At 50.1% G+C, this 141555-nt stretch overlaps 3 protein-coding genes, 1 non-coding gene and 1 pseudogene across 6 annotated transcripts; 4 read left to right on the top strand and 1 right to left on the bottom strand.

The window, feature by feature from the left end:
- The first annotated feature begins 13094 nt into the window (after positions 1 to 13094).
- Positions 13095 to 40436, top strand: PADI4 (peptidyl arginine deiminase 4). Of its 2 annotated transcripts, none has more exons than XM_012525948.4 (16): positions 13095 to 13228; positions 20999 to 21179; positions 22819 to 22885; positions 24466 to 24533; positions 25660 to 25777; positions 27454 to 27579; positions 28975 to 29153; positions 29267 to 29370; positions 30927 to 31038; positions 32567 to 32674; positions 34468 to 34622; positions 36031 to 36175; positions 36408 to 36510; positions 37268 to 37338; positions 38075 to 38215; positions 39961 to 40436. In XM_012525948.4, the coding sequence occupies exons 1-16, from the start codon at positions 13134 to 13136 to the stop codon at positions 40192 to 40194; spliced, it is 2007 nt and encodes a 668-aa protein (XP_012381402.2). In that variant the 5' UTR covers positions 13095 to 13133; the 3' UTR covers positions 40195 to 40436. The 2 variants fall into 2 exon arrangements, with proteins under 2 accessions (XP_012381402.2, XP_058160275.1); XM_058304292.2 differs by lacking the exon at positions 13095 to 13228 and adding an exon at positions 19286 to 19435.
- A 4177-nt stretch (positions 40437 to 44613) lies between these two features.
- Positions 44614 to 46188, top strand: LOC139439701 (transcription factor BTF3-like; annotated as a pseudogene).
- A 29727-nt stretch (positions 46189 to 75915) lies between these two features.
- PADI6 (peptidyl arginine deiminase 6) lies at positions 75916 to 96021 on the top strand. Its single transcript, XM_004460518.4, has 16 exons — positions 75916 to 76010; positions 76653 to 76836; positions 79022 to 79094; positions 81978 to 82045; positions 82539 to 82653; positions 83435 to 83560; positions 87814 to 87992; positions 88235 to 88338; positions 90129 to 90240; positions 91172 to 91279; positions 91484 to 91638; positions 92079 to 92235; positions 92351 to 92474; positions 93530 to 93600; positions 94554 to 94715; positions 95788 to 96021. The coding sequence occupies exons 1-16, from the start codon at positions 75919 to 75921 to the stop codon at positions 96019 to 96021; spliced, it is 2064 nt and encodes a 687-aa protein (XP_004460575.2). The 5' UTR covers positions 75916 to 75918.
- A 4823-nt stretch (positions 96022 to 100844) lies between these two features.
- Positions 100845 to 127808, bottom strand: RCC2 (regulator of chromosome condensation 2). Of its 2 annotated transcripts, XM_058304290.2 has the most exons (13): positions 127693 to 127808; positions 126360 to 126649; positions 120175 to 120268; positions 116881 to 117024; positions 114045 to 114176; positions 113566 to 113654; positions 112219 to 112333; positions 109890 to 110056; positions 108510 to 108690; positions 108132 to 108237; positions 107406 to 107478; positions 104038 to 104115; positions 100845 to 103232 (listed from the first exon to the last, which is right to left on the bottom strand). In XM_058304290.2, the coding sequence occupies exons 2-13, from the start codon at positions 126639 to 126641 to the stop codon at positions 103128 to 103130; spliced, it is 1566 nt and encodes a 521-aa protein (XP_058160273.1). In that variant the 5' UTR covers positions 126642 to 126649; positions 127693 to 127808; the 3' UTR covers positions 100845 to 103127. The 2 variants fall into 2 exon arrangements, with proteins under 2 accessions (XP_058160273.1, XP_058160274.1); XM_058304291.2 differs by lacking the exons at positions 126360 to 126649; positions 127693 to 127808 and adding an exon at positions 124862 to 125666.
- A 5071-nt stretch (positions 127809 to 132879) lies between these two features.
- Positions 132880 to 132986, top strand: LOC111764641 (U6 spliceosomal RNA). The gene has a single exon (XR_002797205.1). It is a non-coding gene; the product is annotated as a U6 spliceosomal RNA (small nuclear RNA).
- The last annotated feature ends 8569 nt before the right edge of the window (positions 132987 to 141555 follow it).

The raw sequence follows: 141555 nt of genomic DNA, 5'->3' as shown, positions 1-141555 counted from the left end.
AAAAAATAAATTGGGGTGTTAAAAAAGGAAAAATACCATAAAACTTTGTTTTTGACAGTTTACCTTTCATCACAGTAATAGGTGTTGCCCTGCATGTACACTGGCAAGGCAGTCTCCTCCATTCCTTCCTCAGTGTCTACATCCTTTTTTTTTTTTAAATTTTAAATTTTGTGTTCTAAAAAGTTTTAGATCACAGTAAAGTCACATATACAATATAGGGCTCTCCCATGTACCCAACATCAAACCCTTTTCCCACTTCCCCAGCAATGATCTTTTTACATGTGGATGTTATATTTGCTACAGCTGATGTACAGATATTGAAACATAGCTACCAACCATGGTTCCATTATGGCTTACATTATGGTTTACATTTTAGACTATACACTTTTATAAATTTTCGGTGAAATTTAACATGGCTTATATTCATCATTGCGTGGTCTTGTGAAACACTTCCATTGCCCCCCAGTTACCCCCACTTCCATCTATTTTAGTCCTCTCTCCCCCTCCCCTCAGGGCCCACAATGACAACCAAGTTTCACTGCTTGAAGGACAAGATTCATAGACACTTACCACAATGCTAAGTGCTTGACGCTCAAGTCTGTCCTCCCCCATTGGGAGCCCATGCTCTCAAGAGACACCCTCTCCTCCTTCTGAGAACATCAATCTGCCCCAGAATAGGGGAACAACACTTTTCCACTCATTCTATGTGTCTCCACCCACTGATATAAACAATATGACAAGATGACCACTAGCACACTCCCTAGAATTCTGCCCCAGGTGAACCCTGTGCCAGATGCCCCCCTGTCAACCACCTAAAACCAGTCACCCTTCCTTATTATATTTTCTAAAATGTTTTCTCAACACTATAGTTTCAACCATGTACCTGACAATCTCCCATGTTCACCCACTCACCCCAAACCCTCCCCCCATTCCATGGACTATCAGACCCATCCTACCAACCCAGGCCCCCTGAAGCCTGCAAAGCCCCACCCAATAGTATCCTTATGCCCCTGTCTTATCCCTTCACTGCACAACTACTTACCTCCACTTTATCATAGATTTTGCCCATGTAGGCATCAGCTCACAACCTCCCTCTCCCCCACTATTTCCTGTAAGCCTATCATCCAGTCTCTAGCTCTCTGAAACAGCTTGGTTTACTTATTTCATATCTGTGAGGTCATGTAGTATGTCTTTCAATGCCTGGATTGCTTCATTCAACGTAAGTTCCTCAAGATTCATCCATGTTATCCCATGTGTTAGTACCGTATTCCTTCTTACAGCTGAATAGTATTCCATTGTGTGTATATACAACATTTTGTTTATCCATTCATCTGTTGATGGGCATTTGGGCTGATTCCAACTTCTGGCAATAGTGAATAATGCTGCTATGAACATTGGTGTGCATATATCAGTTCATGTCCTTGTTTTCAGTTCATCTGGATATATATCCAGCAGTGGAATTGCTGGGTCATATGGCAAATCTATAACTAGTTTTTTTAGGAACCACCAAACTGTCCTCCAGAATGCCTGGATCCTTCTACATTCCCACCAGCAGTGGATGAGAGTTCCTGAATGAAATGTATATTTAACCAAAAACCATTCAGGTTATGTGTGTGTGTGTATGTGTGTGTGTGTATGTGTGTGTGTAGAACTTGATAAATTGATTCTAAAAAATACATAGAAGTATAAAGAGCCAAGAGTAGCTCTACCACTCTTGAGGATGAAAAGATGGGAGAACTTACTTTACCAGACATTAAGAATTATTATAAAGCAATAGTAACTAAGGTGATGTGGAACTTATACAAAGATAGACAAATAAACCAATTGCACAGAAGACCGGAAATATATTCTTATTGAATGGTAGGAGTGTTTTGCTAAGGAAAAGGCAGAAACTCTAAATGTTACATAAAAGTAGCTTTATTCAGTTAAATGCATTTCAGGTTATATCAAATGATTGTAATAATTGGGTCATTACAGTAGAAAATTAATTAGAGATATAGGAAAGAATGAAATTCTATACAACTACTCACCAAAATTGGGGGGAAACACAACATCTGATCTTTTATGAGGCTGGGAGTCCCTTTGGCAGCCAATCAGAGTCCCAATTAGAAAAATGGCCCCAGGCAGAGCGTCTACTCCTGGGTGAGACTTCAACCAGCAGCCAAAAGGGGCCCCACTTTTATAAGAGACCAAATCTATGATCTCAGGGTGGTCATGCAACTTGTGATTTGTCGGCTCCCCCTGAAACAACAATGCCCGTCTCCAGGGGAATGGCCAGTTCCCCTGAGGAGGGACATCGTGACTCAAAGTGCTCTTGTCTCCACATGGTCCACTGAACAGAATCATGAAGGTTTTCAGCTTTTAGTTTTACAGGGGATACAAACAGGACAGGCAAATGCCACGTCTAATCACGCGTTCCTTTTAAGTATTTGTCTTTTGGTTACTATGAGGCAGTTGTCGGCATAGCAGCGTTACAACATTCCAAAGAACAATGGACAAGTTAATCATCCACAATTCTAGGCTAAAACAGCAGACACTAGAAAGCTTAAGAATTCACAATTCTTAATAATTTTCTTATAGTAAATCAAGGGGTTGTTAATAAAACGTAGATACTGGTCCATCCTCATTTATATGTATTACAAATATATTTTCTCCCAGTTTTGACTTGCTTTTTACCTTCTTAATCTGTCTTTCAATAAATAGTTCTTTAATTTTTGTGTAGTTAAATATATCATTCTTTTCCTTTATCATTTTCTAGTATCTAGGATATATAAACAACTCCTATCATTTGATAAGAAAAAGCAAAAAAGAAGCAACCCAATAGAAAAATAGGAAAAATTTTTAGGCCAGAACAAGCAAGTTCAACCTCCTCCCTGAGTCTCAGTTTCCCCATCTATAAGGAAATGAAAGATAAAGCCATCTTCATCGCTTCTCTCCTTGGTGCCACGTCCCCGAAGCAGCCAATAACACTGATCCTAAACTAAGTGTTCCTTGAAGACAGAGCACCTTCCATCTTCTGTGCCCCCAGTACTCTGCTCAGTGAATATCTGTCAAATGAATCTAAACCACAGAGGCTAGGGTCTTTTATTTCCCCCTCTAATTGGCCAGTAGAGCCTTGTGGATGTAACTTGGTGATCAGCTAGATCTGGAATCAAATTCCGATTTCTTTTACTACCAGTTGTGTGATCTTGTTCTGGTCGTTCAACCTGACTGAGCCTGAGTTTCTTGCCACTATTTCTTGTGGGCTTGATGGGAGGATTGCAGGAGGTGGTGCCTCTCACCGGCCTTGCCTGGAGCTGCCCAGGGCTCAGGTCCCCTGGTCAGTGTTCCCCAGTAGAAACAGAGATGCCAGGACCGTACCATTCTCTGCACAAAGGCACCTAGGCAAGTGTTATGTTAGCATAGCATCTTTGAAATCAGAACATCCCAGAAAAATCGAGGCCTGGGTTCCTTGAAACCTTGGCACCCACCGAGTGCTCAGGAAATTGAGTGGACGATGGTGCACGAATAGTATGTTGCAGCCATTTGAAGCCCTGATCAGTGGGGACATGTGGCAACCCCATGCCTAATTGTCCTCCACTATGGCCTGGACTTTATAGGGTCCAGAGGCATGTTCATTCTAAACCCACGGGGTCCTTGAATGGCAACTGAAGACACCCAGCGCCCCTCCTTGGTGAGGAGGGAACCACCCAGAAGGAAATCCAGCCCACAAACCCCAGCAGGGCAAGCTCCGGCAACACCTGTGCAACAGCCTTGCCCAACCCTGGCTTTCGGCTTCCTGGCGAGGTGCAAATCCACTGAGGGGATAAATCCTTGAACAGATAATCTCCTAAACCTCGGTGAGGAGAATGGGAGGTGTCAGTGTTATTTTAAACCAGCACTAGGCTCGACCTGGCGGGGCAATGTTATTTCAGTGTAGCACCATGTTTCAGACTTCAAAGTGCTCTGGAGCTTTCCCCCCCTAGAGAAGCCCACGCCAAATCTTGGGGCGTATTTCTGTCTTTCTCTTCCATTTCTCAGCCTGCTCTGTTCTTTCCCCTCATTTCCCAAATAAATTCTTTTTACTGGCCTAACTCAGCTGGTATGTTCTTAAATTCATTTGTGCCATGTAGCCAAGAACCTAGCAGAATCCACTACTTGCCCATCTTCATGTGGTGAGCCATTGCCTGGAGAAAGATAAGGGAGCGGTGCTCCCCGACCCCTGCGGAGGCTCGGAGTTTTAAGGCCTATCTAGGCCCTCTTTTGTTTCTGCCACTTTAAAGGGGGATAATGGCCAGAGGGTTCCTGGATAAGCTCCCAAAGGACATAAACTTGATCTGCCCAGACTTCTGGCTCTTTCTCCAAAGGTGGTAGGGGCTGGTCCCCATGCCATGTAGATCCAAGGAATTTCTGGGTGGCAGGTGGACCCGCCCTTGAGACCTGACAGGGCACATGGTCTAAGTCCAGCAGGAGCCTGCCAGGAGTTTACCAGCCCCTCTCTAAGTTCAGAAGGGCTGACACCCATTGTATTGTCGCCTTTTAATTAAAAGTACCTTTGATCTTCGAAAAAAAAAAAAACAAAAAACAAAACAAAAACAACAAAGTGCTCTGGAGTGGTGCAATCAGAGTCTTAACAGAAAACACAAAGGCATGTGTTTGTGAGGTCACAAATTGCCTGCAGGGTCCCAGCGCCCTGGCTCTGGACCTTTCCCTCCCTAACATCTCCTGATCAAAATTGCTCTAAGGCAATGATGACAATGACAATAATAACAAGACCAACAACTGGGTGACAAACATTTGGAAAATGTGCCAATCTCATTAAGAACTAAACAGTCGCAAAATACCACGATCAAAACAGTGGAAACAAGATAGAAGTTGCTGGACAGATCAGGGTGAAACAAGCAGTCTTGGGAATTGCATATGTGAGCATGATTTGATATGATTCTTTGGAAAGCAACTACAAATATCAGGAATTCTGCCTCTGGGAAAATAAACCAAGGAAATAATCCTATTCAGGGGCAATCTTCGTTTGGGGTCTATATTAGCAAAAAATGAGAATCAAGCGTGGGCAAAATGTAAAAACATGTGGGAATGGGTAGGAAAATCACAGTACCTCCATGTGATGCAATATATGAAACTTCCAAAGTCTTTATGGTAATATGACAAATATCTTTCATGTTAAGTGAAAACATGTGGATGCAAAAGGAAGTACTCTGTAAAACGGCGAAATGCTGAGTGAATTAAGTGGGGCTGGGCTAAGTGGGGTGCTTGTAGCTATCATTACCTATGGAAATGGATGAAATTAGGCACAGTTTGCTTTGAATACATCTTTTAGAATTCAAGTGTATGAAAAAAGAAGAAAAAATAAAGTAGTTTATAGATAGTAAACAAAGAAATTTGTCTGAGACCTATATAGTGAAAAAGAAGTTGTGAAACAATAGGTTTGGTACACTCCCATCATCTCTAATGATTTACAAGAAGTTCTAGAAGGAGCCACACTTAATTGATAACAGAGGTCTCAGGTGGAGAGTGGAATAAGGGGGTGTGGGTGGGGAGGAGTTTATCTTTCTACTTTTAAAAAATATATATTGTTTTTAGAGTAATAACTGGAATTTTAAAAAAGAGCAAATAAACATACAAGAACAGAAATGGATTCATAAGATAAAAAACAAAAAATTCTATATATTAAAAAAATGGAAGGAAATAAAATTACTTGCTAGAAGTGACTGTTTGATGGAAATTTTTCCTCGTGTTTCCTCCAACTAGTATTTTTTCCCCTCAATTTTTTGTTATCACCCCCTAGTGGTAAGGTGGGGAAAAGGAGATTAGGAAACCCACTAATCCTACCAGGCGAAAGGTGAGGTCTTCCTGGGACTTTCAATCAACAAGAAGCAAAGCTCCAACCCTGGTAGTATTTTGAGTCTTCAGCAGATAAAGTCAGCACCTTGACCTTGACCATGGCAGGGTGCTGCCCCAAATATAGAGCTGGTGGTTTTCCTGCCGAAGTGGATAAGGCTCTTTTCCCGGGCCTTTGTCCTCCACGGTCAGGTCAGATACCCGGTTATCGCCAGAACTAAGCAGGTCCCGCTCACACATGGCATCGAACAGTTCCATGGTGGAAGGAAGTGCTTGGGTATGGGCCTACCTGGGTTCAATTCCTGTTCAACTAGTCCTTGGCAGTGACAGACAAACGCTGAGCTGTATATTAATCAACTGGATGAAGTGTTAATAACTTTAAACCAGAGAGGAAGAGAATGAAAAGAACTCTGGATTCAAGCAGGCAGTGCGGCGATTATTTGAAAGAAGTTAGCCTCGGCCCCAGGAAGGAGAGCGGGGAGAGGTGCTGGGGGCGGAGCCCGGCAGGGCTGACTGAGCAGAGGGAGGAGGCCCGGCACGGCCGCCTTCCTCCCCGGCGGGCAGTGGGTCCTGGGCAAATGCCTTACAGCAGTGTGGAGAGACTTGCCAGCCTCAGCCAAGCTGGATGATCCAGACACACTCCCAATTTTCTGCTCAAAGTTTTGGAGTCAGAGAGGTGGAGACATTAGGGGTCTTTGTGCTGGAAGAGACTTCAGAGCTCATTGGCAGAGGGACCCAGCCTGTGGGTGGCCACGTGACTGGCAGAGTGACAAGGACACAACGGGCTTGGGAGTCAGGACAAGCAAAGACAAACCCGAGAGTCACCACTTCCTGTCTGCACAGCCCCAATCCCTCTGAGGCTCGGTTTCCTCAGCTGGAAATCAGGGAGAGTCTGTGAGACAGACAGGAAGGTTGCCAGGAGGAACCTGGCACAGGTAAGCGCTGCACCTGGAGCAGAGCCCTGCTTGGCGTGAGACGAAGGCGGGCGTGAGACCCGCTTGAAGCCACGTGGCAGTGAGCATGGTGCTTCCCTCCTCTGGAGAAATGAGATTGGCTTTCCTGCCTCATGGGGTTATGGTGAGAAATAGAAACAATACAGCCAAGGGACCTAGTGGCCAGTCTGACCCAGAGCGGGTATGTACCAGCCGGTGGCCTCTGTTAGCACTCTGGGTCCTTGTAAATCCATGTCAGACGAATCCTAATGAGCCTCTTGAGAATGCCAGGCCTTGAGGTGGTCTTCAGTGAATACTTGGTGAATGAACAGCTAAATAAGTGGATCCTAACTGCAGCTATGAATGGATGATGCTGAAGGAATGGCCGGGCCATCGACCCCAAATACAACTTTGCATCATGCTCAGTTTCAGAGGCTCTGGGCAGGCTCCCGACCCCAGTTGCTTTCCCTAAAATGACAAAATCACAATGGCCTGGAGCAGGAGGGCTGGGCTGGGGCATGGCTCAGCAACCTGGCCCCCAAACACCCAGAGGTCATTGGGCAACCCTCAGGATACCATCACTTCCTGCTGGCCAGGGGCAGGCTGGTGAGTCAGCCTCTCGGCAGGAAGAGGGCCCCTTCCCGCTAGGGTTTCTGGCCTGGATGCTGAGCCAGTAGGCCGTGCATGCGGGCAAGGGGGTGGTTTCCCAATCCCAGGGCCCCTACCGATTTTGAAAGGGTTAACTTGTTCTGTGATGGTAACAGCCAGGCCGGGTTCTCAGCAGCCACAGGGTTCAGATAAGCCAGATTTTGTTCTTCCTCTGCTCAAAACTCCCCCATGGCTCCCCAGGTCATCTGGAGGAGAAGCCAATCCCAGCAATGATCGAAAGGCCCTACGTGATCCGCTCTCTGCACCACCACCTCCTCTTCTGCTCTTCTCTCCCTCCCTCCCTCCACTCCAGCCACACCAGCCTCCTTGCTCCTCCTTGAGCCCACCAGGCATGTGCCCCCCGCCTCAAGGGGGGCACTTTGTACCGGGTGCACTGGCTGTTCCCTCTAGCTGGCACCTTCTTCCCCCAAATATCTACACTGTCACCTCCCTCAAGTTTTTGCTCAAATGCCACTTACGCTCAGCTCCCTATTTAAATTTGCAAACTGCCCCTTGCCCCCTGAATCCTGATGGTCCTTAACTCTGCTCAATTTTTCATTTTTCCATAGCAGTGACCCCCTAACATACTACGTAAGTTGCTTATTGCATTTATTACTTATTGGTTGTCTATTTTCAATAGAAAGTAAGCCCCATGAAGGCAGGGATCTTTGTTTTGTTCGTCGCATATCCCCAGTGCCTGGCAAATGACACTCCATAAATATTTGTCCGATTAACTAAATTGCTTTTGGTGTGTCCTCTTTGTGGCTTATCCACAACAAATTTAAACCTCAAATTGCCGTAGAGAAAAGGAAACTACCCCAGGAGACATAAGATGTGGGGTAGTTTCTAGCAGCCCCACTGACTTGCTGTGTGACCATGGAAATATCACACACTCTCTCTGACCTCCTCATCCATATAAAATGAGGACTGGGGCTGGTGTTCTCTGAAGGCCCTCCCACCTGACAACTGATGGTTCCCTCCTGCTACCTTCGATAAGGAGCTCAAACCAGTCCTAACTTTAAAAAGACCAGCCAGGAAATTGGGTTTATTGAGACTGGCATGCACAAGCAGCCACAGAGCTGCATCAGCACATCTAGCTGGGTGCAGTATCTAGGGGCAAAGAAATGGGCTCTGAGCTGAGGTGTTGGAGAAAACGGTGCTCACTGGGATATGGAGACCAATTGCAGGTAGAAAGTATATTGGGAAGCTCTCCCAATGGAGGGGGTCTGAAGAACAGACTTCAGAGCCCCCACCAGCATGCTGGGGGTCTGAAGAGAGACTTCAACGCACTCCTGGAAGGGGGGGATTTGAATTTATACAGAACTTTCCTAGGTGGGGAAATGATAGTCAGTGGGAGGGGGTTGAGGGTCCGAGGGAGGTGCAGGGGCCAACAGGAAGCCCTAGAGGTGGAAATTTTCCCTTGTGTGTCTAGAGGGTAGTGGGTTAGGGAGTTAGGTTTACTTGGAATGCTGGGGGAGCGGGTGTTCCTTTGCTATGTAGGGAGTAAAGGGTTTTTTCTCTCCCTTTGATATGCAGGTAGTGAAGGTCTTTATCTCCCTTTACTGCCATTCCAGGTTGTTTCTTTGCTCAACCTTTGGGGAAGTGCTGTGCTTCCAGACATGTAGGCTATGAGGGAGGGGCTTGTCTTTCCTCAGTGCATATCAGGGGGAACTGAGTCACAATTTGTTAATTATTGCAAACTTAGTGAGAGGGAACCTCTAACATCCCTAACTCTTTGCTTATATATATATAGGGGGACCTGGGTATTGGGGTAGACAGTACTGGGCAGGATGGGAGGGTGAGGGGATTTGGGGCATCAGCTCCATTTGGCTACTTCCTGCTGTCAAGGGGCAGAGAAAAGAAATTCCCTCTCGTCTTGTACCGTGGGCTGTGGTTTCAAGTCTCACTGGGGTTGATACTGTTGTTCAAGCAGCAGAAAGACACCATGTACGTCTTCCTGGGTTGTTGACTGTGTGATTCGGTGCAGGAATCAGACAAGAAGTTGTAAGAGACAAGGACCAAAAAGAAGCAGCAGCAAGACTGTTAGTAATGCTGTTATAATGGGTAAAAGGATTGATTTTAAGGGTGAGGAGAAAAAAGAGAGAAATGAAGATAATCATGATTGATTTCTGTAGCTGTTGTCTTGGTTTCTCTGAATGATTATCATGTTTTCCTTTAAAGTTTTGAGATTTTTTTTATCTGCCCAGTTTTGTTAATATAAAACAAATTTCATTTCTGATTGCATAGGAGCTTAGCACATCCTGTTGGATTAGGGACAGGGGTGGGGGTTGGGGGTCATCTGTTGTTATCTGTTATTGGGGCAGGGGAGACCTGCTGGGACTGACTAGGGTCACAGCGGGGGTTATTTTGCTAAATGGGGTTAACATTCCCAACTATTTTTTTTTATATGGTTGGGTGGAGAGGGAGAGTGGGAAGGTGCTGTGGGATTCAGTTATTGTTCCTCTTTTGATGTCGAGATATTTTGGCTCCTGGCTTGGTGGCTGGCACTGTATTTTTGCAGCAGGAGAAGATCATGTACAGGATCATGGGTGACATCTTGGACAGCTGTCTGGATAAACTGAGTTATTGCATGGAAGATGTGTGGACCTGCTGATAGGAGGAGAATGAGAGTTATAATTGTAGTAAGGATAGGAATTAATCAGGAAATTTAGGGTGGGCTATGAGGTTATTGCTTTCAGGAGTCTGAGGAGAAGGAATAATAAGATTATACACTCACCATTAAACAATGGCATTAATGGTTGACAGTGAAATTACATGATTTGATGGGCTTATACACAGTTTTAGCTGGAATAAGAGACTTTAGATTATTTAACTTGTGGTTTCATAACAGTGTTTTTGAATGATTTTTCATGGATTTAAGTTTCCCAACCAGCAGAGCTACATAGACCAGTACAGTGATCAGAATGACCACATTGGGAAACGGACTTGGCCCAGTGGTTAGGGTGTCCGTCTACCGCATGGGAGGTCCGCGGTTCAAACCCCGGGCCTCCTTCACCCGTGTGCAGCTGGCCCACGCTCAGTGCTGATGCGCGCAAGGAGTGCCGTGCCACGCAGGGTGTCCCCCGCGTAGGGGAGCCCCACGCGCAAGGATGCACCCATAAGGAAAGCCGCCCAGCGCGAAGGAGGGAGCAGCCTGCCCAGGAATGGTGCCGCCCACACTTCCCGTGCCGCTGACGACAACAGAAGCGGACAAAGAAACAAGACGCAGCAAATAGACACAGAGAACAGACACCAGGGGGAGAGGGGAGAATTAAATAAGTAAATAAATCTTAAAAAAAAAAAATGACCACATTTCCCCCAGTTTATATAGTTTGAAGCATAGGCAACAACAATTTATTATTATGTCCCCTTTCTGGCTTGGAGCAGCTGGCACTTTAACTTGTAATGCAGACTTAGTCCATTATTGTAAGGATCCCCTTACAAGGTTACATTTCCCGGTTGCAGTGTTTGCAGCACTGAAAGCACTGAGTGAGGGAGGGGACCGATGTAATCCACTTGCCATTGTGCTCCTGGAGTCTGCGCTCCGCCAGAATGGGAGTAAAGGGAGATAAAGACCTTCACTATCTGCATATCAAAGGGAGATGGAAACCTTCACTACCTGCATAGCAAAGGAGGTTTAAAAAACTCTTTATTCCCTACATAGCAAAGGAACACCCGCTCCTCCAGCATTCCAAGTAAACCTAACTCCCTAACCCACTACCCTCTGGGCATACAAGGGAAAAATTTCACCTCTAGGGCTTCTTGTTGGCCCCTGCACCTCACTCGGACCCTCAACCCCTCTCACCAACTATCATTTCCCCACCTAGGAAAATTCTGTGTAAATTCAAATCCCCTCTTCCAAGAGTGGGCTGAAGTCTCTCTTCAGACCCCCAGCCTGCTGGTGGGGCTTCTGAAGTCTCTTCTTCAGACCCCCTCTGTTGAGAGAGCTTCCCAGTATAGTTTCTGCCTGCAGTCAGTGTCCGTGTCCCAGCGAGCACCGTTTTTCTCCAACATTTGGTGCTGAAAACCTGGGATTGGGGTCGTGTTGAGACTGATTGACTAGTGAGGCGTCTCCCCTCTGCCACGGCCACATGCCCATCCAACACGGACAGCGAATCTCGGCTGGGTGAGTTAAGGATTTCTCCGCCGGAGGATCCTGCTGCCTCTCTCTCTCCTTTTCCGTTGTCCAGGACAACCCACCCCGAAATCCTAGCGCTAGGCCAGGATCCTCACCATTCCCCGAGGGCCACGGCGGGCGGGAGGCCTGCGTCTTCATGGGAAGAAACCCCTTGGCTCCAGAGACGTCTGGCTCCAAACAAGGTTTCCCGTTTCCTTGGAGATATCTGACTGATTCGGGGACGCCTGTCTCACTCAGAATCTCCCCCATCCTAGAGATCCTTAGTCTCGTCCCCAGCCACCTAAAATGGGGCTAACACGAGGGAAAGGAGACTGGACCCCGGATCCCGGCTTTATGGGTCGTGGGAACCCGGGAGCATTATTAAGCCTCTGTGAGCCTGCGTGGCCTCCTCTGTAAGTCACGTCACGTGGGGCTCACTGTGTGGGCTGGTGGCATGAAGCAGGATCTGACCCGGGCCTGCCTAACCCAAAGCCTAGCTCTTAATTAATGAAGCAAATTCTTTGCTTAGAAGCTAAAGCAACCGAACAAACACACACATGAAAACCTTTTTTTTTAGCCCATGTACAACCACAGCTCAGCGGTGGAGTGAGCATGCCTGTGACAGGCGCGGCCCACACCTGCACTGTCGAGCGTGACACGCAGAGGCCTCGGCAAGAGGCCGCCGTCTCGGGGTGCACAGAGAGCACCAGCTTCTGGGCCGGGAAGCTCGCCTTCCCCTCCCGGCTCTGCCGCCCACTAGGTATGGGGCTTTGGACGAGTCGCTTTTCTTCTCCGAGCCTCGACTTTCCCTTCTGTAAAATGGGTAGCAAGAACACCCACGCTTATACCTTGTGCTGTAGTGGGGAGCAGATGTGATGAGGGATGAAAAGCACGTGTCACACCGATGGGCAGCTGGACCCCTTTGTTCAAATCCTGGCTCTACCATGTTCTAGCCACGTATCCTCTCGGAACCTCAGTTTCTTTATAAAATGGAAATGGCCTGGTACTAACCTCAGATTGTTGCAGGGAGGATGAAATGAGGGGATAATGGGAGTAGCTACTTCTTCGGCTTGTGCGGGGTGAACCCACACAGTGGGGTGCCCGGCCTCAGGACACACTGGAATGGGGTGAGCTGTCCCTTGGGCGACCTGGCCTGGGAGACCTGTCCCGACCCTGGTTTCTCTTTGAATGTGTGTGACCCAGGTGGCGACCTCTTGCTGAGACTTGCCCACGCCCTGTTTCTTGCCCTCTTCTCTCTGATAGCCCGGTGGGGGGAACTCAGGTGGGCTTGGGGTGGAGCCAGAGGGCCTCCAGGAAGGGAGGGGCCATGGCACGAGGAGGTGGGCCTATACCACCCCCCCAGGCTCCTGAGCCCTGGGGCCTTCTCAGGAAACTGAGGGGCTTCCTGTCTGGTGTTGACACCCCCCCAGCTCCGAGGGCAGCTCTAGGGCAGGCAGGGGAGGGGCTGCGCCCACACCGGGGACCTGAGCGGGGAGGGGCCTAGCTCCCGCCCGCAAACCACAGGGGCTGACTCACGCCTCTGCTGGGCGGTATAAAGGAGCCAGCCCGGGGCTCCCTGCAGCCGCAGGGCCGAGCTCTGGATGATGGCCCAGGGGGCAGTGATCCGCGTGGCCCCGGAGCAGCCCGCTCACGCCGTGTGTGTGCTGGGCACCAGGACTCCGCTCGATGTCTTCAGGTGAGAGAGAGGCCTTCTGGGGGCCGGGGGGCAGGTCCAGGGACACTGGACGAGCCTGTTCCCTGCCTCGGGAACGTGTGGCTGGCTCAGGCTCCGGCCTCCGCAGATGGCACCAGGGAGCAGCTGGGAAAGCCAAGACCCCAGCAGCCCTGGGAGGTGCCCAGGCTCGCAGGAGCAGGTTCTTGCCCACGTTCAGCTAGGGACTCTCTGGCGCCTCCCCACAAAGAACGATTACAAGGCAAACAGGTCTGTCCTCTCACCATTGAGGCAATGGGCGTTCAGAGAGGGTCTGTGACTTACCTAAGATCACACAGCAAGTGCAGCCTGGAGGCAAGCCTAGCACCTGGGCCTCCCAACCTGCACCCGGTTCTTGGTGCAGGGATGGGAATGGTGCCCTCTCAGCCAAGCAGCCCCCAGGGGCTTGCCGTGGGGTGAGGGGGTGAGATGGGCTCTGGCATGGGGTTAACCCAATGGGAAACCTGGCCCTGCTGTTGGCTAGCAGGGTGGCTGTGGGCAGCTGAGCCTCAGTTTCCTCCTCTGTGAAATGGGATGCAAATATCTACTTCCTAAGGTGGCTGTAAGACTTAAATGTGAAAAAAAAAAAGTGAAAATATTTGTTAGGTACTTAGCATAGTGCTGGGCATATTCCTGGTAACTGTTCATTCATTCATTCAACAAATACTAACTGAGCATCTACCATGTGCCAGGCTGCGTGCCAGACTCTGCAGGAAATAAGATGGTCTCAGGGAGCGGATGCAGTGCCGTTGTTGTTGTTGTCAGTAATAGGAGTGGCAGACCCTGGCTTCCTCCGCCCCCGGCTGAGCACCTGTGGTCCTAGAATGCTGCCCAGAGGCGTGTCTGGTTCATGCCCCTGAAAGTGCCAGTCACTGCCTGCTCCCCAGCACTGAGGCAAGCTGGGAGTGGGGCTGGGGGTGGGGGCGGCAGGGCTGAGAAGGGCAGGGAGTAAAGGAAAAGGAGAATGCCCGCCATCATCCGAGGCCACCTGCCTCCTCCGAGAATGAGCTGTTTGATGCGGAGGAAATGAAAAGGGCCAGAGCTAGCCCAGGCCCCTGGCAGCATGCCCAGGCTAGCCCTCTCCCCGGTGCAGGGCCGGGCAGCACTGAGGAGGGGTGGACCAAGGTCACCAGGGCGCCTTCTGGCCCCGGAGAGGGCGGCGCGGAGCCCACCAGGACCGGGCCAAGAGGGAGGCCCTGTGGCCTTCTGCCCAGAAGAGGCGGGGAACCCCGCAGCTCGCAGGTGCCTCAGGAACCCTCCTCCCCCTCGGCAGCGCCGAGCCTGTCAGTCCTGTCTCCTGAAGTCTCTCACAATCCCGCTAATGCTTACATTGCGCTTCCTACATGTAACTCATTCGAACAGCCTTTGAGGTAGGTGATCCGTGAATCCCGTTTTACAGAAGGGGATACTGAGGCTCTGAGAGGTCAAGAGCCCACCCAACACACAGTAAGTAGGGGAGGCCGGCTTCAAACCCAGGCGGCCTGGCTCCAAGTCACCCTGTCCCCTTGGCCCGGCTCAGCCCCTCCTGTCCCTCCTTACCTAACAGCAGCTCCCCTGCCCCCCCCAGCGCTTCCTTCTTCCCGTCTCCTGCCCAGCCATCAACCTCCCAGCAGCTCAAATTCTCTTCCTAAAACAGATGGGCTCGCGCCCTCCTTCCTCACCAGTACTGCTTCCTGGATGTCCCCAGTCCCCGGGCCCTGCACACTCGTGTCTCCAAACCTTCGCTCAGGCTATGCCCTCTGCCCCCAGGCAGAGACCCAAGGGGTTAAAGCAGAAAGGAAGTAGGAACAGACCTCAGCAGGGGTTCCTATTCCAAAGCCGCTCTAGACACTCTGCTCGCCACCTGAACTCTGTTTGGACGGTGCTTTCCCTGCAATGGGAAATGCACTGATTATAGTCAAACAGAATCTCAAACCCTGCCAGGGCTTTCCAGGGTGCTTGTGGGGTCAGGGGGGCCTCGGGGCCCCAGGGACCATGTGCCAGGCCCCCTTGGCCCACGATTTCTAATGTTCCTGGAGACCTCGAGAGGTAAAAACCCCGTCGGCTCTCCCATTTTAGGATGCGTAAACCGCGGCCTGGAGAGGTGAAACCCCTCCAAAGCCACGCAGCTTAAGGCATTTGAACCCAGGACCGTCCTGCCCCAAACCCGCCCTGCCGCCCCAGCGTGCACTGCCTGAGCTGTGGGTCAGCCCACTGGGTGCTGCTCCCTGGTGGGCAGTGCTCAGGCATCTTCTGAAGGGCTTGGAGGACCCAGGACACCCTCTCCAGAGGACGTGGGTGCTCTGAAGCAACCATGGAGGGGCTTCCCCTCTCCCTCCCAGGGGCTCCTCAGCAGAACACCACTTTGTGGAATGGCCAAGAGCACAGACAAGTCTGTTAGTGTCTCTGAGCCTCAGTTTACCCATCTGTAAAATGGGAGAATTAACACCCACCCTGCTGGGTGGTGGTGAGGATGAAATCATATAACCCATGCCAAGTGTCCGGCAGAGAGTTCCCCTTTCCTGCAAGGTTTGCAGGAGCCACTACAGTGTGACAGTGCTGCGGGCACTAAGTGCTGTCCAATGCGGGGTCATCTGTAAGGAAATTCTGGGGCAGGAGTCGAAGGAATGATGTCAGTTGTCTGGGGTTCGAGTTCTCAGTTCTAGGTCCACAGAGGGTATCAGAGGCTGCAAAAAGATACAGCTCTGAATTGTCTCAAAAAACACACGCGCACACACACGTCTATGGAAGTTCCTTGCTTAGGAGTGGAGAAGCAGGTGGGAAACAGCTAAAGGGAAGAACACAGGTCCGAGTCGGTCCCAGCCGAGCCCACCTCTCCCAGCCTCAGTACCCCATCTGGCAGAGAGAGGACCGTGAGGCCTCGGGACGTGCCCGCCTGCTCGTGCCCCGCTGCCTGCCCCTCGAGAGGAAGCCGCGCAGGGCAGAGGAGGCGAGGCAGGTCCGCGTGTCCCTGGGCCCAGCCATGCCTTCACGTTGTTCTCTGATCCCTTATTCATTTTCCTCCCCCACTGAACACAAGGCATGTCCCTCGCCGTCCCCGTCCTCCAGCAGTCCTCCCACCAAGCACCGGGCAGGGGGCCTGGTGTCACTGTGGCTCGGTAAGTATTACAGAAAATCTCGGCGCACGGGGCCAGGAGAGTGAGCCTCCAGGCTTTGGCTGGGAAACTAGGGCCTTTCTTACGTTTTGGTCTGGCCAAGTAGGTGTCAGATAAACTGAGGCAGAGAGCAGGAAGCTGCCCAGCTCTGCCTCGGCCGTGAACCTCCCCCGGGTGGCTGGTTTCCTTTCTTTCGCTGTTGTTACCATGTGGCCATGATGTGCAGAGAGGCTGCCTCATGCCAGCCCTGCCCAGCTGTCTACAAAGCAGGTAAAGGTGACTCCTGTTTCACAGGGTGGGCAGCGAGACCCTGGGAGGGTCAGAGGCCAGGCCAAGCACACGGCCCCCGGGGTCACCGCCGCTCACCACCCCTCTGAGCCTGCCTGATGCTCCTGGGTGGCCTGGGAGAGGTTCCCAGTCGGCAGCTGGGCCACGGAGCCCCTTGGTTTCCAGGTGACGGCTGATTAAGAGCCACTCGGACTGGCTGGTGACACCTGAGCACAAAGCCACAAGCACGTGCCCTGGTCCAGCTGCCTGGGCAGGCACCTTTGTGCGCCCGGTGCGGTGGGAGGCGCAGTTGTGGCTCTGCAGGCCTTGGTGCTGGCCACCTTCCTGGTCCAGGGATTCAGTGAGCTGCGACCCGGTTCCGTGCAGAGCCACCAGGCAGAGGCGAGAAACCACCTGGGAGCGACGAGCCAGTCACCCGGCTCCCCGGTCCCCACGGGCACGAGGCCAGCCTGGGAGCAGGGGGACCTGGCAGGGACACTGGCAGTTGGAATTTAGCAGCCATAGAACAGTGTCCTGGCCAAGGAGGACTTGGGGGAGCCCATGAGGGGACCCCAGATCTTCCGGCTGAAGAAGCCGCCCTCCTCCCACCAGGAGCTCCTCGGACCGTGACACTGGGCCCGTCCACCTTTGTCTCCCCAGCGCAGGGCCTGGCACCTGCTGGGGGTGCCTGAAGGTGTGTCGATTGACTGCGCGAGTAAACGAGTGTGTTTCTTAAGGGAGGGCCTTCCCTGGCACATAGTAGGTGCTCTTTAAGTGTTGGTTGAGTGAATGAATGAAAGTTGGGGACAGAGCAGGGCCTGGGTCATCTTTGTGTCCCCTCCAGTGCCTGGGACTCAGTTGCTTGAATGAAACTGTTGTGGAAGCAGAGAGAGTCAGTGATTGTGTACGGCAGGCCAGGACTCAGTAAGAATTTGGGGAAGGAAAATTGATTTACAACCGGCCAGGCTCAGGAACTCTTGTTCAAAACCCGGAGCCCCGAATAGGACTTCTGAGTTCCTTTTATACAGGGGATGTAGGAGTTGGGAGTCAAATGGTGCTTTAAGTACTAGATAAACTTGAATGAACACAGATTCCCCACATTCCCGGTAAGCTTGAATTAACATATTTACTTTGCCTTGAATATCCAAAGTCTGTGGAGCCTCTATCACCTAATTGGTTTTCTGGGACTGGCGTGGTTGGCATGGTTACGAAAGGGGGGCTGCAGTTCTTCTGGTTTGACACACACAGCCCAGGTTATCCATGAAGAGACGCACAGCCCCCCACACAGAGCCCATATCAGAACTTCTCTGCAGCAGGGGCAGGAGGCAGGAAACAAGAGAGGGGGGGGGGGCGAAAGCAGAATGAAGACATACTGAGAAACATGCAACTGTCCTGATGTCAGCCATTCCCAGTCCAGGCCTGGAGGCAGGGGCCCTCCCTCGTTGCAGGCCCCTGGGACACGGCAGGTCCTTCCCACAGTCATTGAAGAGGGACCTTCCTCTGCCTCCTTTGGTCAGATACCCCTGACCCCAGAGTGTGGCACGAATTCAGCAAAGGTGGGGCTGGGGAGGTGGGAGACCTTTCCAGAAATCACTCCGTGCTGTGGACCACACCCGTGGCACATACCTTGCCTCGTAGCCTTGTGGAAGGGGGATTCTTCCTTTCCTCTGAGGGCGAGAAAATCCCGGGGTCAGAGGCTCCACCCCCAACCCACAGCAGCACCCTGACTCTGTTCCCGCAGCCCCCAGGCCCTCCCTTGGTGACCTCATAGCCCTCCGGGTCCACACCTGTCACCTGGGCCTGGGTAAGTCCCTGATGCGCAGCTCTGTCTGCCCACGGGCTGCCTCCACCCCAGGGCCCCGTGGAAACACGCCTGCCCCTCCACCTGCCCTCTCCTGACCCCGTGGTGCACCTGCCTTCCTCACGTCCCTCCTGGCCTCCGTAGCCCCCATAGTCCCCACTCCTAGTTCCCTCTCCCCAGCTCTGGGCGGGGGGTAGGGGTGGCAGAAGCTGAGAAGCTGGTTGGGAGCCCAGCGGCACCGCAGCTGAGCTGAGTGACCGTGAGGCCACGGGCAGGTCTGCACCTGGAGCCTCGGTCTCCTCCTCTGTAAAATGTGGAGGGGCCGCCTGCCCCACAGCGATGCCGTATAAAGGGCCAGTCACGAGGGGCCCTCGGCAGGGAGCGGAGCGCTCGTTCTCTCCAGCCTCGGTTCCTTCCTCCCCAGAAGGGGACCAAGAAAAGCTCAGCTTCACAGAGTTCGTGGAGCCGTGTGTAAAAATCCATTGGAGGTGGTGAACGCAGCGCCTGGCCCAGAGCGAATATCAACAGCAGCCGTTGCAAGGGCCATTCGCTCACTTAGGCTACAGCACCGGGTCGATTCCAGGAGCTCGTGCCTCCTCGGGTTTACCCAGGGTTCCAGGCCTGCTCAGGTTCTGAGGGGTGGGAACAAGATTTGAACTCGGGTCTGTTTCCTGCCTCCCCATCTCCGCAGCCCCTCTCCTCGGTACCCCACAGTCTCCTTTTCTCACCAGCTCTGACACTTGCCCAGCCAGCCTGGGATTATTCAAGGGACCTTCAAGTCTTCTCACCTCCTGTGCCTCCCAGCTCTAAGTTTCTTCCGCTCAGCTCCAGTCACTTTTTCCACTGACGTCATCGTGATTGTGCCACTCCCTCCGGAAGCTACCCTGGCTCCCCATTGTCCACTGGATTGTCCAAACCCAACTGCTGCTGACCTGGGCCCTCCAGCCCTCTGCTTCTGCTCCTGCCCCACCACTTTCCAGCTTCACCACCTCCAGTCCTTCGTGAGAAACCTCTCTTCCAGCCCAGCAGGTCTGTTGACTCCTGAATGATTCTGCCCCACCTCTGTGGCTTTTCCCCACAAGAAAATAGCAGCCACCACACGTACAATGGGCTTGACGCTTTATTTTCTGCCCTGCGCATCATTTCCTGGTTCCCTCGGATTCCGGTCAAATTCAGGGCAGGTCAACAAACTTGCATTGGGTGCCTTCTTTGGCAGTGGTTCTCACACTTGAGCAAGCATCAGACACACCTGGAGGGGTGTTAAAATGCAGATTGCTGGGCCCCAGCACCCAAGTCTCCAATTCAGTAGGTGTGGGTTCGGCCTGAGAATCTGCATTTCTGACAAATTCCCAGGTGCTTCTCATGCAGCTGTTTCGAGAACCACTGGTCTGCGGGAAGAGCTTGTGCTGAGCGTGGCAGGGAGGGGTGTGGCTGAAATGACCTCAGTCTGGGCCACAAGCAGATGTAGGCTGCCATCACAAGGCAGGTGACCTGGACAAGCTGCTTTGTCCCTCTGAACCTCAGTCTCCTCATCATGGAGTGGTAGTGGAAAAGGAGGTTGATACCATGTGGCGAAGGCCTTAGAGAAAGTCAAGGCCACCTGAGATGGGAGAGGTCCCAAACCTGCAATGTCACTGAGGGTGACAAAGATTCCAAATGCTGGAACTCCTGAACAGACAAGGGGGAGAATAATGTGGCTACTGGCTATAAGCCAGTGCTCGGCTTGACTGGCTTCCCTGTGTCTTCTGTTTGAACTATGAACAGTTTCATATTTTCACCTTTTGCTGCTGACATGCACACAACAAGGCCAAGAGCGCCGTGGCTGATTTTTTTTTTTCCTAATCCGCTGGAACATTCACTTGCTTTTTCTTTTTTCTTATGAGGAAATTGATTTGAGGGTCCAGTGTTTTTTAATTGCCTGCCACTTTTCTGGAACCGGGCCACTGTATCCCTCAAGAGAGCAGGGTTTTGTCTAAGGTAGGGCGAGAGCTGCAGTGAGAGAAGTACAGAGAGGGAGGGCATGCCAATCTCCCATCACTCTAACAATTTGCCACAGATTTCATGGCTTAAAACAACACAAATGTGTTACGCACAGCTCTGGAGGTCGGAAGTCCACAACGGGTCTCCCTCTGGAGGTTCCCTTTCTCGTGAGCTTTAAGCAATGCTTTAAAAAGATTTTCTTTATTCATGATCTGCTTGTTTTGAAAGAGGAAGGTCTCTCTGAGTGTCTGGTCTGCTGTATTTCCAGGAGTAGAAGTCTGTGTAACTTTTCGTACGTGCACAACCCTGGGTGTGCACGTTTGTGAGTGTAAGCCTCTGGGTCTGTGTGTAGTTCTGGGCATACATCTATGTGTGAGTCTTTCACATGCACCGCTCCCTTGCTTTCCTAGTTCAAGTGTAAAGCCCTTCAGGTCAGGGGCTTCTCTGCTTCCTCGTTGTTCCCTGACATCACAGGACCCATGTTCCCTTGGTCAGGGAAAGCCCTGGCTTCCACCTGGAGTTTGCACCTGCTGGGAAAAGGAAGCCTGCAGGGAGAGCGGTGGCGGGACGTGCGTCCTCACTGGGCCGCTCTCCCCGCTGCCTCGTCCACAGCTCTGCCCCCAAGAACTGCACGTCCTTCGGCATAGATGCCTCTCCCGAGGTGGTCGTGCAGGTCGGCCCCAGCCCTCCAGCCAAGAAGAAGCCCAAAGGCTCCTCCAAATGGCCCCTGGACCTTGAGCTGGAGGTGACCGTGAGGATGAAGGCTGCCAGCGGTAGCATGAGTGACCGGAAGGTGAGTGCGGCAGCTGGGGGCTGGGGTGGGGAGAGCAGCAGGGCGGGGCTCCTCCCTGTCTGTCCTGCCTTGGCCACAACCCCAGCCCCGGCAAAGCCTCCTTCCCCCTGGAAAAGCTCCTGCCGGCTTGTTCCAGCCACAGCGTCCTCGTGGACAGTCATACAGGGATGCCAGCCCAAAGTCAAGGTGATGCAGGGCCACCAACCACACCCCCACCCCCCGAAGCCCCAGGGGAGACTCTGTCCTTGGCACCTTCCAGCTCCAGTGGCTACTGCCATCCACACTCCATCTCTGCCCCCGTGGTCACACCAGCTCCTCCTGTTCTCTGCATGAACCAAACCAGGTCATTTTCCTAGGTCTCAGGGATTAGGAGATGGACGTATGCTTTGGGGGCCACCATTCAATCCACTCTACCCCCCTTGACTGTAGAGGGGCTCGACAGGACCCTCTGGGGTCCCCACAGTGAAATCTGGAACGACTACCACTTGCTCCCAGCAGGACGGGCTAAGCAGTCTCCTCCCTGGGGCAGGAAGCTGTGGCCTGCTACAGCTGGGCATCTGGCCAGGTCAGACAGGGAGTGGTCAGGGAAAACTTCCTGGAAGAAGTGGCAAGCTGAAGGATAGGTCTGAGCGACCTGCACTAAAGAGGGAAAGAGGAGGAGGTGGCCTGCAGCACACTCTGGATGAGGAGAGAGCAGACCACATTGGGGAAACTGAGGACGTTCTTTAAGGTCAGAAGGAGGGGCAGAGAGGGAGGCAGTATAAAGGGTTTGGCGTTGAGTACCTCGAGCACCTCGTTTTCTGAGGGCAGCAGGAAGCCCATGAGAAGTTTCCAGACGGAGCATGAAGGACCGCCTTGTATTTTAGAAAGAGCCCGCCGGCTGCAGTGTGGCAAGTAGACTGGCCCTAGGGGGTGGGCTGAGGCAGGGATTCCAGGGCGCAGGCCGACCCCACGGTCAGGAGACAGCCAGCGGTGGCGACGACATTTTCCAGGGTGCCCACCATCTCCAGGAGGGGCCCGAGCATCTCCCCTGAGCCCCCCTGAGTTCCTCTGCTGCTTTGGGGGTGTCAACCCAGATGCTCCGCCCTCCTGTGGCCAGGGTGGACCAATCAGACATGTTTCCCTCAATTTTGAACTTGGGGCAGAGTGGGGTGGTGTTTCCCGATCTCAACAGTGCCTGCCCTGAGGAGGCCACCAGCCACCCAAAGCACCTGCTCCCCAGGTCCCCCCAGGGCTCTGGCTCTGGCCTTTCTTCCAGGTCTTTCCTTGATCCCTTCTGCTTGCCAGAGTCCATCTCTATGGCCATTCCTCTCCCTCTAATGACTCTTCTACCGCGTCTCCAGCCACCAAGCTCCAACTCACCTTCCAAGACCCACCTCCGAGCGGGTCTTCAGGAAACCCTCCCTGATGAGCCCCACCCCTGGCAAGGTGGCCCATAGCACCCTTCAGCAGCATCACAGGCATGTGAGGGTTTTGCTCTCCCTCCACCCCCACCGGTCGGGACGCTCCTTTCGGGCTGGAGCCATGTCTTGCCCATCCCTGTCTCCCAGCGTCCAGCCCCAAGCTGGCACATCACAGGGGTCTAGTCGGTGTTTGTTGAATGAATAAGCTTCACTAGTGTCCTGCTGCTCTCCTGCAGGTTCAGATTTCATACTACAGCCCCAAGGGCCCGCCGGTCAAAGCCCTGCTCTACCTCACTGGGGTCGGTAAGTGACGACCTCCTCCCTCCAAAACACACCCCTGCGAGGCATCTCTCCCGGAGAAACTCCACCCTAGAGCTTCACGTAGACTGAGCAGAGAAAAAGGACGATTTCTAGCCAATCATACACCTGTTAGTTCATAAATATTCTCTCCCGGTCAGTAAACCACAAAGAAGGAGTTGAGAGGGGTGTGTGGGAAGTTTCAAAAATATATATTTTTAAAGATTTCTTTTATTTATTTATCCCCCCCGCCATCGTTTGGGCTTGCTGTCTGCTCATCTTCTCTTTAGGAAGCACCAGGAACCGAACCTGGGACCTCGCATGTGGGATAGAGGCACTCAATTACTTCAGCCACCTCAGCCCCCAAATAATATCTTAATATTTTATTTCTCAAGTCAGGAGGGGGTGCATTGCTTTTCAATATATGAATCACTATATCTTTTAGACACTTCAAATGTTTATAACAAAAAGTAGATGATGGCAATGTCTTATACAGTACTATAGTCCAGAATTTTCTTAATTTAATGATTCACACCTCATTTTTACAAATTTTGCCACATCAGTGATCTGTCTATACTTGTCTTTATTTACTGTTCTTCTTTGAATAAAATCCAGGTTCTAACTTGACCTGACCTTGAGCAGTAATATGATTAGCACATTTCCCATGCTGGATATGTTTCCTACACATTTCAATAGTCACAACATTTAAATAATCATGACACCAGCATATATATAGTGCTTACTCTGTGCCAGGCACTGTGCTAAGACTTAACATGAATTTACTCATTTAACCCTACAACACACCAGTGAAGTTGGTCCTATTATTATCTGAGTTTACAGATGAGGAAACTGAGGCACAAAGGTAAAGAGACTTGCCCAAGTTCTCACAGCTGATTAGTGAAGGAGCTGGGACGTCCAGGCCACTAAGCTCTGCATTGTCCTGGCCCCCACACAAGTAGGCAGCTCTGGACAGGTTTAACAGGTCTCCTGGGACAATGTCATGTGGCACAAAGGTCACCGTGCCGTGCTGCGGGGCCCCGGGAGCTACGCTGCTGGAATGACGCTGTCTTTAAGTATTCCGTTGAGGGAGGAAGGTTTTACAAAGGGGCTTTATCAGCCGGCCTTTGGACAGAGTGGGCTCTGTTTGAGGCCATCATCTGTCCCCCAATCTATTCATAACACAGAGAATAAAAAGCAGGGCAGGGTTGGAATAACCACTGTCTCCTCCCTGCCAAGGTCATTGAGGGCTGGGGCCACAGGAGTCCTGGCAAGGGCTTCACGTGGAACCTTCCGTCAGGTGGCCGAGAATTCTTGCTGGAATCCCTGGGGGTGGCCAGATGTCCAGGGTCTGGGAATCACAGGGCAGACCCCTGGAGGAGGGTGGGTGTGGCAGAAGCCCAGCTCTGCTGTCTAAAGTGCAGCCAGACCTCTTGGGGGACATGGGGTGGGGAGCTCTTGGACCCGCGTCTACTCTGAATGGAGAGGCGCCCCACTTGCTGTGCAGTCTCCTGTCCATCAGGGCCAGGCTGAGCGCCCCCGCCCCCTAGCCCTCACCAACCCTCTCCTCTTGTTCGGGGGGATTTCAGAAATCTCCCTGCAGGCGGACATCAGCCGCACCGGCAAGCTGAAACCCGCTGGAACCTTGAAAGACCAGGTACCCCAACTTGACCCACATCCCACTGCTCCCTGTCGCTCTGCTGGGTTCTCCTGGGGCGACCCCTTGTGGGGAGGGGCAGTAGGGCTCATGGATCTACAAATGCCAGGTAGTGACCGTAAAAGGAAAATAATTTAGGAAGCACAAGAAAAAGGAGGAAAAAATCACCATTAACATATGGTTTACATATTTTCCATCCTTTTTACAAGACCAAGTTTCCTCTGGTTTGGGGCTCAGAGGACATGTCCTTCAAACAGCAACCTCAACACAGAGTCCAGCTAACACGCAGCAAAGAAGAGCTGTAGGCAGGGCTCTAGGATTCAAAATCTCCTACCTGAGGATGATGGGAGAGAAGACAACGAGGCCCCAGGGCTGCGCATGGGGGTAAAGGCAGGGCAGGAGGAGGGAGGCGGCCAGCAGGGGCAGAAGGGGCCAGCTGGGGCAGATGGGGCAGGTGTGTAGTTGCCTGATACAGCTCCTAGGATACACCTCACAACGTCCCCAAGCTGCTGCTATGCACGTGGGCACTTTGGGAGGGTGCCACCTGGAAAACGATTACGATACCTTTGTGAGGTTAGTCGAAATTCAGGGGAAGAGCAGGAAAGAAGGAAGGAGAGTCTAGAAAAATCACAGTTCTGTGAGTGGCATCCACCCTTGATGTCCCACCAAAACCTAGTCAGCCCCCAAGAGCAGATGCTGCCCTGCAAACGGAAGGTGTCATTGCTGTTAGAGTCCCTACAGGGCAGGCCACTTAAATGACTTTAATCCTTGGGCCAACTGGCTGCTAAGAATAGTATCTACATTTTGGTGAATGGTAATTAAGAGTTCACAGAATAGTAACTATTTAGATTAGAATCTCAGCATAAATAGCTCAATTTGGTTTGTCATCCATTTTTTAAAAGCTGTTAAAAGTGATTTGACGAACTTAGGTTCCTTTAAAAAATGGATGAATTGCATTTTCAGTGAATGTGTTCATGACTCTGGAGGCAGGCAAAAAAATCCACTCTTGGGATCAAGGAGCGATGTGATGAGGAAGCAGGATGTGCAACCTGCACGAGGCTGATGAGCTGGGAGGGGGCTCCGAGCTGCCGGCTAAGTGTGGCCCGTCTCCACTGGGTGTCCACAGGGTACCTGGACCTGGGGCCCTTACGGACAAGGTGCCATCTTGCTGGTGAACTGTGACAAAGACAACCCCAGATCTGCCACCATGGACTGTGAGGATGACGTGGTGCGTGACCACAGAGGTAAAGACCCCCAAGATCTAACGGGAACGGAGGTCTGTCACATCTTCAGACCTTCTCGCCTCTCGGCCTGAGGCTAGCCAGGACCCTCTGAGCAGGGGTTGGTGAAAGCACATCCTTGTTGGCATGGCCATCTGACAGGTGAAGGGATGGGTTAAGGTCCTGGGAGGAAGGTGACCTGCGCAAGGTCACACAGCAGTCACAGAAGAGCTGGGCCCCTCGCTGGGTCCCCCAAAGCCTCCGTTGGGCTCTGCTTCCCATGCCCTGGCCCTCTTGCTAAACCAAACTCTTCTTCGGTCAAATGCAAGGTCCAAAATCGTCCCAAACGAAAGCCTGCCCAAATGAACCCCCAAGCTGCTGCTATGCACGTGGGCACTTTGGGAGGGTGCCACCTGGAAAATGATTACGATACCTTTGTGAGGCTAGTTGAAATTCAGGAGAAGAGCAAGAAAGAAGGAAGGAGAGTCTGGAAAAATTCCAGTTCAGTGAGTGGCATCCACCCTTGATGTCCCACCCAAAACCTAGCCAGCCCCCAGGAGCAGATGCTGCCCTACAAACAGAAGGTGTCATTGCTGTTAGATTCCCTGCTCTGCCAGCCACTGCTCTGAGCACATCAGAATTATTAACTCATTCCATCCTTTAGCACAAAGCACAGGAGTCTGTACTAACATCACCCCCATTTTACAGTTGAGAAAACCGAGGAACAAGGTTTTAACAACTTGCCCAAGATCACCCGGCTAGGAGGTGGCAGGCTCAGGATTCGAGCCTGGGCATCCTGACCCCAGGGCAGTTTAGGGGCTCAAGGATGGTGGTGAATTAGTGCACGGTGCTGGGTCTCTGCGGACACATCGCTGGACCAGAGCGGAAGGCACAGCCTTACCTGATGATCCCGGACGGAGGTGTGGAGGGGGTGCAGTCGGCAGGCCAGCGGCCGTGGCCTTCCCAGGGAGTCATTAGGATAACACAGAAGTGGATGCACTTTACGCTGTGTCCAGTTGGCCTGGCCTCGTGCTGGGGCAGCCTGCACAGGGCCGGCACGCGGTGAGGACCAAAACAGCTGTCCTTTGTGGGCCAGCCCAGGGCTCCGGGCACTGGCATAGAAAGCACTTCCTATGTGTTGTCCCAGCTGACCTTCACGACAGCCTGACAGGTGGGCACCCTGCTTAGCCCCATCTTATGGACATTCGAAATCACTTTCCCCCGAGTGCGCCCTGATCGGGGCTCCAAACAGTCGACCCCAAAACTGGCAAGCCCTAGACTGCGGTCCAATTGCCAGGAATTACTGCCAAAGAGCTTCCTTCTCCCCACGCCTCTCTGTTATTTCCTCTTCACTCATTCATTCCACAAGTAGTTACTGAGCACCTGCCGAGGCTGGTCACCGTCCACGGTGGTTCTCGGGGCTTCTGGCTTGTAGGTGTTGGGGCCCAGCAATGAACAAGGCACCTGTGGGCTCTGCCTTGGCCGAGCTGGCACCCTAAGCTCATCCTAGAAGACCAAAAACATTAGTGCCTTTCCGAAATGAAAGAGACCATCTCAGAGGCTGGAAACAGCGCCAGGAAAACCAAGTTGGGCCGGGGTCGCGGGAGGCTGGCCCGCGGGAGGTCGGCCGGGACCTGGCGCAGCGCCGACGGGCGGTGGTCTCGGGGGCCTGAGCCTTCAGCCGCGTCCTCTCCTTGCAGACCTGCAGGACATGTCCCTGATGACCCTGCGCACGCAGACGCCGGGGAACTTCTTCACCAAGCACCGCCTGGTGCTCCACGTGGCCAGGTCCGAGATGGACAAAGTGAGAGTGTTCCAAGCCAAACGTGAGTCGTCCTTGGCCTCCATCTGCCCGTCTCTGCCAGTTCTCCCATGCCGGAGTGCCCCTCCTGCCGGCCAGTGGGGCACAGCCCTGCACACACTCCTCTGCACACCTACTAGGTGCCAGGTTCTTCGAACTGGGGATACAGGATGCAGACAAATTGCACACAAATAAGCGAGACAAAGGCTGGTGCTGGTGAGTGCTATGAAGGAAACAGTCTTGCTCCCAAGAGCCCAAGGACTGTGCTCTCTCCCCCCACCACTCTCTCTCCCCCTACCCCCCCCCCCCACACACAATGGACACATGCTTGTAGAGATTTGGAATCCAAGCAGACTGCATGTGTCCTGTGATTGGGCTCCAGCATCCTGCCAAGCAAAGACACCAGTAACTCCTCAGCAGCTCGTGGGCACCTGCTACCAAGTGCCACGCTTGGTTCAAGGCAGAGGGCGTCGAGCCAGGAGCACAAAGTCCCTGCCCTCGTGTGGCTTTCATCTTAGTGGTTTGATAGCGACGACACTAAGCTAATTAAGAAAAATCCCAAGTGTGTCAGGTGATGGTAAATGCTGTGTGGAAAATACAGCAGGGAAGGGGGATGTGGAGCACGGTGGGGGCTGGGAGGCTGTAGAGAGGGTCGTCAGGAAGGCTTCCCGGAGAAGGTGTCTTTGGAGTCGATGGAGGTACAGGAACAGCCGCGCAGACACCTAGAGGAAGGGCATTCCCAGCAGAGGAAACCTCAAGTGCAAAGGCCCTGGGGTGAGGTCGCACCTGTGTGGGGCTGAGCGGTAGTTGAGGGCAGAGGGGAGAGGGCAGAGGGGAGGGGCAGAGCTGAGAGGCACTTACTGACTTTGGTTCCTTGCTAAGGGAGATAGGGCAAGCCACTGGAGAGCTGGCACAGAGGCGCGGCTGGTTCCGACCTACTTCTGTTCCACGCTGGGAGTTAAACTGACCCTTTTTGGCAGCACACCAGCTCCTTGCCTCCCCCCAGGCAGCACCAGCTCCAGGCAGCCCTCCCCGCCCTCTGGGCCCCCCCCATCACGGCACTTAGCACCCTCTGTTATTCTGACGGCCTTGACTTCTCCCTACACACCCACCAGAGGTGCACCCTCGGGTGGGGGGCTGAGGATGGTGACTCTGTCTCTCGGTCACCCAGTTCCCAGCTAAGATCTGGCTGCAGCAGGTGCTCAGGAATAAAGGAATGAATGTGTCAGACTTCCTGTGACGGTGGGAAGGGCTCAGGCACCCCCCCCCCCCAGCACTCCCAGCGGGGGCCTCGGTCCCTCCTCCTAAGGGAGGCTCCCGCCAGATCTGGCCGTGCGGGCCCCTCACCCGGCCAGCACGCAGGGTGGCCCTGGGGAAAGCAGGACAGTAGAAGAGAACCGGGTCTCCGCCCCTCCCCTAGGAGGCGAGTTGGTCTCCAAGGCCGAGGTGGTTCTGGGCCCCGAGCAGCCGTCCCACCCGCTGGAGGTCCCCGGCGGCCAGCACACGGCCGTCTTCTACCTGGAGGGCCTCGCCTTCCCAGACGCCAGCTTCCGGGGCCTCATCACCCTCACAGTCTCCCTGCTGGACACGTCCAACCCGGTAGGCCACGGTGGCCCGGCTGGGGGAGGGGTGCAGAGCCCAGCTTAGGCGGGGGGCCCCCAACAGCCGCCAGGAAGCGGTGGTGACGGCCTCTCCCCGCCCCGCGCCCGCAGAGGCTTCCCGAGGCCCTGGTTTTCCAGGACAGCGTGGTTTTCCGCGTGGCGCCCTGGATCATGACTCCCAACACGCAGCCCCCGCAGGAGGTGTACGCGTGCAGGTGAGAGGCCTGGGGGTGCTGGAGGGCACGGGGCACCGGGAGGCGCCTGGAGGAGCCCCGGGTCCTGGGGGAAAGGGGGAAATCGTGCTCCCGTCCTCCCCTGCGGGAGCGTGCGCAGCCAGTCTGGTGTCACCACGCTGCGAGGCTCCGCCGCTCCCCCGCACTGTGCAGGCCGAGCCCTGCTTTGGCTCCTGGCGGCAGGTAGGGGTTGGTACGTGGGAAGACGAGGCCCCTGCCCTCAGCCAGTCGTGGAGACTCTCAGAGGCTGGTCCACGGGCCTCCTGCCCCCGAGGCTCCGGGAACTCTCAAGGGCTCCTTCCTGGCTGGCTCCGAGCTGCCGTGTCTTGTCTCTGGGGACGCCCTAGGCATCTGTCCGGCAGTCTGAGGATCCCCGATAAATGTGTGGGGTACTGGGGGACCCTCCCCAGTCCTCCTCTGAGTGCTGCAGGGGCAGGAGCCAAGTCAGGACTTCTGAACGACAGAGAAACCCAAAATGACAGTTGGAGAGGCAGAGGAACAGATTTATTACGTGTGGCCTCTGAGGAGAGTCAGTCTCCAAATTCTGAGCCCTGTTTTTCAGTTTTCATAGGTTTATCTAGGATTTTATCTGGGATCAGCATGACTTTTGCTCATTGGCTAACGTGCTGCTAGGCGAAATTTTGCAAGCAGGGGTTACAGAAACAGAAGGCAGGGAAGCAGACTTGGCCCAGTGGTTAGGGCGTCCATCTACCGCAGTTCAAACCCCAGGCCTCCTTGACCCGTGTGGAGCTGGCCCACACGCAGTGCTGATGCGTTCAAGGAGTGCCGTGCCACGCAGGGGTGTCCCCACATAGGGGAGCCCCATGCACAAGGAGTGCGCCCCATAAGGAGAGCTGCCCAGAGCGAAAGAAAGTGCAGCCTGCCCAGGAATGGCGCCGCACACACTGAGAGCTGACACAGCAAGATGACGCAACAAAAAGAAACACAGATTCCCGGTGCCACTGACAACAACAGAAGCGGACAAAAAGAAGAACACGCAGCAAATGGACACAGAGAACAGACAACTGGGGCGGGGGGAAGGGGAGAGAAATAAACAAAATAAATCTAAAAAAAAAAAAAAGAAACAGAAGGCAGGTACAAGGCAGTGCTTTTGCAGGCTGATGTACAGAAGTGGGGGTGGCAAGAGTGGTTTGTTAGATGACAGAAGCAGAGTGCAGGAGTCGTTCATTTGATATTTTTTCTGCAAGGTTATGCTTTTTTATTTCTCAACAGTTAGAACACCAGAGAGCCTGGGTTCTGACCCCAGTGCTTGTCCTCAGTGACACGAGCCCAGGCAGTGGCCCCCCTGCTCTGTGTCCTCCTCGGTGGAAGGGGGAACCTGCTGGTGCTGCCTCACGGGTGGTGACGAGTTCTGGATGAGGTCATGCCCGCTAAGAGCAGAGGCAGGCCGAGCCCCTGAGCACCTACTCCATCCAGGCCTGAGCGCCTGTACCACCCCTAAGCGCCCCTCAGAGCCTAGCGGGGCCACTGGCCGCAGAGTCTAGAGCCCTGGGGAGCAGCTCTTCTGCTCTTTCCAGGATCATTGAAAATGACTGCTTCCTGAAGGCAGTGAACACCCTGGCCAAGAAAGCCAAGTGCAAGCTGGTCATCTGCCCCGAGGAGGAGAACATGGACGACCAGTGGATGCAGGTGCGTGGCCCAGCAGGGGAGAGGGCTGGGCACGTGGGGATGAAGCACCCAGAGGGTCGTGGGACACTGGGGGCCTGGGAGCCTGAGGCTCAGCCTGGCACCTTGCTGGCCACCCTGCTGCGGGACGGCAGGGAGCTTAAGCGAGCTCGGGCAAACGATTACAGGGATCCTCCCCGAGGGCCACCGAGGGCCCAGCCTTCCTGCTTCCGCTCTCAGGCGGCCTTGGACAATGGCACAAAGCTCAGGAGGCTGAAGCCAACCTCCCCTCCAGTGGCCCCCTCCAAGCAGGCCTCCTGGGCTTGGCCAGCAGCCCAGGCCCACCCCTGCTCAGCACTTTCTGGGGCTCCCATGCCTGCTTTCAAGTTGCTCCCAACCCACTGCCTTCCTAACCCAGGGCCAGCCTGTCACTGCACCCGTGACACTGTGTCACCTGTTCTGCTATCGAGCCCATCTCTCCCATTGCACCCTGAGATCCTCGAGGGCAGAAACCACTGGGCCTCATTCAGCTCCGCACCCCAGCACCTGGCATAGGCAGATGACCACTGGGCAGCTGGGGAGCTGCATTGAGCCTCCTTTACCTTCCCCTGATCTGCCTCCAGCCTCTGCCCTCTGCTTTCCCACTTCTGTACCTTTGCACATGCTGTTCCTTCTCCCAGGCCTGCCCTTCCCACCCCCGGCCCCCATGTGCCAATCAGGCCCATCCAACACCAGCTCCAATGTCCCCCTCCTTAAGCACCCCAACCCTCCCTTGGAAATGTACCTCGCTTTCTTCTAACACTCCGAATGGCATTCTCTCTTGCTGTCTTGGCATTCTGTCTTCATTAGGATGAACCATCTGAAATTGCCGGTGCCACCACTTTTTACTTACAAAATTACAATCTCAGATGGTTCACCCTAAGAGTGATTAATATCCCGTATCACATCTGCCAACTAGAATACGAGGTCCTGGGAGCAGGATTTGCACCAGATTCACCTCTGAACACCAGCCCCACCTACTCCACCCCACCTGCCCAGCCAGGGTCTTACCTGCCCTCCTTTTGTGGGGGGCAGCAGGCTACTCTTACTCACCCTCCAGGCCTCAGCTTAGCAGCCCCCTCCAGGAAGTCTCCTGTGGCCTGTGCCACCTCCCTGGGTCACCCCTGCCCCGTGTGCCCACAGACCCCTAGACTTGCCCCAGCACTGGCACGGTAACTGCCCCGCTCCCTGACCATCTAGCCTTGAGGAACAGGTTCCTTGAGGGCAGGGCCTGGGTCTCCTCCATGGGGGCCCCCGGCTCCCCGCCCAGGGCACACGGCAGCAGGAGGCGTGCGGGACACAGCTGGGGTTTCACAGCAGGCTTGTGCGCTGGGCAGGTACAGGACAATAAGCTCTGCTTTCTCAGGGTCCCTTCTCTGGGGTTGACTCTTTTGCACAGATCGGCTCCTGCCGCAGGGGTGAGAGAGCGCGATGGTTGCAGGCTCCCCGCCCCTCTGCTGGGTGTCACGCCCGGGCAGCCCCCAACCGCCTTCTTTCCGCTCGCTCCGCACAGGATGAAATGGAGATCGGCTACATCCAAGCCCCGCACAAAACGATGCCCGTGGTCTTCGACTCCCCGCGGAACCGCGGCCTGAAGGACTTCCCCATCAAGCGCGTGCTGGTTGGTACCTGCCGGGGGTGGGGGCGCCACCACCTGCCCAACCCACTTGCCTTGAGCCCCTTCTCTGGTAGCCCGGGTCCCCCCACCCCGCCCCGCGGCCTGCGCACCCCTGCTCCTGCAGCAGGAACTCCCACACATGAAGGATTGTGCAGATGGGGCTTGCATCTTTGTTGTTACCATGATAAGATCTGGCGCCTCCTCATCTCCCAAAGCCGGGTCCACCTCACCTTGCCCTCAAAGTCACCCCGCCGAGGAGGTGGGGCAGGCTTGCACATCCCTGTTCCGCTGGAGACACTCTTGCTGCCAGCGGGAGCGTCCAGTGGGAGTGCTGTCTTTTGGGTGGGGTGTAGCCTGCAGGACCTCCATGGTGATACGGTCATTTTCAGGGTCAGAGTGGTGTCTCCACTCGGGGTGACTTATCAGGGTGCACGTTGGGGTTGGGGGTGGGATGAGTCATGCTTGAACAGCCGGGTAGTAGGTTCAGCACAGAATAATCATAGTGACATTTACTGATGTGTTCTGTGTCAGGCACAATGCTAGATTCTTTACACGCAGTGACTCATTTAATTCTTCTGACAATCTTTCATGCAGTTGCACTTAACAGGTCCATTTTACAGATGAGGCAACTGAGGCTCAGAGAGGTGAAGTAACTTTTCCAAGGTCACATGGAACGTGAGTGGAGGAGTTGGACTTGAAGCCAGGCCCTTTGGCTCCTTGAGCTTGCCCTTAACCCCCATGCCTCCCTGCTTTCCCAGGCAGACCCCAGGCCTGCACGCCAAGCCCTGGGAGCTGGTCACCCAGGAAAGCACCCACGGAAAGCAGAGAAAAGAGTGTGGGGTGCAAAGTTTGCTACAATGAATGGTTTTCCAAGGAGCATCCTGCTCTGCAAGGGGAAGGGGAGGCACCCTACTGTACAGCCGGGGTTCTGCAGAGAAACAGAACCGATAGCACAGATTGATGGGTATATTTTAAGGAATTGGCTCACGAGTTGAGGGACTGGCCAGTTTGGAACTGCAGGGCAGGTGGGCAGGCTGGAATCAGGGTGGAGTTGGCATGGCAGTCTTGAGTCCAAGAGCTGTACAGAAGGAAGGTAGGCTAGATAAGCAGGACTTGATGCTGCAGAATATTTGCTTCTCTGGGAAACCTCGGATTTTGCTCTGAAGGTCTCCAACTGATTGGATGAGGTCCAGCCACATTATTGAGGATAATGTCCTTTACTTAAAGTCGGCCGAGGGTAGACACTGCACATCGTTACTCATGTCACATACACCTTCACAGCAACACCTAGGTCTGTGTGGGATTAAATAACCGGGCACTAGCCCTTAGGCACGCTGGCGCACAGGATGAACTGCCACACCATTGGCTGCTGTGAAGCTCATTCCAGCCCCAGATCAGGGAGGCAGCGGAGTGGACCAAGAGTGCCTGCTATAGAGACAGCTCGAAGCCCGGCGCTCCCTCAAACTGGTTAAGGACCCAAGGAAGTCACATCACCACTCTGAGCTTAGTTTCCTCATCTGCCAAGAGGAATGAAAGCAGTATTTTGTGTCTTCATTATTACGCCCACTCTAAGGTTTGCAAAGCACACATTACGTGGCAGCAGGAGGCCTTTTCCTTGCCTGCTGATTCAATGTTCCTTCAATTTTGCACAGAAAAATAAATAACAGCAGCTCCTGTGTGCTGGCCACTGACAGTGAATTCCTTCTTGCAGCCAAATTATTCTTGAAACTTGATACCCCACCCTCCCTTTACCAGGGAATCGTTTCCCTAAATCTTGGCATGTACTTCTGTCTCAGGGTCCAGATTTTGGCTACGTAACTCAAAATCCTCAGACAGGACTGGTCACTGGCCTTGACTCTTTTGGGAACCTGGAAGTGAGCCCCCCAGTCACTGTTGGAGATAAGGAATACCCGCTGGGCAGGATTCTCATTGGGAACAGCAGTTACCCCAGGTGAGGAGGGGGAGAGGAGGGGCGCCAGGGCTCAGGGATGCTGTGGAAAAGCAGAGGTCAGAGCTGGAAGCCTCCCCTGCCCGCCCCCGACTAAAGAGAGCCTGGGAGAGCACTCGAAGTGCTGGGCAAGGAACACGGCTTTGGGGCCCCGTTGGACCAAGTTCAAATCCCGGGTCCGCTGCTTACACCTTTCAGGCAGTGAATATGTAATAAGCACTTACTATGCGCCAAGAACTAAGTTAGGAGCTGGGATATAGCCACAAACATGCCAGACACAAGTCCATGCCACTATTTTCATGGGTGAGACAGATAATAGAAAAGTAAACAAACAAGATAATTTCAAATAAAGAAAATAACAAAATAGGTCAAGGGGATAGAGAGGGGCAGAAGGAAGTGCATTAGTAAGGGTGGCAGGAGGGGGGCTTTGGAGCTGAGGCCTGATGCTGAGAAGGACATGGCCACGTGGTGATCTGGGGCAATGTGTTCAGGCAGCTGAAAGAGCACGTGCAGGGGGAAGTGGACTTGGCCCAGTGGTTAGGGTGTCCGCCTACCACATGGGAGGTCTGCAGTTCAAACCCCGGGCCTCCTTGACCCGTGTGGAGCTGGCCCATGTGCAACACTTATGTGCGCAAGGAGTGCTGTGCCATGCAGGGTCTCCCCTGCATAGGGGAGCCCCACGTGCAAGGAGTGCACCCTGTAAGGAGCGTCGCCCTGTGCGAAAGAAAGTGCAGCCTGCCCAGGAATGGCACCGCCCACACGGAGAGCTGACACAACAAGATGACACAACAGAAAGAAACACAGATTCCCAGTGCCACTGATAAGGATAGAAATGGTCACAGAAGAACACACAGTGAATGGACACAGAGAGCAGACAACTGGGGGGACGGGGAGGGAGGGAGAAATAAATAAAAAATAAATCTTGAAAAAAAAAGCACGTGCGAAGGCCCTGAGGCAGGAATGCACGTGGAATGTTCTAGGCTGCCAGGGTGGCTAGAATAGACTGAGCAAGGGGAAGAGAGTTAGGCAGGAGCTAGATCATGCATAGGCCAGGGCCAGGAGAGAACTGAGGCTCCAAGAGACAAAGGAGTGTCCCCTAGGCCACACAGCCGACAAGGGTCACGAACGGGGGCAGGCTGGCTCCAAACCCCTCAACACCAGCATCCAGGCCGGGTCCCCCAGCAGTGCTTTCTCAGACTGAGTTCCATCCTGTTTACCTGAGTCACCCTGTGCCTCAGTTTCCCCCCAATAAAACTGGAATGACAATTCCTAAATTCTGCACATTCTCAGGAATATAATAAAGGCGAGAAGCCATCCCAGCCTCCTGAATCCCTCCCTTTTGCCAAGTCCCCAGCCCCTCGGACACCGTCCTGCTGACCCCCATAACACTCCTTTACCCCTGTGTCGGCAGCCCTCAGAGCCGGGATATGCACCAGGTCCTGCAGGACTTCCTTAGTGCCCAGCAGGTGCAGGCCCCTGTGAAGCTCTACTCCGACTGGCTGTACGTGGGCCACGTGGACGAGTTCCTGAGCTTCGTTCCAGCGCCTGACAGGAAGGTGCAGTCTGGGGGCCTGCCTGGAGGAGGCCCCGTGCCTCCTTCTTGGGTTTCAGCTCTGAGCTCTGCCTGGGAGGCCCCACCTCATAGGCCTGACCCTACTTTCACCCTCACCTCGGGGGGAGGGGGAGTGGAGGAGGGGCCAGCCTGGGACCAGGCCCATCCTCCCGGCACCCCCTCCTGGGATTCTCGGGGGCAAAGCCAACCTCCCACCCAGTGTTTCCGACCCCCAGGGCTTCCGGCTGCTCCTGGCCAGCCCCCGGTCCTGCTACCAACTGTTCCGAGAGCAGCAGCAGAAGGGCCACGGGGAGGCGCTGCTGTTCGAGGGCATCATGCGTAAGTGACCGCGCGTCTGTCTGCGGGGGTCTTCCTCTGCCGGCCCACCGTCTCCTGTTGCCGGATGGAATCGCTCAGCTGGCAGATATTTTCTGAGCACCTACTGTGTGCCAGGCTCCAGTGCCAGCCTAAGTGCTGGGGTCGCTGTATCAACAGGGCAGGGGGGCTCCCTGCCGTCGGGGCTCACAGTCCAGGGGGACACAGTCACAGCCCAGGGACTTTGGGGGTGTCCGAGGCAGGGCTCAGGGAAGACTGCCTGGAGGAGGTGGGGACCAGGTGGGAGCAGGAAGGTGGCCAGGTAAATGCGGTGATGGGAGGAGGAGAGGGGAGATATTCAAAGACTCAGAGGCTGGAGAAAGCACAATGTGTTTGAAGACTGGCTGGAGAATGGGGTGAAATACTACTTTTTTGCAGCCATGAGCCACAGTTAGAGGAGGAGGGTTTTCACTTAAACCTCCAGTGTGTTGTGTGGCTCAGGACGATGCCATGCCTCCATTTTCCCCGGTAAGCAAAATCTCTTTGGAGATAAGAGAAGATAAGGAGGTGAGAGCTGATGCTTTGAATGAGAACTGACACTTTGATAAAATATTTTAGCAAAGGTATTATTCAAAGGCATTGCTACCCAGAAGCTCGCAGCGAACCTGTACGTTCCCAGTTTTACAGATGGGAAACCAACTCCCTGCTGCACCTACCAGGAAGAGGGAAACCGACTCTTGAATTCATTTGCCTTTCTTTTTTTTCTATTTCTCCATGGCAGGAAAAAAACTGCACAAAATAAAAGACATTCTGTCGGATAAGAAATTGCAAGAACATAACACATATGCGCAGGTACCAGCCCGGCTTTGGGTGGACCTGCCCTCCCACTCCAGCCGCCTGCCCCTGCAGTTAGAGGCGCTGTCAGGAGCCTTCCACAAGCCACCCGGGCCCACAGGCACCCCTGGGGTTTGGGTAAACGTGTGTGTGCCTGAGAGAGAGACCTCACACAAGGGGACACCCCCAGGGAAGGCTTGGAAAAGGGGCAAGTCAGGAGACTGGAGTCACAGCAGGTCAGAGGAGAAACCCCAGGAACAGAGGGACAGACAGGGAGCGGCCGCGGAGTCCGAAGTCCGGAGGACAGACTCACAGGAGCAGAAGCCAGACCCAAGACTGAGGGAGGGACAGAAGGGGCAGGGGGGCAGGGGGAGGGGCGGAGGAGGCAGAGGGAGAGACAGAGGGGGCAGGGGGAGAGACGGAGGGAGCAGGAAAGGGATGGAGGGGGAAGGGGGAGAGGTGGAGGGGAAGAAAGGAGAGGAGGAGGCTCAGTCCTGCTCCCCAGAGCCCCCAGCAGCCCCCTAGGCAGCCCCCATCAGTCCCCCCACTAGCCTCCCAGCAGTCCCCCAAACCCTCCCAAGTACCCCCAGCAGCCCCCCAGCATCTCCCCAGCAGTGCCCGGCAGAGGTCCTCTGCAGCAACCCCCAGCTCCTCCCAGCAGCTGCCCCAACAGCCAGGCACCCCAGGCCCCTCCTACCCGCCCCCCCCCCCCCGTTGCCCGGCCACGCCCACCACCCTCCCCACGCCTCCCCAGGGCTGCATCGACTGGAACCGGGAGGTCCTGAAGCGCGAGCTGGGCCTGGCTGACCGCGACATCCTCGACATCCCGCAGCTCTTCAAGCTCGTCGAGAAATCCAGCAACAGCCTGAAGGCCGAGGCCTTTTTTCCAGACATGGTGAGGAGGCGGCGGCGCAGCAGCACTCGCTCGTGAGGGGCCTCGGAACCCCAGGGGCGCAGGCGGGGGCGGGGGGGGGGCAGCCTGGCAGGAGGCCAGCTGGGCTCCCGGGAGGGTGGCTGGGATGCGCAAGGCCCTTTCCAGGGACAGAGCTCCTCCATGAATCGCGCAAAAACCCGGGCCTTAGGGACCACGACCGCCTCCCCTTCCCGGGAGGGGCGCAGGGAGGTGACGCCTCCTGCAGGAGCGCACGCGGCTGGCAGTAGGGGAGCTCGGCTTCCGAGCCGGGTGGCCAAAACGCCGCGCGGCCCCGGCCTGCCGGGAGGGAGTCGGGCAGCCAACGGGATGCTTGCAGGCGGCGTTCTGCCTCACGAAGGACGTAAACATGGGGCCACTGCTGCAGCCTGGGTGGTCCAGGCAGGCCTCTCGGAGGAGGTGGCCCTGGTGAAGGCAGGCTGGAGGGTGCGGCCACCTCGGCTGGGAGCTTGTGGCTGTGACCCACTGGCCCTACCTGGAAGTCATGCTGTCTTTTTACCTTCCCTCTGACTTTACTGCCTCTCTCCAAATCATACCCAAGGACCAGGCGGAAGCTTCACCCTGTTCTACTGGGGCTCCTCAGCCACCCCCTCCTGCCGACGGGGCTGGGGGTTACAGTTCTGGGAGGAGCCAGGAGCCCCTGACACCGTGGTTTTCAAACTGGGTTCCCTAGACCCTAGGGTTCCAAGGCAGTGCCGTAAACCCAGTGGTTCAACTTTTCTGTTTCCTACATTGAGGCTCTGCAAAACATTTTGTTTCCAACAAAGGGTTCCTTGGGAGAAGGGGGCACTCCTACCCTCCTGCCCCCTGAATAAAATTCCTTGGCCTCAGGCAACTTCTTTCCTCTTGGGTTTGGCCCAGCCAGGCTCCCATGCTCAGGAAAGCAGCTGGTGCCAATGGCCAGAGGATGAAGCATCTCGAACAATTCAATCAGTGGGCGTGGAGCAGGCAGGGACATTAAGAGTGCAACGAGCTCAGCCCGTGCTCTGGCCAAGCCATGAGAGAGAACGAGACACCCATTCAGTCACCCAGGACCTGGGGGGACTGCAGGGGTCTCCAGGGAGCTACATCTCCTAAGCACCTCCTGTGTGCCAGGCACAGTGCTTGGCGTATTGGTTCTCATCGTCGCATCAATGGACATGTTTTGGGGCTCGTGTAGCTGATGAGGCCCAGAACGGTGAAGGGACGTGCCCGAGGTCACCCAGCTGTTGAGTAGTGAAGCTGGAATTCAAACTCCCGTTGGCTGGAGTCAAAACCCTCCTCTTGCACCTCACCAGGCCACCTCCCAATACGCAGGAGTCAGAGGCATTGACGCCAGCTAGAACACACAGAAAGGCTGCCAAGGGGGAGGCCTTCACTCCCAGTGGAGGGAGAGGCACTCTGGGTCTCCCGTGCGCCGGGCGCGGCGCTGCGAGCTGTGGGAGCGCGGAGGAGGAGAGACTGCTTGCCAGAGGGCCGAGAGGTCCGGGTGGTTTCGGAGAGGGGGAGGTCTTTGAGCTGGGCCTAGGGTTTGCCAGAGGTGGCAGGTGTCGGGGTGGTGAAGCACGTGGACCTTGGGGGTAAGTCAGAGACTAGCTCCTGGTCTTGGGCAATCTACTTCCCTCCCTGGGCCTCAGTTTCCCCATGTGCCCGGAGGAGCTGCTGTTTCCCAAGGTCAGAGGAGGGAGGGGAGCCTGCCGCCTCTGACCTGGGACCACACCGGCCTGCAGGTCAACATGCTGGTGCTGGGGAAGCACCTGGGCATCCCCAAGCCCTTCGGGCCCATCATCGACGGCCGCTGCTGCCTGGAGGAGAAGGTGCGGTCCCTGCTGGAGCCGCTCGGCCTCCGCTGCACCTTCATCGACGACTTCTACGACTACCACGTGAAGCAAGGGGAAGTCCACTGCGGCACCAACGTGCGCAGGAAGCCCTTCTCCTTTAAGTGGTGGCACATGGTGCCCTGAGCCCGCCCCCTCCCCCCACGCCCCGCCTCCTGGTCCCCTGCAGTGGGGCACAGCAAAGCTCTTGGCGATGTTTGGGTTCCCTGGGGGGTGGCCAGCCCTCCCAACAGCACCTTCCTTCCTTCCCCTGTGTGCCCCTGCCCCCAGCCCCCACCCTCTGAAGACCCCAGATGGTCCTGCATTGCAAAGTCATTTCTGGCTACGAGAAGCTGCAATCGAGTTTTTATAATCACTTCGTACTAGAGGTCAAGTTGTCAGTCCTATCATTCATTCATTCATTATCACGAATTGAAAGTTACAAGATTTAAAGTGCTACCAGGATGTGTTAAAGGCTAATATGAATGCATATTTTCGGCTCCCAGACATATACTGAGTCTATAAAATCTTGTGTAATCTGAGTGTGGTTCTGAGCTTCCCCTGGAGCCTTTCCAGGAAGAGACTGAGGGCCGGGGGGAGGCCTGAGACCCCTGAGTTGAGGGGTCATCCCTCTTCACAGCTGCCAAGTGCAGGTGCAGCATCCTGAGGAATCTGGTGTGTGATTATTGATTTATTTTAACGTGTGTATGTGTGTGTGTACAAAGCACATACCTCTGTATACATATTTCAAAACAAAAATTCAAATTATGAAAAAATAGACCAAATCACAGGGTCATAGAGGCAGGAAAAGCAAGTCCTGTAGTGGGAACAAAGTCATACCAGATTGCTCCAAGGACAGAGTGACGTCCTTGAAGTTTAGAGGAAAAGGGTGAGACCCAAGACCTTTACTCCCCTTCAGGATGTCCTTTTAGAGGAAAGACAATAGATGGGTTACGAGGGAACCCAAGAGATCCGTAAGGGTGGACGGCTAGATTCGCTCAGCCTGATGCACAGTCCCTTTGTTGCTTCCATTTGTAGTTTCCATTTCACAAGCTCGAAAGCCTTATAAAGCAGGTCTTGTCTGTCGTATTCACTGCTGTCCCACAGGCTCCCTAGAACTGGACTTGACACATAGCAGGGGCTATGGATTTTACAGAATGAAGTAATTAGTCTGATTGTTTTAGGCCACTCCACCTAGTCCCTGCTGTGTCCCTTTTGTACATTGTCTTCTATGGCCCTGACATAAGCACCCTGATCATTAATTCCATGAGTCAACTTGGCTGGGTTATGGTGTCCAGTTGTTTGGTCAAGCAAAGCACTGGCCTGATGGTACTGGGAGGGTATTTTATAGATGGAGTTGCATCTATAATCATTTGGTTGCATCTATGGCTGATTGCATCTACAATCTACAAAGGAGATTGCCCCAGCAGTGTGAGAAGTCTTCTCATCCAATCAGGTGGTCTTTTTTTTTTTTAATTTTTTTTGGTCTTTTTTGATTTTTTAAATGTTACAATCAAAAAAGATGGGGTCCCCATATACCCCCCAGCCCTCTTTCACCCCACTCCTCCCTCCATAACAACAACCTCCTCCATTACCATGAGACATTTATTGCATTTGGTGAATACATCTCTGAGCACCGCTGCACCTCATGGTCAGTGGTCCACACCATAGCCCACACTCTCTCACGGTCCATCCAGTGAGCCATGGGAGGACAGACAATGTCCGGTAAATGTCCCTGCAGCACCACCCAGGACAACTCCAACCCCCAAAAATGCCACCACATCACATCTCTTCCTCCCACTCCCTACCCCCAGCAGCCACCATGGCCACTTTCTCCATACCAATGCCACAGTTTCTTCGATTACTAATCACAATAGTTCATGAATAGAATATCAGTAAGTCTACTCTAATCCATACTCTAGTCCTCCATCCTGTGGACCTTAGAATGGTTGTGTCCACTCCACATCTATATCAAGAGGGGGCTTTGATTCCACATGGATGCTGGATGCAATTCTCCTGCTTTCAGTTGTAGGCACTCTTGGCTCCCTGGTGTGGTGGTTGACCTTCTTCACCTCCATGTTAGCTGAGTGGGGTAAGTCCAATAAACCAGAATGTAGGAGTTGCAAGTCTGTTGAGGCTCAGGGCCTGGCTGTCACATGGTCAGTCCAGAGATTCAGGTCCCCTGGGTATATATTAAACCCCAGCACCAACTACAGTTCCGGTGAAAGTAACTGGAGTAATCAGGTGGTCTTAAAAGCTAGAACTGAAGATTTCTGAAATCAGAAAGAAGAATTTCTGCCTCAACTTCAGGCAGCCAGCTTCCCCTGGGGATTACACCCTTGCCAAAGTTTAGAAATACCTTTATCAAAATTTACAGCTATGGTCATGTGAACCAATTCCTCATGATAGATAGATAGATAGATAGATAGATAGATAGATAGATAGATAGATAGATAGATAGATAGATAGATAGATAGATAGATGAGTTCTGTTTCTTTGGAGAACCCTGACTAATTGAGGGGCTTGGATTCTTCCACAGAAAACAAAACTTGACTTGGCATCTTCAAAATTGAGACCAGATTTTGGCTCCATGGGGTCTGAGCTGCTCAGAAAACACCCAGAAGGGCTGTTTTGTTTTTCCCATGTAGGTCATTGACAATGTATAATGGTGGAAAAGAATCATCTGAACAGCCTCCTGCCCTGCCTACTGGGAGAAGGGGTTCCTGTGATCCATAAAACCTCAGTCAAAACGTGCTTCTCTGAAGATGTGAGAACCAGCTTCGCCCCAGAGTTTGTGGGGCCAAAGGATGCAGGAGTGTTCCCAGTGGACCAGAAGGGGGCCTTGCCAAGAGGAAGTTGGTGCAAGGTCACCCCAAAACTTGACCAATAGGGCTCCTTGAGCAGCAAATATTCCTCAGCTGACAAAAGCTGAAGGCTTTGTTATATTCCTAGGGCTGCAAAAGATTTGAGAGACAAGTTGGTGGATAAAGAAAATTTGGGTGAAGTGGGCATACCCCAGCCCTTTGTGGGTTGGGGGCATCTCTGAAGGAGCCACAGGAGCCCCTGTGAGAAGAAGCACCAACTTTCAGCCCCCCAGCCACACGGCTCAAGCAAGAATGTTCCTGTTCCCCTTAGCCTCCCTCCCTCCCCTCCCAACCCACCAACCACTGCCCCTCACTCCCGCTGAGGTCACGTGTAGCTCATGGCCATTGTAACAAATGACCACAGACCTGGAGGCTTAAAACAACAGAAATTATTTGCTCAGTTCTGGAGGCCGGAAGTCAAGTCAGCCTTACTAGGCTGGAGTCAACGTCAGGAGCAGGCTCTGGGAGTAAACCCTTTCCCTGCCTCTTCTAGCTTCTGGTGTTCATGCCATCTCTGCCTCAGTGGTCACATCACCTTCTCCTCTTCTGTCTTCATCTGCTAAAGCTGCCAAAGCAGGATACCAGAAATGGGCTGGCTTTTACAGTAGGGATTCATTAGCTCAGAAGCGTACAGTTCTGAGGCTGTGAAAATGTCCAAATTAAGGCATCATAAAGGCAATGATGGGAAGCAGATGTGGCTCAAGCAATTGGGCTCCCATCTACATATAGGAGGTCCAGGATTTGATTCCCAGGGCCTCCTGGTGAAGGCGAGCTGGCCCGTGTGGCGAGCTGGCCCACGCAGAGGGCTGCCCCGCACAGGAGTGCTGCCCCACACAGTAGTGCTGGCCCACTCAGAGAGCTGGTGCAGCAAGATGACGCAACAAAAAGAGACACAGATGAGAGATAATAGATGCAGCAGATCAGGGAGCTGAGAGGGCACAAGGGAATATCGCCTCTTTCCCACTCCAGAAGGTCCCAGGATTGGTTCCTGGAGCTGCCTAGTGAGAATATAAGGGGACACAGAAGAACACACAGTGAATGGACACAGAGACAGACAATGGGGGAGGGGGTGGATAAATAAATAAATAAATAAATAAATCTTTAAAAATTAAACAGGCAATGATTTCTCCTCCAAGACCAGCTGCTGGGAGGTGTCTGCTGGCCTCTCCCTTCTCTTCCGGGTTTTGGTGCTTTCAGCTTCTGGCTTCTACGGCTTTCTCTCTTTCTCTCCACATTCATCCTGTTCAGAAAGGATTCCAGTAAGAGGATTAAGACCCAGCCTGGGCACGCCTCAACTGAAGCAGTGTAACCAAAAGGCCCTCCTTATAGGTTTATACCCACAGGAATGGACTACCTTAAGAACATGATTTTCTGGGGTACATCGCTTCAAACTGCCACAGGAACATTTACAGTTCCTGATACTCAGGATTAGGACCTATATCTTTAGGGCACATTTTCAAGCAGTAGCAGGAAGAGTGGGAAAGGAAGATCACCTCCTTTCACAACTCCAGGCTCTGCATATATATTAAACCATACAATGGAAGGAAGAAAGATTTAACTTTATGAAACCAAATTTGGAGGTTTTTTTTGGGGGGGGGGGAGGGTGGGATTCAACTTTGTAATTGCTGAATTGAGATGGCTTGATGACTATCTTATATCTTTGTTTCCTGGGAAATTGATTCTGAGAGGGAGATTTGCACGTGGGCTGTGATGGTTTGAAGCTGTATGTTCTTAAATTGAATCCATTCCTGTGGGTGTGGACTCGTTGTAAGTAGGACCTGTCGATAAGGTGACTACAGTGCATGGCCCACTGCAGTCAGGACGGGTCTTAAGCCTATTGCTGGAGTCCTTAATAAGTGGAATGAAACTCAGATAAGGCAGAGAACTGCAGATGGAGGATCCATGAGCGGAGCATCAACAGAACCCAGGAGAGAAGGGAGAGACAAGGAGATGCCACCATGTGCCTTGCCATGTGACAAACTCAGGACCAAGGATCACTGGCAGCCAGCCAGCAGCCCCCAGAGTCTTCAGAGAGAAAGCATTGCCTTGGTGACACCTTGATTTGGACTTTCTTTTAGCCTCAAAACCGTAAGCTAGCCCTAGCTGCTACCTTGCATCACTCAACATGTGCCTGGTCTCAGCCAGTCTACCTGAGACCCCCTGAGCACCAACACCAGTCCCCCACATGGCCCCATTTCTGCTTCAACAAGATGAAAGAAACTATCAGGAACCAGGAGAAGCTGGCCAAACTGCAAGCACAAGTTTGCCTTGGTGGGAAAGGAACAGGTCACAGAAAGAAAAAGTTGGTTCAGGGAAGCAGATTTGGCTCAACTGATAGAGCATCTGCCTACTACATGGAAGGTCCAGGGTTCAAACCCAGGGCCTCCTGACCCGTGTGGTGAGCTGGTTCACGCACAGTGCTGATGCACACAAGGAGTGCCATGCCACGCAGGGGTGTCCCCTGCATAGGGGAGCCCCATGTGCAAGGAGTGCGCCGCATAAGGAGAACCGCCCAGCGCAAGAAAAGTGCAGCCTGCCCGGGAATAGTACTGCACACACGGAGAGCTGATGCAGCTAGATGATGCAACAAAAAGAGACACAGATTCCTGGTGACATTGACAAGAATGCAAGCGGACACAGAAGAACAAGGAGAGAACAGACAACAGGGGTGGGTGGAAGAGGAGAGAAATAAATAATAAATCTTTAAAAAAAAGAAAAAGGTGGTTCACAAAAGAGCGATAGCAGATGACAAGGAAACTTCAATTCTTAAAGAAATTAGGGGTAAACTCTCTCTGGCTTTGAAGACATTAATATGTTTACAAACCAAGGAAGAGTGATCCAGTTGAACAACCCTAAAGTTCTGGCATCTCTGTCAGTGCACACTTTCACCATTTCAGGCCTGCTGAGGCCAAGCCCCCGAGGGAAATGTTACCCAGCAACTTAGACTAGCTTGGCGCAGGTCTTAAACCAGTTTAAGGAGACTGGCTGGAGCTCTGCCCAAACCATCTGTGTACGGAAAAGCACCACTTGTTACTGGAGAGGAGGAGGAGGATGAAATTCTAGATCTTGTGGATAATTTTGATAAGGCTTCCAAGAATGAGGCAAACTGAATTGAGTCAACTTCTAAAGAAGAAAAGAACTTGAAGTTATGGTACTTGGAGCTGTTGTTTTATATTGACTGCTTCTTAAAATGGTTTTGTTTATGGATTCTAACAAAATCTAGAACTATAATATTTTTAAAAGATTTATTTATTTACTTTATTTATCCCCACCCTCCCCCAGATGGGTCTCTCATCTGTCTGCTCATTGTTTGAGTGCCTTTTCCAGAAGGCACCGGGAACCGATCCCAGGACTTCCCACATGAAAGAAGAGTGCCCAGTGGTCTGAGCCACACCCGCTCCCCGTGGGCTGCAGTGCCTGCTGGCTTGTGGCTTCTACTCCTTTGCGGTGGGGCAGCATCTGGCTTGTTGTAGGAGGGTCGGGGGCAGTGTCTGCTTGTCTTCCTTTAGGAGGAACTGGGACCCAAACCCAGGAACCTCTCATGTGGCAGGTGGGCACCCAACTCGTTGAGACACATCTGCTTCCCTAGATCTATAATAGTTTTAAACTCAAACCCCTTGGACACTGCAGCTCTTTTCAGTTTTTGCTTCTACACAATTTCATTCTTTGCAAGTAATTAAGCAAAGACTGGGAGTAAATTTTAAAACAAAGATTAATAAAGTTCTTTGGCTAGTTAAAAAAACCTCACACACTAATAAATGCCCATTGGTTAAGGCGGCCCATTTCATGGTGTTTGCTTGAGCAGCCCAGGAAACTTAAGCAAGTTTATTGGAAGGTGCTCTCAGGAACCACATGTCTTAGGGAGCAAGGGAAGCAGAGGGAGAAGCTGACCTCTGGTGCAGTTTCCATCAAGCCTTCAGGCAATCCCATGTGGAGCTCTGGGGCTGGGAGGGTCCTTCAAAGTTGCCCCAAATTCAAGCAAAGCAGCCTGGCCTCTGTACCCTCGCACTGGATGTGGCTGCCCCCAAGGGCGGGGCCAGGCAGCTCCCTTCCACAGAAGGCACTTCCCAGAGAGGGACCCAGCTGTGAGCAACCAGAAGCCAATTCGCTGCAGCTGGGGGAATGGCCACCCCTGTCCTAGAGGGGGGCTTGGGGCACAGCTCAGCGTCCACGACAGAGACCTAAGGGGGCCCCAGGACTTTTGGTTTACCAAGAGAAGTGAAAAACCATCTTTGAGGAACAGAGAAAGAACTTCCTACACTGACCAAGCATGGGAATTGCTGGGGGAGTTGATATAAAGTTGCTTTATGATTTCAGACTCCAAATGTACTCTTTTGAGGCTTGCTGGAGCTATCACATTACTCTCTCACTTGACGTGAGAAATGAATTTTCTCATTTTATCTGTTCTCAGTTACCCCAGGGCTGACAGGAGAGCCCCACTACCAGAGGAAAGTATTTCAGACCTATTAAGTACCCATTTCTAAGAGGGAAGCCATGTGCAGAATAGAAGTAGCAATGAGGTCAGTTTCTGGAAGCCGAGCGCACGTGGGCATGAAAAGAGACAAGCAGCTCAGAAACAAGGTGCAGGACCAGGAGCTGGGGAAGCACCTGGGGCTCCCTGGAGGTGTGCCTGGCATGTGAGCGTGAAAAGAGAAGAGCAGCTCAGAAACAAGGTGCAGGACCAGGAGCTGGGGAAGCACCTGGGGCTCCCTGGAGGTGCGCCTGGCATGTGAGCGTGAAAAGAGAAGAGCAGCTCAGAAACAAGGTGCAGGACCAGGAGCTGGGGAAGCACCTGGAGCTCCCTGGAGGTGCGCCTGGCATGTGAGCGTGAAAAGAGAAGAGCAGCTCAGAAACAAGGTGTAGGACCAGGAGCTGGGGAAGCACCTGGGGCTCCCTGGAGGTGCGCCTGGTATGTGGCTCAGAGCTGGCAGTGTGTACTGACACACCACATAGGCCTGGGCAAGTGAGGCAAAGGGACAGGTGAGTCTGGCAGGTGCTACTGGGCTCAAATGCAAGTACTCAGAATCCAAGAGCCCAAAGAGCCAGCAGGAATGCAAAATGGTCATGTAGCTAATGAAAACCACATGCACATTTACACTTTAGCCCAGCAATCCCCCAGCTAAGAATATACCCTGAGGATGCCCCTCCAACAGTATGACAATCCATACATGGAGGCTAGTCATTGGAACATTGTTTGTAATTACAAAACCCTGGAAACAACCCAAATGCCCAGACACAGGAGACTGAATAACACGTGGTGCATCCTCAAAATGGAGAAAAATGCAGCTGTTAAAAAAGGAAAAAGAGGAATATGTCTCTGACCTGACACAGATGATTTGATTTCTAGTATATATGTTTAAGTGAAAAAAGTGAAGTACAGAGAACAAAGGGACATCAGAGAAGATGGAGGGTTAGAGATGTGGGGTTTCCCTTCTCTGAGAAAAAATAGAGGACAGGTGGAGGCTGGAGGGCTGCTCTGGGGCTCAGGACACCAGGGCAAGGTGAGACACACCCAGAAGAGAGAGGGTGAAGGGAAGGAGTCATAGCTGGCTGAAAAATCCCATAAGCAGAGCTGAAAAAGCAGCAGCAAGTGCCCATCCCTCAAAGCAAACAGTCTGCAGACGGCAGCAGGAGGAGTAGCACACAGCGACTTAATAGTAAATCCCCAGCAAGAGAAAGGAACTGAAGTCAGAATAAACTCAGCATCAGAATCAGATGCCTAGATATCAGCAAAAAATCACAAGCCATTCACAGAAAAAGGAAGCTATGACTTAGGCAAAGAAACAAATCAAAGCTCCAAAAGAGACACAGGACTTGACATAGCTACTCAATGAGGTTCATACAAATCTCCTAAATCAAATCATGGAGTCGAAGGACAACAAGGCTAAAGAGATAAAAGCCATTAAGAAGACACCGAGTGAGCACAAAGAAAAATGTGATATTGGGTAGGAAAATAGTATAGCTTATGGGAATGAAAGTCACAATAATTCAGATTAAAAACACAACAGTGGCACACGGCAACAGATTTGAAATCATGGAAGAAAAAATCAGCAACGTAGAGAAAAGAACAACTGAAATTGAAGAGAAAGAAGAGAGAGAGAAATGAATGGAAAAAAACAGAGAGTTGAGTGATAATGCCAAGTATACCAACAGATGGGTAATGGGAGTTCCAGAAGAAGATGAGAAGGGAAAAGGGGCAGAAAGAATATTTGAGGAATTAATGGCAGAAAAGTTTTCAACTCTCATTAACGGCATGAATATATATGTCCAGGAAGCACAGTGTACTCCAGTTAGAATAAATCCAAATAGGCCCACACCAAGATACATAATATGCACAATGCCAGATGCCAAAAAGATAAAGAAAATTCTGAAAGAAGCAAGGAAAAGTGAAATATCACATACAAGGGATGTCCAATAAGACTTACTGTGAATTTCTCTTCAGAAACCATGGAGGCAAGAAAGCAATGGTATGATGTAATTATAGTACCAAAGGGGGAAAAACTACCTGCCAAGAGTTCTTTATCTGGCAAACTGTCATTCAAATATGACGGTAAGCTTAAAATACTCATAGATAAACAGAAACTAAGAGAGTTCATGAACTATAATCCAGCTCTGCAGGAAAAGCTAAAGAGAGCTCTGCAGCCAGAAAAGAAAGACTAGAGAGAGAGAAGCTTGGAGGACGGCGTAGAGGTGACGACTATCAGAAAGGGTAACCAAAAAGGTAGAAAGCTGAGTGTCCGCGCAAGTGCCCACATGGTGAGCTGAGTGCCCGCATGAATGCCCATGTGCAAGCCAGCGCCTGTGTGGTAAGCCAAGTGTCCCTGCAGTCAGCCAGTGCCCAAGCAAGTGAGTCACGCAGCAGGATGATGATGCAACAAAAGAGAGCCGAAGCAGTTGAGCTTTTGTGGCTCAACTGATAGAGCATCCACCTACCATATAAGAGGTCCAGGGTTCAGTACCCAGGGCCTCCTGGTCCATGTGGGAGCTAGCCCATCCACAGTGCTGCCATGCTCAAGGAATGCTGTGCCACACAGGTTGTCCCCCTGTGTAGGGGTGCCCCACGTGCAAAGAGTGCACCCCACAAGGAGAGCCGCCCCACGCAATAAAAAAACACAGCCCACCCAGGAGTGGTGCCGCACACATAGAGAGCTGACGCAGCAAGATGATGCAACAACAAAAAAAAGTGACACAGTTTCCCAGTGCCACATGACAAGAATGCAAGCAGACACAGAAGAACATACAGTGAATGGACACAGAGAACAGACAACAGGGGGAAAGGGGAGAGAAATAAACTTAAAAATGAATCTTAAAAAAAAAAGAGAGAGAGAGAGATGAAGGAGAGAGTCAAGGTGAAGCACAGCAGAAACCAGAAATTGAGGTGGTGCAAGTGACAGGAAACCTCTCTCCATATCAGAGGTTCCCAGGATCAAATCCTGGTAAATCCTAGAGGAGAAAAATGAAAAGAGAAGACAGAGAATGGACACAGACAGCAAAAATAGCAGGGTAGGGGGAGGCAGAGGGGAAAAAATGGTAAAAAGAGGGATAAAAATAAGATATGATATATGAAAGCCAACAGAGAAAATGGCTGAAGTAAGTAATGCACTTACAGTAATAACATTGATCATTAATAGGCCGACAGAATGGATAAGAAAACATGAACCATATATATGCTGTCTTCAGGAGACTTACCTTAGACCCAGGGATGCAAATAGACTGAAATTCAAAGACTAGAAAAGATATTTCATGCAAATAGTAACCAAACAAGAGCAGGAGTACCTACTGGTGTCAGACAAAACACACTTGTTATTAGTCAGCCAAAGGGTTGCTGATGCAAAATACCAGAAATCTGTTGGCTTTTATAAAGAATATTTATTTGGGGCAGACGTTTACATTTACCGTATAACTTATGCCATAAAGCATAAGTTACTTCCCTCACCGAAGTCTGTTGACATGTATTGGAGCAAGATGGCTGCCAACGTCTGTAAGAGTTCAGGCTTCCTCTTCCCTCTTAAGGCTCCATGGTTCCAGCTTCTTCCAATATCAGCTATAGACTGGGATAAGTCTTGTATCTCTCCTGGGGCTCGTTTATCTTTGGGTTTGGCTGTTCTGCTCTCCACAAGGCCAGCTGTAAACTATCAGGCTAACAGTTCAGTTCTCTTCCTGGGGCCTATGCCATGTCTAATGGAGCCTTCTCTCTTTCCTCATGTATCTGCTTCTGTGTGTTTACTTCCTGGGGCTCCAGTTCAAAACTCCAACCTCCCTTCTCTGTAATATGATTTTTCTGAGTCACCACCACAGAGGGGGCAAGGACTCAATTTCTTACTGATGTGGCCCAATCAAAGCCTTAATCATTATTTAATTAAGTAAAAGTGGAACTTCTGGGGCAGTCGACTTGGCCCAGTGGTTAGGGCGTCAGTCTACCACATGGGAGGTCCGCAGTACAAACCCCGGGCCTCCTTGATCTGTGTGCAGCTGGCCCATGCACAGTGCTGATGCGCGCAAGGAGTGCCCTGCTATGCAGGGGTGTCCCCCATGTAGGGGAACCCCACGTGCAAGGAGTGCGCCCCTTGAGGAGAGCCGCCCAGCACTAAAGAAAGTGCAGCTTGCCCAGGAATGGTGCCGCACACACAGAGAGCTGACACAACAAGATGATGCAACAAAAAGAAAACACAGATTCCCGGTGCCGCTGACAACAACAGAAGTGGACAAAGAAGACGCAGCAAATAGACACAGAGAACAGACAACCAGGGTGGGGGGGGGGAGGGGAGAGAAATAAATAAATAAATCTTAAAAAAAAAAGTGGAACTTCTGAATCCAATATAATTTAATATGCCCTGAGGAACAGATGACTTCACAAACATAATCCAATATTTATTTTTGGAATTCATAAATAATGCCAAACTGCTACAAGACTTTAAATGCAAAAAAAGTGATGAGATGCAGAAGGTCATTATATATTAATAAAAGGGACAATCCATCAGGAAGGAATAACAGTCATAAATATCTATGCACCTAACCAGGGTGCCCCAAAATACATGAGACAAACTCTGGCAAAACTGAAAGGAGAAATAGAAATCTCTACAATAATAGTTGGGTACTTCAACATGCCACTCACATCAATAGATAGAACAACTACACAGAAGATCAACGAGGAAACAGAGAACTTGAACAATATGATAAACAAGCTAGACCTGACAGACATACACAGAAACAGCACCCCAAATCAGCTGGTTATATATTCTTCTTAACTACTTATGGATCTTTCTCCAGGTTAGGCCACATGTTGTGCCAAGGCACAACTCTCAAACAGTTCAAGAAGATTGAGATATACAAAGCACCTTCTCTGATCATAATGGAATAAAGCTTGAAATCAATAATAGGTGGGAAAGGGGGGATTTTTTTCAAATAAATGGAGGCTAAACAACACAGTCTTAATCAGTGAGTCAGAGAAGAAATTGCAAGAGAAATTAGTAGATATCTTAAGAAAAATGAAAATACAACTTATAAAAACTTCTGGGATACTTACAAGGTAGTACTGAGAGGGAAATTTATAGCCCTAAATGCCTATATTAAAAAAGAAGAAAGAGTTAAAAATCAAAGAACTAACTAAAGTGGAGAAACTAAGGAAAGAATAGCAAACCAATCCCAAAGCAAGCAGAAAGAAAGAAATAATAAAGATTAGAGCAGAAATAAATGAAATTGAGAACAACAACAACAACAAAAAAATAGAGAAAATCAACAAAACCAAATGCTGGTTATTTGATAAAATCAATAAAATTGACAAACCCTTGGCAAGACTAACAAAGAAAAAAAGAAGAAATGGACTTGGCCCAGTGGTTAGGGCGTCTGTCTACCACATGGGAGGTCCGCGGTACAAACCCCGGGCCTCCTTGAACCATGTGGAGCTAGCCTACGCGCAGTGCTGATGCGCGCAAGGAGTGCCCTGCCATGCAGGGGTGCCCCTGCGTAGGGGAGCCCCACATGAAAGGAGTGCACCCCGTAAGGAGAGCCGCCCAGCGTGAAAGAAAGTGCAGCCTGCCTAAGAATGGCACCACCCACATGGAGAGCTGACACAACAAGATGATGCAACAAAAAGAGACACAGATTCCCACGCCACTGACAACAAGAGAAGCGGACAAAGAAACAAGATGCAGCAAATAGATACAAAGAACAGACAGCTGGGGTGGGGTGAGGGGGGGACAGAAATAAATAAATAAATAAATAAATAAATAAATAAATAAATAAATAAATCTTTAAAAAAAGAAAAGAAAAGAAAAAAAGAAAGAAGATGCCAATAAATAAAATCAGGAATGAAAGGGGGACATTATGACTGGCCCCACAGAAATAAAAAAGGTCAAAGAGGTTATTATGATAAACAAATGCCATAATTTGTATGCCAACAAATTAGACAATCTAGATGAAATGGACAAATTTCTAGAAATGCACAAACAACCTACATTGACACTACAAGAAATACAGGAATTCAACAAATCAATCACAAGCGAAGATCTTATCGTTGAAAATCTTCCAACCAAGGAAATTTCAGGACCAGATGGCTTCACAGGTGAATTCTACCAAACATTTTGAGAATTAATTACAATCCTGTTTAAATTCTTCCGAAAAGTTGAAAAGAAGGGAAAATTACTCAACACATTTTATGAAGCCAACATCACCCTAATACCAAAGCTAGAAAAAGCAACTATAAGAAAATTACAGACCAATCTCTATAATGAACATAGATGCAAAAATTCTCAAAAAAAAAAATACTTGCAAATCAAATCCAACAGCATATAAAAACAATTACACATTATGATCAAGTGGGTTTTTTTTCCTGGTATGCAAGGTTGGTTCAACATAAGAAAATCAATTAACATAATACACCACATTAACAAACTGAAGGGGGAAAAAAAACACATATGATCATCTTGGTTGACACAGAAAAGGCATTTGACAAAATCCAATATCCTTTCTTGACAAAAATGCTTCAAAAGATAGGTATAGATGGAAAGTTCCTCAATATGATAAAGGGCATATATGAAAATCCCACAGCCAACATCATACTCAGTAGGAAGAGGTTGAAAGCTTTCCCTCTAAGATCAGGAACTAGACAAGGATACCCACCGTCACCACTGTTATTCATCATTGTGCTAGAAGTTCTAGCTAGAGCAATTAGGCAAGAAAAAGAAATAAAAATTATCCAGATTGGAAAAGATGAAGTAAAACTCTCACTATTCACAGATGACATGATCCTATATTTAGAAAATCCCAAAATATCTACAACAGAGCTACTTGAGCTAATAAATGAGCTCAGCAAAGTGGCAGGATAGAAGATCAACACCCAAAAATCAGTGGCATTTCTATACACTAGTAAGGAGAAAACTTAGGAGGAAATAAAGGGGGAAAAATCCATTTACAATAGTCACTAAAAGAATCAAATATCTAGGAACTAATCTAACCAGGAATATAAAGGATCTGAATTCAGAAAACTGCAAACACTGCTAAAAGAAATCAGAGAAGACCTAAAGATATGGAAGGACATTGCATGTTGATGGATTGGAAGACCAAACATTGCGAAGATGTCAATTCTACCCAAACTGATTTATAGATTCAATGCACTACCAGTCAAAATTCCAACAGCCTGCTTTACAGAAATAGAAAAGGCAATTACCAAATTTATTTGGAAGGAAAAGTGGTGCCAAATAGTCAAAAATATTCTAAAAAAGAAAAGTGAAGTTGGAGACTCACACTCCCTGAACTTGAAGTGTATTATTATGAAGCTACAATGTCAAAACAACATGGTATTGGCTTAATAAGATAGACATATTGATCAACGGAATCAAATTGAGAGTTCAGAGTTGGACCCTCACCTCTATAGTCAACTGATTTTCCATAAGTCTACCAAGTCCACTTTTCTGGGACAGAACAGTATCTTCAATAAATGGTGCTGGAAGAACTGGATATCCATAATCAAAGGAATGAAAGAGGACCCCTATCTCACTCCCTATACAAGAATCAACTCAAAATGAATTAAACACTTAAATATAAAAGCCAGGACCATAAAACTCCTATAAGATAACATAGGAAAACATCTACCAGACCTTGTAGTAGGTGAGTGTCTCTTAAAACTTACACCCAAAGCATGAGCAACAAAAGAAAAAAATAGATAAATGTGACCTCTGCAAAATTAAACACTTAAGCACCACAAAGAACTTTGTAAAGAGGGTAAAAAGGCAGCCTACTAAAAGGGAGAAAATATTTGGAAATCACACATCTGACAAGGGTCTAATATCCATTGTTATAAAGAGCCTACAACTCAACAATAAAAAGACAAATGAACGGATTTAAAAATGGGCAAAAGGAAAACAGACATGGCTCAAGCAGTTCTGCACCTGCCTTCCACATGGGAGATCCAGGATTCAGTTCCCAGTGCCTCCTAAAGAAGATGAGCAAGACAGCAAGCTGATGTGATCGGTTGGCACTACAGGTTGGCGTAGTGAGCTGACACAATCAGATGACGCAATGAGGAGACACAATGATAGACCCAACAAACAGGGCATGGATGTGACTCAAGCGATTGGGTGCCTTCCACGTGGGAGGTCCTGGGTTCAGTTCCCAGTGCCTCCTAAAAAAAAAAAGAAGACAAGCACACAACAAACAGACACCAAGAGCAGACAGCGAGTGCAAACAATGGCAGGTGGGTGGGGTAGGAGTGGTGGTGGTGGGGGTGGAATAAATAAATAAATAAATCCTTTTTTAAAAATGGGCAAAAGACCTGAATAGATATTTTTCTAAAGAAGAAATACAAATGGCAAAAAAAAAACACATGAAAAAATGTTCAGCATCACTGGCTATTAGGGAAACACAAATGAAAGCTACAATGAGATATAGTTTCACACCTTCTAGAATGGTTGCTATTAACAAAACAGAAAACTGCAAGTGTTGGAAAGGATGTGGAGAGACAGGAATGCTTATTCACGGCTGGTGGGAATGTAGAATGGTACAGTTGCTGTGGAAGTCTGTTTGGTGGTTCCTAAGGAAGTTAGATCTAGATCTACCATGTGACCCGGCAATACCACTACTAGGTATATACCCAGAAGAACTGAGAGCAATGACACAAACAGACATCTGCACACAAAATGTTCAAAGCGACATTATTCACAATTGCCAAAAGACAGAAACAACTCAGGTGTCCATTAACGGACTAATGGATAAACAAACCATGATATATACACACTAGGGAATATTATTCAGCTGTAAGAAGAAATGAAGTCATGAAGCGTGTGACAATGGGAATGAACCTGGAAGACATTATGTTGGTGAAGGGAGCCAGGCACAAAAGGACAAATATTGTATAACTTCGTTATTATGAACTAAATATAATGAGCAAACACATGGAGTTAATAGCTAGAAGATAACTCACTTGAGAAAAGAATAAGGTTAGAGAATGGAAAGCTGAGGTTTAATCTGTGTAGAATTGGTAAAAAAGTTGTTTGTAAATGTTTGGAAATGAATAGAAACGGTGAAAGAACATCATAGGAGTTGTAATTAGTAGCGCTAACATATGGCTATGGTGGTTTGTTTCTTGTTGGTTTTATTTTTTATTTTTTATTTTTGACTAATGAAAATGCTCTAAAGTTGATTGATGTGATGAATGCACAACTTGGTGATTATACCAAATACCACTGATTGTACACATTAGATAAATTGTATGGCTTATGAACAACAAAAAAAAATTAGGGTGGGTTGGGGGAAAAATACACCCAATGTAAGATATGGACTATAGTTAGTAGGAATACTTTAACGATTCTCTTTCATAATTTGTTACAAATGTTTCACAACAACGCAAGGCATTTGTAGTGGGGTGATGTATGGGAGCTCTGTGATGTTATACATGTTGTTTTGTGAGTTCATGACTTTTACCATACGCTTATTATTTGTGTATGTTCATATATGAATAATATACTTCAATAAATTGTTTTCAAAATGAGAAAAAAGTCAGAAAAAAAGCAAAGTGACACAAGAACATACAGGGTTTGCTATCTGTAGCAAAAGAAGGAAGAAGAAATAAGAATATATGTGTCTCGTGTTTATTTTTGCAAAAAGAAACGCAGGAAGGGTAAACCAGAAAGCAGTGAAAGGGGTTGCCTAGAGGGGGTTAAGTGGGTGGAGGCAAGGAGGGAGTGACATTTTTCTGAATATATGTTTTGTATGATTTTGACTTTGTGAATCATGTTACTCTTTCATATTTTCAACAAAGAATGTCAATCCATAAGAGGCCCTCCCTGATCAAGATGGCAGAGAACTGGCAGAAACATCTTTCTTGGGACTCCAAAAAACAGATAAAGGATTGCAGTAACAGGATGAGTGCAAGTCAAGAGGAAGGCTTCTTAAAAGCAGTAGGATCTTGTGGTGTCCTGTCTGGGCCCCCTCTATTCCTCACTGTCTCTTGAGGAGATGACCCTCAATCCCAGAGGTGATCCCAGAGGACATTTGGAACTTGGTAAAGGGGATAATTCCTAGGACCACATGCTCATGTTCAAGATGAGACTCACGGACAGAAAGGATCAGGGAAGCCTGGAGCTATTCTCTGAACTCACTGTATGCCTAAGGTTGGAAGGAGAGCACTCACACAGGTTAATCTGCAAAGACTGCTAGCTCCTGGTCTTAGAAGAAAACCCTGTCACAACATTAGGTGGACACAAGCTTAAGGAACAGATGCCACAGAGTCTAAATTTCAGTGATAGAGCATTAAAATATCAAAATGTCCATGTTTCAACCAAAGGCTACGAAACATACAAAGCAACATGAAGCAATGGCCAAGGCAAAAAAGATTAAAGCATTAGAAACCATTAACAAGGAGGAACAGACCTGGGACATACCAGAAAAATACTGTCAAAATGGTCCTTTTAAGATTTCTTTTATTTATTTATTTCCCCACTAGCCCCACCCCCACTTCCCCGTAGTTTGTGCTCGCTGTCTGCTTGTTGTGTGTTCTTCTTCTTTTTTTAATCTATTTCTCTCCCCTCCCTTCCCCGTTGTCTGCTTTCTGTGTCCATTTGCTGTATGTTCTTCTGTGTCCACTTGTATTCTTGTCAGAGGCACCAGGAATCTGTGTCTTTTTTTGTTGTGTCATTTTGCTGCGTCAGCTCTTTGCATGTGTGCCCACTCCTGAAGCAGGCTGCACTTTTTTCGCATCAGACGGCTCTCCTTACTGGGTGCACTCCTTGTGTGTGGGGCTTCCCTATGCAGTGGACATCCCTATACAGCACAGCCCTCCTTGCTCGCATCAGCACTCTGTGTGGCCCAGCATCACCCCACAGGTCGGGAGGTCCTGAGTTCAAACCTTGGACCTCCCATGTAGTAGGTGGATGCTCTATCCCTTGAGCTAAATCCTCTTCCCTGTTCATCTTCTTTTTTAGGAGACACCAGGAACTGAACTGGGGACCTCCCATGTGGAAGGGAGGCACCCAATGGTTATGCTTCCCAGTATAACAGAGTTAGACTCATTTATAGGTTCTCTATACCTGTCTCTTCTGTCCTTTTTATTTGAACCCATAAGTAGCATACTTGATAAACATATGTCCTAGAGTCTTAAATCTTTGATCCATCCATGTGCCAGTTGAGACCAGAATCTCAGCAGAGTTGCAAAACTTACTCTTCAGTTCATTGGAATCACCCAGGACAACCAACAAGGAGATGACAATGGGCACGCCCATCTCAAGGAACAGTGTCTGCAACTGCAAACAAGATAGCTCCATCCATCTGCCCAATGGGGTCTAAACCCCCTCTCAATTAGAAGCAGAACGGGCATCACCATCCCCAAATCCTCAAGATTGGGAAATGAACAATAGACTAAAGTAAACTTATTATTATCTTACTACAGACTAATTATTATTCTAGCAATGGAAGAACTCTAATCATTGACGTAAAGGCAGTGGTCATCAGAGATTCTGAAGGATGGGAGAGGGTAGAATAAGTGTAATATGGGGGTATTTTCAGGACATTGGATTTGTCCTGCAGGACATTGCAGTGACAGATACAAGATATATACATATATATGCATTGTATATTTTGTCATAACTTACAAAATTGTGTGGGACAAAGTGTAAATTATAATGTAAACTGTAGTCCATGGTTAGTAGCAATGCTTCAATATGGGTTCACAAATTGTAATAAGTGTACCACACTAATGAAGGATGTTATTAATGTGGGAAAGTGTGGGAGGAGGAGAGAACAGGACATGTGAGAATCCTTATTTTTATGTAATATTTATGTAATCTAAAACTTCTTTAAAAATAAAAAAATAATTAGAAAAAAATAGTCCTAAATATGCTCAAAAAGCTAAAGAAAAACGTGGACAAAGAACTAAAGGGTGCCTAAGAGTTACCTCCTGAGAGCCCCCATCTTGCCCAAATGTGGCCACTCTCTAAGCCAAACTCAGCATGTAAATGCATTACCTTCCCCTCAGTATGGGACATGACTCATGGGGATGAGCCTCCCTGGTGCCAAGGGATTACTACCAAGCACCAGCTGAAGATGTAACTAGGAAAAGACTTTGAATAAAAGGGTCAACACAGACCAGCAGAATATCTCGGCCTACATGTAATATCAGGTATTAAAAACTGCATTTTGACCTTGGATAAAAGGGGGAAATGGAAAGGACAAATGAGTTTATATGGTTATGAGTCTCCAAAAAAGAGTTGCGTGGTCATCAGAGGGTTAATGCTTACACATGCCTCAGCAGGGTACGAGAGACAGCCAAACCCAGGTACTGGTTCTCCTGAGGGCTACAGAGATCCACAGGTTCTATGGTCATGGCAGATGGCTCTGGAGTTCAGGGCCATGTCAGTTGGCCCTACTTTGGAATTTGTGTTCCTGAGTGTGATGGAGTTAGACTCAGATATGACCTTTCTACATATACCTCTTCTGTTACTTTTACCAGACCTGTGGTTGGCATTTGGGTTTGTGTATACTCAGGAGACCTGAATCTTCGGACTGTTCATGTGACAGCCAGGCCCTGAATCTCAGCAGATTTGCAACTCCTACCCTCTGGTTTATTGAACTTACCCTGGCTGGCTAACAGGGAGGTGAAGATCAATCACCACACCAGGGAGTGAAGAGTGCCTACATCTGTAAGCAGGAGAATTGCATCCATCATCCATGTGGAATCTAAGCACCCTCCTGATGTAGAGGAGGACTGGACTTAACCATCCCAGGGTCCACAGGATGGAGGAATAGAGTATAGATTAAAGTGGACTTACTGGTGTTCCACTGGGGAACTATTGTGATTAGTAAGGGAAGAATTATAATATTGATGTGGAGAAAGTGGCCACAGTAGCTGCTGATGGTAGGGAGAGGGAAGAAGAGATATGATGTGGGCACATTTTCAGGATTTGGAGTTGTCCTGGTGGTGCTGCAGGGCTGCAGATGCTGGACATTGTGTGTCCTGCCATGGCCCACTGGGTGGAATGGGGGAGAGTGTAGACTACAATGTAAACCACAGTCCATGTGGTGCAGCAGTGCTCCAAAATGTATTCACTAGGTGCAGTGAATATGCCACAATGTTGGAAGAGGTTGTTGATGTGGGAGGAGTGGGATAGGGGGGATGGGGGTTATATGGGGACCTCATATTTTTTGAATGTAACATTTAAAATAAAATAAAGAAGAAAAAAAATCGGCATTAAAAAAAGAACTAAAGGAAATCAGGAAAATGATAGATAAACACAAACAATATCAGTAGAGAGATGGAAATTATGCAAAGGAACCAAACAGAGTTGAAGACCACTGTAAGAGAAATTTAAAATTCCTTTGAGGGGTTTGACAGCAGATTGGAGCTAGCAGAAGAATCACTTAACTTGTAGATTAGACTATTGAAACCATTCAGCCAGAGGAGCAGGAAGAAGAAGGAATTAATAAAAGTAAACAGTGCCTGAAGAACCTCTGAGATACCATCAAGCTTCCCAAACTACACATTGTGGGAGTCCAGAAAGAGAAAGAGGCAGAAAGAATATTCAAAGAAATAAAGGTTACACACTCCCCAAATTTAACAAAAGACATGAATATGCATTTCCAAGGGGCTCAACAAATTCCAAACTGGATAAACCCAGATAGACCTATGACACAGCAAATTATAATCAGACTATTGAATGTCAATGATAACAAGAATTCTAAAAGCCACAAGAGGAAAGTAATATGTATAAGGGAACCTCAATAAGATCAAATTGGAAACCATGAAGGCAAGAAGGCAGTGGGATGAAATATGTAAAGTACTGAAAGAAAAAAATTGCCACCCAGAAATTCTATATGTGGAAAAACTGTTTTTCATAAATGAGGGAGAGAGGAAGACGTTTCCAAATAAACAAAGCCTGAGGGAGTTCATTGATGTGGGCTATGTGTGGGAGGCTCTTTGTCTCTTCAGAGATAACCTAAACTATCTGTGACTTGTGGGTGTAGGATGATAAAAGGCTGCAGTTCCATGGCAAGGACTCCAGTCCCAGGAAACAGTTTAACAATGCAAGGTCTATAAACTTTAAGTATTCAGGGGAAATGCAAACCAAATATGCTAAAATCTTACCTAGAATACCTAAGGTCCATGCTAAAAGCTTACCTAAGATGTGGAAGATATCTTTTGAGAACTGAAACAAAAGGACCATTTGGCCTTTCCTCTCTGTATAAAAGGGACTCAAAAATCTTGTTCTGGGCTCAGGATTGAAACAGAAAGTTCCCGAGTCCGGCCGGCCGTCAATAAACCATTTTTCCTTCTCAAAATCATTCCTGAGTCCTGGTCTCTCTATACACAAATAATTGAACCTCTCTCAAATTCTACAACATCATCACAACTAGGCCAGCCCTACAAGAGATGCTCAAGAGTTCTGTGGGTTGAAAGGAAAGGACAAGAGACAATAACTGAACCCACATGAAGAAATAAAAGCTCTCCAGTGAGGGTAATGACATGGGTAAGTATAAATGCCAGTACTATTGTATTTTTGGTTTGTAACTCCATATTTTACTTCCTACAGGATTTAAAAAGCAAGTGGATAATATGTACTGATAAATCTGCGGGTTTGGGCCTATAATGTATAAACATGTACTGTGTTTCAAGAACTACATAAAGGTGGGGGACAGAGGACTATAGGAACATAGTTCATGAATACTATTGAAGTTAAATTGATATCAAAGCAAATGAAACTGTTATAGATTTAATATATTAATTCTAAGTCCCATGGTTATTACAAAGAAAATACATAGGACTTCCAGGAAGATGGTGGACAAGAAAGACACAGGACTCTATTCTCCTCCAGAAAAATATTAATAGCTAGAGGACTGGCTGAAGCAGCTGGACAAAGATCTTCTAGGGTTAAGGACACCAGAGAAGGCTGGACACCACCTAGAAGCGAGAGAGACAAAGGAGGGAAATCATGACTACAGAACTGTGAGTTGAAACCAGCAGCTGCTGCTGCCGGCACCCTCTCCCACACTAGACACTTTAGAATTCTCTGGCCTCCGGCATGTGGCTACAAAGGGGTCTCCAGGGACCTACCACTCCCCCCCCCCCCAAAGGGGACAGAGAAGGACACAGCCTAAGGCTGACTCAGCTTTCAATCCACAAATTTGTTCTGCTGTGTCCCAGCAGCCCTTCCAGGCCGGGTGGGACCACACCATGGTTTGCCCTGGGAGTCCGCAAAGGATTGCGACACTTGCAATCTCCCTTTTTTCTAGCCAAGACTAATTGTTGAGGATGCCCCAGGAAAGGAGAGAGACAGAGGGACACAGCCTAAGGCTGACTCAGCTTTTGACTCACAATTTGGTCTGCTGTGTCCCAGGAGCCCTTCCCAGCCAGGTGGGGCCACACCATTGTTTGCTCTGGTAGCTGGCAAGGGGCTAAAGATAAACTGCTCTCCTAATCTCCTCTACTACCGGGGACTGATCGCTGAGGATTCAGAGGGAAGTGGAAATATTACCTAGCCAGGAAAAGGGAGGATGCTGCCAGAGAAGGCTGGAGAACTGTCTCAGAGAAAATTTGAATTACAGGGCTCATAGCCTCCAGACAGGAAACTCTATCACATTGATCCAGTCTGTGTTGCTACAAATACTCTCCTCTAGGCCTTGAACTGAGAGCCATCTTCTGGCAGACGAAGGAAGTGCATGCAAGAAAAGTAAAAATAAGTAGGAGAGGCTTTTTCTGGTCCCTATAGCCTCCCTCCCCAAGACCCTGGGAAGCAAGTCATTAACCAATTCCTGAGTCCAGTGCCCAGTTTTGAACAACTAGCAGGGACAATCCTAACAATACAGGTCAAGTCAAGAATCAAATGGTGAGAGCCCATCATGATGTTTATGACTAGCAGAGTTATTACATGGGTATGACAATTGTTGAAAAGTAGAGCCTAATGACATTTATATTACCAGAAAGAAAACTAAAAATTATATAACATGGCACTGTATTACATTTTGAAACCATATATAAAATACAAATATGGGTGGTATTGCATATATCACACAGTTTTTCCAAAATATAAATACAAATAAACTAGAGCCAAGTAAACATAATAGCAGCTATATATGGTAAGGGAAGCATAGAGAGACTGAAAAGAGGTGAGTTTTGCTTGATTGTTTCACTTTTGGTTTTTAGTATTATTGTTGCTGTTTCTGTAATGATGAAAAGGCTCTAAGGATGACTGAGGTGATGAGTGCACCACTATGTGATTACACAGAATACCATTGACTGTACCCTTTTTATAAAGGTATTAATAAAATTGATTTGTTTAAAACAAAAAAACCAGGCAGGTATATCTGAATCCAAAGTTTGATATTTTTACAATATACACAAACTTTCCTCCAAGTCAAGTCTTGCTGGAATCTGGGGATACAAAGCTAAAGAAAAAAACAAAAAGCAAAAATAAACCAAAAACACCTCAGTGTCTCATCCTGCAGTATGCCTGCAAACATGTCTCCAGTTTAATACTGTTTATCTTGTTTCTTAATAAACTATTTACTACCTTGAAAAAAAAAAAAACCAAGAGCAGTGGTAACACACAGTCTCCTGCCACTAAATCCCTACAAGAGAGAAAGAAATTGGGCATCTGAGTAAACTATATCCTAATCAGATGCCTAGACATCAGCAAAAAAAATTATGAGCCATACTAAGAAAATAGAAGACATGGCCCAAGAAAAGGAATATATCAAAGCCCCAGAAGAGATGCAGGATTTGAGAGAACTAATCAGCAAGATGCACACAAATTTCCAAAATCAAATTACAATTTTGTTAAAGAGATAATGACACCAAGAAGACGTTGATGGGTGCAAAGAAGAATTTAAAATCCTGAACAGAAAAGTAACAGAGCTCATGGGAATGAAAGATGCAATAGGTGATATCAAAAACACATTAGAAGACTATACCTTCAGGGATCACTTCTATAGTTGTAAATACAATGAATGTGCCTCACTGATGAAATGTTGATGTGGGAGGAATGGGGGAGACGAGTGGGGTATATGGTGAACCTCTTAGGTTTGTTTTTTTTTTATTACCCCCTTGTGGCTTTTTGCGTGCTGTCTGCCTTCTGTGTTCGCTGTGCATTCTTCTGTGTCTGTATTTATTTACTTAATTTCCCCTCTCCACTGTGGCTTGCTTGCTGTCTGCTTTCTGTGTCCATTCACTGCGTGCTCTTCTGTGTTTTTTGCTTGTCTACCCTTTTTCTTTTTTTGTTGCATCACCTTGCTGAGTCGACTCTCCATGGCACTTGTGGACCAGGTGTTTCTCCACAGCATGCGGGCTAGCCTGCCTTCACAAGGAGTCCCTGGAATGTGAATCCAGGGCCTCCCATATGGTAGATGGGAGCCCAACCAATTGAGCCACAGCCGCTTCCCCTCTTATGTTTTTTAACATAATGTTTTGTGTGATCTGTTTATCTTTAAAAAAAGACATAAAAATTGAACTATGATATCAATATGATATTACATCAATTTGAAAAAGTGAAACTTTGAATAACTGTTAAAATTTTTGTAAATATAGTGAAAGTATTATAAGAAAACTTCATTATGATCCAAGAGTTTGTAACATATAAATAATGGATATATGTATTTTTGCCTTGACATAATTTTAACAAAATTTTCTTTTAGGAGTTATGAGGGATTGAACCGAGGACCTTGTACATGCAAATCAAGTGCTCAACCCCTGGATTACACATACTCCCCTAATAAGACATTTAAGTAAAATAGTCCATGGCATAAATTTACAACCTTTAGGGAATGCACAGAGCACTTATTTTACTAAAAGCAAATATTATATAAGTTAAAGACATAATATTTTAAGGTCATGTTGTTTTTTTAATTAACTTTAGGGTTGAAATTTATAATTTATGTCAGATATACCACATAGCGGAGGCTTAGATTAGAGGCATTGACAGTGACTAATATCTAACTGAATTAGAATCATGTTAGATATTTTCTTAATCATTTGTACTTTTTGAGTGAATATGTGGATACTTGAGTTTGAAATTAAAATGACAATATATGTTTTATTAATCATGATTAAAAAGAACCTAAGCATTTATAAGAAAGAAAAATATATATGGTTTTACTCCTTTTACCCTGTCAAGCTCCTGTTAAAAACACACAACATTTTTTAATATTTCATATTGTACACTGATAATTTCACCACCAAACAGTTGGGTTTGTGCAATTAGAATTATATTTTACTTAGCACTGGAAGTCATTTTATTCAATCAATGAGTGAAATTATTTGTATTAAATGCTACCATTCATAATTTTGATACATGAAAATTTGTTTTTTTATCTTTTACCTTATTCTTCTTTCCTATTAAAGAATGATGATTTCATCTAAAAAAAAAAACATATTAAAGGCATAAACAGCAGACTTGAAATGATAGAAGAAAGAATAAGTGATACAGAAGACAGAACAGCTGAAATTGAAGAGACTAAGGATCAGAAAGAGAAAAGAATGGAAAAAATTGAGCAGGGACTTTGAGAGTTGAATGATAACATGAAATGTAACAACATACGTGTCACAGGAATTCCAGAAGGAGAAGAGAAGGGAAAAGGAGCAGAAAGAGTATTTAAGGAAATAATAGCTGAAAATTTCCCAACTCTCATGAAAGAAATGAACTTACATGTCCAAGAAGCACACTGTGCCCCAATCAGAATAAATCTGAATAGACTTACTCTAAGACACATACTACTCAGAATGTCAAATGTCAAAGATAAAGAGAAAATTCTCAGAGCAGCAAGGGAGAAGCAAAGGATCACATACAAGGGATACCCAGTAAGACTTAGCACAGAATTTCTCTTCAGAAACCATGTAGGCAAGAAGACAGTGGTATAATACAATTAAGATACTGAAAGAGAAAAACTGCCAGGCGAGAATTCTTTTTCCAACAAAATTGTCCTTCAAATATGAAGGTGAGTACAAAATATTCACAAACAGAAACTAAAAGAGTTTGCAAAAAAGAATCTACCTTTGCAGGAAATGTTAAAGGAAGCCTTAGAACCTGAAAGAAAAAGACAGGAGAGATGGGCTTGGAGGAGAGTATAGAAGAAGGAATAGCAGAAAGAATAACCAAAAGAGTAAAAAGACAAAGATATGATATGACATATGAAAACCAAAGAATAGAATGGTAGAAGTAAATGGTGCATTTACAGTAATGTCATTGAATGTGAATGGATTAAACTCCCCAATCAAAAGATACAGGCTGACAGAATGGATAAAAAAACATGAGCCATCCATATGCTTTTACAAGAAACTCACCTTAGAACCAGGAATACAAAATGGCTGAAAGTGAAAGGTTGGAAAAAGATATTCCATGCAAATAGTAACTAAAAAAAAAAAAAAAAAAAAGCAGGAGTAGCTATACCAATATCAGACAAAACAAACTTTAAATGCAAAAAAGTTATGAGAGATACAGAAGGCCATTATATATTAATAAAAGGGACAATCCACCAGGAAGATATAACAGTCATAAATATCTATGCATCTAACCAGGGTGCCCCAAAGTACATAAGACAAAGTCTGGGAAAACTGATGGGAGAAATAGACACCTCTACAATAATCATTGGAGACTTCAACACTCCACTCATATCATTAGATAGAACTGGACAGAAGATCAACAAGGAAACAGAGAACTTGAACAATATGATAAATGAGGTAGGCCTAACAGGCATATACAGAACACTGCATCCAAACTCAGCAGGTTATACATTCTTTTCAAGTGCCCATGGATCTTTCTCCAGGATAGACCACATGTTAGGTCACAAAGCAGCTCTCAATAAATATAAAAAGATTGAAATTTTACAAAGCACCTTCTCAGATCATAATGGAATGAAAGTGGAAATCAATAATAGATAGGGGGAAACGGACTTTGGCCCAGTGGTTAGGGCGTCCGTCTACCACATGGGAGGTCCGCGGTTCAAGCCCCGGGCCTCCTTGACCCGTGTGGAGCATGAGCAGTGCTGATGCGCGCAAGGAGTGCTGTGCCACACAGGGGTGTCCCCCGCGTAGGGGAGCCCCACGCACAAGGAGTGCGCCCCGTAAGGAGAGCCGCCCAGCGCGAAGGAGGGAGCAGCCTGCCCAGGAATGGTGCCGCCCACACTTCCTGTGCCGCCGACGACAACAGAAGCGGACAAAGAAACAAGACACAGCAAAAAGACACAGAAAAACAGACAACCGGGGGAGGGGAGGGGAATTAAATAAATAAATAAAAATAAATCTTTAAAAAAAATAATAATAATAATAGATAGGAAAAGCAAATTCACAAATGTGTGGAGGCTGAACAACACAATCCTAAATAATCAGTGGGTGAAAGAAGAAATTACAAGTGAAATCATTAAACATATTGAGACAAATGAAAATGAGAACACAGCTTATCAAAACTTTTGGGATACTGCAAAGGCAGCCTTGAGAAGGAAACATAGCCCTAAATGCCTGTAGTAAAAAAGAAGAAAGAGCTAAACTCAAAGATTTAACTGAACAATTAGAGAAGATAGAAAAAAAGAACAGCAAACCAATCCCAAAGAAATCAGAAGGAAAGAAATAATAAAGATTAGAGCAGAAATAAATGAAATTGAGGATAAAAAAAAAAGAGAAAACCAACAAAACCAAAAGCTGGTTCTTTGAGAAGATCGATAAAATAGACAAACCCCTAGCTAGACTAACAAAGATAAAAGACAGAAGATGCAAATAAATATAATCAGAAATGAAAGAAGTTAAACTGACCCCACAGAAATAAAAAGACTCCTTAAAAGGATATTATGAGAAACTGTATGCCAACAAACTAGACAACCTAGATGAAATAGACAAATTCCTAGAAATGCACAAACAACCTACACTGACACCAAAAGAAATGTAAAAACTTAACAAACCAATCACATTTAAGAGATTGAACCCATCATCAAAAATCTCCTCGCAAAGAAAAGTCCAGGATCAGATGGCTTCACAGGTAAATTTTACCAAGTGTTTCGAAAGGATTTAACACCAATCCTGTTTAAACTCTTCCAAAAAATTGAAGAGGAGGGAAAATTACCCAAAACATTTTATGAAGCCAACATCATCCTAATACCAAAGCCAGATAAAGATACTACAAGAAAAGAAAATTATAGACCAATCTCTCTAATGAACAAAAATTCTCGACAAAATACTTGCAAATCAAAGCCAAAAGCATATCAAAAGATTCATACATCACAATCAAGTGGGATTTATTCCTGGTATGTGAGGTTGGTTCCAACATAAGAAAATCAATCAATGTAATATACCGCATTAACAAATTGAAGGAAAAAACACCCATGATCATCTCAATCGATGCACAAAAGGCATTCAAGAAAATCCAGCATCCTTTTTTGATAAGATGGGAATAGAAAGAAAATTCCTCAATATGATAAAAGGCATATATGAAACACCCATGGCCAACCTTTTACTCAATGGGGAAAGGTTGAAATCTTTTCCTCTAAGATCAGGAACAAGACAAGGATGCCCACTGTTATCATTGTTATTCAATATTGTACTAGAAGTTCTAGCTAGGGCAATTAGACAAGAAAAAAAATTAAAGGCATCCAAATAGGAAAAGAGGGGTAAAACTCTCATTGTTTGCACATGGCATGATCCTGTACTTAGAAAATTCTGAAGTATCCATGAGAAAGCTATTTGAGCTAATAAATGAGTTCAACAAAGTGGCAGGATACAAGATCAACATGCAAAAATCAGTAATGTTTTTGTACACTGGTGCTGAATAATCTGAGAAGGAAATCAGGGGAAAAATTCCATTCACAATAGCAACAAAAAGACTCAAATGCCTGAATTAATTTAACCAAAGAAGTACAGGACCTATATGCAGAAAACTACAAAACAATGCTAAAAGAAGTTTAAAAAGACCTAAGCAAATGGAAAGGCATTCTATGCTCATGGATTGGAAGAATACATATTGTGAAGATGTCAACCTTACCCAAACTGATTTATAGGCTCAATGCAATACCAATCAAAATCCCAACAGCTTGCTTTACAGAATTAGAAAAGGCAATTACCAAATTCATTTGGAAGGGAAAATGCACCCAAATGGCTAAAACCATTCTAAAAAAGAAGAGCAACATGGGAAGAATTTCACTGCCTGACCTTGAAACATGTTACAAAGCTACTGTGGTCAAAACAGCATGGTACTAGCATAAAGACAGACACATCGATCAGTGGAATAGAATTGAGAATCCAAAAACCCTCACCTATACAGTCAACTGGTTTTTGACAAACCTACCAAGTTAATGTTAAAGGGACAAAACAGTCTCTTCAACAAATAGTGCTGGGACAACTCAATATCTATAACCAAAAGAATGAAAGAGGACTCCTGTCTTACTCCCTATACAAGAATCAACTCAAAATGGATGAAAGACCTAAATATAAAAGTCAGGACCATAAAACTACTAGAAGAAAATGTAGGGAAACATCTTCAAGACCTTGTAGTTGGCAGTAGTTTCTTGGACCCTACCCTCAAAGCACACACAACAAAAGAAAAAATAGATAAACAGGATCTCCTAAAAATTAAACACTTTTGTACTTCACAGTACTTTGTCAAAAGAGTGAAAAGGCAGCCAACTAAATGGAAGAAAATATTTGGGAACCACATATGATATTAGGGAAATGCAAAATCAAAACTACAATGAGATATCATTTCACACCTATCAGAATGGCCACTATTAAAAAGTCAGAACTACAAGTGTTGGAGAAGATGTGGAGAGATAGGAACACTTATTCACTATTGGTGGGAATGTAGAATGGCACAGCCACTGTGCAGGACTGTTTGACAATTCCTAAAGAAACTGAATATAGATTTACCACATGACCCTGTAATGCCACTACTGGGTATATATCCAGAAGAACTGAGAGCAGTGACATGAACAGACATCTGCACACTGATGTTCATAGCAGCATTGCCATAAGTTGGAAACAACCCAGGTGTCCATCAATGAATGGATTAAAAAACTGTGCTGTATTCACACGATGGAATATTGTGCAGCTGTAAGAAATGAAGTCATAAAATATATGACAACATGGATGAACCTGGAAGACAATATGTTGAGCGAAGCAAGCCAGACAATAAAGGACAAATACTGTATGCTTGCATTACTATGAACCAAATATATTGCATAAAATATTATATGATTTTTAAAAAATGTATATGTATCCAGTACTTTTAACTGAGCAATAAATGTTTTTATTCAACTATGATTTCTTTTTAGTTTTTAATTGTTTATATTTTCAATTATTAAATGTACAAAATAAAGTTTAAAAAAAGAAAATACATGAAAAACATATTCAGAAAGAAATGAGAAGAGATTCAAAATGGTTCAATACAAAAAACAAAATAAATATGGAAGTATGCCTTGATTGAAGAATTCATGTTGAAAAAAGGTGTGACTTACAAAGACAAAATAATAAATGGCAGAAGAAAGTACTGCATTATCAGTAGTTACTTTAAATGTAAGTGGATAAACTCACCAATCAAAAGGCAGAGATTGGCAGTGTGCATAAAAAAAGCATTACCCAACTGTATGCTGTTTACAAGACACTCACCTTAAATTCAAAGCCATAAATCGGTTGAAAGTGAAAGGATGGAAAAATATATATATAACATTCAAGTGGTAGCCAAAAGAGCAGGGGTAGTTATACTAATATCAGATAAAATAGACTCTAAGTTCAAACTATGTTACGAGAGACAAAGAAGGTCATTATATACTGATAAAGAGGTCAATTCAACAAAAAGACATAATTGTAAATATATATGCAACTAACTCAGGAGAACCCCAAAATATATGAAGCAAATATTGACAGATTTGAAGGGAAAATTAGACAGTTCTACATTAATAGTAGTAGATTTAAACACACCACTTTCAATAATGGATAGAGGTGGTGGACTTGGTCCAGTAGTTAGGGCGTCTGTCTACCACATGGGAGGTTCGCAGTTCAAACCCCGGGCCTCCTTGATCCATGTGGAGCTGGCCCATGCACGGTGCTGATGTGCGCAAGGAGTGCTGTGCCACGCAGGGCTATCCCCGCGTAGGGGAGCCCCACGCGCAAGGAGTGCGCCCCAAAAAGAGAGCCACCCAGCGCCAAAGAAAGTGCAGCCTGCCTAAGAATGGTGCCACTCACACGGAGAAAAGATACAACAAGATGATGCAACGAAAAGAAACACAGATTCCTGTGCCGCTGATGACAACAGAAGTGGACAAAGAAGATGCAGCAAATAGACACAGAGAACAGACAACCGGGGTGTGGGGGGAAGGGGAAAGAAATAAATAAATCTAAAAAAAAAATCATCAAAATTAAAAAAAAAAAAAAAGGATAAAACATCAGAAAATCAATAAGGAAATAGAAGAGTTGAATGATCTAAACCAGCTAGACCCAACAGACATGTGTAGAATACTTTACCCAAGAGCAGCAGAATACACGTTCTTTTCTAGTGCACATGGATCATTCTCCAAGATAGACCACATGTTAGGTAACAAAACAAGTCTCAATAAATTAAAGAAAGTTGATATCATACAATATATCTTCTCTGACCACAACAGAATGAAGCTATAAATCAATAACAGAGGGAGAAATGGAAAATTCACAAATATGTGGAAATTAAACAACATACTCTCTTTTTCGGTACCGGGGACAGGGATTGAACCCAGGATCTTGTATGTGGGAAGCTGGCACTTGACCACTGAGCCACTCGGCTCCCCTGAGTTGGTTTTTTTGTTTGTTTGCTTATTTGTTTTTGTTTTTAGAAGGTACCAGAAACCTAACCCGGGAACTTCCATGTGGGAAATGAACTGCTTGAGCCACAGCCACTCCCCACAGCATACTCTTTTTTTTTTTAAGATTTATTTTATTTCTTTCTTTCCCCTCCCTGCCATTGTCTGCTCTCTGTCTATTCACTCTGTGTTCTGTGTCTGCTTGCATTCTTGTCATGCGGCACCAGGAAACTGTATAGTTTTTTTTTTGTTGTTGTTGCGTCATCTTACTGTGTCAGCTCTCTATGTGTACGGTGCCACTCCTGGGCAGGCTGCACTTTTTTCGCATGGGGTGGCTGTCATTGCAGGGTGCATTCTTTGCACGTGGGACACCCCTACATGGGGGACACCCCTGTGTGGCATGGCACTGCTTGCGTGTGGCAGCACTGCACGTGGGCCAGCTCACCAGAGGGGTCAGGAGGCCCTGGGTATAGAACACCGGACCCTCCATATGTAGGTGGATGCTCTATCAGTTGAGCCACAACCGCTTCCCACAACATACTCTTAAAACAACCAATGGATCAAAAAAGAAACCACAAAGGAAATTAGGAAATAACTTTAGGTAAGTTAAAATGAAAGCACAGTCCACCAAAACTTATAGAATGCAACAAAGGCAGTGTTGAAAGGGAAATTTTAGCTGGAAATGCTTACATTAAAAGAGAAGAAAGATCTCAGTTCAGAGACCTAACCTCATAATTGGAGGATCTAGAAAAAGAAGAACAAACCAAACCCAAAGAGAGGAGAAGGAAGGCGAAAGCAAATGTTAGAGCAGAGATAAATGAAACAGAATAAGAAAACATAGAATCAACAAAACCAAAACGTGGATCTTTGAAAAGATCAATAAAATCAATAAATCTTTAGCTAGACTGATAAAGAAAAAAAGAGAGAGAACACAAATAACTAAAATCAGAAAGGAAAAGGGGGACATTACTACCATTGAAATAAAAAGGTCTATACAACGATACTGTGAAAAACTGTACACCAACAAATTAGATAACCCAGACGAAGTGGACAAATCTCTAGTCCCACACAAACTACCAGCACTACTCTGGAAGCAACTGTAGATCTCAACAGACCAATAACTAGCAGCCAGAGCTGGAGGTCAACAGAACCCAGATGAGAAAGGACAAGATGCTGCCATATGCACTGCCGTGTGATGGAAAAGCCAAGGAATGCTCAAGATTGCCCCCAACCAGAAGATACCCTAGAGAAAAGAAGCCTTGTAGCCTCTGACCCCGTGAGCCAATAAATTCCTGTTTATTGAGCCAACACATTGTATGGTATTTATTTTAGCAGCCAGAAAACTAATGCAGGAGGTCAAACAGGTATCTGTACCCCAGTGTTCGTCTCAGCATTCTTCACAACAGCCAAAAGGTGGAAGCAACCCAAGTGCCCATCAACAGGTGAATGGACAAACAAGATGTGGCACATATGCCCAATGGAATGTTCAGTGGTAAGAAGGAGTAAAGTTCTAAGATGTGCTGCCGCCTGGATGAACCTTGAAAACATTATGCTGAGTGAACTAAGAAAGGCACACAAAGACAAATATTGTATGATTTCACCTATATTTTATATATACATATATATATATGAAATACCTAGAGATAGCAAATTCATAGAGGCAGAAAGTCGATTGGAAGTTACCAGGGGATGGGGAGAGGGAGGAAGGGGAGCTGTTCCTTGGTGGGAATTGAGCGCTTGTAAATTTTGGAAATTTTTAAACAAAACTGAAAACAAGTGAAACACAGTTGATTGCCCTAACGGGAGCCCTGAAGAAGCTAAACCAGGGTTCCTGCCACCTGGAGTCAGAGCAGTGGCTCTGGCCCAGTTTGGTTTTTTGGGGGTTGTTTTTTTTTTTCCTTTTTCTTTTTTCTTTTCCTTCAGATGTTTCTTGCACTCAGGAACTCTAACTTGGTCTTTCCAGATGTTCCGTGGTTGACAAATTGCCCTCTCGATCCCTCTAGGAAAGTCCCTTTCGTGCCCAGCGTACTCTCCATCCATCTCCATCCACGAGACCGAGGGCTCCACCCTCGCTCCGCCCGGGGTGCCCTCCCCACTGCCAGGAGGAGCCCTGGCACAAGGTGGGCTGCCTGGGGTGGGGGACAGGGCACCCACATGGAACTTAGAGGCCTGCTCACGGCAGCCAGGCACCCCTTCCCTCCAGCCCCACCTACAGCAGCTCAGAACTGAGCAGACAGGGAGACAGGTAGGCAGGGGAACAGGTGGATAGGGGGAAGTCGTTCAGGTGGGGGAGAGCACTTTGTAGTGAGTCTTACCTGGGGTCTACACGAAGCCATCCCTGACAGCTTCGCTGGGTGCTTAAAACAAGCAAGGAGGGGATTTTTAACTTCTGGGCCAGAATTTAACAAGCCTGGCTAACAGAGCAGTCGTCACTCAGTACCCAGCCTAAATCCCATTTCAGCCCCACGTGTCGGGGCAAAAGAATGAACACAAATGCTTAGTAGAGGGGACTGGCCACATGCATTACATTATGGCCCTATGGGGAGTCTATACAGCCATAAAAAGGAAAATAAGGATGCTTTTTATGTCCTGATGGGAACTTCTCTCCAAGTTGTACCATTATTTGAAAAAACAAGGAGTGAAATACTATGTAGCATACACCACGATTAACATAAAAAAGAAAAAGGAGGGGAGGACAGACATAGGTAATTACTTGGTCACAAATATCATTTGGGAAGATAAATGTTAAACTGATCGCACTGGCTCCCTCCCTAGGGGAACTGAGTGGGTGAGGGATGGGGCAGGGGAGAGACTTCTTGTTGGGTGTCCTTTTTACTTTTAACTTCTAACTATATGAATGTGTTACCTCTAACAGAATAAGTGCAGACAAAACTTAAAACAAAATGAACAATGTTTCCAAATAAGTTGGTAAGTCCCTTGTGTCCTATTTCTTTGCCTTGAGGGTTCAGCCGAGATGGAAAAGAGCTGGAGGGCTCGGCTCACCAGGGGCCCTTTTACCCACTCGTCCCACTGACACGAGCTGTGCCTCTGCTGGGTGCTGGGGCACAACCAAACAAGTTGCATGGGCCCCTGACTTCTCCCAGCAAACCCTAATCACAGGGGGCTGGGATGCCGGTACCTGGGCCGCACCCCAGGCCCGCCAGGCCCAGCAACTTGCAACTTTAACAAGCTGCCCTGATAATGACCCCAGCCCCAGGGGCCGCTGCTCCAGCCCTCTGCCGGCCTCCCTTCATCAGTCTCCAGTGAACACAGCCGGAGGACCGAGGCCAGAGCCTGGGGTGGTGCAGCCGCGCCCATCCTGACCGCGACCCCATCTCTGCGGGTATTCGCTCCTGACAGCTTGCAGCTGAGCTCCGCAGCAGGCCAGTGGATGAGACCCAGGCCCGGCCTCGCAGAGCCCCTCCAGCTCCCAGCTGAAGGCCGGGCACTGAGCAGCCCGCCACAGACCCTGGGGTCTGAAGCCAGCCTCCCTGGAGCCCCCAGACTGCAAGCACCAGCTACATAATTAGTGATGGGGGGCTCTGACCCCTCTCCTGCTCCCCCACACGGCCCCTCCCCAGCCACCAGGAAGCCACGATGGAGAAAACCAACCACACCTGGTCAGCTGCTGGCGGCCCCCTCCCCTCCTTAACGAGGGGCGGGGCCGGAGAGACCCTGAGCCCATAAGCAGGGAGGGCGGGGTGACCGGAGGCCGTTGTGCTGGTGAGAGTTGGAGCCCAGGCTGGAGGGTGGTCAGCTCAGAGGGGAGGGTGCCATGGTTTTCCACGATGTCATCTGTCTATCACCGGACACCCCTGCCCATGCCGTATGCATGCTGGGCACAGAAATCTGCTTGGATCTCAGTGGGTGAGAAGCTGGGGGCCCTGCCCGGGGGCTCCCGCTGGGCTGTGCAGGCGGCTGCTGGGGGTTGGGCATGGGCAGGGGGGCTGGCATCTGGCGCTCCTGGGGCTGTCTCTGGGTTGGGTAGGAGGCGGGGGTCACCTCCCGTCTCTGCAGCTCACGGTCCCACCTGCGCTGGAGGGGCGTGGCTGGGGGTGCTGCTGCAGCCTCGGCCTCTCTCGGTCCCCTTATCCGTGACGTGGGGGTGATGTTTGTGAGGATTGAAAGGGTGCGGCTGGTCCAAGTCCCAGGGTGGGGGTCATGCTCTACCCGGGGTCACAGACTAGCTGAGCCTCATTCCATGTTGTTGCTGTTTTTCCTCCAGGGTTCTTTTGGGACTCAAATGGTTTTTCCTCTTTGGGAATTGGGGGCTTAGAAATAAATTGCAGTGTTGGTGACTTCTAGAATGTTGATGGGAGGGTGGGGCTGGGACCGGGCTGTAGGAGGAAGGCTGCAGTCATGTTAGGTGCCAAGAGCCGCCCCACCTGGCAGGTCTTTGCCTCGACACCCTAAGGCTGGAGCGGCATGGGGGCCGCCCCCGAGCACTAGCTATGTCCTGGGCTGAGCAGAGGCTCTTGTGCCTTAAAGCTTTTCTCCTGGGCAAAGCAGGTGTGCCCCGCAAGGGTGCCAGTCCTTCACCATCGTCGGCTCTCTGGGGGTCTTGATTCACGTCTATAACACGTTCCCGGTAAAGACCAGCAAGGAGGTTTCCACGACTAGGTGGCCCCTGTCTGACCACATGGACGTGCTGGTGAAGATGTTATCACCCAGTACTGCCCCCGATGGGGACAAGGTGAGCCTGAGGCTTGGGGGGGGGCTCCCGAGGGAGGGACCTCACCCAGCCCACTGGGTCTCATCCGGCCAGGCAGTGTTTCCTGGGCCTGGGGGAAAAGTGGTGCAAAGGGCTTGCATGCCCCGTCTCACTCCACATTTGCAACAAACCTATGAGGTAAGTGCTGCAAGACCCCATCTCAGAGACAGAGGAATCGAGGCACCGACAGAAGAAATGCCTGGCCCGTAACCAGTGCAGAACCAAATTCAGGTTCTAGTGTGTGTGTCTCCGTCATGTGTGCTAGCAGTTGTGCTGTGCTCACTCCCAAGCTAGTTTTTAAAGTCTGATTTAGATGGTTTTAGCACGACTCAAATGGCTAAGGCCAATCTTCAGGGTGCAGTAGTCTTAATGAAACTTAAGAGCTAATGCCTCTTAAATGCATGCTGTCTACTAGTTATCTTTTTTTTTCCCAAAGATTTATTTTTATTTACTTCTCTCCCTTTCCCCCCTCCGTGCCACCCCCGCCCCCCCCCCCCAGCCCCAGTTGTCTGTTCTTTGTGTCCATTCGCTGTGTGTTCTTCTGTGTCTGCTTGCATTCTTATGCGCAGCACCAGGAATCTGTATCTTTTTGTTGCGTTGTCCTGCTGCATCAGCTCTCCGTGTGTGTGGTGCCACTCCTCGGCAGTCTGCACTTTTTTTGCACAGGGCGACTCTCCTTACAGGGTGCACTCCTTGCACATGGGGCTCCCCTACGCGGGGGACACCTGTGTGGCATGGCACACCTTGCACACATCAGTGTTGCATGTGGGCTGGCTCCACATGGGTCAAGGAGGCCCTGGGTTTGAACTGTGGACCTCCCATGTGGTAGGCAGATGCCTACCTACTAGGTATCTTGAGTCCTGTTTTATGAGGTAGGCATTGCCCCCATTTTACACGTGAGGAAACTGAGGCATGGAATGATGGCTTTAATCCTAAACAGTATAACCAGGATGGAGTTGATCCAGGATTTGAGCCCACATCATCCTGGGCAAGCTGCCTCCTCAACGAGGCACCAGTGGCAGAGGAGCTTGACTTCTTCCACCTTGGAGAACAAGTCCCTCAGTCACCTCTTGGGTCAGGTGGTGGCGGGTGGAAGCAGATTGCTCACTCAGGGCAGGTGCTCAACCTTGGCGGCTGATAAGAAGCACTAGGAACTTTAAAACTACCCAGGGCCCACCCCGTAGCAATTAAATGAGACTCTGGGGGGGGGGGGGGCAGGCCTCAGTATTTAAGGTTCTCCAGATGATTCTAGCACAAGGGTACATGCCACTGAAGGGAGCAAAAGGCCTTGAGGCTGATCCATCAGAACCTGCAGGCAGCTGGCAGAGGGGTGCTACTCCCCCATGCTTCATTCCCTGCCCAGAGCAGGGTTACCCCTAAGAGACAGTACCACCAAACCACCACGTAGATAAGAATTTACCCCAGCCGAGCCCAGGCTACCTCCGAGCAGGCCAGTGCCCCAGGCTCAGTCTACAGAGTAAGGTGCTTGACCTTGGATGACTGTCGATCCATGTTGAAACAGGTGGCAGGTCACGCAGGTGAGCACAGTCCTAGCCAGCAGCTTCTCTGGTCCATGGTGAAGGCCTCGTGGTCAGGCCAATGACTGAAGAACGGGTCTTTGTCTAGAGCATAAGTCACCTCTGGAAGCAGAGGCTGGTACAGGGCACAGCAGAGACTCGAGCTCCTATTCCAGTCCTTATCTGGGTGTCCTACTTTGTGACTTAACCTATTGGAAACCCCGTGTCCCCACTGCCCAGCTCAAGGAGGGACAGGTGGGAATAAAGGCGAGAGGACGTAAAGCGTAGTTGAAAGCTTGGCCTCTAGAGAGGGGCGGCCTTGGCCTTGAATCCCTTAGCAGCTCTCTGGCTGAATGACAGGGCGAGCTCCTTCCTCTCCCTGCCTTCGTGGGTGAGACGCCACCTGCGTGGGCTGCTGGAGGCCCCGTGTGGAGGTGCTTGGAGTGGTCGTGCGTGTTATAGATGCTCATGTGCGTGGAGTGTGGCCTCTACAGCTCACAGTGAGACTCTGCAAGCTCAAGGTGTACCACAAGCCCAAGGTCACAGGACCAAACAACAAACAGGATTCAGACTCGGCTGTGCGGCCCAGGGCTCCACTCCTGACCCCTGCCCGGCAACGCTCCTGGGGGTTCCGGGCGCTGTCTCCACAGGTTTTGGTCTCCTACTATCAGCCTGACGAGGAAGACCCCATGGCTACGGCTGTGCTCTACCTCACTGGCATTGGTGAGTGGGGTCTCGCCGGGAGCTGGGGCCCGGCCAGTCGCTGGAGAGGAGGGGGCGGACTTTGTAAAAGCAGCAGAGCTAAAGGGGGGCTGTCCCTGTAATGAGACCCCGCCTGTGGATCCTGGATGGACCCACAGAGTGCCCCTCAGCACCCCTTCCTCCAAGCTGACACTTCTCCTCCATCTTCATTCACAACCACCGACCTAATCTTAGACTAGAAGCCACCAAAATGTCCACAGGTTCCCACGTCTACCTTCTACCTGTGTTTGGTGCCTACATCCTCTCTTCTGTTGTAACTGGTGAGGTGTCTGGTCTAGAGTTAATCTCCCATTAGCTCCTCCCCCTCTCACTCAAGAATATTTAACAATTCTCTCTACTGATGTAGGAAGCCACTGCCCATCTCTTTCTTTCCTGGCACACGAATCAGCCCTAATATCTGCTCTCAAATCTGCCTCTGTCCTTCAGACCCCATTGTCCTATTTCTCTGCTCCTTAGGAGGTATGGCTCTACTTCTTGAGCTTCTCTCTTCCTCTCTAACCTACTCAAATCAGACGCCCACCACTAACTGTCCTTTTCAAGGACCCCAACAACGTCTCACCAAGTCCAGTGGTCAGCTCTGTCACTTCCTGCCTTGATCTGTCAGGAGTGTTTAGTCAACTGGTTATCCTTTCTTGACACATCTCACTTGAAATGCTTCTCGGACCCTGCTCTAGGTTTTCCTCCTTCTAGCTGACTCTTCTCCGCTCCCTCTGCCTCTGTCAGCAGTCTTCCAGGGCTCAGGCAGCCAGTCATGCAGCTTTAAGTGCCATCTATGGGCTGCAACTCCCCAAACTCTGTCTCTAGCCATGCCTCTCCATAAGCTAGGCTGGGACACCTGCCCACCCAACATCACTTCTTGGTGTCTAACAGACATCTACACCTTAATCTATTAACCCCAAATTAAACTGTCTCTGACTGGGAAAATTCATTTTTCTGACAATCTTCCCCATAGCAGTAAGTAGTAAGTAGTTCTACCCATCCAGCTGTTCAGGACAGTGGCCCTGTTGTCACCACGATTCTTCATTCCATGTCAATCTGCAAATCTTGCTGGCAATACCTTAAATTTAGCTGGAATCCAGCGCCTCGCCTCCTCCCACGCTCACGCTGGTCCTAGCCGCCAGAATCTCTTGCCTGGATTGCTGTGCGAGTCCCCAGTGGGGGTCCCAGCTGCCACCTTTGCCCTTGCGTAGTCCCAGTCTTGACTGAGCAGCCAGAAAATCACATTTTATTTTATTTTTTATAATACTTTTTTCTACTTTTTAAAATTTTTAAAAGATACTTTGATTCCATAAATGTTACAGAGAATATATAGGGGATTCCCACGTGCCCTGCACCCCACACCTCCCACATGTTCCCTCGGTAGCAACATCTTTCATCAGTGTAGTACACTCGTTGTAATTGACAAACACATTGTGGAGCATTGCCACTCAGTACGGATTATGGTTTACATTGTAGTTTACACTCTCATTCAACTCTGTAGGTTACAGCTGGATATATAATGGCCCGTATCTGTCACTGTAATGTCATTCAGGATGATTCCTAAGTCCTGAAAATGCCCTCCTATTATACCTGTTTTTCCCCTTCCCTAACCCCAGACCATCCGTGGGTCACTGCCTCCACAACAATATTTCTTCCATTGCTAGAATCACGATAAGTCTCTAGAAGAATACTAGTAAGTTTATTTTAGTCCATAGTTCATTTCCCCATCCTGAGGACTCTGGCATGATGATGACCACTCCGTTGAGGGCAGCTTTGATCCCATACATCTGATAGATGGGATTCTCGAGAAAAGCACCTTTAAAAAGGAGATCAGATAACACCTCAGTTCAAAGCCTTTCCATTATTTCCTTCTTACTCAGATGGAAGCCAAAGTTGTTACTGCCCACAAGACCCTACACCATAGAGCACACTGCGTCTAACCTCAGGGCCTATTGCTCTTCTCCTCTAGACGCATCAGCCTCTTTTACCCTTGAACTTGCTACTTTGCACTTCTAATTACCTTTACCCCAGATATTAATCCAGGTCATTTTCTTGCCTCCTTCACGTCTCTGTTCAAGCTTAAACTTTGAAGACTTCCATGACCACCTGTCTAAAGCTAACACGCCCTCGCCATCGCCACCCCCCTCCCATTTCCCACAGCGCTCATTACCATTGGCATAATGAGCATATTAACTTGCTCACCCCGTCTGTGCTGCACACTTGCACACCCGTGTAAGTCCCAGGAAGGCAGGGCCTCCTCTGCCTTGTACACTGCTGTATCTTTGGGACCTAAGTCAATGCGGGTCCATAGCAGGCACTCGGTCCCTGAGCATCTGTGTGCCGGGTTTTGAGGGCTGTTATGAACCCAACACTCCACCTGGGAAACAGCTGTCAGATGACAAGCTGTGAACAAAAAGCCAAGGCAGAGCCATGCAGGAGTCAAGCGTGAATGGGAGAAATGGGAGTGTTAAGATAGAGACAGTGTCTCCAGTGACAGTTGGGCAGAAGCCTGAATTCTTAAGCTCTAAAGGGGCTTGGGTGCCATGTGTGGAGACCTTGAGTACAAGGAGCTTTCTAGAAGGCTAGGGAGCTTGGCCTTCTGGATAGGAAGAGGCCAAGAGGCATGAAATGCTGATAGCCACCAGCAGTCTGGCTTGTAAATTCCTGGGAGTTTGGGGTAGATGGTGAAGATTTGGGTCTCTCCAGGCAAGCTCGTGAGAAGTTGGTCTTGGAGGACGTGCTCCTGGTAAGCCGGTAGCATACCTGAAAGGCTAGGCGACTGACCTTGGGCAGCCTCGGGGGCATGACCCAGGTCAAGTTCTGTCTAGCAGTCCAGGGGCTGCGACTCCTTTCCCTTCATTTCAGAGGTCTCCCTGGATGTGGACATCTACCGCAGAGGGCAAGTCGAGATGCCTAGTGACCCACACGCTAAGGTGAGGCTGCCAGGAGAAGGGAACCGGCCCACAGACCCTCTGCTTGGCCATCATAGTGTCTACAAAATCAAATTAGCTGCAATGCAAGTCAAAGCCAATCAAACCAATTTCTAGCATTTTTAGAAAACTAGGATGTCTGAGACACTAGACGCATGCTCTAGCTTGATCATAAAGTCGGCTAGAACAGAGATTAGCTGCCACCTTCAGACGGCACCTGCCACCTCTAGTTTGCCTTACCCCTTACCTTCCCAAGGCTGAAAACAAGGAAGGGAACCAGTGACCTGTATCCAGGCTTTTCTTCCCTTCCTCTTGGGCCACTTTCCTAATGCTATTTCCCTCTTCCCATAGGTACCTGAGTCTAAATTCTGTTCTGGTGGTCCCTGCTGCCCTGGAGAAAGCCTTGCCTCTGCACCCATGTGGGCTGGTGTGTGGGACGTGGGCTTCCCTGGCTTCTCCTTGAGCAAACGTTCCTGTCTTTCTGGGATGTGTGCAGAGAAAATGGACCTGGGGCTCCAGTGGCTGGGGTGCCATCCTGCTTGTGAACTGCAACCCTGCCAACGTGGGCCAGCCCCCTGACACGGATACCACCAAGGTGTTCTCGTCAGAGGGTGAGAAAGAACCGGCCACTGACCTGGACCGTGCCCACCTTTCCTTCTTGGACTCTGCCTTCTTTTGGGGCCTCCCTCTCCCCCTCAACAAACACTATTTCCAGGGTGCTGTTCCCCCTCTTGGCAGTCAAGACTTTCATCATGACTTGAGGCTGTATAAATGGGTAGAAAGAGTCCCTGTGGCAAGACCATGGGCTCTGGGGTCAGATAACACACTGGCTGTGGTTTCCTGGCCGTGAACTTGAGCATATTAACTGCCCTGATCTCTATTGCCACCTGTAGAAAGAGGCTAATCTGCTCAGCCTCACGTAGTAGTTGAGAAGACTGAAGGCATAAAAGGGGGATCCCAGCTGCTTTTTACACCCTCTTGCAGCTTGGGCAGGTACCTGGAGCTGGTCCTGACTTAGGCGGCTGAGACCAGGGTTCTCGGTGTGGGCAGTAGCTGGAGGTCTTGGGAGGCCTTGGTCCACACCAAGGCAGAGGCCGGCCCTCGTTGAGCCCTGACTTCCAGGCAGTGCTCTGGGAACTTTGTAGGGACCGTCTAAACCTTATGACCACTTGGGGCAAGTCCCCATTGGGAGTGAGGGGAACCTTGACTTCAGGCTCGGCAGCTGGCCCGAGGCCACAGAGTGAGCACGGAGTGGAGCAGCCTGGCCCCAAGCAGGGGGCTCAGGGAGGTCTTCTCGGTGTCCCAAAGCACAAGCCCCACCCTGGCCCTGCAGCGCCTCCTGTTCCTGGGGTTCCAGAGGCCTCTGGACCTTTACCTTGTCTTTTTGCCCAGAAATAAAACATCTGTCCCAGATGACCCTGAGTGTCCAAGGCCCCAGCTGCTTTTTACAGAAACACCGGCTGGTTCTCCACACCTCCAAGGAAGAATCACTGAAGGCGAGAGTCTACTGGCCTCAGAGTGAGTGTCCTTGCACCAGTCTCAGCATTGTCTGCTCTTTCCAGACTCCAGGGCGAGTTGTGATCTGCGTTTGCTCCGAAGGGGTCCCCGGCGGAAGCCTGCTAGAACCCTGGAGCGCTGCGGGTTAGGGTCTCTTGTAGCCAAACTTATGTCCCTGGGGTTCCCTGGCTGCTTCTTTCAGCATAGACTAAGTCTCTCTACTTGGGCGAGTTGTTATACCTCCAAACGACTTTCTCCATCTGTGAAATGGGGGAGATGGTGCCCAGTTGGCTGGATTGTCAGAGGTGAAAGACAGGTCATCTAAAATGGTAGCTATTGCCTTACACAAATCAAGTATCTTCTCCCAACTACTCCTACCAGAAAATTACATCTTCATTCTTAATCAAGACCCCATTATGTTGTCCAGAATCCAGAGGCCAAGAAGCAAGAATGGCGCTACAATTGTACCTGTAGTTCAGGCCCCCCCCACACTACCCATCTTCGGCCCTGGAGGCAGGCAGCATGGCCCTGCTCTACAAATAACGTTGGAGAGAATTGCTGGCTAAAGAAGCAGATGTGTCCAATGCCAGCAAAGTACCCGTGAACAAGTCTTTACCTTCCCTAAACTGGTTGACTATTCAATGCCTCAAATATCCTTCAAAACTGAGATTTAACTCTGCTTCTGGAGGCATGTGACAATATGCTACCGTCTTTTGAAAGCTTCTGCTGGGCAGTTAGGGAGGCTGGTGGTGCTTCATGTGACTGTTCCCAGGGAGGGGCCGTGGCTCTGCCTTCAGGATTGGAGAGCAAGCTTTAGCTGTTCCCTCACTTCGGCCTTCCACCTCCTTACTTCTGCAGAGCGCAGGGCATAGCTGGGCTTGGAACTGACCGGGACGGCCAGAGAAGGCAGCCCAGGTTGTAGGAGTGAGCCTTGGAAACCCGTGGGTCTAGGCCTGGTTATGGCCATGAGCTACGTGGCCCTCTGAGGCCCACTGAGGGTGGTCAAGTCAGAAAAGCTGGGTTGTACCAGATGGTCCTCGGGGTCTGCCCAGGAGGTCAGGGATTCATGTGGCCTGCCCAAGATGCAGCATCTCGCTGAACAAGTCATAGCCACCGACCTGTGTTCCTTTATCTTAATTTTCAAAAAGCTTAGAGAAGCTGGGGTAGAAAATAGCACAGTGATTCCGAGGCATGCTAAAGTTTGAGAACGAGTCTGGAAGCAATACAAGAAGGAATTGCCAAAGGAGGGAAAAGCCAGAGAATAAGGTTCTAGAAACAAAGTAAAGGAAGCCTTTCAAGAAGGGAGTGACTAACAATGGCAAGTGCTGTTGATAGACTAAGATGCCAAGTACAAGGGTAAAGTTGTGGCTTGAAAGGTGAACATTACTGGTGACCTTGATATAAACAGTTTCAGTAAAGCAGTAGAGATAAGTCAGATTGGAATGGGTAAGCACGGTGAAAAGAGACCATGGAAGAGATGTGCCACTAAGGAAAATGTGGCAGTAACACCTAGATGGGGTTGGGATGATAGGGTACGGGCACATCTGTGTGCAGAAGGCAGTGATCCAGCAGAGGTGGGGAAATGGATTCAGGGGAGGGGTAAGAGCCTACGATAATCAGGGAGAACAGAAGGTGGAGAGTTAGAGGATACAAGTGGAGCAGGAGATACAAGTCGTATTTAGCCACTGCTCTGAGGTTTGGTCATGTTAAAATAAGGCCTTTCAGCATGGAGGTTTCTCCAGCCAGTCAAATGCTCAAGTGCAAGACCTGTTCTATGGCCTTGGCTTAACCAGAGTTGAGGTTTTACCAGGCAACTATTGGGATGTAGGAGTTGCCAGCATGTGCAAGGGGGCAAGGGAATGGTTTTGTGATGTCCTGGAGTCCAAGAGGGTAAAAAGAGGTTGGGGATGAACAGTAGAAAAGCTTGGGCTGGGGTGGAAGGGTACCTGAGATGGGAGCAAAAACGATTGGGAGAAGGTGTTAACTGTGGTAGTACCCAGGTTATGCACATCGAGGGTCTAGAACTCGGGCTTCTTGAAATAAGGTCGAAGGGTGAGCAGAACATCTGGATGTTCTGGTCTCTGGATCTAACGCAATACCCACAGTATGGCAGCGACAGCCAGCCCTTGAGCAGCCCACAAAGGATGGGGCAAGGTGGGGCAGTTGGAAGGAAGAAGGGGGCAGATGGCATTGCCTGATGGCATGTGCCTCAAAGGAACTAGAGTTTCTGAGGAATGCAAAGATGGCCTGGAAGCCCCAGTGAAGAACAAAAGAGGCCCCACCTCTGGGCCCAGGGTTCAGTGGAGAGCAGAAAGAAAAGCACAGTTCAAATAGTGTCTTACTCTGCCCTGGGGATACAGCTCTGAAAGGATAGACCATCACCTCTTCTCACAGCCTGCTGGGACAGACAGAGAGCCAAGGACCAAGCCGGGTCTGGGGAGTAGCTCTAAGACTGTGCTGGGAGAGTGGGGAGAGGTTAAGGGTCACTCAAGCTGAGACCTGAGTAGCCACAAGGCCAGCCCTGAGGCAGGAATGGACTTGTAGATAAAGCTTAAGGTATGCCTGGGTCAGAGGGCTTCTGCTGTTTTCTTTATCTGTATGATGGGGATGACAACAGCAGCAACTGACTCAGAGTTACAAGGCTTCAAAACAAACCCTTGAATCTGCAACAGCTATCACAGTTCCTAGAATATAGTAAGTTCACAACGAAACGTTAGCTATGCTTAAAAGCAAGTACACAACTAGGCACAAGAGGGTTTCCAGAGGACAAACCACAGAACTGAGGTGGCTGGTAGTGGCTTATTCCTTCAGGTGGAACAGCCATGGGAGCCTAGCTCGCTGGAGCAGATGAAGGTGCTGGGCCTGCAGCAGCTCTCAGGGACCAAGAGGCAGCCAGCTGTAACCCAGCTGTGAGTTCCACAGCATTCTGAGTCAAATGACTGGGCAGTGCTCTGAGGAAATGTGGGATCCCGGTAAAAGTGTAGACCTCATCTAGCCTCATCCGTTCATGGCTTGGGCCAAGGGCAGTGAAGAAGTTTCCAGGTATTCCAGATGTAGGAGTCTACACAGGAGCCTTCTCGTCTGGGGGTGGTCCAATTGCCCCTACCCCCACACGCCTGGGAGAAGCAGGACGACTGAGGCAGAGGCCATGGCCAGCAACCCCTGGTACCTCCAAGGAGATGTTGCCATGGAACTGCTGGTAGCTCATGTCCATCATGAGGGCTGTAGCCCCTGCCCAGGCCATTGCTGCGGCTGCAACCCAGAGCAAGAAGCTAAGGAGCTGGAGCAGCAGCCGGACTCCAGGGACAGCCACAGCCATAGCAACACCCAAGTGCTGGCAAGTTGGCAGAACCAGAGACTGGTTGGCGTGAGCTATGCAGGAGATCTGAGGATACAGTGCTCAGATCCTATGGGGTCTTGGACAAGGTAAATCTAGATGGGGGGGTTCCTTAAAAATCCATCTGAAGGCTTTAAGCAAGAGCTGCCATCATCAGGACTGCAACTCGCATATCGGGAATGGATCAGAAGGTCCAAGACCATGATGGCAAGGTCAGGTAGGAAAAAGTTAGTGGTCCAGGTGAGAGGAACTTGGTGGCTTGGGTCAGGGTGGTCTCTAGAGTGGGGAATGGACAGGTCCAGGTTCTAGTTAACTAGAGACAACCACAGCGTGTTGCTGACTTCCTTCTGGCCTCTTCGGTGCACGCGTTTGTGTCTAATGATAAACATATAAGGAAAGGGACTTAGGCTTATGATCAAGAGAACTTTACACCTTCTTCCTTACTGGTGGTACAATCCATACAATAGACAATTCTCACAAATGTTTAACTTTTTCAGTTGAGGCTGCCAAGCTCATCCTTGTACATGGAGTTTCTTGCCTTTAAGACTTTGTTACAAAATTCTTCAAAAAATTGCATCAGTGGGTCAAAGTGAAGAACACCTACTGTGTGTCTGCCCCTAGACGGAAATCCTTGAAGGCAGGCATTTCCATCTGAATCCCCAACTCGTGACACTTGATGAGCCTTTGAAGCATGTTGGTAAATTACTGGCCCTGATCTGTGGACAGTTATCTGGCTGTCCACCAAGTCCTAAATGCCAAGAACATAGGGGTGGATGAACCAGCTTGGCTCCTGCTCCCCTGGAGCTCCCAGCCGGGTTGCTGGTGTAAAGAGTGACCTGGTACCCTTGGCCATCAGGGGTGGTGACCTGACCCTGACCTCATCTAGTCCTTCTAGCTCCAGGATACTTCAGTAGCTGGTCTGTCCCTTCTCTCTTAGAAGACAATCCCAGCGTCTTTGAGTTGGTGCTGGGGCCTGGTCAGCACAACTATGCTCTGCCATGTCTTGAGAACCGCTTGAAGGAGACCTTCTATGTGGAAGCTATGGAGTTCCCATCTGCTGACTTCTCGGGCCTGATTTCTTACTCTGTCTCTCTGGTGGAAGAATCTCAAGACCTGGTATGTATCCAAGCAGAGGAGCCCTTGGACCAGGGAAGGGGTGGAAAAGAAACCTCTCCTACAGCTGGGCAGAAGGCAGGGAAGACCGGGCATGATGGGTAGAGGTAGGGTTTCATGCCACCTTCAGAAGACGGTGCTTTTAAAGGACAGGTGAGGTCCCAGAGGTGGGCTGGGCTGAAGAGCATGGAAGGGGGGGGGGGTGTGTAGCCAGGTCATTGACGGGATCTTGTCTCGTATGGCAGTCGATTCCAGAGGTCCTTGTGTACAGAGACACGGTTGTATTCCGGGTGGCCCCTTGCATCTTTACTCCCAGCACCCAGATGCCTCTAGAGGTATATGTGTGCAGGTAAGAAACCCCCAAGGCTGCCTGGGCCAGGTGACCTTCCTAACTGGTTCCCAATTCAGGAATTGAGGAGGGAGGGTAAGGACCCAGGAGTGTGCTCCAAGGAGGGCAGCAAGCTGGAGAGAGCAGAAGATGAAGGCAAAGAAGGGCAGAGGCAGAACAGGTGGTCCTTGTGGTCCTGTGTAACCGGGGTGAAGCCTTTGTGGCAACGATGGACCCCAGATACGGAGGCTTAAGATTGACTTTCTCTCACCTTGATGCCTGAGGTAGGAGGTGGCCCAAGTTGAGGGGGTGGCACTGCCCCACTGTCACTTAGGGCCCCGTTTCCTTTCAGTCTATTGTTGGAACATTTTCCCCCAGGGCGGCATCTGTCTTCATGATGGGGGCTGGGGCCCTGGGAAGGGGGCGGGGTGGGGAGCCTGAGTCTGGGCAGAGCTGCTTAGCTGTCCCTGCTGGGGCCTGGACCAGAACTCCCAATGAGGTCAAAGCGAGTGGGAAAGATGGAAGAGGGGGCACCAGTTGTCAAGTCACGCCGCTGGAGGGCTGTGGCAGCTGGGCAGGAGGCTGAGGTAGGGTAGGAAACCTCTTGTCAAGGGGCTGGTGAGGCCGTGTGGTGGGTGGATGTCTCCACGAGGGAGAGCAGCAGAGGTGGACGGTAGGATGAAGGCCAGGCCGGTGGAACGCTGGGCTGTGGTGAACACAGCACGGAGGGCAGAACCCGCTATGGCCGAGGACATGTGGACAGAGGAGCCAGTTCTGAGGAAGGGAGATGCTTGGGCACAGCGGGTGGTGAGGAGAATCTCCTCTCTCCTCTAGGCCTGGTGGGAATAGAAGAAAAACGGCTTTTCCAGTGAGATCTGCAGGGGGTAGCGTCCATAGAGGAATGGCAGGTTTCAGAACTGGGCGGTAACGGCTCGGGGAACTAAAGTGAATTTTGCTGGTGAAAGGCACAAAAGACAAGATAGAAAGATCTACCTGTGTCTGGTATATCTGAGGCTGTTCGTGTACAGGAGGCATCCACTGAAATCCTGGTTTTCTAGGGGGCGGCATTCAGGCAGGGCTTGATCCAGCTTGGCCATAGGCAATCAGCAGGTTGGGGGACTATACACCCTTCCTTTGCTTTACATCCTGAGGCTTTTCCAGATCTCCTCAGGCTGGATAGCTCCCTGTAGCCTTGACTGTGTAGATCTGATAAATAGGTTCCCTTAAATAGCAGCATAAAATAGAAATGCAAGCTTTGAATGTGGAACTGGACTAGAATCCCGGGTCTGACCTTTCCTATTCGCGTGACCTTGCTGGCATTCAGTCTTGATCTATTCTATGAAATGGGTGGTCTTCCTGTCAGCCTGAAACATCACTCTGCTTGGGGTGAACGGTGCTATGCATGATGGTATGAAGATCCCAGTATTTAAACCCTCCGCCCCCCCAAACATAAAACTCTTGCTGGCTGTCAAGGGGGCACCCAGCCTTGAGGCCTCTCCCCTCTGGGGACAGAAGAATCGGCCAATACCTTTGAGTGGCCTGAGGAGGGAAAGCCAGCGGTAGTCCCCAAATCCCCTAGGACTGGGTACAGGAGGTATCCTGTCAGATGTGACCAGGGACTAGACAGAGCAGGGTCCTTGGCCACCAGACCAGGGACTGACACTGGCACTTCTCAACCTGCCTCTGCCATGGGGCACGGGCAAAACATCTCTTCTAACCAGAAAGAGGTGCCCCTTCCCCCTGGAACAGGGAGGGACCGGGGTGGGGGCCCCTCGAAGGCCTTCCCAGAGCCGGCTTGTCTCCCGTGGCAGAGAGCTGCAACTCCAGGGTTTCGTGAACACGGTGATGGAGCTGAGTAAAAAGAGTAACAGCCAGGTGGCATCTGTCTACGAGGACCCCAACCGTCTGGGCAGGTGGCTCCAGGTAACCCCCACCTGGGGAAGCCCACCCGTGGGGGCGGGGCAAGAGACCGCACATCCCACAGTTCTGAGGTCCAGCCCAAGCCGGTGGGGCGCTAAATCGAGAGTCCAGCTTAGCCTGGAGCTCAGACGCTCTTCTGCTCCACAAGCGTTTGAGTGATTGCTGCAGGCTGAGCGCCTCTCTAAGTGCTAGAGAGAGAATGAATTGGGCAGAGCGCGCCCTGTTGCAGCAACCGTAGAATTCTGTGTAGTAAAACAAAAGTAAGGAACGTGGGTTATGAGACCGCTTTTGAGCAGTCAGGAAAAGCTTCCAGTCCCATTTAAGGAAAAGGGATCTGACCCCACAAAAATGGGGGGTTGAGGGAGGGGGTTAGGAGCTCTTCAGACCAGAGACAGAGCTGGTATGAAGACCACAATGTGGGGTGCACTTGGGAAATTTGAGGAACAGAAGGGCTAGTATATCAAAGTTATCCTAAAGGTCAGAGGATAACTAGGTTAGCTATGGATCTTTTAAGCTGAGGCAAGGGATAGAAGCAAAATCCCAAGAGTGACGAGAATGACACTGAAAGTAGAGGAAAAGAGTAGTATGACTTAGGTTTTTAAAAGACCCCTCTGGTTGAGATACAGAAAAGATTTTAAGAGGGGGCAAAATGGAAGGGAAACTGGTTGGAAGACACTTGCAGTGTAATAGGCAAGAGATCAGTTTCCTCCAAGGTGGGACTACCCGTAGTCTGGGTTTTTTTGTTTGTTTTTTTTTTTTTTTTCCAACGTTTTGGAGGCTGGGTAGGAGGAAGGCGGGGGAGGTGGGGGCTGGCTGAGCCTCCTCCTGGGAGGTAGCCGCGGACAGGGAGCTGCATGGCTGGCCAGCTGGACACAGCAGGAGAGCCGCCGGCGGAGTGCGCCGCCTCGACCGCGTGCTTTCCTGTCTCCTCCAGGACGAGATGGCCTTCTGCTACACCCAGGCCCCCCACCAGACCACCTCTTTGGTGCTCGACACCCCCCGCGTCGCCAAGCTCGAAGAGTTCCCCATGAAATACTCACTGGTGCGGGACTTGGTTTGGTTGCTCTGACCCCGGTGTGACTGCCATGGGAACAGCTGGGGTGCCGAGGGAGAGGGTGGCCTCTGGGGACAGGGACGTGGGGGTCGGCCTGAGAGCAAGGGCGTCTGGAGCACCGGCTGGGTGGCCGGGGCCAGGCCTTGGGCCCGGCGCGTGCCCTCTAACCCGCGGGGACGGGTGTCCTTCCAGAGCCCTGGCACTGGCTACGTGACCCGCCGCGTCGAGGACTGCAGCGCGGCCAGCATGGATTCCATCGGGAACCTGATGGTGTCCCCGCCCGTCAAGTTCCAAGGGAAAGACTACCCCCTGGGCAGGCTCCTCCTCGGCAGCAGCTTCTACCCCAGGTGCGGCGAGAGGCCAGGCAGCGGCCGGAGGTGGCCTGGACGCCGAAGGAAGAGCCCTCGGCTCACCCGGCCTCGGCAGGTCCCTTCTGCTCAGGCCTTAAACCATCAAATCAGTATATCCCACTCTGATTCACGGGGGAAGTCGAAGGCAGGCGAGGCAGACGGGCTGCTTATTCTAATCGAGGCCTGCAGCACCGAGCCGGGCTGTGGTTTCCCCAAGACACGTGGCTGTCGTCTTGGTCGCCGCTGGTCTAAAACCAGGAGGTGATCCTTCCAGGGCCCAGTCCTGAGCTCAGAGTAAGGCAGCCTTAAAAACCACCCACCCCTAATGACCAGCCAGGCGGCCCAGCGGTTAGCGCGGCCGGCAGCAGCCCGGCGCCATGGGCCTGCCAGCCCGGGCCCCGCTGGCTCAGCGGCTGCTCTCCTCCTGCTCCTCTCAGCGCGGAGGGCCGGGACATGGGAACGCGGCTCCGGGACTTCCTCTACGCCCAGCAGGTCCAGGCCCCGGTGGAGCTCTTCTCCGACTGGCTAACGACTGGCCACGTGGACGAGTTCATGTGCTTTGTCCCCGTCGATGACAAGAGCGAGGGCGCAAAGGTCCGTGGGGGGCTGGGGAAGGGCGTGTCCGGCCTCGTCTCCCACGCCTTCCGTCGGGGACCTCAGAGGCGGCTCGGGGGAAGCTGGCCCCTGACCTGAGTTCTTGGCCCCGCAGGGCTTCCGGCTGCTCCTTGCCAGCCCAAGCTCCTGCTACGACCTGTTCCAGGAGAAACAGAAGGAGGGCTACGGGGATGCGCCTCTATTTGAAGAGGTTAGAGCGGCTCAGCTCCTTTCTAATGGTAAGACCTCCCTCCCGATTTAGCAGGAGAGTCCCTTCTTCCCGGGTGGCCTTTCCAGGTAGCCATTCTTACCCCCTTGGTAGCAAGGGCTTCCAGGGAAGCGTGCAAGCAGGTGGAACTACCATATTAGGACATCTGTTCTATGTCAGGGCGATTCTGGTAGCACTGGGATGGCAGGCTGACTAGAGGTCCTGGGATGGCGGTGAGGCCACTACAGCGATGTAAGGAGGCTTAACTGACCCCTGGATAATCCAGTGTTTACATCAAAAAAACCAGAACAGATGCCACCAATACTAGCGTTGGGTTTATTCAGGGATTGCAGATCAGGTCCTGCATGTGGGGGCTTCGGGGGTCTCCTGGTCTCCCTTAAGGCACAGATGAACAATCCAGCGTGGCGGTGGTTCTGTGCTAAATGCTGGGGCCGCAGAAAGGGACTTTCCCCAGAAAGGGGGCTGGGGGGCTAGGAAGCTCTCTAGACCCCAGCTACTGAGTGGTCTGAGGGCCACAGCACCGGCATCAGCTGGGAGTAGGTTAGAAGCCCAGAATCTGGGCACTGCCCCAGACCTCCCGAATCCATCTTTGGAGATAGGGCCCCAAGATCCTCAGGTCCTAGAAGAGCTGTGGAAGGTGGCCTTGCTGAGCAGAAGCAGGTACCGGCACCACGCCAAGCACGTTGTGTGTGTGCAGAGCTGATGCCTGCTCGGGCATCCCTGTCCTAAGGGTTAGCTGCTAAGGGGGGGTGTGGGGACGGAAGTCAGCCCCCATGGTGGCCCAGGCTGCTGCCCTCAAAGCATTGTCACAGGCTGTAGTCATCTCAGGGGCTGGGAAGAAAGCCTGCCTGGGCTTTTCTGGGTTAGACTCTGCTCAGTCCCCAGCTACAAGACTGGACCTAGGTAGGTCCCTGGAGACTAGCCAGGCCACCAGTCAGTGAAGGGTCCAAGAAGACACCAAGTTGGGGCAGAGATGGGCTGTGCCCAGAGCCCAAGTCTGCCCAGCCCTGGGTGTCACCAGCTCCTTGACCCACAGGCCTGCCTGCCCTCTTCTCCCTGCTCCAGGAAGGGAGGTCAAAACCATCGATCAGCTTCTGGCCGATGACCACCTGAGAAAGCAGAACCACTATGTGGAGGTAGGGGCAAGGATGTGGGAAACTTTCTCCAAGAAAGGAGAGCTGGCACTGCATGTCCTGTCCCGAAGTCTCTGACCACTCCAACTGGGGCAGCAGGTCCTAAGACAGGCCCAGACCTGGGCGAGGACTGGCTAGAGTCCCAGGGTTAGACTAGGAGAATGAGAGGAGCCAGTCTATGCCACTAAAAATACAAGTATCTTATACTTGGACGAAACCATAAAGTATGGTGCTAGCCTAACTTTCCAAGGCTGAGGCCACAGTTCTAGACTCCAGGGATGGGTAGGAGTAGGAACAGTGGGAATAGCAGTGTCAGGGAACAACTACAGAAATCCTGCTTGTTCAGCAGGTTCCATGTACTGTCCACCCGCCATGACCCCACCCACCCAAGGCCAGGTAAAGGCACTGACAACCAAATGGCAGTTCCAAATTGAGCAATTACTATGGCCCTGAGCACTGAAGTGACCCTAGGGAGTAGAGCTTATCTTGTATATGAGGATAATGAGGCTGAGGAAAATCACAGCCTAATAAGCAAAGACTGACTCCCAAGTCCACGCTTTTCACTGTGCAACCTTGAAGTTGTCCAGCATCCTTTTTCCGGAAGACTGTTCTTTATCTTCTTTAAGAAGCTCTGGGCACCAGAGACTCGGCTTCCTAGATGAAGTGGTCCATCAGCTCCACTGATTGGGGGTACAGGGTTCCCAGCCTTCAAAGATCTCTTAGAATGGGACTTGTGGACTGTGAGAAGCCGGGAGTCCCTGGAATAGATTATCCAACTTCCAAGCTTGGGGCCTGGAGTAGGGTAATGACTTGTTCAAGGTCACTTTATCAGAGAGGGCTGGTGTGTTGGGTCAATTTCTGGCACACAGTAGGTAGTGAAGAAAAGGGTGCCTCCTTTAGAGTGGTCTTCAGAGGGGAAGACCATGGGCTGCTCTGCCGGCCCCTTCCCCCCGCAGAGGTGCATCCGCCTGAACCGTGACATCCTGAAGCGGGAGCTGGGTCTGGTGGAGGCAGACATCGTCCACATCCCCCAGCTCTTCTGCCTGGAGCCCCTGGCCAACGTGCCCTCCAGTCAGCAGCCCGGGAAGTCCTTCGCCAGGCCCTACTTCCCTGACATGGTAAGGCACCCTGGGCGGGAGGGCCCGTCCAGCCTGCACCGCCTGGTGCCCTCGTGGGCACGGTGCTGGGCTGCAGAGCTGGGCGTTGCAGGTGGCGGCACTGAGGAGGAAGTGGGGTGGAGGCCCCGGCCAGGCAGTGCGTGAGCTGGGCAGTCACTGAGGGCCGGGCCGAGAGGCACTGCAGGGGCACTGGCTAGCAAATCCCCAGCAAGGGGCAGAGACTGCAGAGAGGGCTCCTATGCTGCTGTGGGGCCAAGGCCACCCAGAGGGCAGCATCTTCCTGTCCACACACCCCTAGTATCTAGGAGCTCAAACACCTCAAGTCATGTTCTCTCCCTGTGTAGTCTAAACTAGCAGGTGAGAACTTGGGAGGGGGTCGGGTACAAGAGACCCCGGCAGGACCAGTCCAGCAACGATGGACCCCAGACCGCTTGTGTGATGGTCAGGGCCCGTCTCAGCAGTTGGTGTGGGCTCAGGGATTGCTTAGACGTGTGTAGACCTGCTGCCTGGGTCCTTGGGCCACAAGGCCCCGCCCCTCCACGCTCCTCCAGGGGTGCTTTTTTAAGTTTCCAAGATCAGCATGGCCGTCTGGTCATGAGATGGGAGCTGGACGCAGCCCCTGCCCCTGAAAGTAGGTGTGGGCAGTGGGGAGAGAAGCTTCCTTGAGGAAGAGATCTTAGAGCTACAACAGGCTGACAGAAGTCCACGGGCAAAGCCAGAGGGTGGGGGGAGTGTTCCAACAGCGGTGGGTTCTCCTCTAAGGCTAAAAGACCAGAGTAGCAGAGTAGAGGAGGAACCTGGGGAAGTTAGCAAAGCCAGGCCTTGGGCAGGATGAGGACTGTGGTTTTGGTAACTGCAAAATGCATCGGGAAGCATGGGAGGGTTGGGCAGAAGTGAGCTGCATTTAGCTCTGAGGTTGACTGGTGATGCCTGCGCGAGCACAGGCCTGGAAGACTGCGGCATGCTTGCCTCTCCAGGCCTACCTCAATGGAAGGTGGGGGTGGCTGGGACCTGACTTGGAGGAGAAAGGGGCTTCCCTCCACGCCTCCCTCCCGATTCCTGTCTCCAACAGCTACGGATGATTGTGATGGGCAAGAACCTGGGGATCCCCAAGCCTTTTGGGCCCCAAATCAAGGGTGCCTGCTGCCTGGAAGAAAAGGTCTGCCACTTGCTGGAGCCCCTGGGCTTCCAATGCACCTTCATTAATGACTTTGACTGCTACCTGACCGACGTCGGAGACTTCTGCGCATGCGCCAACATCCGCCGCGTGCCCTTTGCCTTCAAATGGTGGAAGATGCTGCCCTAGACGCAGGTCCTCGAGCTGCCAGCTCTGCCCCAGTTCACGTGGGCTCTCCTCCATCACCATGAGAGTTCAGATTCTTTCCCCAGAGGCGGGCTGCACACTCAAGGCATGGTACCCCTCCCTCATCCTGTCCCCCTGCTGTCCCTGGGGGTCTAAGGGGGTAGCAAACGCCTGCCAGTTTGAACCCCTTGGGAAGGAGATAAACTGTCTTCAACTGAGAGATGGTTACTAAAGAGCCAATAAAGCCACAGCTATTCTGAATGCATTTTGGCAGGAGTCTACTGGTTTGAGGGAAGCATTAAGTGACAGCCTAAGAAAAAAATCTGGGCACTCTGGGGCACATCTGTGCCATGCTGCCCTGCTGGTGCAGGGGCAGGAACTCCAGGGTGTTTTACTTTCCTTCTTGGCTCAAGCAGGCACATGCAATGGGTTGGCGTAAGCAAAGGGAATTCACTAGCTCAGTTTTGAGGCTTGGAGAACTCCAAATCGAGGTGTCATCAAAGTGACACTTCCTGGAGATGGTTCTGGGGTGGCCGCTGGCGACTCTGGGCCTTGGGGTCCCCTGTCATGTGGTAGTCTCCCCCTTCTCTGGGTTCTGGCTCCTCCCTCTGTGGCTTTCTGTGACCTTTCCTCTAAGGCAAAGGTTCTTAACCCTCAGATTTCTGTGGGTCTGTGAGCGTGAATTGAAAAACATCAAGCTTATCTTCATTTCTTCATTTTCTGACCCCTAACTGAAATCTAGCATTTCCTTCAACTATGAATGGATGCAATAAATAAATTACAGTAGTCATTTCACCAGGCTGGCAAAGGGCTCCATGGAACAGAAACGGTGAAGAACCCTGGTCTAAGGTCTTTGGTTCCAGGGCTGAGATCCAGCCTGGGCCACACTTCAGCTGAAGTGACCTCTCAGGAGTGGATTAAGTTTAAGACCTTGTTTTTCTGGAGTACAGAGTTCCAAACCACCACCTAATGTCAATGTTGCAGAAGGAAGTGATTTGACTTAGATTATCCAAATTCAAGCATCCAAGCAAGCTGCTAGACTAGAGTTGAACGGGACAGACTCCAGGGTGGAGGGCTGCCCTAGCCAATCTCCAGTGGGCTTGGTAGCTTGGGGCAGCCGCCTGGAGGGAGGAAGGTGCCTTGCCTGTGGGTAGCTGGCTCGGCAGGTGGAGGCTTGCTCTCCTCGAGCTTGGGGGTGCAGACTCTCCGGAAGGCAAAGTCCAGCCAGGGGCAGGCTGGGGCTGCTGGTGTGGTTAACCTTAAGAGCCCAGGACAGAGGACATGCCCCCTCCAGGACCCCGCCCAAAACCACCTACTTCCACCTGTCTGACCACCCCTGTGAAAACAGCAGGGGCTAGTAAAGGAAATGGTTTCTTCGGGAAGCTTTAGCCACCACTGCTTCCTCCCCCAGCACCCTCTAGTCCTCAGGCAGCCCTGAGAAGGGAGCGGACTGCTCTGCATCCCACGGGCCAGCCCGGATGCTGGGGCTACAGGCAGCAGGCAGGGCCGGGCTCCTCTGCTGTCCACACGCACAGGGACACATGCATTCTCCATGGATGCAGGAGGCTCAATGGCAGCCAGCTCTGAAGGGCTCCCTGCTCTGGGGTCCCATCCAGTCCACGGCCCAGGAAAGGCCAATAATGTGCTGCCTGGGTTCCTGTCTTTAGAGTGGGAACTGTCTCCCCAGGGTCAGTGAGAATGGGGTACATGTGCCACACCTGCATACATAGCATGTGTCTGGCACTGGGCAAGGCAGTGCAAGTCACCTCAACAACCTTGGCTAGTCGGTCCTGTGCCTCGCCCAAGGTCACAGCTAGGTCAAAGCAGAGCTGGGGTCCAAAGCCCCAGCACCCTCAATTGTGATTTTCTCACTCTGGTTATCGCAGGAAGTAGGGACCGAGAAAAGTGGCAGAAATATGGGGGATGGAGGGGAGCTGGAGTCAGAGCTGGGACTCTGGCTTTGGTGTGGGCCAGGTACCTCCGAGCCCGGTTTCTCCCCAAGTGCGTAGGCACCGTGCCACAGGGAACCAACTGTAGCATTCACCGTGGCACTGCCTACTTTAGCCTGGGGCCCTGACACAGAACAGGCCATTGGTTGAGTCTTCGCCGTGTGAAGGGCAGTTAGGGTTAAAGTCGCCAGTTGGTGAGGCCTGTTTGCATTTCCACAGACAGTTCTGGAAAAGCCACAGGAAATAAGGGACTACTGAGATCCCGAGGACTGGGTCTCCATTTCTAGGCAAAGGAAAGGGGAGCCCTGCGGCTCAAGGGGGCACAAGGACCGTCAACCATCCCACCCTGCTGCCTGCAGGGACCTGAGCCCTCACCTGCCTCTGCTAAGGGGTGGCTGAGGATGGGCCAGCTGGCTCTGTAACAGATGCTAACTAGACCCCTCGCCCAGGGCTTGTCAGGGCCCTCCCCACCTTGGAAGGTCCCTGGGGAGACCACAGCAGGCCTGTCTCTCCTGCTGCTCCCAGGGCCCCAATCCCAATGGGCACCTGCCAGAAGGGCCCTCCACAGCCCTGCTAGAGGTCAAGGAGCTGGGTTGAGCTTGGCCTCTACCATGTTAGTAAATTTCTCTGAATTAGTCACCAACAATGGAGATAATTTCTACCTCAAATCTGGATTTCCAGCTCCTGTTGACAAAGGAGACCTGGTGACCTGGGCTCCCAGGGGCTCCAACTCACCAGTCCCCAGCCTTCTCCAGGGCCTCTACCAGGTGCCAAGGTCAGCAGCCATTTGCCATGGTGCTCGCATTGCTGCCCTCCTGGTGCAGCACAAGGAAAACACACATGTCCCTATCTGTCTAGAGAAAGCCAAAGCTAGAAGGAGGGCTCCGTGTCTGGCTGGGGAATCCGCAGCCTTGACTCAAGGTCCATCCTGAGGACTTGAAGGCCCTATGTCAGCATTAGGGACCTGATTCAGGAGAGAAACCCATTTTTCTGCGGCAGTGAAGAAAATTCCCCAGGGCCCTGGCCCTGTGGGCAATGCTTGTGCAATCCCCAGACCGCTGGCTTGAGGCTGCAGTACAGACCTAGTGAGGCTGGCAGGAGACACCCAGGGCCAGTGGGGGCCGAGGAGCCCTGGGAGCTGAGAGGCCCACACCCACTGGCCATTGACAGTCCTTCGTTTGTGCCAAGCTCTTTCCTTCAGCTTCCCAGATGCCTGGTGTGGCCCCACCTTTTAAAGCATTTAATGGGACAATTATTCTCTCCCCACCCTCACAGCTGTGAACCCCACGAGGGCAGGGGCCTCTGGCTCCCACATGGTTCCAGAAGAATCGATGAGGCTCTCCAGTTACCACCAGGTGTCAAGTCACAGGTTGCCATGGCTCCTGAGGTCCTTCCTCCCTTGTGTTGGTCACCCTTTGGGTACGACATGGCCCTCCCAGGTCCCCAGGTGGGGAGGGGGATACACAGATTGTACAAGCCCTGCCTGCACTGTGGGCCGGGGCCCGGGACTGGGCAACAACCGCCACCTTTCCTGGTCCTGTGGCTCCTTCCTGGGGACAGGTCAGCAAGCCTGTGCTTTTGGCAGTACTGGTTCCAAGGGCAGCAGGACAGGACAGCAGCAGCTTTACAAATGAGCCCCCACCTCCCTAGAACCTTCCTTCTCTACTCCTTACCCTCTAGGAGGCAGCTCCCATCCTACAGAGGCCCCTGGGCCACAGGTCTGAGCCAGCACCCTTCCCTCCACGACCTTTTCTCTAATGGGGGCCCCAAGACAGCCTGAGGGCCAGGGGGTCGGAGGCCCCTTGGCTTCCTTCTGCCCTAAGGGCAAGTTCCAGAGGGAAGGCTGGAGGGAGGGGGTTGTAATGGGGCTGTTGAGCATGGGCTTTCCCACTCAAGGTCATGTTCCCTGTCCTCATTTTCCTCACCTATGACAGTAAATAATGGCCCCATCCCAAGAGTCAGGGTGTAACATACCTAGTGCATAGTAAGGGCACATTAAGTGATAGGCAGAATGTTCTGCCAGCCCACTTACTTGTTCTGAGCCAGGCCTGCTTCCCCTCCCAACTGGGAGATCCTCTGGGACACGAGGCTAGCATCCCACCAACTGATGTCAAGCAGTCTTGGTGTCTTTGACATTGAGACAGACCTGATGTTCCTTGCTGCTTCTGCCACTAATGGGCTATGGTGCGCTCACGGGCAGTCCAGATCCATTTACTCCTCTCTCAGTGAAGGGTTAGTGTCTGCTAGAGGGACTGCTGCAAAGACTGATGTGCGAACACAGAGGCTGGTAAATGGGGACCAGGCTGCAGGTAGCTGGCGGCCTGTGCAGACGGTCCTGTCTAAAGCTCAGCCAGGTCTGCCTGGAGGAGCAGCCTAGAAGCAAAAGGCTGTCCAGCTGGGCAGAGCAGAAAACACCTGGTGGAGTGTGACTCAGAGAATGGGCTCTTGGTGCCCCCCAGTGGGCATCTCACCACCCTGCAAGTAAGGGGCTGGCTTACCTGCACACGGAAGTTTCAATGTGGGCTGCTCCCCTGACAACAGGGTTTTGTGTGACATTTTTCTGAGCACATGGAACGTGCCCACTGCTGTTCTGGGTGCTCTCCGTGCCCAACTCACTTTCTCAACACCCCAGTGAGATCAACACTCAAAACTCCGTTTTTGAGTTGGGCAACAGAGGCACTGATCCCTGCCCATCAAATTCCACTCACCTCCCAACCCCCCTTCCAGTTTATGGGGCTAAAATGCCCCAGCGTGCCCATGACATTCCCGATTTGGGTGCCAGGCGGCAGACTGGAAGGTGGTACATCTGCAGGGAGTCAAGAAAATGGAGTTGCATCTTGCTTACATCCTACTAAAAAACAGACACAGAAGCCCAAACAGAGTAAACAATGATGTCATTTATTTAAAATGTTTACTCCAAGAAATATATATATATATATATAAAAAAAAGACAATTACAGCACTAAACCAGGCACCTTCGACCAAGCCACAACCTCCTCTTGGATTCTCCTTCACTCTAAGCCTCTTTAAATTCTCCTTCCTGAGCTGGGAGACATGGCAGACATGGGGGGCAGGGAGAGGTGGCAGCCACAAAGCACTGTCACAGCCTGGGCCGCCTTGTACCTTTCTCTAGGAGTGCAGGATCTCCCATCCCCAAACTCCTTGTTCTCAAGGACTTTGCCCACTAGGAAGTTCATTTTAAGATTCCAAGCTAAAAGGAGTGATGGCAGGAGGAAGACGACGGCCTTCTCGTGCAAGGTGTACCCCTTTCCTGCTCTAGTTCCTGGCAGGGTGGCAAGGTGCTCTAGAATAGTTTAGCTGCTGGTTTCAGACCAGTCCACTGGAAGATCTGAGACCCAGCTTAGCCAAGAGCCGTTCCTGCAAAAGCTCAGGACCCTGGCTATGGCTTCCAACAACTCCAAAGCTCCTGGGGACCACATACCTCAAGGGAGACCTCAGGGGGACATGGAACGTCTGCCCGAGCCACAGCCAGGCACGAGACCTGCCCAGGGAAACGCATGCGGTTCAACGCATGGAAGCTTGACTCCGAAATGGTAGTTTTGAGTGATTTGGGTGAATTAGATTAGTTTAGCAGAAGTTCTGAAGTTGCAGAAGCTTTTCCCCTGGACTACTGATTAGACAGGACAGCAGAGATGAGCAGAAACTCAACTAAATCTTAGAAGATGCAGGCCAATTTCCCTACACAAGGCATTAGGCCTGGCCCAGACGATACTGCTGGACGCCCTCCAAAGGCAGAAGTTGCCGTAAAGGAGTGGCTGGGGTGGGAAGAGTAGGGAGAAAGCAACAACCAGATCATTTTTGGCATTTTAACATCAAGACAATGACAAGTGGTAACAATAGCAAAAGCATCAAAAAAAAAAAATTAATATTTAACTTGCCCATCCGCCCAAGTTCTATCCCCATCGTTCCCATAAGCACCACTGAACTAAAAATCTATTTTAAAGCACCCAAACCAGTCCAGACCCTCTCGAAACCAAGAGCCCCAGCCAGAGCTGTCACCACTCTTGGGTCCACGTGAGAGGAGGGTTCCAGGAAAGGCACCTCGTAACTCAGGCAAGCAGCGCAGCACAGGCGACGCGCTCGGGCAGAGGGCACTTCACGGGGCCTCAGGCCGCAGTCACAGCCTCTGCGCTCCTCTGTGCGGGAAGGGGGACTTCTTCAGTTATCCCAACTATTTGGTACCAGAGCCAAGCAAACGCAATGCAAGAGAGCTGGATTAGCACAGCAGGAACCCCAAGTCTCAAACAGGAAGGGCCTGTTCCAGGCAGGACCCCGCCAAGGGTGAAGAGACAGAAGCACAGAGGTGACAGCAGCTGGTGCAACAAAAGGCTACGCCCACCTCTGTGAGGACTTCAGAATTCATGGTTCACTGCTCTCCAATTTAATCTCCAAAGGGGAGTTCGAGCGGCTAAGCCCTGGCTCGTAAGGAGATCCAGAGCCAGAGCTTTCAACAGAGACGACTGTTCCCCACCTCTGGCCCAGCCCCCACGTTCCCACTGGTTCCACAATCACCTGATTTCCAGCTGGACTTCACTTACAGCTAAAGTAGATACAATAAATGGCTAAACGCAGACCCTAAAGCCCCCACCAGGAGGGAAAAGGCTATAAGAAAAGTGGGAAGAAGTGACCCAGATGCTTCCAAAGCACAAGCGTGACTGGCTGGAGATCACCACCAGGGACCGTCTGGGTGCAGCAGCTGCTGGACCCCAGAAGGAACATTTTTCTGAGTAAATGGCAATTCCTCTCCCATGTAGCACCCATTCGGATCACGATGCTAATAACAACTGGAAAGGGATGCTTGGGAAGTGTATTTAGAAAGGAAAACAAGAAAAACAACTTAAAAAAAAAACCTAGATTGCTCAAAGTTTCTCCCTCTTTCATAGGAATGGTAAGTCAACTATGAGCAAATATTTTAATTAAACATTAAGAGAGAGAAAAAAGAACACTTTGGAAAGCATACAGAAAAAGGTAGTTAACGTTGAATCACTTATAAAACGGAACCTCAGGGAGTCTAACAAAAATGCACCTTCGGTCGACGTTTGCATGTTTAAATTTCTCGTCTGACTTCCGTCCCAGTGCACGTGGAAATGACAGCTGCCGCGAGGTGTGGAGTTGGAGGAAGACTCCGGAAGGGAGAAATCAGAGGGTTCGGGGGTTATACTCTGGCAGTTTCTTGATCTTCTCCTTCTCGGTTTCACTTTCGTCTCTTGCGATTACCAAGGAGTGCGAGTAGCCCATGGCAACCTGAGGGAACAAACAAATCATCACCGGCCGGGTGCGGGCACCTCAGTGCTCTTAGTCCGTCATCGTGTTTGGCACAGGCAAGCACAGGACAGAGGAGAAATGGGGGGCTCATGAGCTGTGCTGGCCAATCAGGTCCATCCGAGAGGGGTGGAGAGCTCCTGTACAGCCTTCACTGAAGGTAACTTGTCTCCACCTAACCTGTCCCCCCACCAAGACTCTGAAGCCACCCTCTTCCTTCCCAGCTGCCGTAGGAGACCCAGACGGAAGCGGCTCAGCGAGCGTGGCTTCTCAACACCATCTCTACTGGCAGCAACTGGCGGGCACACAGGGCTCTGGTTGACTGTTCCAGCTACCTCTGGCACGAAGGCTCTGGCTGCAGTTACCTTACAGCAGGGCCCTCGCCCTGCCATCTGCCCCATGCAGTTTCCAGTCAATCCTTTCTCCCCACAGCCTAATGGTGTGCAGAATTTCAGGTGAAGTCTGCACTCGCCCGAGAGCAAGTCTGCTCTGTACTGCACTGCGGGCATGACCCATTGCAGAGAGGGGACAGCCACCATAGCTGGCCAGCCTGCCTCTCTACCTACTCTGTCCTGGTGATGGCTCTTAACTGTCAACCAACTCTAGTAAGTAACAGGAAAGCCGGTGAAGGAGAGTGTAAGCATGACTCAACTCAAATGGGCTATGGAGACCAGAAATGAGTAAGGTGCAACCAGGTAGGCACAGCATTTCCCCTCGCACGGGCGCCGTTTCATCTCTGCCACCTATCAGTGCCTTTTGCTTTTCATCGGCAGAGGTCCATGCTCACCTGCTCTGTGAAAATGCCGTCCAGCGTCTTGACCTCTTGGGCTGCAGTGGAAGACTTGGGTTTGTGATCCCCGTAGCCCTGGCAAAGCAAACAGAGGAGACACACAAAAACAGGGTTGATCTGGCACAGTCTGAGAAGGGGAATGAGGGCAATGTTTCTGGGCATCCCACTAACTTGTCCCTGCCACTCCATGAGCTCAGCCACGCTCAGACGTGAGGGCCACACAGCGCTACCAACGTTTACCCACAAAAGCTGCAGCCACTTAATATTGTTAAGATGTCAACACTACCCGAAACAATTAACAGTGTCAACACAATTCCAGCAGCCTTCTCCGGTAGGTGGAAAAGCCAATCATCAAATTCAAATGGAATGGCAAGGGGCTCTGAATAGCCAAAACCATCTTGCAAAAGAAGTTGAAGCACTCACAATTCCCTTTTCAAAGCTTAAACTACAAAGCTACAAAAATCAAAACAGTGTGGTCCTAGCACAAGGACAGACATATAGACTGATAAAACTGAACTGAGAGTCCAGAAATAAGCTTATACATTTATGGCCAACTTATCTGACCAGGTTACCAAGTCCACTCAATGGGGAAAGAATAATCTCTTCAACGAATCTCTTCAAACCAGATACCCACATGCGAAAGAATGAGACTGATCTATCTCACACTACATACAACAAAAATTAACTCAAAATGGACCAACAAGGACTAGGCTATCTATAAGAGCTAAAACCATAAAATTCTTAGACGATAACATATAAGCAAATCTTTAGGACTTTGTATTAGCAATACATTGAGATATAACACCAAAAACAAAAAAAGAAAAACTCAATTTTAATAAGGTGCAATAAACTGGACTTTTCATCAAGAAAGTGAAAGGACAACCTTACAGAATGGGAGAAAGAAATATTTGAAAATCATATTTCTGATAGGGGTCCAATATCCAGGATATAAAAAGGATGCTTACAACTCAACAACAAAATGTTGGGTCAAGGACTTAAATAAGAGTTTTCTCCAAAGAAGACGCATAAATGACCAATAAACACAGGGAAAGATGCCCATTGTTAGCCATTAGGATATGTAATTCCAGACCACAAGATATCACTTCATATCCACTAGGATGGCTATTATCAAAAAATTGGAAAATACGTGTTGGCAAGGATGCGGAGAAAACAGAAATCCTTGTACACTGTTGGTGAGAATGTTACCTGGTGCACAGCTGCTGTGGGAAAGTTTGGCTCAGTACTTCCTCAGAAAATCAGACATATAATTACCATATGATCCAGCAATTCCACTATGTATATACACCCAAAGAAACTGAAGACAGGGACTCAAACAGATACCTGCACATCAGTGTTCACAGCAGCATTATTCACTATAGCCAGCAGGGGAAACAACCCAAGTGTCCATCAACGGACAAATGGACAGACAAAATATGGTATAAACACACAATGGATAAAAAGGAATAAAGTTCTGCACACATGCTACCATGCCCACAAGAACCCTGAACACGATGGTATGTGAAACAAACCAAGCACAAAAGGATATTTTGATTTCACTTACATTAAATATCTAGAATAAGCAAATTCAAATAGACAGAAAAAAATACTGGAGTTCCCCACTGCAGACACCGAAGGAACTGGTCAAGGACTGCTAAAGGGTGCGCAGGGTAGAGGTAAGAGGATGGGCAACAGGGACAAGCTGAAAGGGGGGGCTCCCTCCCCTCCCAGGCCTGTGCGTTTCCCAGCTTCACCTTCCACCAGGCTGCACTCCCGCCTTCCAGCGCAGCGGTAGCTCCTCCAAGGTGCTGTGACATCACTCACTCGGGATTACTTGCCAAAATATCCTCCTCAATCCCTTTCAGTTCTAAAATTCATACTTAATAAGACCGAAGTCTACTTCTTGTAATAGGCCCACAAAAGTCTGTCCTACGGTAAGAGCAATTCATAAAAACCTGGCCAAGGCCCCAGCCTCCTTCCTTTCAAGGCTCTGAATGGGACCACCCCTGGAGGGGCCCTTTCAAGCCACCAGATGGAAAGCATGTGCCGAGCATGGAGGAAAGGCACAGCAGCCCCAGAAAGGGCCAAGAGATCAAAGAGGCCTGCCCTTGCCGCCTGTCAGTGGCAACAGCTCCTACCCACGAGAGAAGGCTAGAGTGCGGAAGGAAAGCAGACCACAATTCCAATAGGAAATGGCAAAATAAACTATTAATCTTTTTTTCTTTTATTTAAAGATTTATTTATTTCTCTCCTCACCCCCACCCCATTATCTGCTCTTTGTGTCCATTTGCGGTTGTGTTCTTCGTGTCCACTTGTATTCTCATCAGGCGGCACTGGGGATCTGTGTCTCTTTCTGTTGCATCATCTTGCTGAGTCAGCTTTCCATGTGTGCGGGGCCACTCCTGGGCGGGCTGCGGTTTCACGTGGGCCAGCTCCCCACATGAGCCAGGAGGCCCTGGGTATCGAACATGGACCTCCTATACGGGAGGCGGATGCTCTATCTGTTGAGCCACATACGCTTCCCTAAACTATTGATCTTAAGACAAACTATCAAGGGCCAAGCCAAAGACCAAAGTGACTGAGGTGTGACAGATAGCCAGGGCAGCCACAGCTGACTCCCCTCGGAAACAAGCTCTTGGGCCAAGCTGCTCTCCTTGATGGAGACAGAGAGTATTCCCAAACACCAGAGCCTGAGACGCAAAGAACTCTGGTCAGCAAAAGCCAAGCCATGTCGGAGAAACTGAGGGCCACTGGTTCTAACCTCATAGCTCGAGTAATTCGAGGTAAAGAACAGGGAACACAGGTTTAAAATCAACTTAGGAAACTGAGGGAAGACTATCCTCACATCACCTAAGAGGCTGGCCTGACAGCAGACTGCTCTGTGGAGCACGAACAAATGGCCTGACACTGCCAGCTGGGGCCAGGGGCTCTGAGGACCCAAGGGACATCAGGAAGCTCTGGCAGGCGAACTCCTGGTTATGGCACCACCTGTCGGCGAGTGGTTTAGGATGGTGCACCCCTCCTGACAGCTGAAAGCCCCTGGGCAAGGGAAGAAAAGAAACTGAGCCCTGTCCTGTCACTGCACTACCAGCGATGGTTTACAGCAAAACGCAAGGGGGAGCTGGGCCCCAGACCTCCAAATCTCCATGCTCTATTATTTTGATCAGCGCACACAGCTGCCTTTGAAAGCTGACATGACCCAGAGATTATATGACGTCACAGACCTTAAAGCAACAAGGAACAAAAGGGGAGGCGGGCCACACACACACATTTTCGGGAGGCAGGTTTGGAGAAGCCAGCCGGCCACGACCCAGGACCACCCAGACCCAGGCCACCTGCTTCACCGCAAGGGCGCTGCACCCACTCACCAGCTCCCCGAAGGTCGGAGACGGGCCCCAGCTGATCGTGCTCTCATCTGCAGCCACGATGATACTGCTCTTCCTGCAAACAGGCAACGCACTGTTACCACCTGCCCAGCCCTAGGCCCACCAGTCACACAGGCACTTCCCGACCTGCCCAAGAGCGTGGATCTGAGCTACCGGCTTCGAAAACGAAGTGGACCCCACTGACCATGCCCCAGGATGAACAAACACACCGGGGAAGGAGGAGAGACCAAGTCCAAACGAAGCAAAAGCTTATTCCAAAGAGGGCAGAGCTTCACAAACAACTCAGGTTAGTTCAAAACTCGAGGCTGTCTTGCCTGCTCCCAGCCTATCCTGCTCCTGAGAAGAGCAATGTAACCCAGCATTTTAAGACAGTGCCTTCTCCCTAGTATGTCAAGATAAGATACCTAGAAGCCCACTGGGTTTCCACGTAAATATACTCTTGAACCTACAACATAAGCAGAGCGCACCAAGCCTTTCTAGAAGAAAAATGTTCAAAACGACTTTCTGGGCACACTGAAGCGAGCCCTTCCAGCACCCCGAGGCCGCTTGCCTCCCCTGCACCCTTGACAGGTCCTCATCTGTGTGTGCCAGGCCGGCTCCAGCCCTCAGCAGCACGAGGGGAAGACGCACCTCCTCAGTATGTCCAACCCCCCCCCTCGGCCCCCGGTGAGAGCAGGGAACGCTGCGCGGCAGCCCAGTTTCACGTACCCGCACGCCAGGCTTCGGATTTTCCAGCCGCACAGGTCCTGCACTGCTTTCGGGTACATGGTGGACTCACGAGAGGTATTGGTGGCCCCCCAGAAAAACAGACCGCCTGTAGGGAAAATACCGTTCTGTGACCAGACACCCGAAAAAAGTAGAATTCTAACCTTCAGCAACTTGAACGTGTAAGAGAAGCATATCGAACCCACTTAGATGCCTGGCACCAAGAAAGGACCTGCACGTTCCATCTAAAAGCACCCTGGAAAGCGGGGGAACAGGAAGATAGCTACACGGCCCTGATCACTGATCTGTGGGGGAGGGGAACCACTTATTCTGGACAGCTCAACCCCACCTGAGGGACAAAAGGGGGACGAAATCACTAACCCACTTCACTGACGGCAAAGGAGCAGGTGTAGCCGGCATAGATCTGGGATGCCCCACGACCAGGGAAGTCAAACAGCTTCACCAGGCGGGGCACCATCTCGTCCTTCTGCTCCGCGTGGCCCAGCCGCCCATAGCCACCGAACCCCCAGGAGAAGACGCGCTTCTGGGAGTCCAGGACCAGCTGCCAGAGAGAGAACACAGGGTTGAGACAAACAGGCCTGTCCGAAAGGATGGGCCGTGCTTTCTGTTCCGGAAAACCTGGTTCAACAGCTAATGGCAAAGGAACAGAACCATGAAAAATGATCTCGCCTCCAATGGAGGAAGGTGACAGACAGGAGCAGGTGGAGCAAAACAATGCATCCAAAACAAGGCCAGTTTGCTACTTTCTCTGCCTGGTACTTCAGTTGCCATTCTTATCTGAATTGGTTTTTATCAAAAGTCTTTCCTTTTTCCTCCTCAGAATCAAGAAGGTCATGTCTCCAGAATGTAAAGGCAATGAATTCAATTTCACATTACAGCATTGATTAAACTTCAGGAAAGAAAGAAGTGGAGAAAAACCTGGCCATCTCGGATTTTTCTTTAGACTTCCACCACCCACATTCAGAGTTAACCTCCATCTGGTCACTGGTGAATGAGAACATACAACTTAAAACCACTCTTTTCTTCACAGCATCTCAACGTTTAATGCCTGAACCCATGTGAACATACAAGCTATTTAAAATTTTTATGTAAGAAGCCTAAACAAAAGCTAACTTTGTTTCCCCTGAAGAGACAGTAAAAATTAGAAATGGAGCATTTTAGACTTGAAGGGACTGGAATCTCGTCATCAAACTCCCTGGGCACAAATGGGGAAGAACATTCCCAGGGAAGGAGCCAAGCCCAGATGGTAGCAGTGCCAAGAGCACCAAGCTTGGACTCCCAGCCCAGTGCTCTCTCTATAGAGAGTAGACCAAATTTCACTCACAGGCATTCTCAGGCAAAATAACTGCAAGAGAACAAAAACAACAGTTCATCTAAAGTAACCTTTAAGGAAACAACTTTCATGATTAATAACCATCCAATGCCCATAAAAATATTGTCAACCTGGAAAGATGTTTGTGATGCTTTGTTAACTGACAAAAGCCAAAAGCAGAAAAATACCTACCCCAAGGTCTCATTTGGGAAGGGAGGGGGAAAATACCAGAATGCCTATCAATTTAGATATGTTTGTAGTTCAGTCACAGAGAAAGCTGCTAATGTACCAGTGGTGAGGGAACTTTGCCAAGTGGCTATGCTGGCCCCAAAGCCAAAACAATGGGATGTCTGAGCATAAATACATCCTCAACACTGGTGTGACTCTCTGGAAGCGAGATGGAAATTGCAGAAAAACTCAAGCCTTACCGTGTGGTTGGCGCCACAGGCCACATCTCGCACAACCACATTCGGTACTGGCAAAATCTGCCCGTCTTTCGTCTTCTCGATGAAGATGGCCACTCTCCGGGGAACCAGCTCGCAGTCATACTCTATCCGCTGTGCTCGTGCGATGAACTTCCCATCAGAGTTGTGTCCTGCAGTGGTCACAGAGGGTAGTGGGTAAGGGACTGCCCATCTTTTCAAGGCTTTAAAGATTTTAAGGACACCACATTAAAGCATGTGCATTTTGGAACATGGGAGTTGGCTGTCAACACAAAAATATGTATTTTCAAAAATTTGTTTATTTTTCAGGACAAGGATTCAATTTCAGTGGAGCAGTCAACAAATTACTGAGACCCTTCTAAGTTGATAAGGAAGGCGTGGGTACTGAGCCCACCAGACAAGGCCAAAAGAACTGCTGTTATTCCCCTCTGGTCTCCTTTAAAGGAGCTGCAGGGCAGCAATTCCTCTGGGAAACTGGGAACAAGGATTCCCTGCTCCTCTGGAGAGGGTACAGCTTGTTAAAATACAGTTGAAGGAACTGGCTGTGCCTGATTCAACTGGGCTCCGGTCTACCATACGGGAGGCCCTGAGTTCGCATCCCAGGGCTCCTTGTGAAGGCAAGCTGGCCCTCACCCGCAGAGAGCTGACAGCCTGCGCCCAGCTGGCGCAGCAAGATGACGCAACAGAGGGAGACAAGCAGACACAGAGGAACGCACAGCGAATGGACACAGAGTAGACAGCAAACAAGCTGCAATAGGGGGGAATAAATAAATAAGCAATAAATCTTAAAAATAAATAAATAAATAAAATACAGTTGAATGGCACATTCACATCATTACTTTGCCTGACCGGGTAAGTACACCGACAAAGATGGGGGACAAGGAAGGGCATGGGCTGGAAAACACACTGCACCAAGTCACTTCTATTCTCTTATTCTAAAACAGTCTCTCTAGAATTATACAGCAGGATTTTAAAGTAGGCTAGCAAGTTAAGAATGACAGACTTCATAAATATAAACCAGCCCCATTTCTCAAACTACCTTTAAATGAGTCTAAACTGAACAAGTGAGAATCTGTATAAAGGGCTTAAATGATGACTAGTACACCCAGTAAACGCTCAGTAAATATTAGCCATTATTATTATGAGATCATTAACTTTTCCTGAAGGAAAATCAACATGCTATGACCAGCCTCTTGTTTGCAGATCTGGGGAAGCAAAAGGCAGCGGGAATGACACGTGGTTCAAGCAGCAGAACAGAAAGGTACTTCCGGTGCTTTGCTCAGGGCTCGGTAAGAAGGGAGCACTTGTGGCCATGGAAACGGTTTCTCCAACAGTCTTTGACAACTCCCTGGCAACCAACCAACACCCAGCGTGCGTGTGCGTAAGGGGCTGTTCTTATTCACTTCTGACTTGAGGTATATTTAGTTTCACCAAGTCACTGTTCCCTGAAGTCTGAGGCCAGTGAGACGCTCCTCATTCTATTTATACAGTTTTCCATCTGCTTGTTTTGAATGACGTCAAGACCAGCAACCCAGAAACTGGGGGCTGCTGCTGAACTGGCAAGTGGATGCAACTGAGGAGCCAGCAGAGGGCGCCCATTCCTCACCTCCTACTCAGCAAGACTGGAAGTAAGGGGTTGGGTGGTGGGAGGGGGACCAGGAGAAGGAAGAATAAAACATTTCGGGGTCAGATGGGAAAAGAAAATGGAGACCTTGCAAACTGAGGATCGGAAGATATTTCCCACTTACTGAGAACTGGTTTCTGGGTTTTGCTTCTCCTACTCAATGGGATGTAAGTAAATATATTTTTAGACACTTACATCCTGTTGGATGAAAAATGGGGAGGAGGGGTCCCTGCCACTTTTATAAAAGTAGCTCCTCATGTATATACCTGAAATAATCATCAAGGCCAGGATTTTCAGAATATCCTTCCATCTTGTAGAATTTTCTCACTTTTGATAAAGGCAAATCTTTTAAATGAGTGAATGAATGTGTGGTTTTGGGTTTGGTTTTGTTGTTTTTTTTTTTATAACTTCAAAATCCTTTTATATTATAAATGAATTCACAAATCAGAAAAAAGAACCCTTTGTCAGACTTGAGTCCTGACTCTTCATCGAGGCAAGTCACTGTAATTGTCTACAACCCCACGAGTTACAACATGCTGTTCCACTAAATGTGAGATCCACCTAATGGATACAGGCTATTATCCCAGATCAATTGCCCACATTTCTAACATGTGTGTGCAGCCTCACACTGATTTCTCGTTCTAAATACACAGTTAGATTACAGAGCTTTTAAAAACTATACTTTCTTACCCAGCTGACCATATTCAGGGCACCCAAAGGAATAGAGGTTTCCTTTACAGTCCATTATCATACTGAATTCAGCCCCACAGGCCATTTTCGTAATTGGCTGGCCGTTGTACATTATCTGAAAAGAAAAGACAGCAGACTTTCACGTTGTTTTTTAGGACTGATAAAAAGTCTCTAACCCTGTGCAGGTTATATGAAACAACTACTAGGTTACAAAGGAAACTTATGATGCTTAAGGCAACATGGAGGGCATTTTTATAATATAAACCTTAGATAATACACATAAAGTCCCTACCTTCCCAGCACAGAGTAGAATGCAGACAAGTAAATCATATCCCTGTCACTGTAGCCCTCAGAAGGCCCAGCACCATGCCTCCCACACACCAGACAATGCCAAAGCCAACTAACTCGCTGCAGGCTCAAGGGTGAGATAAAATGGACACTAAAAACGCCAAAGCTCACTTTTCAGTTCCAATGTCACCCCCCACTTTAAAACGAAAAAAGAAAAAGATTTTATAAGTGTTACTGCCAATCAATGAGATTAACTGTTTTACATTCTCTTTACTGAAGTTGTGAACATGAAATAAAATGGTTCAAAATTAGGAAGCTAGAAAGACTGCAAAGGCCTGAGTAATTTGAATTTGGAACTAAATGTAAGGAAGTACTTAGAAACCCTGCAAGAACCAGAGGTCATGAAATGACAGCACTGCCAGAAGCCTGCAAGAAAAGCGGAGACCAGGGGCCATGCCATCCGTGCTTGCTCACGCTAGTTCCTTCCATGTTAGAGCAAATGAAAACCAGGAACACTTCAAAGATCCGCCAAACCACAGACAAGCGCGGCCACTGTCTCATCTCTTCAAAACCAAGAAACCCAACAACCTCCCCTCATTTTCTAAACCACTAACTGGGCACCTGGCCTGCTGCTTTATATTAGGTCATTTTTTTAGGTATAAATCTCACCCTTTAATTTTAAGGTTCTTGGGAAAGAGTTTGTATTCTAAGTACCTGGTGTGTGACAAGGTCAAGACTCAAAGACTGGCAGATAAAGACAAATCCCATCCATCTAACATTTTTCACTTTCTTTGGAAAAGAGGCACTTGTGCAGGTTTACAATGGGGCTTCCTTGACAGATTTTTCCATTCAAAAAGAAAAATTTGGTTTAGGAAGTTTTTCAACATGATGACAAAAGAAACCTGTACTCTGAAGGCCACAGCATGTGAACCCCACTCAGCACACACTCTACAGGTTCAGCAACGTGGAGGCTGAAGGAGCGCCCACCCCACCTCTGAACAGCAGGCTCGGAACCCAGGAGCAGAGAAGCCAGCAAGCCCGCGCCGCAGCGGCGGTTACCTGGGCCGGGCTGGGCACCGCGTCGGTCTGGTTGCCAAGGCCCAGTTGCCCCATCTTGTTCTCGCCAAATGCAAACACGGAGCCCGTTTCTGGGAGGAAAGAGCAACATTCAGGAAGGGGAAATAATGCCAAATGTTTTGAACTAGAGTTGGAATCTAAGGCACCAAAAGAAGAAGAACACAGCTCATCTGCCAAGAACGCAAGTGAGACAGAGTGTTCCAAAAGGTGGTCGAGCAGACACTTCGGAGCAAAATCTCACACCAGCAACTGCGCACAGAGTGCTGCTCTCACCGCCGCCTCCTAGAGGGGCTTCCCAGGTCTAAGGCTCACGCTCAGAGCACCCTCAGAGTCACCACCCCGATTCTCCGGAACACCTTTCTGACCCTGACCAAGAATCCCAGGGGCTCCTCCACCCCCACCCGCACAATGGTGGAACCCGTGGCTTCTTGCCGAAATTTTGAGGCACCCACACACCTTACCTGTCAGGGCCAGGGTGTGGTTCCGCCCACACGCCGCGGACACAATCGCCTCGTGGCTGAGACCCTCGATGAGCCTGGGAGCCTCAACTCTCTTGGTGTCACCATGTCCCAGCTGTCCCTTCTCATTTCGACCTGCAGATCATGAGCAAAATGAAGGGGGAAGGAGAGCAGGGGGCAAGTACGAACTCCCCAGTGGACACAAATCCGCAGTCTCCTAGAAGGCGCCCTCCAAACGACAGCGGAGACCTCAGTGAAAGGAGGCCTTTCAGGCCTGCCCACAGCCCACCAGCGGTCGCGCCTCCTTCACCTTCTGACCTTTCCCTGGGACAGCAGCCAGGACCCGCCCATGTGCACCTCTTACCTCCCACCGTGTTGGGGAGATAGCGAGCCCTCATCTCCTTCCCTCCGAGAGGGATTTAAGACAGTAACCATTTCTGACACCTGCCTCACAAGAGTTTAGTTACCGCAGTGCTCTGGGCATCTCTGGGGACCTTTCTCCTCCTTCTATCTTACCTGCCCTGTCTGTGATCTCACAGAACAGCACCAACCCTGCCTCCTATGGACTGTTCCTCACAGGACCCTCAGCCACAGCACCGCAGGTGACAGGGACCTGCTCTGCACACAAGGGCCCGCTGGAGCTGCGCTGGAAGGTGGAGGCACTCCACTTGTGGACACAGGTGGAAGGCCTGAGAAAACTATTTCCTGCCCTGGCCCTTGGCAATGTGTGGGCCCCTTCTGGAAACTCTTATCAGTTCCAAAATGAGAAATGGCAAACTGGGCGAGTCAAAGGGAGAGCTAGAAGCCCCTAAAGATCGTTTGGAACAAAGACTACAAGTCCTAAAACAAACTCAAGAGACAACTCAAAAATCCTCCAAAAGGTTAGGTTAAAGAGGAACTGCACTTGTAACCTAACATTTTGGGAGACTTCTGGGTATTTTTCAAGGTCAAAAAGGATTTGTGTCTTTCCCCAACAATGCCCTTTAGATGATGGAATACTGAGAGCAAAGCCACAAAGGTGAGCACCAATCAACTTGGAGAAGACGCAAGAGTCAGGGAACGACCTACAGCCACAGGGGGAACTGCCAGGAGGAAAGCCGCCCTCAACCTGCACTTCAGTTAAGTTAAAGGAAGATTTTTTGTGATGTACGTATTATCAAAAAAATACAATTTACACAAATAATGGGGGTGGGGAGTGGGTTATATGGGAACCTCTTATGTTTTTTAATGTAACATTCTTTGTGATCTATTAACTTTAATTTTTTAAAAAGTGTATTAAAAAAAAAGTTAAAGAAAGGCTGGCTGAGATGTGGGGACCAGCTCACTGGCAGGAGCCAGGCTTCTACTGTGCTCTTCCCAAGTTCACACAAGAGGCATTTTAACCCCCAGAGAACACCTAGCGGGCGCGCCCGCTGTGCAGCACGATGCGCATGACAGGCCTCAGGGGTTCCCCGGCGCAGACCCAAGTGGGGAGTGGGCCGCTCCTCCCCAGCAGCACTGCTGCTTACGGAGACTTAGCAGCACTCCTCTTCCTTCTCAGGCCACAGGGATGCGTGGCGTCCCCACCGGCATGTCACCATCTGCAGCGGCACCTCCGTCTGCTCGGGGACAAGTCAGACGAAGGGCCTTTCTGAATCTTTCCCTGCCCACAGGGTCAGCACACAGGACATCCTCAGAATCAACACATTTAGCGAAATTCGGTCAAGCGATTAGAAGCCTTTAGGTCTGGGACCCCGGCACCAAATGCTGGGCACATGTTAGAACACTAAGAAGGGGGTGGCCTTGGGGAGGCAACTCTATGCCAACTGGGAGAAAACTAAAATCATAGCAATGTTAGCATGTCATCAAGAGACTATGAAGTATAAATTTGGGACAGTCAAACTTATTAGCTTTTTTTCCACCAGATTTACAAAATTAGCAGAGTGCAGGGTAGACAACAGATGTTAATATATTTGGACTTTGGTACATCAGCTCGTGAAATTGCAAGGAAAAAAAAAAGGTTCAAACAGACCAAAATAAAAATGTAGTCATATGGCCAAAGAACAGAAACAAAGGATGAGGACAAATGCCAATACACCTTGCAGGAAAAGAAGGACCCAGAACTACCAGAAGGGCTTGGGGATAAACTGGGCCTTAGTCAATACCCATATGAATGAGCTGGAAGAGGAAGCAGGCAGTGATAGGAAAGCCCCCGCAGGACACTGAACGAAAGAGAGGCTAAAGGCAAGGAACCCATCCCAAGTACCCTGGCAAGGAAATATGGCAGAAGAGAAAGCAAATCAACTGGGAAAAACTACTAAAATAACTGGATAGAGAGAGTAAGAAAATGGACAAAGACACAATGAACTATAAAACTTGCAAACCCAGAAAGGGATACACAGGATTATGTGGTGACGCAGAGATACAAGAGCAGCTTTTGATACGATATGGCAATTTTAAGAGCCTGTGGCATTTAGAGTGGCAAGAACAGAGATCTTATGTCACACTGTGTTGTGAAGCAAGGAGGGGGCAGTCTCCTGGAGGAGAGTGTGCCTGAGACAGGGATTCCATTTTAGGCACCTTGATATCACTCAGAATGTTCAGGAAAAGGCTGCAGGAAGAGAGGATTCAAAGAATCAGAAAGCTATGCAGAGGCAAAAATGTCAGAAAGGTGGAGCAAGATGATTGATTTGTATGGCACAGAAGAGCCTAGCTGGGAATTAGGAAAAACACGTAGGCTGCAGATAAAGGAGCCTGGGAGGGAAGCGCGAGCCTCTGCCAGGCAAACAGAGGAAGGAAGTGGCCCTGTGGGGCCGGCCCGCTGCCGAATAACGGGGCTCCAGCCAAGCGTGGTACTTACCCCAGCTCCACAGCTTCCCTTCCGTGGTGACGAGGAGGCTGTGGGCAGCACACGAACCCGAAACCACTGTCCGCACCCGGACCCCCGAAAGGCACCCATATCTATGGGGCCCCCACAGATTCTGACCAAGATTGCGGTAAGCAGCTGCGAAGAGAACAAGAATGCACATCAAAGACCCAAGGAGCAGTGACGGGAGGGCCAGGAGCACCCCAAAAACCAGTCGCTAGCCATAGAGGATCCTTTCTCCTATGGCACAACCAACAGGTGTTCCTCGGGGAAGCCAGGAGGCTGGGTGAAGCGAAACTCTGAACCCCAGTTCCCCATGATAATGCTGAAGGGCCCAAGGACAAACTGCCCCCAGAAGCTGGCACAGGCCTAGCACCCGTGGCCACCTTATGCTAAAGTTGCTCCATCTCCTGGCCCAGAGCCCTCGTCAGTCTGAGCCATGGGCATTCCCACCAGGAAGTGCTAGGGACCTTGTCCTAACCCATCCCAAGGCAGGGGTGCTCGCCTTCCTGCAGCGCTGGCAGAACGGGTGGCCAAGCCTTTAAGCAGGCGCCTGCTCTGCCCAGAACACCTGACCCCCTCACCCTCTAACTTGCAGCTCCCCCTTTTCCTCCCCCCATTGCCCACCACCGCCCACCACTGCCAGAGCTTCCTCAGGCTCTCCTCACTTTTCCGAAAGCTCTTCTGGGCCCCGGGTGGCCCTCACCTACCCAGAACAGCCTTTCCAAGCTATGACTGCACAGCTCTAGGCTGGACCTTGAGTGGGTCACCAGGCTGCCTGCCGGCACATCTCTCAGGCCCTACCGGAGGGGTTCCTGCTGACCCCAGGCTCACACCACGCCCCACCATGCGCGCTCCCACCCTTCTGGGGCATCCCACAGCGCTGCAGGCCATTTTGTTCCCCCTGCTCTGCCCAGGTGCCTGCGTCCCCCAGAACGCATTCCCTGCCTCTTACTCATTCGTTGGAGATTAGTTCAGGCACCCTCTCCCTCTGGAAAGACCTCCGTACCCACAAATGACTTGCCTGCCCCTAGCTCACCACTTCCCCTCGTGAACTCATCTGCCCTCTCATTTTAAGAGAAGCTATCGGAAGGCCGGGGCTAGTGATCCTTAGGCCCAGTGCCAGCACTCAGGACTGAGAGGGACTGGGGGTAGGAGGACAGAGGCAGCTGCCTCCTTCCAATGCCTACTTCACCTGCTTGGAAAGGGGTGTGGCCAAACTGACATTTCTTGTTTAGTATATTCAATTTAAGGCTCTGCAGCACAGAAACACAAGAAGCCACCAAATCAGTTGTGTCAGACCGATCAGGTACAAGAACTGAGACTGACTAAAAGGTGATGACCTCCCGTCGATTATGACCTGGCTCCATGGAAAACTTTCAACATAAACCCCCACCAGCAGGGGAGGCCGTGCGACTCCTCAGTTAGCTGCAATGGGCCAGTAAAGAGAAAAAGGTAAGGCCTCCCTGCCCTATCAGTGGGGCTCCCAACCAGACACCTCACAACGGCAAGACACCTGAGCCCCTCTACCTTCGGCAGCTTCTCTACCAAAAGGAAAAAGAAAAATCAACAATTTCCAGAAGAAAAAAAATCAAACCAAAAATGGTTGCCTTCAGGTTACAGGAGGGCGTTTCCGGGAAGACCTCAGCTCTGCTGACCATGGCCTGACGGAGGCAGAACATTCCCAGCCAACATGAGCTGGAACAAGGCCCAGCCCAAGGGGTGCTAGTGGACACCGGGGAGGTAAAGGTGCTCAAGCTGACCACACGTCACACGTGCTATATGCTCACTGACTGGCCAAGTGTCTTTCTCTGCAGCGCTCCTCAGTAACGTCCCAAATGCAATCAGTTTGTGAGAGAAACCAGGGCTCTCTGGCCTCCCTTGGGAGCCTGTCAGGGGGATCCAAGTCAAATGAACTATCCGGCAGCCATCCTGGGCTCCGTGGCCAGGCTAGGGGCTCAATTCCTGTGCCTCCAGGTGCCCAGGACCTGCTCCTCATCGGGAGATGCAGCGGGAATCACCGTGCGGCTTCTAAACTGATAAGGCACACGCGCTGCTTTTACACAACCCAGGGTACTATCCGTCCAAGGGGAACCTCCAGCCCTGGCTGAGGGCAGGCACACTCCAAAGGGGAAAGACTGGGGTGCAAGGCAGGGATCATTCTTCCCTTCATGTTCAGCACCAGTCACCCCATGCCCACAAGAGGCGATGGGGTAAACTGAGAGCAGGGGCTGCAACCCAGGCTCTGCTACTTGCTTCCTTCGGGAAGTTTACTTATCCACTGGGCCTGAGCGTCTTTAATCACTGTAAGAGAAGCTCTGAGAAATGATGCAACACGCACAGGGCCGGCAAAGGTGCCGCCCCACATGGACTCGTGTCATCAGGCTGGGAGGTGCTCCAGTGCCCACTCCGGCCCTGAAGGCTGGCACTTTCCCCACGGGGACAGCTGTGACTTGGGGCTCAGACCGATTTCTATCTCAGTTGCCAAAACCCCTGCTGTTTTCACAGACTAAGATGATCATCACTGTCCCAGCTCTGAGGCACTAGGGAGTGTCAGTGTGCAAATATTTGTTCACTGGGCTAAGCAATGTTGGAAAGCACTTTGGGAATCTTTCCAAATGGAATCAAGAGGCCATAAAGTGTGGCAATGTGCCAGCCCTACTTCTCTCTGATGGGCCTGTATCCTCCTAAGGAAAGGCACCAATTTTCTAAAATAACAAGTGGGGACAAAAAGTTACTTCTTAGGAACCCCTCTGCTGCCCCCTCTCTTCACAAACTGTTTCTTATTTGCCGTCAAGCCAGCTCCTGCAACAATCTGACAGCCTGTACAGAACTGTGCTTTAGGTGGGCTATTCTGAAATGTCTAACACTAGGACATTTTGGCATCATCTCACTGGACCCGCCTCTAGATTTTAATGAAAATAAGTGACATGAGGAGGGTTAAAAAGGTGTCAATGAGAAGGAGGCTATATTTTTGAGGCTTCTATTTATTACTTTTCTGTTTAATCTAAGTTAGATTTTTTTTTAAAAAAGAAGCATAATTATTAAGTGATGCTCCCATAAGGCCAGGGCTCAAATCCAGCTGCTCTGTTCCAACATTGCAGAGGCTGTGTGGCCTCGGGCAAGTCCCTGGACCTCCCTGCGCTCTGCCCTCCTTTTTCAAATGAAGAGAATACCCACCCGGTGGTGGGCACCAGTTACACTGGACACTGAAAACAAAGGAGCCAGCACATAGAATGCACGCGATAAATAACAGCTACTTATATTTTTACAAACTGTGTCTCCTACCTTGTTGTTTAGGCACTTCTTTTCGACCAATCAAGTCCCAGTTGGTTGCCCCAAATATCAAAAGCTGCCCTTTGCACTTAGACCCTTCAAGTTTCTACAGAGACAGAGAGGAAAAAAGAATTAGCTTATAATGCTGCTTCTGACTTTCTAAGGCTCTCCAAAGCCAGCAGGAAACCACGAGAAAAATATTTCACTATTAGCCCTGTCACCTGGCAGCCCCACGCAGGGAACAGAGGCTCCACACAATCCCCACGTTGCTGCTGCCACGTTGGCATGTGCACAATCCCAAACATGCCCCCGGCCACTCATGTGTTATGCCCGGAGGCCCTTCTGATCCCGACTGCTCTTTAAAACTTCTTATGCAACACTAAAATATAAGCCACTGCATGCCTTCCCTCCACTCTGCAGACTGACTTCTGCTCCATGGGCATCTGTGAGCAGCCTGCTGGGTCACACCCAGGGGATGACAACTGGCTCAGTTCAGCCTTGGGGCCAGGTCGACGATTTCCCCACAGGGCATTCCACACGCGAGCCCACGTGATCGCTGCATGGTAATGACCCCACAGCCAGCTTTCCCACCATTCCTCCGCTGGCTGCCCACCGGGTGAGCATCTGTCCATGGGATCAGGAGGAAAAACATTAAGAACCAGAGAACTGGGTTCAGTGTCTACACTGTAGGGAAGGAAGATGAAGGAGGGTCCGGCTTCGGTGAGGAAGGAAGGAGCAGGCACAGGAGGCCTGGGGTGGGCTCCTTCCTGCTCCTGGCCCTGGAGCAGGTGGGAATCAGTGGTGAGTGAAACAAGGGAGTTCCCCAGGGCCAGCCGTGCCAGCAAGGCTGCCGTCTCCAGCCAGGGCACTGCAGCTCTCATCCTGGAGTTAGCCTCTCAACAGACTTGCTCCCTAGGGCCACAAACGCTCCAGCTGTCACGGTGCTTATGTACCATTTTAAAAGACTTGACCAATTCTCGATGGCACTTGTTATAATATTCTCAGCATTTCGCCTTTTTTAAAAAAATATGTCCAAATACATTTTTTTAAACTGCTAGCCAAAGATTCAATTCCGAACTATTCACTCAGTTCTGCATTGGCAAGGGAAGCGTTGCAACTTCCCTTTCCGTTGTCATCCTTTCCAACATCATCATCCTAGGACATTAAAAGGAAAGAAGAGGTTTCTTTCTGTTTACAGAACCTTTCTTGTTAGGCTGAAAAAAGAAACACTGTAGCTCCAGATTATATCATCCTAACACCTCTTCCTGGCGACTGCCCTTGATTATTAGCACGCCCGGGCAATATGCTTCATGCATTTTTAAGATTAACACATTTTCACCATGAATGAATTCCATTTCCTACTGAACTTCACACGATCCAAACCTTTTACAGCACTCCCTGCCCCAGTGTGGCTGCCACGCATCCCTGCTCTGCCACGTTTACGTGGCAGGAGGAAGATGGCCAATCTACAGGAACACATCCTGCAGTCAGCAGGAAAGGGGCAAACGAAACAGCCCGGGAATGGAGAATGACTGCCACATTTCAATTATTTAGAGAACGACCTGAATCAGAAGGTAGTCCAACCCCTGGAGCACCCAGAGAGTCCTATTACTTGAACGGAAGCCTAGTTTCCTCTGGGTGTCTCCTTTGTTGAACTGGCAGGCCTGGCTGGATACCCACAGGTCCACAGGAGAAGACGTGCAGGTGCGGGAGCAGCAGGCAGTGGGTTCGGGGGCTTTTCCCACGTGTCTCCCCCCACAGAACTGACTCGCTCTCCACCCTCCTCAGGTCTGTGTGCAGGGTCTGGCAGGGACCAAAGTGAAAGTGGGAAAAAGGAGCCGGAATGACAGAAAAGCACCGCAGCCCTCTCAGGCGGGTACACCTCGCTGTGGAGCTGGTTAGACCACTCCCGCAAAACTGCCGCACTCCGCCTGCCCGCCCTGTGGCTCCACCCAAAGACCCGGCAGCCCAGCCCCGCTCAGGCTTCCTCCAGACTGCAGGAACTTGCTGCCCTCTCCCTGGGCACGAGGGGGTCTCTGGAGGGCTTCCTCCGGGGCCTGGAGGTCAAGCGCTGGCATGAGTGGTCGAGGGGCTGCTGGTAACAGTCCATCATGCCAGCTAAAAATTGAGGCAAAAACCCAGGCTTTCTGATAAAGGATGTCTGTGGAAAATCTTGGTACCAACACAGCAGGGACCAGTGGCCTTTAGCCTATGGAGAGCATTAACCACCACCTTATTCAAGTTTTTGGCACGGGCCTTATTTCCTTCAACGTTAGAGATTAGCGACTGCATTTCATCGGTATTTTCTACATAGTTTTTGCTACAATTATGCCTCTATATTTAATTCTTCCCTCTACCGTTTATGAAACTAAAAATTAAAAATAAAGAATGCAACTTTTAACACCCCTTAAATCACAGCCAATGCCGCTCCTCATCCCGGACCTGAGATGTCTTATTATGTGGGAGAGCCCCGGATGCCTTCCTGGCTCCATCCAGAGGGATTTCCAAGGAGTGGATGTCAGGGCTGGGAGAGCCACAAGGTTGTATGTCCCTCCTGTGCTTAATCAAGCTTTCAGTGATGGGACAAGAGATTGTTTTGGGTTTTTTTTTGGATGAACAACTCAGTGTCTGTGCAACTGCTTGTGTCTAAAGGTCACAAAGCAAAAAAAAAATTTTGAAAACCATTTCTCTCTTCAAGGAGTGAGTATCATTTTAACCCTGCTGCCACCCAACGACCTGGTCCCATAACCTGGGCTGAGATGGAAGAGCAATGGCAGAAAAATGCACTGGCTTCTTCAGTCAACAAAATGGGATTTCTGGTCCAAAGCCACTTCTTAATTATTGCCCAAGTGCAGGGAGCATGTTGACAAGACCGAGAGTCAACCTTTTAACATACATCCACTTAGAAGACTGCTGTTCTGAGGAGGGGAAACCATTCAAGAGTGATGCCGGCAACAACTAATTCCCTAATGGGCCATCAACTGAAAGAGACTTCAAGCTCACTCTTCACAATTATATTTATTTGGTCCTTCCAGCCTGGACAGATTTGTCTCAGGGTCCACAAAACCTTGGCAACCGAAGAGAGGAAAAATTCCAAAGACCTGGACAATTTTTAACTTGCAATACTCACCTGTTTCCTAAGATTCAGCCAAGGCTGCTTGCTTTACTCTACCTACAAGGATATGAGGTTCACAGTGAATTCGGGCTGAATCAACGAGAGAAAACCATTAAATGCCCACCTGACACAACTATAGGTAAATGTCACAACCTTGGGAAAGCATTTTCTGAGAGTGGAATCCTAAGAATGTTCTAAAAAACCACACCTCTCTTCCTCAAGGCAAAGTTTCCCTGCAACAGTAGACAGCCTCTGGCTCATCCTGCCCAAGGCCTACATCTGCAGCTTGGGTTCACTGAAGGCAATGTGGATTAGACAACTCTTGGCAGCTGCTCACACAAACCTCCTTCAAGCAGCCCTGAATGGTGGTAAGGCTTGCAAACGTCTCAGTAAAAGGGCTCTTTCTGAAGCAAGCTAGAGATTACTGATGGCCTGTGGCAACAGACAGGATCCCTGGGAACTGTTCAAAGGGGGAGTCCTTGTGCTTCCCTTGGAGACCAGGAACCTGGGGCCAGGGATCCTGGGCAGGAGCCCAAGCCAGGACAAGGGGTAGCCTGGACCCTCTCCCCTAGGCAGACCCAGGGAAAGGCAATGGGGCAGCCAGGACCCAGCCTGACCCTGGACCCATATCCCTATATATGCTTATGAAAAACTTAAAACCTTCAGGAGGGCATTTTCCACCAGGCATTCAAGAGCATCATTTGTTGAACCTTCAGTCTCCTTGTTGCTGAGCCTCCAGCTGTGTTATTCCCTAGAATGGCATACTGATCAGCCAAAAGTGCTTAACAAACCCCCTTTCCTTTTTTTAAGGGGGTGGGACACACACACGAGGAATTTGAAAGGCAAATTAAACTGAAATATGAAGTAAGTATAGGGAAGCGGACTTGGCCCAGTGGTTAGAGCGTCCATCTACCACATGGGAGGTCTGCGGTTCAAACCCCGAGCCTCCTTGACCCGTGTGGAGCTGGCCCATGCACAGTGCTGGTGCGCACGGGGAGTGCCATGCCACGCAGGGTGTTCCCTGCATAGGGGAGCCCCACGCGCAAGTTGTGCGCCCTGTTAAGAGCTACCTAGCACAAAAGAAAGTGCAGCCTGCCCAGGAATGGTGCCGCATACACGGAGAGCTGACACAAGATGACGCAACAGAAAGAAACACAGATTCCCGTGCTGCTGACAATAACAGAAGCGGACAAAGAACAAGCAGCCGACAGACAGAACAGACAACCGGGTTGGGGGGAGAGGGGAAATAAATAAATAAATCTTTTTAAAAAATAAATAAAGTAAGTATAAATTGCAGTGGACTGTTCCTATTCATGATGAGCAAGGAAATCTCCCAGCAAGGCTATCAACGGGGCCACTGTGATCAGATCAGACACACAGGCTCAACAGGGCTCAGGAGGCAGAGGTGGGCTGGCTGCAAAGCAGGGTGTCCCCTGCCCTCCCCTTTCTGTGACTAGGTTCTTGGGTGAATTTCAGCATGGGGTTAAGAAGCTTCCTTCCGGACAACAAAACTCATATTCAAATAGTGAGACTTGCTTTTAGAAACTCACTCAAAATAAGAGCACAGGAGATAAAGAAGCTCACCTGCTCTTGATAGTTTTCTCCTAACACAATGGGATTGGAGAGCGAACGTCTAGACTCTTGCACCACAGACTTCTTGTGTTCCAGTTTCTCAATACTCTGGCCATTTCCCTGATCCAAGACCCAGGAGGACCTTTGACAGCAAGACATTGCCACCTGCTCTCCTTCACTTCCCTCTGCTCCACTGTCTAACACCGGCTGCCCTTCACTGAGCCGGCAGGCAGAAAGCGCTTTCACAAGTACAATTTGCAAAGGTAAGAAATGATGGCATCAGAAACCCTGAGCCATTTAGAAATTCAGCTCCACATGATCTTTCTTGGAGGATGCCCTCAAGTTCTCTGTGCCCCAGTTTCCTCATGTAAAGTGGACGTAGAAAAGCTATTCCTTTTATGTATTTAATACTGAGTTCCTCTCAGATTGGGGATTATCAGAGAATTCTGGGGAAAGCTTTGACCGGTCTCCAAAAACATGCCCCACACCAAACTTGCAAAACGTTCTGGGGGGAGGGGGAAGGGGAGGGTCGCGGATCCCAGGTCAAGAACCCCAGCTCTGGAGAGAGGTTTTCTATCAAGTAGGTGGAGCCGCTCACGACCTCAATTAAGAAGGCCCAACGCTAAGGAGCGCATCCAAGCCCACTCAGACCTTGGGAGATGCTACTTCACTTTTCGAGAGCGCCCAGGCCAAGCACCTGACACCCCCAGGCTCGAAGCGGCAGACAAAGCCCCAACACCTCTCAGCCGGGGGGCTTCCCCGACCACCTAGAGGAGGGCTCTCTCGAGCATGCGCTCTGGCACCCCGCCCCGGCGCCGGGGCCCCCGCCTTCCCAGCGGCGCGAGACGGCGCAGGGCCGCACCGGGCATGCGCGGCGGCCGTCAGGCCCCGCCTCCCCGGGGCGCCGGAGCCGAGGCGGCGGGAACCTCAAAGCCGGGCGCAAACGGCCGCTCCCCGCAGAGCGCCGGCCGCCCCCTCCCCTGCGGCGCCGGGGCAGGCTGCCGAGGGACCGGAGACCGGCGACGGCCGGCGGTCCCCCGCGCTGCTCCCCGCGCCCGCCCGGCCCCTCAGCGGCCGAGAAGGAACTTAAAAAAGTCCCCTTCACCGGGGCGGGGCGGGGGAGGGGAGGAAGGAGTCGGCTGCGAGCGGCGCCGGGGGCGGGGCCATGACCCCCTCGCGGGCGGCGCGAGCTCCGGCCGCCCCTCCCCCGCGCCGGGAGCCCCGGGCGCGCGCCCCAACGGTCAACGGCTCGCGCGCGGGCGGCCGCCGGGGTCCCGCTAGGCCGCGGCCCGCGCCCGCCCCCGGCCCGAGCCCTTTTGTTGCGCGGCAGCGATGATTCAGCCCGCGGCCTGCGCCGGCCCGGTCCCCCAGAGGGAGCGCCGGGCTGCCCCCGGCCGCGCCGGCTCGCAGGCCCCTTGGGCCCGGGCACCCCCGGCCGTCCCCCGGGAGGCGGCCCCTCCGCGGCGGGAGCATGCCGCCCCCGGCCCCCGCCCCGGGCAGCCGCACTCACAACGCGCTCCTTGGTGTGCTCGGGCTCGGTGATGACCACGGCCGCGCCGCCCGCCTTGCCCGCCGCCGGCCGCGCCGCGCGCTTGCCCCCGCCGGGGGCCCCGTCGAGCTCCAGGCCGTCCTCGTCGCCGCTGCTGCCGCCGCCGCTGCTGCTGCTGCAGCGCTCGGGCCGCTCGCGCTTCCTGCCGGCCGGGCCGCCGCGCTTCCTGGGCCCGGCGCGGGCCGTGCCGTTGCCCGAGCTCGGCTCCTCCCAGGCCGCCGCCGCCGCCTTCTTCCTGGGCATCGTCGCGGCTGGAGGGAGACACGGGGCAGCGGCGCACAATGGACGGGTTATAAACTGCGCGGGGGGAGGGGAGCGGAGACGAGCCACCCGGCCTCCACTTCCTCCCCTGCCCTCCCCAAAGCAGCGGCCGCGGGGTGGGCGGAGAGGGGGCGAGTTGGGAGAGGAAATCGCGCCCCTCCCTCGGCCCCGGCCCGGCTCCTCCGGGGAATCCCGCGCTGGAGCCAAGACCCAAATTGCGGTCCGCTTAGAAGGAAAAAAGAAAAAAATGGAGACCCCCCCCTCCCCCGGCCCAAGCCCAAGTTAGGTTTGCCTACATGGCATCACAATTGCAACCTGGTCCCCAAAAAAGTCAAAGGAAAGGGAGGCCCCGATTCCCTCGATTTAATTAAAGGATGCTTCGGGACACTTCAGAGATCCCCCCTTGGCCCCTCGGTTTTAAAGGAGGTCCCTCCTCCCCGGCCACCCCACCTGCTGCTTTTGTCTCGCGCCCCCTCCCTGAGCCCACTCCATTACAGGCAATTCTCCTCGAACCCCGCTGCCCCGAGCCCTCTATTCGGCCCCAACCCAGGGGTTCCGACCTCGGGCTCTAATTAGCCGAGTCCCTGGGGCTGGGCTGCCCTCGGCCAGAAGAGGGTGGAGAGAGCCCCGAATAAAGCCGGGCCCCAGCCCCAAAACCCTGCTCACCCAGACACGGAAAATAAGAACTTTAACGCTGCCCAACTCTTTCCCGGCCCCCTCCCCCTACTCGCAGCCGGCCCGGTCTCCCCGATCCGGGTTGCAAAGTAACCCCGCTGCGCTGCTCGTTTCGCCCCCCGAGTCCCTTCACTACCGTCCTGTCTGCCTTTTTTTTTTTATTATTGATTTTGAACAATGGGATCTCTGTCTGTCTCCGATTAAACCACGTGGATCCGCCTTCCTTCCCCTTTTTATTCATTCAATCCCCCAACCCCCCTTCCCCAGGTTTTTTTTTTTTTTACCTTTTCTCCTTTAAAAAAAAAAAAAAACTTTCCCAGAACCCACAAACTGATCGCGGACGATTTTCAGTCCTTACCTGGATGAAGTGATGAGAAACAGAAGAGAAAAAAGCAGAGGAGCAACTAAAAGACGAGCCGGAGGGCTCGCTCCTTCTTCCGGCCCAGAGGAGGGCTTCTGCCCACTCACCAGATACACTTAAAATGTAAATACGAGCTTCCAGAACAAATGCTACAACACAAAACAGAAACACATGTGCGGCGAGGCGGCAAGCGAGTGCGCGGCGGGGCGGGCGGCGCGGAGCCCGGGGCGCGCGCGCCCCCTGCCGGCCGGCGGACCCCGCGCCGCCGCCGCCCCCGCCCGCCCGGCGGCCCGGCCCCCCGAGCCTGCGCCAGGCGCCGGGCGCCACGCCGCCAGCCTCGGCTCTCCCGGCTGCTGCGCGTTTCCCAGGTCTCGCCGCGCGCCGGGGGCCTTCCTCGCGGCGTGTCCTGCGCGTCAGAGGTTTCTTTGGGGCTTAGCAGAACATTAGATTGTTTTTCCCAGGCACGTCTAGACAGGTCACCTGAGGACAAGCGCTGGAAAGTAGTTACTTTTGCTCACGCCTCAGCCAAGGGACGAGCCCTACTTGAGGGATTGGAATGAAGGATGAATACAATTTGAGTAATTTTCTCCTGTGCAAAGAGAAACTGTATTTTATTTGCCTGTGGATGTGTCCCCAGTAAGTAGCAAGGTTCTGTTACATGATAGAATGACATAAAGTTTTGATAGGTTAGTGAATTAATTAGTAATTAATTTGGAGACTGTGGATGCACTGGAAGCTACTTCTGATGAAGATACTTCATCTTTTGACAAATACTGAGTGCCCTATACATGCCAGGCACACAGAGATTGGTGCTGGGAATATAGGGCTGAGAGAACAAGATTTCTGCTCTAGTGAAATGCACTGTCTGATGGGAAAAAGAGGGTTGAATAAATGATTACAAGTGTGACCACCATTCCAAAATGATACTTATGTAGGAACAGTGTGGCAAGGACATTTAGCCCAGTCCAGGGGTTGGGAAAGGCCTCCCTTGTGGGAAGTTAAGCGATTTACAGACCTACCAGATGAAAAAGAGGATTCCAGAGGAGGTGGAGGGAACAGTAAACACAGAGCCAGGGATCTTGAGAGAAGAAGCGTCCTGGGAGGAAAAATGACCAGGGGAACTGGGGTAAAAAGAGCAAGGTGTCTAGGGCTGAAGAGGCAGCAGGAGCTAGCTAACAGAGAACTAGGAAGCCCCGTTCAGGATTACTTTAGTAAGAAGAGCTCCTTAGCCTATTCTGGGAGGGGGTAAAAAAAAAAAAAAAAAAAAGCCTGCTTTCTTGGGTGAGTTCTCCCCTCCTGGACTGAATCTCAATATCACTTGGTCTCCCCCCAGAAATTTTTACCGGCTTCCCTTTTCATAGACATGCTGCACAGGGAAGTTCCTTCTTTAGGCAACTTCCTGAAAATGGAGTAGTAAGATTTTTGCAGTTCATTCATTCATTAATCATTATAGCAAAAAGCAGGAGAAAGCAGGCAGTAAGTGTCAAAAGGAAGAGGCCCAAATCAATGCTTTTGATCCAAGTCAAAAGTCTGTGTGTCCAGGAAGCCAGCAGCAGTTATGTAAGAGAATTTTGGAAATGAGAAATTGACCTTCTGAAAGCCTTTCCTTCATAGACCTGCATTAAAAAAGATTTAGGAGACTAAACTTTGATGCTTTGATATGAAACAAAAGTAGAACCAACCAGAAAAGAATTTCACCTCAACATGTTATCAAATTCCCTTCCAGAAACGGTCTGCTAATGCTTGTCAGGCCACCATGGTTGGCTGTGTGTTTATCCTCTGAACACTCTGTGTGGCCAATTAGGAATGGCACTGACAGTAAGTACCTTCAGATTTCAGCTAGCGTAGAAGACACCGTGCGTCAGAAACACTGATGCAGTGAGACTCGAATATCGGGTTGCATCAGATGATCTGAGGTGTGGTGCTCCTGAAACTGGTTTTTCTTGAGGTCGCGCTGCAGAGAAAACTACCTTCGGTAGAATGCCCAGGAACTGGCCCTACTGGTCAGATGACAAAAGTAATTTTGCGAGAGCATGCCTCAGTTCCGCACTATTCTCCTTATTCTCCTGGGGAAAGCTGGTGTGACTGCTGTGGACATTCATCAGTTAGGTGTGGCAGGGCTTATATAAGAATGCCACAGCCAGGTGCACCTACCCAGGCAAGCTGGAAGTGACACTTCCTCCTCCAAAGTGGGCTGAGAATTTTATCTCACTTTAATTGAGCAACTTCTCTGGGAGCCTGGTATTTGGTGCAAAGCCTGGAGAGGGGAAGGTAAAAGAAGGCTGAGATTTCTTAGGCACTTACTTGGAGCCCAGTGCTGCTCTGAGCACTTCAACCCAAGTCTGTGGGGAGTGGATTCCAGCTGCAACAGGCAATTGATTTGCTCTCTGCAGCCGTTGGTAAAATCGGATGTCAAATTAGTTTAGGTTGCATGTAAGGTCCCTCTGACCAGTGTAATTCTTTTATTCAACTTGGCCACAGAAAGCTCCGCCTCCAGTTAGAAGATCAATTTTCTGGTCCAGTGTTTCTAAGAATGAAGCAACTGAGGATGGAAATGATTCTACTGACCCCTGGAAAGTTGGTCCTGATGGCGTGTGTGTAGGTACAGTTGGGTCAGGTTAGGAAGATACACCTTCGATCCATGCCCAACATGGCAGCCACCTACCACGTGTGCACTTGAATGTGGCTAGTCCGTATTGAGACTTTCTGTAAGTGGAAAATACACACTTAGAGATTTCGAAGACTTAGTATAATTTTTTAAAAAGTGTGAAATAACTCGATTCTATTGTATTGATTGCTTGCTGAAATGATAATCTTTTGAATATATTGGGATAATGTAGTATTAAACTTTATTTTACCTGTTTCTTTTTACTGTTCATTGTGGCTACCACAAAAATTAAAATGACATGTTTAAAATGGTGTGGCTCTCTTTCTATTTCTTTTGGACAGCACTGCCTTCAACAGCCCAGCTGGGAAACCAGTACCTTGCTCTGGGCACAATGCCTTCTGCTTCTGGGCTCCAGTTTCCCCTCTCTGTAAAATGGTGGGAAGGAGTTTGGGTTAAATTTCCCTTGAGGTTACTTCGGGGTTTAGTGTTCCCTGATTCAAAGAACTATTGTTGGGGTCGGGGGATGTCCATGTTACAATATTTGGAGAGATGTTTTCTGGGAGATGAAGATCTGGTAACCCTATTTCTGGCACTGCATTGAGAAACTTTAGAGTCCAAGGGTCTTTAACTATTATTGGAGCTCACGGGTTGGAGCACCTGCTGGGCTGGGTTTGGGATGTATTCCTCTTTGTTTTTCCAGCAAGCACCCAGGACAGCCTGCATGCCGTAAGCTGTCAATATATGCTTGTTGACCTAAATAGTTTCCAAAGGAAGAACTGAAGCCCAGAGAGGCTCTGAGACCTCCTAACGCCGCACAGCCAGCTGGTATGGATCCAGGAAGATACAGGCCTCTCAAGGCTTTCAGGAAGCCCTTGGCGTGGTTCCTGGACCGGCAGCATCTGCATCGACTGGGGGCTTGTTAGAAACACAGATTCTCAGACCTGGCCCCAGACCTACTGAATCAGAATCCGCATTTTTAACAAGATCCCCCGGGTGCTTTCTCTGTACCTTAAGGTCTGAGAAGTGCTACTCGGTTGCCACATTGTCCACGCTCCGCAGCTATTCATGGTCTAGTTGCAGGAGGTACAGGGTGCAGGATGTCCAAGACTCACCTAGCTGTCCTAATGAAAGTTGGGATTTCAGGAAATTCACCAAGAATTTACTGAGCCTCTACTCTGCCCAGTACCTGGCAGCCAATGCACCCACAACCACTTCACAATTTTGCCCCTGACCAATCCCACTATTCCTACTAAAATACAAACAAGGCCAGAAGAAATTTGAAATGAAAACTGACACACCTTGGGAGTTAAATTCAGCTTGGTTTTTTTAAAGATTTATTTATTTATTTCTCTTCCCTTCCCCCCCCCACCCGGTTGTCTGTTCTCTGTGTCTATTTGCTGTGTCTTCTTTGTCCGCTTCTGTTGTTGTCAGCGGCACAGGAATCTGTGTTTGTTTTTGTTGTGTCATCTTGTTGTGTCAGCTCTCCTTGTGGGCATCACCATTCTTAGGCAGGCTGCACTTTCTTTCGCACTGGGCGGCTCTCCTTATGGGGTGCAGGGGACACCCCTGCGTGGCAGGGCACTCCTTGTGTGCATTAGCACTGCGCATGGGCCAGCTCCACGCTGGTCAAGGAGGCCCAGGGTTTGAACTGCAGACCTCCCACGTGGTAGATGGATGCCCTAACCACTGGGCCAAGTCCGCTTCCTAAATTCAGTTTTTAAAGCCAGGAAAAACAAGGTGGAAATCGATTTCATTACAGTCCACATCTTAGTCTCTAACCTCTATCCCTCTTGATTCTGCACAAGGGTTTGCGTTCATGAAGCATTCCCGAATGTGATGGAACCACAATTTGTAGAATCAGTTTCTAATCTAATATCTCTCCAGTCAATTTCTAAGATTATCCCTCATCCAAGCTTGCAAATAAAAGCCACATTCTGCAGACATGCCATTCTCCCCTGGTGGTAAGCAGTGTGGATATATGGTTTTGAGACTAGAGAAAGAGACAAAGAGCCAAACAAATTGCAGCTCTTACACATGTTCACCCAACATTGATGGTGAAATGGAGCCTTGCAGCCAGGTGACTTTCTGATGAGGTCCAGAAATATGAGGGTTTGAATGGTAAGAAGAGCCAGGACTTTGAGCCCAGCTATAGAGTTGTGTCGTTTGTCTGGAAGGTTAGTGACAAGGCAAGAAGGAATGCGGCCTGTTTAATGTGGCAGGTGGCCCTGGTGGCAGGGACCAATTGCATTTCAAGCCACGTCATGCCAACCCACAAAACCTTTTGAAAAATGAAGATATCAATCCAATGGTGAGTCCCAACAGTGCCAAATGACTGGACTGTCTGATTGTCACTGTCACTGTCTTCAGGGTGTGGACTTTCAACTCTCAAGAAGCATCACTAGTTCCTGCCCTGCTGCACATTAACAGGGCCACGAAAGGGCTTCCTAAACTGTGAAGCACCGTCTCCACCTAAGAAAACTTCAGCAGCAGTGGCTAGTGTGGCTTCAGTTCAACACGCCTCCTGTGTCTCTGTGTCAACCCTCTCTGGTGAAAAATGGCAATGAAGAGGCAGGGCCGTGCTCACTTCGGCGGCACATATACTGAAATTAGAACGATACAGAGAAGATTAGCATGGTCCCTGCGGAAGGATGACACGCAAATTCGTGAAGCGTTCCATATTTTTATGTGTTCCTTTGGGCAGTTACCCTCATATAACTAAGTCTTTGCATAGTACTGCATATTGTAACTTCTGTCCTAATAAACATTGTGAACGTTGTTCCCACAAAAAAAAAAAAAGGCAGAGCCTACTCTTTCCACCTCAGTTTCCCCACTCTGAAATCATTAGAACATCTTTACCAAGAGCCTATTAGTGAGTCAACAATAATGTGTTATTGTTTATTAAAATACACTATAAAATAACAATGTAAAGATAAAATATCAATGTAAAGAATAATGACATAACGGTCACATACTTTTTGGTCTATTTTTTTTTTTTTTTTAAGATTTATTTTTATTTATTTAATTCCCCTCTCCTCCCCCGGTTGTCTGTTTTCTGTGTCTTTTTTGCTGCGTCTTGTTTCTTTGTCCGCTTCTGTTGTCGTCAGCGGCACGGGAAGTGTGGGCGGCGCCATTCCTGGGCAGGCTGCACTTTCTTTTGCGCTGGGCGGCTCTCCTTATGGGGTGCACTCCTTGCGCATGGGGCTCCCCTACGCGGGGGACACCCCTGGGTGGGGCGGCACTCCTTGCGCGCATCAGCACTACGCATGGGCCAGCTCCACACGGGTCAAGGAGGCCCGGGGTTTGAACCTCGGACCTCCCATGTGGTAGACGGACGCCCTAACCACTGGGCCAAAGTCCGTTTCCCTGGTCTATTTTTATGGGCTAAAATGGACTGTCATTGACTTCAGTGGCTCCACCCAAGCCTTTCCTGTACCCTATCCTCTGCCCCTCTCTAGGTCTCTCCTGGCTGCCCCTCTCCATGTTCTCTCCCTCGTTTCCTTCACTACCCCCTCCTCCTAGGACCCCTTCTTATGCTTTATCTTGCCATCTCCACAGAGGTCTCAGTTCTGAAGCTGGAAACAGAGGGCGCTTCTTTGGAGTGAATAACGTGGTTTTGTGGACTTTGAGTCTCAAAGCAGAGGCATCATCTTAAAATCCAGTCTCCACTGTGGGAGCAGGGCTGCTGGGTGTCCCTGGGGAGCAGGCACGGGGGCTGGCACTGTGGGCTGAGCGCCTCCTGTGTGCAGGCCCCACCCACCACATGGCGGCCTTAGAGTGCCCCCCCCAGCCAAGGCAGGTGGGGATCAGTTTCCTCATGACCCACATCTTAGTCTCTGACCTCTGATCCTCCTGAGTCTGATACTTTATAGTAAGTGTGGAGGCAGATATGGCTCAAGCAGTTTGGCTCCCATCTACCATACGGGAGGTCCAGGGTTTGTTTCGTGGGGCCTCCTGGCGAAGGCGAGCTGGCCTGTGTGGTGAACTGGCCCGAGCAGAGAGCTGGCCCACGTAGGAGTGCTGGCCCGCACTGAGAGCTGGCACAGCAAATGATGCAATGAAAAGAGATGCAGAGGAGAGACAGTGAGAGACGGAGCAGACCTGGGAGCTGAGATGGCACAAGAGAGTGAGTGCCTCTCTCCCACACCTGGGATCAGTTCCCAGTGCCGCCTAAGGAGAAGACAAGCAGACACAGAAGAATGCACAGCGAATGGACACAGAGAGCAGACAACGAGGAGGGGAGATAAATAAATCTTTAAATATACACATATTATATATATAACATATGTATATATAATAAGTGGCGACATGATGCCAGGAAGCATGGCTCAAATGTAGAAAATGTGAGGACACACTCCAAACAAAAGACTACTCCCCTGCCCTGAAGTGGTGTTAGTAGCAAACAGTGATGCTGAATGATGGCTCCAAACTTACTTTGGCATGGTGATTTCTGTAGGGGAGCATAATAAAAGGCTGCTATATCCACCATGGGTTTTATTCTATGTTTACAGGAAAGAAAAAAAATTACTGAGTGTCTGCAGACCTTGGTCCTAGCCAGAGCTGCGTGTAGCATCAAAACACTCACCTTAGAAATATCAGCTTCCATGGGGAGTGGATGTAGCTCAGTGGTTTGTGCACCTGCTTCCTATGTATGAGGTCCCGGGTTCAATGTCCAGTACCTCTTAAAAAACAAAACAACAGGGAAGCGGACTTGGCCCAGCGGTTAGGGCGTCCGTCTACCACATGGGAGGTCCACGGTTCAAACCCCGGGCCTCCTTGACCCGTGTGGAGCTGGCCCATGCGCAGTGCTGATGCGCACAAGGAGTGCTGTGCCACGCAGGGGTGTCCCTGTGTAGGGGAGCCCCACGCGCGAGGAGTGCACCCCATAAGGAGAGCTCAGCGCGAAAGAAAGTGCAGCCTGCCCGGGAATGGCGCCGCACACATGGAGAGCTGACACAACAAGATGACGCAACAAAAAGAAACACAGATCCCCGTGCCGCTGACAACAACAGAAGCGGACAAAGAAGACGCAGCAAATAGACACAGAGAACAGACAACCGGGGTGGGGGGGAAAGGGGAGAGAAATAAATAAAAAATAAATAAATCTTTAAAAAACAAACAAAAAAAAGCAAACCAAAACAACAACAACAAAAAGACATCAGCTTCCAAAATCCATGCATGCAGTAAAATATTTACCAACTTATAGTGATTTTACTACTTATCTCCCATTTATTTATCATTATAATAACCATAACAGGCTTGGGAAGGAGCGTTATAACTTGCATTTGTTTTGAACAGCAGAAAGAGAAATCGACTGGAGGACAGGAGATCTGAGTTCCCATTTTCACTGCCACCAATAAGTTCATCCATTCATTCCACTGCTATTTATGGAGACCTTGCTATGCCAGGCCCTGTGCTAGATGCTGATCTAATGAAGAGAGGGAAGATCTGGGGGAAGTCTTCTAGATATATTCCCCAAAGAATTGAAAGCAGGGTCTCAAACAGATACTTGTACACCCATGTTCATAGCAGCATTATTCATAATAGCCAAAAGGTGAAACAACCATGCGTCCATCAACAGAAGAATGGATCACCAAAACATGGCATATGCTGGCAATGGAACATTATCCAACCATGAAAAGGAATGAAGTTCTGATACATGCTACAACGTGGATGAACCTTGAAGACAGCATGTTGAGTGGAATAAATCTGGCACAAAAGGACACGCTTTGTTTGGTTTCAGCTATACTACATACGTAGAACAAATAAATCCATAGAGACAGAAAGCAGATGACAGGTTACCAGGGGCTGGAGTAGGGAGGAATAGCGTTGCTGCCAAATGGGTACAGACTTTCTCTTTTCAATGATGAAAAAGTTTTCGTAATGGATGGAGGAAATGGTAGCACAACATTGTGAGTGTAGTTAATACAACTGAATTTTATACTTGAAAGTGGTTAAAATGGGAAATTTTGAGTTGTAATATGTTACCACAAAAACAGTTAAAAACAAAAATGATCTGGGGGAAGAGCAATTCAGGCAGTGGGAATAGCATGTGCAAAGGCCCTGAGATATGAATGCATGATGTTCCTTTGGGCAAAGTGGAAAAGGAGGAAGAAAAGGAATCTACACTGAGTGCTCTGGATGCTCCATGTGCTCTGTGTACAGACAACAGGTACTCTTTGTAACAAGCATGTCGAGTATATTAGTCTCCCTCGTTTAGAGTTGAGGAAACTGACACTCAGAGAGGGTTAAGTCTTGGTTCAAAGTTGCTCAAACCGTAAGTTCCAAGGTGATGATTGGAACTCTGTGATTCTGAAACCCACACTCTTTATGCCACACCTCACAGCCTCTCAACCCTGAGACTGGGACCTCTTCCCAGAATCAGAATCAACGATGTTAGGTTTAGGCTGTGGGCAAGCTCTTGGAGCCCAGGCATCCTTACTGCAAAATGAAGGGATGGGGCTGTGCTCCGTGGACGTGCACCCTAGACACGCACCGTGGGCGTACACCCTGACGTGCTCTTTGGATGTGCTCTGTGGATGCACACTGTGCATACGTGCCATTGGCATGCTCCATGTGTGTGCTCTGTGGACCACACTGTGGACACGCTACATGGGTGTGCTCTGTGGATACACACTGTGGACACACTCCATGGGCGTGCTCTGTGGACACGCACCATGGACACACTCAGTGAGTGTGCTCTGTGGACACGTGCTATGGACACACTCCACGGTGTGCTCTGTGGACTATGGACACGCAGTGCAGATGTGCTCATGGACGTACACCATGGACGTGCTCTGTGGATGTGCCGTGGCTGTGCTCTGTGGCCAGGCATCTTGGACATGTGTCACGCTGTGCTTCATGCACACCCTCTGTGGACACCCTCCATGAATGTGCTCTATGCGTGTGCGCTGTGGACGTGTACCATGGATGCGTATCGTGGACACGCACCATGGACTTTTTCCATGGATGTGCTCTGTGGGGGTTCTTTATGGGTATAATCTGAGGATGTGCTTTGTGGCTGTGGTATATGTACGTGCTTTGTGAACATGGTCCGTGAGTGTGCTCTGTGGATGTACATCTGGAGGTGGCTTTGGTTGGTATACAGATGACATTTTTAAAAATCACAATTTTTATATATTTATTTAGTGCATTAGAGAAATATATATGTGTATGTGTGTATAACGAGCAATCAAATCCATGCTTTCAATAATGATAGAGTTTCCTTTAAAATAACTCATTTAAGTTTAAAATAATTTCGATTTCAATAAAGCTATTTGATAATAGTTCAGGTGTTTGTAAAAGATCATACAAAAATTGAGGAGGCAGTTCACAAACAACATTGGCTTGAGAACATTGCCAGGTCAGATGTTCTTTGGTGTAGGATAGAAATCTGGATGGTCTAGAAAAATCCTCTGTGAAGGTGAGTCAGGTAGTGGACAAGAAAGCAAGCCTGTTTGAATTGTACACATTGAATCATGCAGGCCTGGACTTGATCCATGGAAAACTTCTTGGCTTTGAGCGTGTGACCAGGTGTGTAGCCTGTCATCAAACACTGGCGTGGGGACGGGGCTTGGAGAGCAGGAAGTTGGCACCAGAGGAAGATGAGGCTCGCCAGTGGGAAACCCATCTTGACCTGTCGTGTCTAGTGTGTAAGTATGAAAACATCATTTTCTAGATGAAACCCAATCCCCTCCTTTGAGGAATGAGAAAACTAAGCAGAGAAGCTGAACAAGTGAAGGAAGAGCTTGCGCTGACTCCCTTGAGTCGGTGGCTTGGTCTCAACTGCTCTGCCAGGAGCCAGGCAGACAACTAAACCACCCATTATTTTTTATCTTCTGAGTGGTTAAAATAACTATTATTATGTACACATTTTTCAAAAGCGTGCATTTATTACCAAACCTCATTAAATTGCTTGAGACTTGGACTCCTTCCCCTTCCCCGCCTCGGGGGAAGGAAGGAATTTGGCTGGACACAGCAGCATTCTCCTCCCCTATCATCACTACCTAATGCTTTGTGTCCAAAACAGGGTGCTGGGATGTGTGAGCAACCCGTCTGACAGGTAGGGGGTTTCCAGATGACTCATGGAGCAGTGTGAACCTGGGTGACCCAACTCTGGGGGCAGGGGCCACAAGGGAGGCTGGAAAAAGTGGACTCGCATGAGAGATGGCAGGTGAGGGAGGTGGAGGTATAGACTCGGTGGCCGGCCTGCCTGGATTCAAATCTCAGCTCTACCACTTGCTGGGTGATCTAGGCCAAGTTAAACAGCCTCTCTGGGCCTCACTTCCACCCTCTGTCGGTGGGAATGAAGGCGATGGAATCTCCCAGCCAGCCTCATTTGGAGGCCTGAGTGTGCTAGTTTCAGGAGGTGCCCCGGGTAGAGCACGTGCTGCTGGCTTGCTTTGATTACAGCCCTTACGAGGAGAGCCCCTGGACCCACAGACCTTGGCCAGAATCTCAGCTCCGTCCACATGCACTGCGACCTTAGGCCACGTCCTGGGCCAGTGATCCCATCTGAAAAACCAGGGCAACAATGGCACTCACTTTGTAAAACTGGTGTGCAAAGCCAAGGCCTTGAACCCAGTGGCTGGCACAGACGGAGCAGTGCCTGGGTCCCACGTTTCCGTGAACTCGTGTTGGCATCGCCCAGGGAGCGCTCAGCAGGGACCCTCTTGAGTGGGTGCCTCTGACCGCACGGGTAGGGAGGGGTCAACAGAACGAGGAGGCCCCGGGGCCAGGAGAGCTGGGCTTGAATCTCCCAGCGCCCCGGGCCGCTAGAGACCGTGGGCAAGTCCACCTGCTGCCAGGGCCCAGGGCCTCGCCTGCAAGGTCTGGGCAGGAGCAGGACCTCATAGCGTCTTCCAATGAGGCCTCTGCTCCCCCCGCCCCACCTCGATCAGAGCCTCTTCCCTTTTAAAATACTAGTCCCAGGGCTGAGCGCTTCCCACGCGCCAGGGACTCGATGTGCGTTATGTCCGTGTGTGCTCACAAACACGTCACACGTTACAGGAGGGAAATGAGCAGAGACCTGCTCTCATCTGCCTGAGGTCCCAGAGCGAGTTAGTGCGGGAGCTGGCATTGGAACCCCCTTCAGAGTGACTTCCAAACCTGGGCTTTTATTTCGTATTTTAACTTTTTATTTTGAAATCATGATAGGTTCACAGGAGGTCACAAAGACATCGCGGAGAGGCCCTGTGTCCCCTCTCCCTGCTTCCCCAGAGGTTACACTTGTTCTACGACAGTGCGTCATCATGTGAACCCGGTCCAGGGTGTAGAGTTCTATGCCATCTCATCCGGGTGGATTTGGGTAACCAGCCCCTCCCTGCCCCAGGAAGGAGACAGAGCAGTGCCTCATCAGCACACAGACGGCCTCGTGCCGCCCCTTTAGAGTGCACACACCCTCTTCCTGCCGCTGTCCCTAGCCCTGTTTCCAGGACCATAATTTTGTCATCACGAGAATGCTTTGTAAATGGAATCTCACAGTACGTGACCTCTGCAGACTGGCTTTTTTCCCTCAGCATATTGCCCTTGACCCATCTGAACTTTTGAGGGTATCAGCACCTTGAAGGACGCCGTGGTGACTTCAGCCCTTGTCCATCACAAGTGAATGCTGTGGCCGTTCGTGTCCAGGGTTTTGTGTGGACATAAAGTTTTGTTTCTCTGGAATGAATGCCCGAGCGTGTGATAGCGGAGTGGGATGTGCACGCTTAGTTCTTTAAAGAAACTCCCCAGCCGTTTCCCACGGTGGCTGTCTGTGCCCTTTCACCCCCGCCGGCAAAGCATGTCCTCTCCCTCCTCGGCCCTGGGTGCTGTCGCTGTTGCTTTATTTCAGCTGTGAGAAGAGGTGGCGGTGACACCTCGGGGGTCTTGACTGGCTTTTCCCTAACGGCTAGGGAGGTTGAGCAGCCTCTTACTTCCTGATTTGCCGTCCTTATATCCTCTTTGGTAAAATGTCTTTTTGGAACTTTGCCCGTTTTCTAATTGGATTTTTTTTTAACTGTAGCATTTTGAGTTCTTTAGGTATTCTAGATATGAGTCCTTTGTCAAGTATGTGGGAGAAATATTTTCTCCCAGTCTGCAGCCTTTCATGCTCTTAATAAGGTCTTTTTTTTGTATAGCAAAAATTTAAATTTTGATGGAGTCCAATTCATCAATTTTCTCGTTTATGGATTGTGCTTTTTTTGTTGCCATGTCTAAGAACCTTAATCCTAGGCCTATGTTTTCTCCTAGAAGTTTTGTAGTTTTTTTTTATGTTAAGTCTGTGATCCATTTTGAGTTCATTTTATTTAGTCTAAGGTATTCGTTTTGATCCATTCAGTTGTTGCCTGTGGATATCCAGCTGCTGCAGCCCTATTCCTTGAAAGGATTGTCTTTCCTCCATCGAGCCTGTCGTATTTTTCATAATAGACTTAAAAAAAAAAGATTTATTTATTTATTTCTCTCCCCCCACCCCAGTTGTCTGTTCTCTGTGTCTATTTGCTGTGTCTTCTTTGTCCACTTCTGTTGTTGTCAGTGACACGGGAATCTGTGTCTTTTTGTTGCGTCATCTTGCTGTGTCAGCTCTCTGTGTGTGCGGCACCATTCCTGGGCAGGCTGCACTTTCTTTCCTGCTGGGCGGCTCTCCTTATGGGGCGCACTTCTTGCGCGTGGGGCTCCCCTACGCGGGGGACACCCCTGCGTGGCAGGGCACTCCCCGTGTGCACCAGCACTGTGCATGGGCCAGTTGCACACGGGTCAAGGAGGCCCGGGGTTTGAACCGTGGACTTCCCAGGTGGTAGACGGACGCCCTAACCACTGGGCCAAGTCCGCCGCCTAGACTTAATTTTTTTGAGCAGTTTTAGGTTTACAGAATAACTGAGCAGACAGCACCAAGTTCCCATCACCCCCATGGCCTCCTCTCCCTCTCTCCCCCTCACCCCCCACCCCCACTTTCCCCACAAGCCCTTGGCCACCCTCTGCTTTGTGTATTCACGTGCCCGGTAAGATTTTGTTTGAAGAAAAAGTTCCACGGGCAAGTTCCACTGCTGAAGCCGTGTGAAAACCGCTGAACTAGAAGCGGGGCTCCCAGCCCTAACACCTTCCCGCTCTGAGCCCTCGGGGGCGCCTGCGGCCTGCAGCCCCCGACCTGGGCTCGAGGCCCACCTGGCGCCGGCGGCAGCGCCCCTCCAAGGCTTCGGGGGCAGCTCAGCACCCGGCCTCCCCGGCGCCCCTCCTGCCGCCTGGGGCCTTTCGCCGCCCAGGGAGCATGTCGTCGC

This window comes from Dasypus novemcinctus, chromosome 9 (genome assembly GCF_030445035.2).
Source record: "Dasypus novemcinctus isolate mDasNov1 chromosome 9, mDasNov1.1.hap2, whole genome shotgun sequence".
NCBI lineage: Eukaryota > Metazoa > Chordata > Mammalia > Cingulata > Dasypodidae > Dasypus > Dasypus novemcinctus.
This window is presented reverse-complemented; position numbering and strand designations above follow the sequence as displayed.

Coding starts and splice junctions, on each gene's coding strand:
- PADI4 (XM_012525948.4), top strand. CDS start 13,134: ATGATGGCCCAGGGGGCAGTGATCCGCGTGGCCCCGGAGCAGCCCGCT. Junction 22,886..24,465: donor GCTCTACCTCACTGGGGTCG/GTAAGTGACGAC, acceptor GGGGGATTTCAG/AAATCTCCCTGCAGGCGGAC. Junction 38,216..39,960: donor AGGCCTTTTTTCCAGACATG/GTGAGGAGGCGG, acceptor ACCGGCCTGCAG/GTCAACATGCTGGTGCTGGG.
- PADI6 (XM_004460518.4), top strand. CDS start 75,919: ATGGTTTTCCACGATGTCATCTGTCTATCACCGGACACCCCTGCCCAT. Junction 88,339..90,128: donor CTAGAGGTATATGTGTGCAG/GTAAGAAACCCC, acceptor CTCCCGTGGCAG/AGAGCTGCAACTCCAGGGTT. Junction 92,236..92,350: donor ACAAGAGCGAGGGCGCAAAG/GTCCGTGGGGGG, acceptor TTGGCCCCGCAG/GGCTTCCGGCTGCTCCTTGC.
- RCC2 (XM_058304290.2), bottom strand. CDS start 126,641: ATGCCCAGGAAGAAGGCGGCGGCGGCGGCCTGGGAGGAGCCGAGCTCG. Junction 108,238..108,509: donor CTTTGCCGTCAGTGAAGTGG/GTTAGTGATTTC, acceptor TTTTCCCTACAG/GCGGTCTGTTTTTCTGGGGG. Junction 104,116..107,405: donor CTCCGACCTTCGGGGAGCTG/GTGAGTGGGTGC, acceptor TTGCTTTGCCAG/GGCTACGGGGATCACAAACC.